Source organism: Mobula hypostoma, chromosome 7 (genome assembly GCF_963921235.1).
Source record: "Mobula hypostoma chromosome 7, sMobHyp1.1, whole genome shotgun sequence".
Classification (NCBI taxonomy): Eukaryota; Metazoa; Chordata; class Chondrichthyes; order Myliobatiformes; family Myliobatidae; genus Mobula; species Mobula hypostoma.
In genome coordinates this window covers 157537459-157659354 of record NC_086103.1, presented here as the reverse complement: position 1 = coordinate 157659354, position 121896 = coordinate 157537459, and the positions used below count along the sequence as shown (strand labels likewise).

General features: G+C 41.8%; 3 protein-coding genes across 6 annotated transcripts in view; 2 read left to right on the top strand and 1 right to left on the bottom strand.

Moving 5' to 3' along the window:
- Window positions 1-1970: 1970 nt before the first annotated feature.
- Window positions 1971-30671, bottom strand: LOC134349056 (cytoskeleton-associated protein 2-like). The gene is made up of 9 exons (XM_063052914.1): window positions 30537-30671; window positions 30265-30355; window positions 24161-24227; window positions 20930-21897; window positions 18174-18360; window positions 14089-14259; window positions 5648-5720; window positions 3750-4290; window positions 1971-3400 (listed from the first exon to the last, which is right to left on the bottom strand). The coding sequence occupies exons 1-9, from the start codon at window positions 30595-30597 to the stop codon at window positions 3157-3159; spliced, it is 2403 nt and encodes an 800-aa protein (XP_062908984.1). The 5' UTR covers window positions 30598-30671; the 3' UTR covers window positions 1971-3156.
- A 5758-nt stretch (window positions 30672-36429) lies between these two features.
- vps36 (vacuolar protein sorting 36 homolog) lies at window positions 36430-100928 on the top strand. Its single transcript, XM_063054393.1, has 14 exons — window positions 36430-36581; window positions 46253-46321; window positions 52434-52504; window positions 61289-61403; window positions 70139-70228; window positions 72130-72216; window positions 85443-85475; window positions 88525-88602; window positions 90331-90465; window positions 92644-92709; window positions 93296-93360; window positions 97431-97515; window positions 98332-98408; window positions 98491-100928. The coding sequence occupies exons 1-14, from the start codon at window positions 36486-36488 to the stop codon at window positions 98582-98584; spliced, it is 1161 nt and encodes a 386-aa protein (XP_062910463.1). The 5' UTR covers window positions 36430-36485; the 3' UTR covers window positions 98585-100928.
- A 13728-nt stretch (window positions 100929-114656) lies between these two features.
- Window positions 114657-121896, top strand: part of LOC134349055 (thrombospondin type-1 domain-containing protein 1) — a 21075-nt gene continuing 13835 nt past the window's right edge. The window contains exons 1-2 of one of the 4 annotated variants that reach the window (XM_063052912.1): window positions 114657-114765; window positions 116759-116918. In XM_063052912.1, the coding sequence (XP_062908982.1) occupies window positions 116849-116918 (70 nt within the window). In that variant the 5' untranslated portion in view covers window positions 114657-114765; window positions 116759-116848. Of the gene's footprint in view, window positions 114766-115225; window positions 115390-116554; window positions 116587-116758; window positions 116919-121896 lie in introns of those variants that run through there. The other 3 variants (XM_063052911.1, XM_063052910.1, XM_063052913.1) reach the window with 3 other exon arrangements.

The following is a 121896-nucleotide window of genomic DNA, read 5'->3' as shown; positions in this document are numbered from 1 at the left end:
TCCCTTTATTTCCTCTCCTTGCCTCTTGTCAATCAGCCAGTACTCTATCTGTGCTATCCTTCCTGCAGTACCATGGGCTCTTAACTGGGATATATGGACTAGGATGCTTTGTATGTAGGTGATGAGGTTGAAATAGTCACCCCCCTCTGCTGAGGATTCAATTGCATAGTATTTCACATTACATATTACAGAGGATTACAACAATTGTAATCAGCTATGGGGTTGATTCCTCTCCTTTGACAGATGGCTGATGTCAAATTATCTTCTACCTGGAATGTTTAGTCATGGAGAAGTTGAGCCAAGGGGAGTTTTGGTGGATATAGCACTCAAGAAGCAGTGATGTGGGTATTTGCCAATAGTGAATAAGCAACTACTTTGTAATAAAACCACTGTGATAATGGAAAGTCAAGAGGTTTTAAAGCAGTGATTGGAAGAATTACAATTACAAATTGGTAATACATATACAATGTGAACTCAGCTGGCCAGATGGAAAAGAGTAAACGATCAAGGTTTGGGCCTACACCTTTCATCAGGACTCTTGTTTGTAATTACAAATTGGTTTCTATTTCCAGAACAGTAGCAAGGGAATTGATAGGAGTTGCTACAAATAGCTTCCTCGAACCAGGCCAAAGTTGCACAGCACAGAAAATAGCCCTTCAGTTCACCACAACCTTGTCGATCCCCCTACCCTTCGACAATCATCCCATTCACCTGGACCAGGACTGCATCTTTCTATGCCTTGCCAATTTCAGGGTCCGTCTAAGTGTTTCTTAAATACATTGCAATGACTTTCAGACATTAACCATTATTTGTAAAAAGAACACTTTTCCTTCAAATCCCATTCTCTCTTTAAATCAATGTCCTATTGTTGATACCCTGAGAAGGTATGGAAAGACTTTGAGACAATATTCTGGACTTGCAGTTGATGCCAGTTTCCTGCTGGTCCTATCATCCACATACCCCCATCCTTAATTTGAAAACAATAAATAGGAAAGTATCTGAAAACAGTTGACACTGCAGCAAAGGTTAAAGTTAACAAAAGAATTGCAGATGCTGGAAATACAAACTAAAATGCATGAAACACTTATTTTTGTAATTGCCTGCCCCTGTGTATTGTGAATTCTGACAAACTGTGTTTGACCTCAATCATTGGCTCTTGCTTTCTCCACTGATGTTGTCTAAACTGATGAGATTCTTCACCCCCCCCCCCACATCATCTTTACTTCAGCAAAAAAAGTGTCAGATTTCTTAGCGTTGGTGCAATATTCCAGAAGGGATGGACTGTGCTTGCACATTCAGGCTATGAAATGGTGCATCACTGCATGGGGCAGGTGGACAGTTTGATGGCTACTTCAGCAAAGTCCAGAATAAACATGCTCTCCAAGTGGAAATAAGAGACTGAAGATATATGGAATCTGACATGCATAAACACTCAGCTGCATGCATGCATAATACTGGTGGAACTCAGCAGGTCAGACAGCATAAGTGGAAGGAAGTGGAAGTGGACAGTCAGCATTTTGTGTCAAAACCCTTCATCTGTACTGATGAAGAGTCTTGATCCATAATGTTGACTGCCCACTTCCCTCCATAGATGCTGCCTGTCCTCCTGAGTTCCTGCAGATTAATGGGAGTTATTCTCAAAGTGTTTGGATAAGGGAATTGTGCTATAATAGCACTAATGTAAAAGGTCATAAACTCTGCTCCATCTATTATTGTCACAAGAGAAAACCCAATCAAGTAGAATTTGATCTAACCAATTAACTGAAGAAATATAGTCAAACTGATCCTGGTGAAAGCCGACTACAGCAGAAAACCTTTCTGGGCCACATTTATTCTGACCCCACTGGATACTTAAATTGCCATTTTGGGGAGGAAGGAGTATAGCCAAGTACTTTACTCAGGGTGGCAAGTTCAGTTGATAACAATAAACAATACTCAAAGAAAATGCATCACACAAGAGTGTTGCAGAATTGTCATTTAATGAAGATGTTACAAAACATTAAATACAAATGATCATTTTCATTCCAAGACAAATACAACACTAATTTAAGAATAAATGCTTGAATTATTAGCACTCAAGACATGAAAGATTATAGAATAGTGTGTACAAAATTGTTATAGGAGACATTAAAGATGATGTTTTACTACAAGAAAAAAAAACTTAGATACAAAAATAGAACTGCTCCCCCAGGTGATGCATCGACAGCTCTCCATCATCCTCAATGCCTCAGCCACAACTGAAGGTAAAAGCCAGATAGTCCAATGCTTTATGTTTTGTTTTGCATTTTAAAAGCATCCCTTATGTGGAAAATTAAAGGGAAAAAAAGGAGGATGCTGGTACTCAATGACAAGTCCGAGAGAAAATACTCATCTTTTCTTCAGGTCAACCAAAGAGATCCTACAATTTAAATTCTAACAATGGAAATGCACAGTTTAGCACTGACAGCAAATAACTGATCCACCATTTTTGATATAATTTTGGAATTTTTTTAAAAATTTAGTGTTAAATTTTCTCAAGACAAGGCTAAAATAAGGTGAAAGGGTTCTAAAATATTTGTAGCATTTTTTTTTCAAATTAGTATTGACTTCAACTCAACAGCAGCACCAAGACAAACTAGAACAACATTTTAAAATTTAACAAGTTTTATTACATACCTATATATTCTGGCAAGTTTTATTAAAATTTAACTCCACCATCCCTCCCATGCCCAGAATCCATGTTCAATAGCTTCCAAGCACAAGTTGCTATATATTGCAAATAAAAACTGTTTAAGAGGTTACAGATCATGTGCCAAAGTATTATTTAAAAACATTAAAATCTGGCTAGTTTTTTGGTGAGTGGGTTGCAAAGGCGGATGATGAGGTTACTACAACAAATATACACAACTATTTAGTAAAGTGTTCATTAAATATGACACAAATGATGTCAGGGTTTTAGAGCTAGGCAGCGGGGTGGGAAAGTTGACTGTAGATTTGAGATCAAGAAATTAATCTATATTCCAATGGAGACAGCAGGAGGAATAATTCTATGTTTAGTGCAGTGTAATACTATCAAAGAACCCTGCTTTAGTGAATACAAATGATAGGAAAATTGTGAGAATCTTAATGAACTGCATGTTAACCAAATGCTGCTAAGAATTGCTTTTATTAACACCTTCAGTACATTGAAGTGTTTGTATATTCTTGCAGTGCGTCATTCATCCTGAACATATAGGCAGTAGAAGTATCTCCCAAATGTTGCAAATCATCTAAGGACAAAACACAGGGATCATGGTCTTGCAGCATTAGAGGCAGCTGGGAAGATCCTTGTTCAATGCGCCGGGAGCGCCTTACGGGAGTCAGAAACTTCAAATCTTTGATCTTGGAATTGCTGTTTTCCTGACGAATTGGATTCTTCGCACTGCAGGAGGAAATATTTGTAAACCAAGTGAACAAACTTCATAAATCAGTTACAGACTCAATAGCAATCGCGGTTATAGTACAGGATACACAAACACAAGAGATTCTGCAGGACACAGATGTATATGCTGAAGGAACTCAGCAGGTCAGGCAGCATCTATGGAAGGAAATAAATGCTCATTGAAATGGTCTTGGCCTGAAATGTTGACCAGTTATTTCCCTCCATACATGATATACTATGAGTTTCACCAGCATTTTATACATGTTGCATAGGACAAGATGCACAAGGATACAATATGCAAATTATTTTCTATAAAACAAAAGTAGCTAAAATTCAAGCATTTTCATACCTTTTCAGTTTAGGTGTTGCTTTCACATTATACTTAACAGATGATCCTCCATTTTTCACTTTACTTGGTGTCATCATTTGCTTCACTGGGGTATTCATGTCTTCAATTTTAATGTTTTTAATCATTTCAATCTCTTTAATCCCATAATCCTCATCTGACTGTGCCCCACAGACTTCATCAACACCCTCTGCCATTTGCCCCAGGGGAGGCAGCTGCTCTTTGGCTGCAGGTTTCATCTCTTGCTCTGTGGAGAGTTCCTTTGCATTAGAAACGGATTCCAGTCCAGTGGCATCTTCATCCTTTCTGGAAATGCTCTGTTTATCAATTGCGGACGGACAGATTTTCTGCTCCTCGGGAGGGAGGTTCTCAGGATCGTTTGTAGAGTGCTCATTTTCCTCTGGAGATGGCCTCCATTCACCATTTTCCTCTTCCACTTCTTTCTCCTCCATTTCCGTCTCCTCAGGAGCTTTCTGCTCAGTCATGTTTTCTAATGACAGTTCTGGAGTTTGCCCTTCTCCTTCCTCCTCGCTTTTGCTTTTGTCTTGGATAAAAGAGACAGTATCATTAGTCAAATTTGTACTGTGATCCCCAAGCCATCTAGTGCATCATTAGAACATAGAACAGTTCAGCACACTCTAGACCCTTCAGACCTGGATGTTGTGTCTATCTATAGAAACCTACTTTCTGACCAGTCCACTCGTCCCTCCTATGCAGCCCATAGTGTTCCATTTTATTTAAAAAAACATCACGTGCCGATTTAAGAAACTCTACAATGTCACTATTTTGTTGTCTCATGAGGAAAGGTTGAGTGAGTTAGGGCTTCTCTTCAGACATTCCAAATATTAAAAAAAGATGAGTTTTAAATATCGTTTTCTTGAATTATTCACCACGTTTCCTTACAACCCACACTGTTACTCTTCATGAGAAAGGAACCGAGACCAGATTATTGGACTTCTTACAAAGAAATATTCAGTTTCAATTCAGTCTGATTTGCTAGAAGCACAGATGAAGAAAAGTGGATGTAATAGAAATATTATTGGGCCGGCTGGTGGCACAACGACATCGGTGCCGGACCCGGGAGCGGAGGTTCCCAGGTTCGAAACTAGTCGGGTCTGCTCCCAAATATGCTTCCCATCCGTGCAGGGTTGAGTGTCGGGATCGCAACTCGACCTCGTAAAATAAAGGGAAAACACTGCAAAAATGTCTGTGTGAGGAGTAGCACGCCCACACAGTCTCTCTCTCTCTCTCCCCCCCTTGCTCTGCGCCTTGTAAAAGCCTTGAAAAAGACATCACAGATACATGCACGGACATGCAGATGCACATGCACAGATGCGCACACACGCAGGCACACGTCAAAAATATTAAAACACTTGCCTTCACCAGAATATTGCTGCTATAATCAAAATTATATTCATTTTTAGATCGACTGTAACTGGACTTTGACTTATCTATACGGTTAACAGATTGTATTAGTGTTATTAAATGCAATCAGTGCCCAAATTGTACTTGATGCAACTAGGTACCTTGCTTGTACTAAGCTTCTGCTTAGTACTTTGATTTTAAGGAAACCTTTAAAATAATGAATTATCAAAAATAAGCAAAATGAGGACGGTAAAGTACAAATTGAAAGGGAGCAAGTGAGCAGACATTTCAGGCAAATCTACGCATTAATTCCAGGATGGAAATATTTGGGTTAGCAACAGAAAAAGTGATAAATATTGAAGATTTATATGCAGGAGGAGTGAAAACAAAAGTCAAGACTGCCCCATTGTTTAAATTATTCATTTAGAGAACGATGTGGATATCCTGGTGAGTTAGGAGATGTGAGCCTCCTATGCACGCTGGTGATGCGCTGCCCGTTCAGCCAGAATGTACACTTGCACTAAATATTAACTCACCATCACATGGTTTCTTCGGAGTCTTCGTGTTTCTCAAAATGTCTGCCAGCGTATTACGCAGTTCTTCTGCCGGCTGAATGAAAAATAAGAGTGGCGTAAAAATCACCAGTACAATTCTCATGGTACCAGAAATTCCAGTTACATTCTCAGGTCAGACCTGTCTCAGCAATATCTCTGCAAAGGAATGGACCAGGTGGTGTTCACAATGTGCTTTACTCTGCAGTTTGTTGGCCAGTGACATTGTAGTAAGGGCAAAAGATGATTGGTTTTAATTTTAGTGAGGGGGGGGCTCGGGAAAATCTTAATGATGCCTGTTTTGTCAATTATAAATATACAAGTATACTCAGAAATACACGGAGTGCATTTCCATGTTGGTGCTCTTCTGCTTTAGCCCATCCGCTTCAAGGATTGACATGCTGTCCATTCAGAGATGCTCTTCATAATGGTTATTTGAGTTACTGTCACCTTGAATCAGTCTGACCTCTTATGAACAAGGCACTTTTGCCCACAGAACTGACACTCACTGGATTGTTTTGTTTTTTTGCACCACCCAGTAAATTCTAAAACTGTTGTGCATGAAAACCAAGAGCTCAGCTGAAAAGTGTCACATGCTCAAGGCGATCTGTTTTTTTTGTGAGAATGATGTAATGGTCTTTTGGAGGTCACCTGATGTGATATTCCCGCCGATGTGAGGTCACGTGATGACATGTGCCCCGTGACTATATAAGGGTCGACTTTGGTGACACAGTGGGTTTTTGAGTTTGTAGATTTCCAGGTAGAACGTGTTGTGCCTCTGTTTCTGTTGCATGTTTGTTTTTGTGACGCAGTTTCATTTTTAAAACGGAAGGTGCGGTCTCTTACAAGATATTGCATTTGGATTGGAAATTTGTGGCTGGAAGTACCAATTTACTCAATTCCGACAGTTTTGAAGGGAGAGTGAAGAATTCATCGAAGTGAAGGATCGAGAGAAGTCGGCATCGTTTGGCAGTTTAATAAAGGATCGACCTTATTGAGTCTTTGTTGAAGAGAACCTGCATTGAGATAACTCTTGCAATAGCCCAATGAGTTCATGCAACAAGGTGCTGTCTCTAAAAGGAATTTAAGGTCAGTCGATTTAAACTGTTTAATTTTGGCATCGGGAATCCTGTGGACAGAACCGGCAGTAAAGGTGCGTCGGTGAAGAAATCCTTCTCCAGAGAAGTCTCTCCCAACTGAATGTGTAAATCTGTTGGACTTTTGAAGTTATTGCTTTAAGAACTATATCTGACTGTATTGCTTTAAGAACTGTTTTCGCATTTAACACTTTAAGAACCAGAGCCGAGTGGAGTTGATGAACGGCTGCGTACCTGTTTAAGCTCCGGTTAAAGTTTCCCTTTGTTTTTTTTCCCCTTATTGCTTATATGTGTTTAATAAATGTTTGGTTGTTTTCATAAAACCTGTCTCGATTAATATTCATTGCTGCCACTTACATAACATAATTTTATGGGGGCTCATCCGGGAACTGTTCCGATTTTGAGTTTAAGTGCTGGCAATTGCCATTTTGATTTGGTAAAAGGGAATACCCAATTTTTTTTTTGGTTTGATTGGTGTGTGTGTTGTATTCGGCAACAATGGATATTGACGAGTTTTTGAAGATGCCTGACTCGGGATTTTTAAGAGAATGCGAGAAAACCTGTGGTATTGGAGATTGCTAAGAAGTTGTATATTAAAGGAATTACCAGAAATTCTACCATGGCTTTCATACAAAGGAAAATTGCTGAATATTATATTAATTTGGAATATTTTGGGGAGGAGGTGTTAGAGAAGTTTCCAATGAGTAATCTGGAAATGCAGTTGCATCTTGAACAGTTAGTTTGAAAGATTTAAAGTGGAAATGAGAGAAAGAGAAGCTGAAAACCAGAGGAAATTTGAGCTAGAGATGGAGAAAATAAGGTCTGGGAATCAGTCTTCTGGTTCTACAAAACAATTTATTGCTAGTCGTGAGGTTGTTTTGGCTCCTCCATTTAATGAAGCTGATGTGGATGCATACTTTCAGCATTTTGAAACAGTTGCTCGGAGTTTAAAGTGGCCAAAGGGCCAATGGCCAGTGATGTTACAAAGTGTAATTAAAGGCAAGGCACAACAAGTTTATACAGCTTTAAATGCTGAGCAAGCACTGGATTATGATATTGTTAAAGAGAATATATTAAAAGCATACGAGATGGTTCCAGAAGCGTATAGAGAAAGATTTAGAAGTTTAAAGAAATCGGTGGAAAAAACATGTGGAATTTGCTTATGAGAAATCTGTGTGTTTTGAGAGATGGGTTTCCTCTAAAAATGTGAATGGGGAGTATAATAAATCGAAAGAGCTGATTTTGCAGGAGGAATTTAAAAGAAGCTTTCCTGTTGAAGTGAGAACATACTTAAATGAACAGGACACTGCTACATTGCAGGAGATTGCTAAATTGGCTGATGAGTATGTTTTAATTCACAAGAATAAATTTTCTCCAGGTAAATTTTTTTTAAAAGGAAAACTAGCACAGAGAGTCAAGGTAAATCAGACATTAAATTTGAAGCTAGTGAGAAAAGGATGAAGGGAGACATGTGAAGGAAAGACATTTTGGTATTATTTGTAATTATTGTAAGAAACCTGGACATGTAGTGGCTAATTACTTTCGATTGAAACGGAAAGAGAAAGAAGTGGCCCCAGATGCTTGTGTGCAGCATATTGGAAAACCTGTAAAACCACAGGGTTTAGAAAATATTAATGAAGATGTGCCAGAGTCTGACCAAGTTAAGAAGGGATATGAGGCTTTTTATAACAGAAGGATTTGTATCCTTGAAAGAAGGATCCAATGCAGTACCGATAAGGATACTTAGAGATACTGGAGCTTCAGAATCACTAATATTAGATAGTGTTTAGTGATGAGTCTGACATTGGTGAGGTAAATTATATAAGAGGAGTAGGGGGTGCCCTTATGCCAGTACATTTACATAGAGTAAATTTAAGGTCAGGATTAGTTACAGGGGTTGTTAAAGTAGGACTACAATCCAGTTTACCTGTGAATGATGTTTCTCTTTTGTTAAGGAATGATTTAGCGGGTGGACAAGTTTTTCCTGAAGTGCATTTGACAATAAATTCAAATTCTGAGGAACCACAGAGGAACACAGATTCTTCCTGTGTTGTAACAAGAACTATGGCTAAAAAGACTGATGTAAAGGATGTGGTTGTTACCCATGACAGTTCAAATCAAGATTTGAATTTTGAGGATGTATCAGAAACTTTCTTACCTACCTTATTTGATCAGGATTTTGGTGGCAAGTCTGATCAGGAAGATCGGTCTTTATCTCGGAAGGAGATGATAGCAGAGCAGGGTAGGGATCCTGAGATAGTTAAATTAAAAGAACAAGCTCTTCCAGATAATGAAATTGGAAAAGTACCAGTTGGATATTATTTTGGAAAGGGGGTATTAATGAGAAAGTGGAGATCACCTACAATTCCTGCTAGTGAGGAATGGGAAGTTAATCATCAGGTTGTTGTTCCTAAAATTTACCGAAATGAGATTTTGACTATGGCTCATAGTATTCCTTTGGGTGGTCATTTAGGGGTAAAGAAAACTATGAACAAAGTTTCTAAACATTTTTATTGGCCTAGTTTAAGACGAGATGTGGTGACATTTTGTAGAACGTGTCGTACGTGTCAAATTGTTGGTAAACCTAATCAGGTTACTCCAGTGGCCCCACTGCAACCAATTCCTGTATTTGGTGAGCCGTTTTCAAAAATCATTGTAGACCGTGTAGGTTCTTTGCCAAAAACTAAAACTGGACATCAATATTTATTAACTATTATGTGCACAGCATCTAGGTTTCCAGAGGCAGTACCTCTTAGGAATATAACAGCCAAAACTGTGACGAAAGCTCTTATAAAATTCTTCAATTATTTTGGGCTGCCTAAGGAAATACAATCAGATCAAGGAAGTAATTTTATGTCTGGGTTGTTTCAGCAGATAGTTTATAAACTGGGAGCAAAGCAGATTATTTCCTCAGCCTATCATCCAGAATCACAAGGAGCCTTGGAGAGATTTCATTCTACACTAAAAACTATGATTAGGGCATATTGTGTAGAAAATGAAAAGGATTGGAATGGAAGGTATACATTTACTACTTCTTGCAGTTAGGGAGGCAGTACATGAATCATTAGGTTTTAGTCCTTTTGAACTTGTGTTTGGACATAGAGTTTGAGGACCTTTGGCTTTGTTGAAGGAACAGTGGATTAATAAAGAAGTACACACTAGTTTGTTAGATTATGTTTTGAAATTTAAAGACAGATTGTACAAAGCTTGTAGTTTGGCCAAGGAAAATTTAAAGTTAGCTCAAGAGAAGATGAAGACGTGGTATGATAAGGAAGCTAGGATGAGGTCATTTAAGCCTGGAGATAAGGTGTTGGTTCTTTTCCCAGTGCAAACGAACCCATTACAAGCAAAATTCCATGGTCCTTATGAGATTAAATCTAAAGTAAATGAGGTGGATTATGTGGTAAAAATCCCAGATAGGAGAAAGACAACACAGTTGTGTCATATAAACATGATAAAACCGTATTATGAGAGAGAGGTTGCTACTGTGACTGTTAAGGAAAAGGGTTAAGGAAATTAAACTTCAATTTAATAATCCAGTTTAATGTGATCATTGACTGTTTGTCTAGATGTTAATGTACAATGAAAATCTGTTTTTTTTGGACTGATATTTTATCATTTATAACACTCCTACTGTACATTAGTTTGTATATATTGTGTATTTTGTAAATTTTATACCTTTGTATTTTTTGTGTATAAATTGTTAAATTTTTGTTCTTCAAGAGACCAAAAATAATATTTTTTTTTGGAGGGAGGTGTCACATGCTCAAGGCGATCTGTTTTTTTTATGAGAATGATGTAATGGTCTTTTGGAGGTCACCTGATGTGATTTTCCCGCCAATGTGAGGTCACGTGATGACATGTGCCCCGTGACTATATAAGGGTCGACCCAGGTGACACAGTGGGTTTTTGAGTTTGTAGATTTCCAGGTAGAACGTGTTGTGCCTCTTTCTGTTGCGTGTTTGTTTTTGTGACGCAGTTTCATTTTTAAAACTGAAGGTGCGTTCTCTTACAATATATTGTATTTGGACTGGAAATTTGTGGCTGGAAGTGCCAATTTACTCAATTCCGACAGTTTTGAAGGGACAGTGAAGAATTCATCGAAGTGAAGGATTGAGAGAAGTCGGCATCGTTTGGCAGTTTAATAAAGGATCGACCTTATTGAGTCTTTGTTGAAGAGAACCTGCATTGAGATAACTCTTGCAATAGTGCAATGAGTTCATGCAACAAGGTGCTCTAAAAGGAATTTAAGGTCAGTCGATTTAAACTGTTTAATTTCAGCATTGGGAATCCTGTGGACAGATTCACTTAGACTATCTATCCTCACTGTTTTTAGAGACTTCTTGGCTCTCCTCTGCCTCTTTCACAGCAAAGAAAACAATCCCACTTTATTCAGTCCCTCCCCAATCCAAGTAAATATTTTCTGTGCCCTCTTTAGCTCAATCACACCTTTCCTATAGCATGGCAACCAGAACTGCAGTACTAACTGCGGTTTGGCCACCATCTTGTTTTGTTGTAATATAATGCCTCGACTCCTATTTTTAATGATTAGACTGCTGAAGGCATGTATGCCAGAGCAACACATGAAATGCTGAAGGAAGTCAGGTCAGGCAGCATCTGTAGAAATCAATAAACAGTTGACATTTTGGGCAGAGACCACTCATCAGCACTGGAAAGGAAGGGGGAAGATGAGCTAGAAGGTGATGCATGAAGCCGGGTGTGTGGGAAAAGTAAGGGGCTGGAGAGGGGTTCTGACAGGAGAGGAGAGCTGACCACGGGAGAAAGGGAAGGAGGGCCACCAGGGGGGGCTGATACCAGGTAAGGAAAAGCGGCAAGAGGCCAGAATGGGGAATAGAGGGAAGAGGCAAGGAAAAAAAATTTACCAGGAGAAATCGATGCTCATGCCATCAGGTTGGAAGCTACTTAGACAGAACACTGCCACCCTGGCAGTAGCCTCATCATGGCAAAAGAGGAGGCCATGAACTGACATGTCAGAACGGGAATGGGGATAGGAATTAAAATGGTTGGCCACTAGGAAATTTCACTTTTGGCAGATGGAGCAGAGGAGCTCGTCAAAGTAATCATCCAATTTGCGTCAGATCTCACCAATGCAGAGGAGCCATATTGGGAGTACTGGATACAATGACCCCGAGAAAATCACTGCTGATGTCTTCTTCACCATCTTGTCGACCTAGGTTAACTTTCAGGGAACTACAGTATGTATCACTCGGTCCGACTGTTCACCAAGATTTGAGGGCACGCCATTCACTGTGTAACCTGCCCTATTTAACTTCCCAAAATGCATCACTTCACACTTGTCCATGTTAAATTCCATCTGCCATTCTGTGATCTACTTCCCAGTCATTCTGGATCCCATTGCAACCTTTGACAACCTTCTTCACTGTCCCCTTTACCACCAATTTTATTCAAATTATTAATATTTAAGATCACATGAATCACATTTTAGACCTCCTGGACCAGCCTACCTGGTCACAGACCTTGCTAACATCCACCTCTGCAACACTCTCAGCCCCATCTTCAGTCCTGTTGGTCACCTCTTCAGAAAAGTGAAATTTGTGAGGCAACATTTCCTCGCACACAGATCCATGCTGACTAAGTCTACGTCCACACTAGATCGGATAATTTTGAAAACACCGGTTTCGAGTAAAAACGACAGGCGTCCACACTATGCATTTTTCAAAATATCTCTGTCCACACTAAAACGGATATTTGGGTGAATCTACTCCTACCGGGCATGCGCAGATACAGCTACAGAAAACAAGTGAAGAGGAAACGGTATAATATTTACATTTCCGTGGCAGTGCTGTGCTATTTCCATTGGTCAAAAACTAGAGTACCAACAACAAGTGAAAGGAAGTTTTCAACAATGTCTTCGAGGAATACAAAGAAAACCTCTGCTGGAAAAAGCAGACCGGACTTCTTCGTTTAGACAGACAATGAAGTCGAGCTGTTTCTGCGAGTTACGAATGACTACAAAGTCAGCAAGGCAGTGGAGAATGTGGAGATGTTTAATTCCAAACAAGCTATTAACGTAGACAATAGAGTAAACACAAACATGAAGCCATCCTCTACCCAAGATCAACAAGAGAGTGGGATCTTCTGCCGCCAGACCTGCGCAGTATTTCTGACATAAATATTTATAAAGATAGTCTCAATCAAATCAATTTAGGGGATCTAGTCAAAAAAGCTCACTTTACAATTTAACTCATGTCGTTCACACCAACTGCGCGTTATAACAGCCGTCCAGCAGTGCTTGCACAGTACTAAACAGAAGCAGAAAAAGCATTGTTGTTGTGGTGTCGTTTTAAAATCTCTCCACTTACCCTGTCCACATTACAACTCGCAATCGTTTTCAAATTTACACACTCTGGAGAGTGTTTTAGAAAAGCTCCGTTTTACGGGGGATGAAAACCCCGTTTCAATGTGGACGGAGGGTCAAAACGAAGAGAAAAGGCTTCGTTTTCAAAATTATCCGGCGTAGTGTGGACGTTGCCTAACCCTAATCAGTCCTTGCCTTTTCAAATGCAGATCTTGGAATCACAACCAGCAACTTTCCCCACCACCAACCTATAGTACCCTGGCTTGCCCATGCAGCTTTTCTGAAGTGAAGGCTCATTAGTCACCCTCCAATAGTCCAGTCTCAGTCACAGCCAGTGAAGGTGTTGTATACAAATAGTGGAGTGTAGAGATAGGGTAAATACATGCAGGCTTTTTCCAATCGGTCTAGAGAGACTAGAGCTCTTAGGTTAAAGGTGAAAGGTGAAATATTTAAGGGGAACTTCTTCACTTAGAGAGCTGCGAGTATGCAAAGAGCTGCCAGCGGACATAGTGGATACAGATTTGATTGTAATGTTTTAAAAGTTTGGATAAGTACCTGGACGGGGGTACGGAGGGTTATGGTCCAAGTGCAGCTCGATGTGACAAGCCAGAATAATAGTTTGGCATGGACTAGATGGGCCAAAGGGCCTGCTTTTTCAGTGCCGTAGTGCTCTACGATTCTTACCTGGATCAGGTACAGAGACTGGGTACTCTGGAGTAAATAACTCATTTCCTGGCTCCCCAAAACATTTGTACAAAGATGGAGCAGAATGTAATGGTTACCTAGAGGAGCATTTCATCACCAGGTTCCGAGGGACATTTGAGGATGGATGTCAAATGATGAATGAAAGTGGCCAGTGGCAAGATAGATCAGTCATAACTCAGCTCTTTCTCAGTTGATAGACAAAATGCAATCATGCACGCAATTGTAGAGCTTCACTACAGAAATGTTCTGTCTACCACAGGTTGCAGAATTAGAGACAACAATACCTGTGCTCCGGTTCTAATGGCTTGTTCATAAACAGCCATCACGTTGTGGACAGATCCTTTGCGTTGCTCAAGGTAGGCGAGGCAGATCCAGTACCTCGCAAACTTCTTAGCCTTAGGGACACTCTCAGTGAAATTCTCAAGAGTCTGCAAAACATCTTCACTTGGGCAACCCTGAAGAAAACAAGTCAAAACAATTCAGATCCGAGACAACAAGTAAACTGCTGGAGAAACTCAGGTTGAGCAGCATCTGCAGGATGCAAGGAATTGTCAGCACTGAGTTAAAACCATGCATCTTCCATCTGCAGATGCAAAATATCTGCTTGTGCATTCACAATTGCAAATTAATCAGGCTTCAAAACAACAAACTTTGAAGTGAGAAATATTTTAAGTTATCAGAATATACCTGAACATGTCACCACATATGCAAACCTACCGTAAACGTACACAAGGAACATTACAGTAGAACTATGAACTTTGACATTGCCATTTCTGGCATAACGACACGCAGTGGCCACTATTAGGCACACCTGTTCGTTAATGCAAATCTTTAATCTGCCAATGCACAAAAACATTTCAAGAGATTCAGTTTGTTTTACAGAACCAAACACCAAAAAAAGGGGAAGAAATGTGATCTTCAGTGATTTTGACCAGGAAATCGATGATTGTTGGTGCCAGACTGGGTGGTTTGAGTACCTCAGAAACTGCTGATCTCTTGGCTTTCATGCACAACAGTCTAGAGTTTACAGAGAATGGCATTGAAAAAAAAAACAAAAAATCCAGTGAGCAGCAGTTCGGTGGTCAAAAACACTGTTAATGAGAGGAACATACATCAAAGTTGCTGGTGAACGCAGCAGGCCAAGCAGCATCTATAGGAAGAGGCGCAGTCGAGAATGACCAGATTGACTCAAGCTGACCAGGAAGGTGATAGTAACTCATAGCCACATGTTAAAACAATGGTATGCAGAAGGGCATCGCTCACTGGACCACACGTTGAACCTTGAAGTGGATTGGCTATATCAGCAGAAGACCATGAACATATTCTTAGTGGCCACTTTATTCGGCAAGAGACATGTAATGGAAGTGGCCACTGAGTGCAGGTCAAAGTTCCCCCTTCCCCCAACAGGCCAAGTCTCCATTCTTGCCATGGTACAAAATAAAGGCTAATTGTTTAAAAAAAAAATTGGCTTTCATCTCACAGCCAAACAAAAGGTACATTTTTGGCATCACCAAATGTTGGAGTTGCAAACTAAAAGACTTGATATTGGGGGATCCCAGACATACAACACAACTCTCCCCTTAAGAAAGCTTTTGGTAGCTTACGTAGTGTCCTACTTGGGGCCGGAACAGTTATTTATTATTAAAACGTCCCCAAATTAGAAGGGAGATGGGTAGAAAAATCACCCAAGTAGTTGAAAAGTTTGTAAGAAAGTAGAAAACTACTTGAGAAAATAAAAATTACAAAGTGTACTATTAAACTATTAAATGAACGCTGCTACCTCAATAAAAAGCCTTTACTGCTTAATAAGTTCTCCAAGATTACCATCTCTAACAACCCAATAATTATGGAGAAGAAAATTGCAGATTCATAGCTCAAGGCCCTGGACAGGGGCAGAGCAAATTTTGGAACCATTAGACAGGATCTTGCAGAGGCTGATTGGGCGAGATGGTTTGTAGGGAAAGGAGCATCTACTAGAAGGTGGTTTTGGAGACTTTAAAGTGCATTCTTTCTTCGATGTCTTCTGTCCTCTATTAGATCCCCTCTCCTCTAGCCCTGTATCTTTCTCCAATCAACTTCCCAGCTCTTTACTTCATCCCTCCCCTTCAGGTTTCACCTATCACTTTGCATTTCACTCTCCCCTCGGTCTCGGCCTGAAACGTCGACTGCATCTCTTCCTAGAGATGCTGCCTGGCCTGCTGCGTTCACCAGCAACTTTGATGTGTGTTGCTTGAATTTCCAGCATCTGCAAAATTCCTGTTGTTTGCACCTTTAAAATCTACTCATTTTTTCCCCCCATCCAGTCTCAGCCCAAAATGTCGCAAAAGCATCGATTGTACTCTTTTCCATAGATACTGCCTGGCCTGCTGAGTTCCTCCAACATTTTGTGTGCATTGCTTGGATTTCCAGCATCTGTAGGATTTCCTGTGCTTGTGATTAAATTGTATTTATTTACAATACCTGGTATTTACCAGGGCCTGACCTGGTTAATTTGCAGACCTTCTGGGAAGCGAGGGGGGGGGGGGGGAAAAAGTGCAGGCCCTTGTAGTTTTACTTCATCTCTAACTACAGGTGAGGTTCCAGAGGACTGGGGAGTGTTTAATATGGTACCAGTGTTTGAAATAGCAAAGAGCCGGAAAACGATAAGCCGACGAGTCTGACAGCAGCAGTGGGTAAATTGCTGAAGGGATTCTGAGGGACAGGATCCACCAACATTTGGAGACAGGGTCTGTTTCAGGACAATCTGCACAAATTTGTGTGTGGAAAGGCATGTCTGATAAATCTCTTGGCATTCAAGAGGGTAGGGCAGTGGTGGTTGTCTATATAGACATTAGCAAGGCCCTTGACAAGGTCCATTATGACAGGCTAGTCTGGAAGGTTAGATGATGTGGGATCTAGGAGGGATAGTGGATTGGATTCATGATTGACTCAATTTTAGGATGCTGAGGCAATGGTTGAGGGCCGTTTCTTGGAATGGAGGCCTATGACTAGTAGTGTGCCTCAGGGGGTAGTATAGGGACAAACTTTTTTGTAGTTTATATACATGACTTTGATATAGATGCGCAAGGCAAGGTTTGCAAATCTGCGGATACTAAAACAGGTGTACAACTGGATGTTCATTGGATAGGTATATGATCCTTGGTTCATATACCTAGCCAAATGGTATGATCTACCCATTCTAGATTTGGGTAGATCAGACCAGAGTTGGACTTGTACAGTGAATGGTAGAGTCCTGGAGTGTTGTGGAACAGAAAGACCCAGATGAGCAAGTGCATAGATCCCTTAAAGTGACATCACAGGTTGTTACGGTGAAAAGGCTGCATCTGACACGCTGGCCTTCAGTCAGGGCACTGAGTACAAGAGTTGGGAAGTCATGTTCCATTTATACCAGACAACAGTGAGGGCCCAAAAATGGGACAGTTTTGGTCACACTGTTCCATGGTAGCATAGCAGTTAATGCAACATTATTACTGCTCTGTGCACTCCAACATTCGACGTTCAATTATAGCGCTGTCTACAGAGAGTTTGTACGTTCTCCTCATGAACCATATGGGTTTCCTCCTACAGTCCAAAGACGTACCATTAGGAGGTGAACTGGTAATTAGAAATTATCCTGTGGTTAGGCTAGTGTTAAATAGATGGATTGCTGAGCAGTGTAGATTGTTGAAGGGTCTGTTCTATCTGTATCTTTAATAAAAGAAATAGGGAAAGACATGTTTAAAATAGAAAGAGCGCAGAAAAGATTTACCAGGATGTTGCCAGAACTTGGGGGCCTGAGTTTCAAGGATAGGTTGTGTAGAATGGGACTTTACTCAGTCTCCCTGTTCCAGGGAATAGTGGCCTAACAGAGATACTGGATATACCACCGTGAAGGGAATAGACCAGATGAAAGCACATTTTTTCCTCTCCCCACCCCCCCACCCCCAAGGGAGGGGGAAGTTAAACACAAGGCAACATTGGTTTAAGATGAAAGGCAGGAGATTTTGAAGGGATATCAAGGCATCTTCTTCATGTAAGGTGTGGTGTGCATTTGGAATGGACTGCCAACAATAGTGATTGCATGCAAAAGGATGGTGTGTATTTAGAATGAGTGCCAGTAAGTAACTGGGCACATTAGTAACATTTAAAAGTCATTTAGCCAAGTTTATAGATTTGGAGAGGCATAGAGGGCTACAGGCCAAAATGCCAGGAGGTAGGATCAGCTTGCAGGGCAGCACATTTGGCATGGATGAGTTGGCAGAGGGAGTGTTTAAAGGGAGCCTTTAATGACCTTTGCAACAGGAAATGTTGTTCACAGGTCAATATTACACTTAGGCCCTCCCACCTGAGGTCCTATATTAAATGCAACTGTATAAAAAGTTGTAATTACCTCATTAATCCGGTTCAGACACTCAGAGAGAGACTGGTTTATTTTGTTCACGAGTTCATTCTGGTTTTCTTCTTCCACAATCGTCGTCCAAAGTGATTTCACTGGCTCTTCTGCAGACTTCTTTTTCTGCAAGGGCATCGTTTCTGGTCGTTTTACTAATTTCTCCTTTGACATCAGTTGTGTTCTCCTTCAGAACAAAATTGTTAAATGAACCAAAATACACAAGTGCAGACTTTGCACAGTAGTGTACGGTTAACATGCTTTACAGTACAGGTGACCCAGATTCAATTCCTGCACTGCCCACAAGGAGTTTGCACATTCTCCCCATGACCACGTGAGTTTTCTCTGGGTGCTCCGGCTTCCTCACAGTCCAAAGACTAGTTGGCAGGTTCATTGGTCACTGCAAGTTGTGCCGTGATTAGGCTAGAATTGAATTAGGGGGGAGGAATTTCTGGGCAGCATGGCTCAAAGGGGTGGAAAGGCCTACTCTGTACTGCATCCAAATAAAATCTTTGGCATTTTAAGTCTCAGCCTTCAGAAACATCTCAAACCCATGAACTAGAGCCAGAGTTGCAGAGCTTGGAAATCGGCCATTTGGCCCACTGCATCTCTGCTTGTCATCATGCCCATGTATATTAATACCACCTGTGTGCATTAGTTCCATATCCCTTTGGCCCTTGTCATTCAAGTACCTGTCCAGATGCCTCTTAAGTGTTACAGTTCCTGTCTCCACCACCTTCTTTGGCAGCTCATGACAGACACCAAATATTCTGAAAATTTTATTCCTCAGGAACCCCTTGAACAACTTTTTCCTTATTTTAAAACTATGCCTTATAGTTTCGGAGACCACTGCCATGGGAAACAGACCATCTACTTTGTCTTTGCCTACTGTGATTCTAGTATCTCTTTCATGGCCCTTCAGCCTCCCCTGATCCAAAAAATCCAACCCAGCAGCCTGTCAATCTTTCATTGTAACTCAAGCCCTTCAATCCAGGCAATGTCCTTGTTAATCTCTTCTGTACCTCATCTAACTTCATCACACATTTCTAGCAGTTTGGTAACCAGAACTGTTTGCAGTATTCCAAGCACGACATAACCAATACTTTGCGCAACTATTTAAAAATTCCTACTCAATCCCTTGGCCAATGAAAGCAAGCACAGTAATGCACCTCCTTCACCTTTGAAGCTCTCTGTTCTACAACACTCTCCATGATCCCACCTTTACTGTATAGGTCCTGGTGATGGTTTAACTTCCCAAAATGTGAAGTGATGCATTTTGAGCTAGAATCTGTTCGTCATCCCCTTACTCATTTTGCCAGTTGAAGGAGACACTATTGTAATGTTACAAAACCACCCCCCTCAACATCACTACTCGAGCAACTTTGGTGTTATCTGTCAATACATTGGTCAATGTCATTGCTAGAGTGAATTTTTTGGGTAGATGATTTGCTTACACTTAAATTACTTTGGCCACCAGACTTCTATTTGACAAAGTACTGTGGATGAGTCGAGTCCACCATAATACGCCTCCTAAAAAGGTGAATAGCAGATGCTTCTGGCGCTGTAGTTTTACCAGATGCTGTAGTTTCAAAGACAGTATTATCTATACTTTATAAATATTAACTGTCTTCTATGTTAGCACGGGAAATGCCAAATAAATGTATCGTAGACTAAACTTACATTCCTAAAGGCTGTGGATACCAACCCGGACATGTTGGCGTTGGAAGGAAAGGATAGTGAGATATTTTGTATGTAGCTTCAATAGGAAGCATTGTCTATAACTTTTTAAGTAGTGATTGCCTTTGTGTTTAGCATATAAATATCGAGCCCACATTAAGCTAGCAGACCTTTCTCCTGAAAGCGTCTCCATCGGTATGATGCCTGCTGTACCTTGTTGTGTCGAATAAAGAAGCTGCTTTGTATCTACCAGTGACTGTCTCTCTGGTGATTTCAACCACACTACAACAGTCATCAGGTGCAGGAGAAAAGCTGCTAACTACATTTTCCCTGCCAAATCACACACCATTCCATCTTTGATATCATACTGACATTTAAGCATCCAAATTCTTGGAATCTCAAGGTACAGTACCTTTATCAGAAGGACTATAAAGATTCAACATTGCCCACCACCACCTTCTCAAGGCCATTAGGGATACAATAACTGCTAGCCTTACCAGTGATGCACAAATCCTTATGGGAATGAAGGAATGAAAGGGTTAACATGAGGAGTTTGATGGCTCTGGGTCTGTACTCACTGGAGTTTAGAAGAATGGTGGGGGAGGTGGATCTCATTGAAATCTACTGAATACTGAAAGGCCTACATAGAGTGGACAAGGTGAGGACATTTCCAATAGTGACAGAATCATAGGACCAGAGGGCACAGCCTCAAAACAGAATGACATCCCTTTAGAATGGAGATGAGGAGGAATTTCTTTTGCCAGAGAGTGGTGAATCTGTGGAGTTCATTGCCACAGACAGCCGTGGAGTGCAATTCATGAGTATATTTAAAGTGGAGCTTGGTAGGTTCTTAATTAGAAAGGATGTCAAAGGTTAAGGGGAGAGGACATGAGAACGGTGTTGAGAGGTAAAATAAAACACCCATGATCAAATGGTAGAGCAGTCTCAATGGGTCGAATGTCCTAATTTTGCTCCCATATCTTAAAAACTGATTAAAATAACAGCCATTAAGGTTATTGACTCACAATTACCATATTCTGAATATAAAGAATGAATAATCAGAGAAAATAAATATTTACCTTTTATCTGCTGGAGGCTCACCATCTTTTATGGGTTTATGGCTGCCATAATGTTTTGAAAGCTTCCACACTGGGGGTCTTGCAGGTAAATCTTTGGGGGCTTTATGGGAGGGTGCAGTGATTCTCTTTGTTGTGATTGTTTGAGTTGCCACTATTGCGGTGTCACCTTTCCCAGACTGTTTAAAATCTATTTTGATGTTCAGCACGTTGGCTGTGATTGCCTTTTGCTTTGTTGTAGTACTGCGAGCAGAAGCTGCTGTTAATCTCCTTTCTTTATTATGGGGTGTATTATTCCAGATCTTCCGAACAGGCTGCACATTTTCCGCCCCCTTCGGCCTCGGCTTGTGCAGCTTGTCTTGAGGTTCATTATTTTGTATCTCTGTATCAGAGAGACTTGCCACTGGATCAGACTTCTCCCTTCTCTCACTCTGCTGAGAAGCTGATCTGAAGGACTGGATTTTGGATGGTACAATTTTACCACGAAATGAACCCAACACCGGCTTCTTAAAAGTGGAAGTAGGCATCTTAGATGTATTGCCCTTTTCAGCTATCAATTTAACCTGCTTGTTTTTCATTGCAAAGAATGATTGGCTAAGTGTGGCATTCTGTGCTCTTGGCTTTATATTTCCTCTTTGCTCCACGAGTGAATTGTGCTTTTGGTTCGATGGCATTTTCTCCAGTTCCATTGATTTTTGGAGAGACATTCCAGTTTTGCTCAGAGCAACACTGTTATTTTCTTTTGATTTTTGTTCTACTTTTGAATGGTCCTCTTGGATTGATGATGGCAGGTTTTCAGATTGAGTGATTTGGTTGGCAGACATTTTAGCTCTAAAATTAACTGAGTTAGTATTCTGTATGGACGGCTTTTCTCTTTGCTTTGATAAAGTTGACCCAGATCGGATACAGGATTGGGATACAGAATGGTTGGGAACAGGTTTTTTTGGCTCCAGCTGTTTGCCTTCAGATACCTAAAATAAAATACTTAAAAGTATTAATTTTAGATTTCAATATCCTTTCACTTTTCCAAACAGAAATTTACTGTGTAGCAGCTATAAAACTTGTCATGTCATATCATCCAAAAACAAAGAGTCATCTATTCTAATCCTACCTCTCAGCTGTTGGTCTAGAGTCTTGAAATTACAGATGTTCTTGTCAAAGTAACTTAAATAAAATGACAGGTTCAGTGTCTATCATCAGATTATAGGATCTAGGACTAGACCAAGACAATCTTCCCAATTCCCCTCCAATCCTTTTACTACGTATTAAATCTATGTAACTTGATACTCATTATTACCTCCATTAGATCTGGATTCATTCTCTGGAGCTTCCTACTGGGAAAACAGACCAAAATCTTTGTACTTTTCCACTGATTAAAATGGACAGAAAACTTCTTTCAAGTTTTAAAGTTTTTAAAAATAGTTATAGTTGTCCAATAATTTCACATTATAGAATACAGTACCATCCAGGAATAAGCTCATGGCCCACAATGTATGTATTGAATACAATACTAACCATTGCTGCCTGCAACATATTGCTTATTTCTCCAGATTCATGTGTCAATGTAACAGTGTCTATTGTACCTGCTTGCACCTCTCAGCAGCTCTTTCCAGATACCTATCCCTGTAATACAAAGCTTTTCCGCCCTTTCACTAAAGTTACATTCAAGTGATGCTCCAGGAGGGAAAAAGAAAAATCCAAGTTTGTCCAAACTCTTACTTCTCATACCCTCTAATTCAGTCAGCATCCTGGTAAACCTCCTCTCCACACATCCAAAGCTTCCATGTCCCTCCTGGAATTGCACCTGTCACCACTTTGAATTTGTAGTTCCCATTTCTTTCACTGTGTATTGTAAATCAAAATTCTTTATAGTTTTAATGTAATGATCAGAAAGGGAGGGGGAGGTACTTGCTGGGAATGTGGTCTGGGGGCCAAAGGAGCAGTAACTGAAAAAAGTTTGGGAATCACTGCTCTAGATTATATTAGTAGCTCTCCCCAAATTCACTACCATCTGCGCATCTTTCTCTTAAGTACAGATGAAAAAAAAAATGTTCTTTTAGGACCCGGTCTATATTTTCTACTCTATGAAACACTGCTCTTTAGTCCCATTCTTTCCCATTCCATTCCTCTGAGCAGGAATTTTTCTTCCAGGAGGGAACAGTGGTCCTTGAGATCCCCTGTCCACAGCTGTCCTCTTGTTCTTGATACGTCTATGGAATACCTTGAAATTGCTGATATTTTTGCCAAGGACATCTCCAGGCTTTTTCTCTCAAGTTCTCTCCTACATCCTCTATATTCCTCCAGGAATTCACTCAATTCCAGTTGCCTCTACTTGTCATATGGTTATTTCTTCCCCCCCCCCCGATCAAAAGCTTCAATATTCTTCATCATCCAGGGTTCCTTAATCAACTTTGACCTTCATCCTTATCAGAAGGAAATAGCACTGAAGACTTAGACGACTGTTTTTCAAAATAAAACACCCATTTGTCAGACGTTATTTTACTCAAGCATCTACTCATCACCTTTATGCTATGAAAATCAGCCTCTCCCACCCCCCTCGTTTAGGACCAACTTGAAGACAAACCTTGCCTCCTTTCCCAACTATGAAACTTACATGTATGTGGTCTGTTCACAAAGTGTTGCCCCATTCGCCCAGATTCATTTCCCAAGATCAAGTTCCCCAAGATACAATTTCCTCATATGAAAGCAGCAAGGGAGAAAGAAAATAAAATCCTTACAACTTCTTCCAGTCATCTAAAATAATTTATTATATTTCCCTGTTTAAAAAAAGCTCAGACTAGTAAAGCTACCAAGTTTTATCAAAGACTTCTCTCTACAGAGATAAAATACTATATTTTGCATATAGCTGTTGATATGTTGTACTGCTAGGAAATTAACATTCTAAATACCTTACACTTGCAAAAGTAATCAATAAAGATTGAAATACAATGTTATAACATTGCTAATATTTCATTGAAGTTGACAGCAATCCATCAATAAATCCAGACTAACATTCTGAAACAATGAAGTGACAGAAGCATCTCTGATGAAATTCTATCTGATGACAGATTTTACATCACTAATAAAAATCACATGGATTCTTAAGCACTGTTCATCATGAATGGAACTCACTACTGCAAAGCTAGAGATTAACCCTTGAGTGTACAAAATATAACATGAAGCTTCTACTGATACAACAATTAACAAAGTTTTTCTTTGATTTCTGTTACCCACCGTTATTTCCTTCTGCCATTTAGCAACCCGAACTTTTTCAAAGTTTGTCTTGTCTTTCAGGCAGACCCTACAAATAAAGTGATTTGTATAATCAGAAAAGCATTTGTGACCACTGCTTGCTTCCAAAATTTCTCATGTACTTGCCATTTTAAAAACTTAGAAATTTTAATTTCCTAGTAATGACATCACAATGATGACATATCATGCACCTACATCGAATGAGGGAGAGGCTACAAAATTGCCAGACATTCATAGGTACTATTTAAAAGCCAGCTAAATTAAGTTGTGAAATTACTTAGTGGAACCAACAAATCTGCATCAAAAGATTCAGAAGCAGAAATATTAAGTTCAGACAGCACACATGAAGCTTGAATACTCTACAGTCATACAGCGCAGAAACAAGCCTGTCAGTCCTCAGAGACCATGCTAGCCATTTACACCAATCACCTTTTTTCAGATTCCGTTTCTACTTGTCTACATTCCAAGTCAATTCACGGTGGCCAATTGCCTTCCAAACTTGCTCATGTTTGAAATATTGGCAGAAACCGGAGGACACGTGGTCAGAGTGAGAACATGTAGCCTCCACATGGACAGCACTGGAGCACTGAATTCAGGCTGAAGCAGCAAAGTAGCTGTGTCACCATGCAACACCATGGCATAAAACTGCCCACAATGGGCAGAGAAGGATCAGACAGAACGAAAGAGACCAAAAGACATTAAGAAATCCAAATAGTGGCAATGCCAGCTGAGAGACCATGACAAAGGCTACAGACCACGCAACGCCAAGAGGAAATGAATGAAATCCAAAAATTAACAAACGGAGATTGAAAACATTTATAGCATTGTGAGATGAAAGATTAGATTAAAAGACCATCTATTTTTGAGATCAGAAAGCTGAAAGTATGCCAAGTCTGAAGATGAGATGGTGTTCCTCAAGGCAACATCGAGCTTGGTTGAATAGTGTTGCCAAACGAAGGGAGAGGTCAGGGTCAGAATGAAATGGGGAATTAAAATGATAGACCTTGCAGATTGAGGTGCTCAGCAGGTGATTACATTCTGTATTTAGGTTTTCCCTTCCCATTGTAAAAGACCAAATTGTACACTGTATATTCCCTGTTCACAAGAATTTATATTTTTAAAAAAATCACTGTTCTACTTGCAAAAATCATGCAGGTCTCAGCACAATAGGAAGGGAGAAAGTAAGGAGTGCATCTCCTGTAGTTGTTTTGAAGGGGAAAGGGCATTATCTCTGATTTTGAGACGAGACTAAGTAACTAAACAAGATTAGCCATATGTGCAGAAGCTTAGAAAGCCAATATGATCCCATTTGATATTTACAGAATTTTGAGAGATATTGGCAGGATAGCTACTGAGAGACAAGTTTCCTTTAGCTCAAGGATTTACACAAGAACATAAAGTAGAGCAACTTATTTGGTCCCACCAGCGTATTCCATTGTTCAACAAAACCATGGCTGCTCCAAATGGCCTCAACATTCAAAACTACTTGACACCATCCCAAGTGAAGTGTCTGTCCGTCTAGAACTGGGGATGTCGTTTCAGAAGGAGATCAGTTACTCAAGACTGAGATGAATAATTTCTTAATGCAGAGGTGGTCAAAATGTCCTTATCCAAAGGACTGTGAAAAGCGTAAATGGTCACGAGAATCAGTACATATAGGGTGGAATGCAAAAGTGGATTTGAGATACAGCCATGATCTCAATGAAGCTTCTTTCCCCACTGCCAACCGATTTCTAATTAGACATTGAACCCATGAACCTCACTACTTTATTTCTAGGTTTTTTTTGCACAACTTTTAACTCAACCATAGATGTATTGCAATTCAGTTTTAGCCCCCTTCATTTATCTATCATGCATTTCCTCGTACTGCTGTCGTAAACTAATCTTACGCCACATGCCAGTGATATTAAACCAGATTCTGATTAGTGAATGGCAGACTAGAAACAAGAATGCACTGAGCCAACTTTATTTTATGGAATATGGACACTGCAGCTAAAGCCTGCGCATGTTATCCATTCATAATCACTCTAAGGTGGAATGGCAGTTCCAAGTTACATACTAGACGCACTGGAAAATAACATCATTTCCTTCTTTGAAGAACATCAAAAACCAGGCGAGTTCCTTTTTTTTTAAAATTAAACATTGATAACCTGGCAGCTCCATCCTTATTAATTTTGAAACCAGCAATTCTAATCACATTTCTTCTACTTTTACAATTTCCTCATCCTTAAATTATCCAACGACCATGCTGGGATTTGAATTGTCTATAGATCAATGATCCAGAACCTTGAGCACTACAGTATATACTGGACTCATGCTTCTACATTTTATAATCAGTGGTTTCAGAAAAAAAGTACAAGGAAGAAAGCATGAGAAACAATTAGAGCATAGAACAAACAGTGAGGCACAAATATGTAAGAAAAATGCTCACAATAATATACAGCTAATGTACACTAAATCTTAAAATGCTCCGGTTCAATGAGACCTGACACATCCTGAACAACCAGTCATTCAAAGCCTGATTCATTAATGTTTGCTATCCTCAAGCAACTTTTCCCCTATTTCAAAGCTGTTGTAATCATCCCAGTTCTAAGGTTGCCGTCAACAGCAACCTTCTCAATACGTCATTGTTCTGAAAGGATGCAGGCTGCACAGCTTACATTCAAATATTTCCACTTCTGGAGTTCCTCTTTGGATTGTTTCAACTTGGATAGTGCTCCCCCTCTCACCTTGAGAATCCAAGTTCCACCTCATCAACAACGTGCTCACAGTCATTGTAAAATCAGTGAGAAATAAACATCACTGCATATTTTAGAGTAATTCTCAACCAACTCCAACAAATCAAGTTATTCTGCCAACATATCTTCAATAACCATTTCTTCTACTGAACTTACAGATCATTTCCAAGTGTTCTATAGAGTTCTGCTCTTGATCACATCCGATTCCTTGCCTAAATGTTCTGTTGTTTCCTATTGCAAACACGAGGAAATCTGCAGACGCTGGAACTTCAAGCAACACACATAAAAAATGCTGGTGAACACAGCAGGCCAGGCAGCATCTCTAAGAAGAGGTACAGTCGACGTTTCAGGCCGAGACCCTTCGTCAGAACTGACTGAAAGAAGGGCTAGTAAGAGATTTGAAAGCGGGGGGGGCGGGGAGATCCAAAATGATAGGAGAAGACAGGAGGGGGAGGGATGGAGCTAAGAGCTGGACAGGTGATTGGCAAAAGGGATACGAGGCTGGAGAGGGAGAGGATCATGGGACAGGAGGCTGAGGGAGAAAGAAAGGTGGGTAGGAGGAGGGGGAGCCCAGAGGATGGGCAAGGAGTTATAGTGAGAGGGACAGAGGGAGAAAAAAAAAAGAGAAAAAGGGAAAGAGAAAAAATTAATAATAAATAAGGGATGGGGTACGAAGGGGAGGTAGGGCATTAACAGAAGTTAGAGAAGTCAATGCTCATGCCATCAGGTTGGAGGCTACCCAGATGGAATACAAGGTGTTGTTCCTCCAACTTAAGTGTGGCTTCATCTTGTCAGTAGAGGATGCTGAGGGAAAGGGAAAGGGAATGGGAAAGGGAATGGGAAAGGGAATGGGAAAGGGAAAGGGAATGGGAAATCTTGCTTTCTCTGGCAGACAGAGCGTAGGTGTTCAGCAAAACGTTCTCCCAGCCTATGTCGGGTCTCGCCAATATATAGAAGACTTCAGCGAAACGGTTTTCCAGCCTGCGTCAGTCGGGAGACTGTTTCGCTGAACACCTATGCTCTGTCTGCCAGAGAAAGCAGGATCTCCCAGCGGCCACACATTTTAATTCCACGTCCCATTCCCATTCTGATACGTCTATCCACGGCCTCCTCTACTGTCAAGATGAAGCCACACTCAGGTTAGAGGAATAACACCTTATATTCCATCTGGGTAGCCTCCAACTTGATGGCATGAACATTGACTTCTCTAACTTACGTTAATGCCCCACCTCCCCTTTGTACCCCATCCCTTATTTATTATTTTTTAATTTTATTCTTTCCTTTTTTTCCCCCTCCCTCTCACTATAACTCCTTGCCATCCTCTGGACTTCTTCCCCCACCCCCCTTTCTCCCTGGCCTCCCGTTCCATAATCCTCTCCCTTCTCCAGCCTCACATCCCTTTTGCCAATCAACTTTCCAGCTCTTGGCTCTATCCCTCCCCCTCCTGTCTTCTCCTATCATTTTGGATCTCCCACTCCCCTCCCAATTTCAAATCTCTTACTAACTCTTCTTTCAGTTAGTCCTGACGAAGGGTCTCAGACTGAAACGTCGACTGTACCTCTTCCTATAGATGCTGCCTGGCCTGCTGCGTTCACCAGCATTTTTTGTGTGTTTGTTGTTTCCTACGTATGCTAACTTTCACATGCTGCAAGTGTCTTTTACTCAGGGTGCAGAGAAATATTTTGGAACTTGGCACAAGCAGAGTTGAAATCCTACTGATCTCCCCCAGCAAAAGTAACCCTCAGGAGTTAATCTCATTTCATTTTCTGGAGCCCTGTAAATCTTGAAATTTGGTAATAGGCTGGATGAAAGATGCAAATCAATCCATCACCAAGATTCTCCACTTCCAAATTTGAAATATTACTTCAATAGGTGTCAGGGCTGACAGACACCTGAAGAACAGGATCAAAGTAGCAATGTGAATATCCAAGTCAAATTTGTAACAAATGTCAGGGCCCAGATCAACAATGATAATACTTTATTCAGATTCAATGCAGCATCCTACCCAAAGAAGCTACACCCATCATTCCTACCCAATGTACTACTCTCACCTTTAAAAGATTCTGGAATGAAGTAATTTAAGTGCGGTTAATTTCGAACCTGGAGCAGGATTCTTTGAAATGTCTGCTTGTTATACTTCTACAGTTCATCTTTTGCTCCATGAAAACAAAAGATTTGTGAAAGTTTTGTTTTTAAATTAATGCTATTGTCATTGGCTGTAATATGTTGTGAAGTTCCACACACAAAGTGCTGGAGGACCCTTCAGCGGGACTAAAGAGTCTCAGCCTGAAAATGTCGACTGTTTACTCCTTTCCCGTGGATGCTGCCTGGCCTGCTGAGTTCTCCAGCATTTTGTGTGTGTTGCATTGGATTTCCAGCATCTGCAGACTTTCTCAAGTTTGTGTTGTAAAGTTCTTCTTCTTAGAACCACAAGATGAAAGCTTTACATTCTGTAGCTCCACTCCATGGACCCAGGAGGGCACAGTGCAGGTTTCCTTCATGTTCCCTTGCATCACCATTACACTATAGAAATAGTAGCTTGCCATTGCCATCACCATATTCATAAACAAAAACTGCTCAGCCAATCAGAAATCACAATGTTGTGTCACACTGCTTACATTAGTAATCAAACGCTCAATTCAACTAATCCCTGTCTACCCAGTCCTCCCATTTCCCGTACATTCATGATCACGACCCCCTGGCGTCCCACCACTAAAAAAATAACTTGCCTCCGTTATCTCATTTGAACCAGCCCATTCTCACCTTAAATATATGCCATCTGTTATTTGAGGTTTCAACACTGCTTTAAAAAAAAATGATTACTCTATGTTTCTCAATCTTATAAACCTCTATCAGATCTCCCCGCAGCCTCCGCCGCTCCCCAAAACGTAGGATTACGTCCACTATTTGAGCAGTGGAATGACTAACCCGTATCTATAATGATTTTTCAAATAGTAATTACAGAGACGGTTACCCAGTACACAATGTTTTAAAACCTACAATATTTGCAAATTACAGTAACATTTCAAACTGACAACTGTTATTCCAACGTCCAAAGTGGGGGCATTGAACTAAGATTTCGGAGTGTTTATCCGAGGCATTGACATTGAGATCACGAGTCACACAGGGCGGAGCGAGCCGGCACGCTGCATTTTGCCATTCAAAATACAGTAACTACCAGAGAAGCGTTTCTGCACCTTGATTGATAGCTTGCTAAAACTCATCATTGTAACGACGAAGGCGCTTAAAAAATCTTTGCGTGTGAAGTACTTAGGACAGATCTAAAATAGTTTAAAAATGACGCCAAAAACGTTATATACAGGTGCAAATCTTTATAATCCAAATCACCTGCTCTCCAAACGGCTCCTTGCTTGGGCTGCCACGCTGTTCGCGTACTTTTTCCTCTGAATATATTCCTCTAACTTCTGACGTCTTTGTTCTCCATGGAAAGAGAGAAAAAGAAGATTCAAGTTACGAATTTCGAAACAAGGTGTATTAACCCGCAACAACCCAAATACAGAAATTGATATTATCAGCTGATCGATGATCTTAAAAGACCAGAGAAGTTTATAACCGACACAGAGCGACCAGACACTATATGAAAACATATTGGCCACTACCTTGATAAGATATCAGCTCCCGAGGCTTTCCCAGAACATGACTACTCGTGACGGTGGCCATGTCACCGTTTTATACCGAAATGCGTCTCCGTCTCTTGTCAATCCGAACCACCGTTTGTTGCTCTCCGGGATTTGATTTTTCGCTCCCTACAGGCGATTGGTTATTCCGTTCCAGAGTGAGCTCAAACTGACCAATCAAGGATTTCGCCCTGACATGAGAATACGCAGGCGCATGGATGGCCTTGGGATATTATTTGTTATTTGAATAATGATGTAAGAGAGTTCGGAAATAGAATGTGATGTTGCGAAAAAAGGAACGATCAGCATTGGGTATTCGCCAGCTCTGCCAACCCGCTTCTTCGCAGTTTGAACGTTGAATGAAATGATTCAGGATCCTCATTGTGGTTGGAGATTTTTTGCGCGATGTTCATCACGTGATACTCAGACAACTCTTTTGAAAAGCAACAGCAGGTTTTTTTTGAAAAACTGATCAGGCAGTGACGAATGAAAGAAAGGAGAGAGAGTTCAAAAGTTGAAAATGTGGGCTGCAGATAGCGGGGATGCTGGAAATCTGAAATAAAACGAGTAATGTTGGAGGTATTTAGGGGGTCAGTCGCAGCAGTTGCTTCTGGAGCTCTCCTTGGGCTTTTAAAACAACCGACCTGACCAGAGATTGAACACATTCACTCCAGTACGTCCAAGATGTCTTTTTCATTTCACTCACTGCCCCCCCCCAACACACACACATAAAATGCAGGACAGAGCAGCCGTTTCAATTCAAATTTCCAGCATCTGCTGTTTGTTCATTTTCAAACAAGCCCAGTTGATTGGTTGCGAACAACCAGCTTAGACATTAATGTCCTCTGCATGCAGAGGCTGTGGTCTTATCATCCACAAAGTACTGCTGTTGCTAACCCCATCCAGGCTACTCCAACTTTCGCATCAAGAAGGACAAGGCAACAAGTACATGGGAACAATTTCCCTCCCAACTGGCTCACTATGTGATTTTCCTGTGATTTCAGACTCGAGGCAAATGTCAGATCATCCTTCGGGGCTGGGGGGAGTGAACCCATAAAAAGCATCTGGTGGAGATGGGGTACCTAGGTGAGTACTAAAAGCCTGGGCTGATCAACTGGCTGGAGTGTTCACTGAGATCTTTAATCTCTCACCTTGGCAGTCTGAAATACCCACCTGCTTCAGGCAGGCTACAATTATACCGGTGCCCAAGAGGAATGGGGTAACCTGCCTCAGTGACTACAATCCAGTAGCACTTGCACCCACGGTGATGAAGTGCTTTGAGAGGTTAGTGATGAAACATACCAACTCCTGCTTGAGGAGTGACTTGGATCCACTCCAATCTGCCTATTGCCACAGCAGCAGATGCCATTTCACTCATCCAGTCAGTGAAGATGCATACATCAGAATGCTCTTCATTGACTACAGCTCGGCATTCAATACTATTATCCCCTCAAAACTAATCAATAAGCTTCGAGGCCTAGGCCTCAATACCTCCTTGTGCATCTGGATCTCAATTTCCTCACTAGCAGATGCCAGTCAGTTCAGATTTGCTGCAACATCTCCTCCACAATCTCCATCACCATAAGCGCACCACAAGGCTGTGTGCTTAGACCCCTGCTCGACCAGATTATACTTATGACTGTGTGGCTAAGCACAGCCGCAATGCCATATTGAAGTTTGCTGAATGCACCACTATAATTGGTTGAATCAAAGGTGGTGATGAATCAACATATAGGAGGGAGATTGAAAATCTGGCTGAGTGGTGCCACAACAACAGCCTCTCTCTCAATGTCAGCAGGACCAAGGAGCTGATTATTGACTTCAGGAGGAGTAAACCAGACGCCCATGAGCCAGTCCTCATTGGAGGATTGGAAGTGGAGAGGGTCAGCAACTTTAAATTCCTCACTGTTCTCATTTCATTAGATCTGTCCTGTGTCATTACCTTTATGTACCCCTAGGGGTCATATTTTTTTTATGGACTATACCTTTAAAAAGAGAGAGAGTTGTTCAACATCACACACCTTGTTATTAGGAGATAGAGAGGTGAAGACTGCTTTGAGATGGTGTTATGAACCCCTAAGGTTCATATTTTCTGTCGACTGTCGCTTTAAGGCACGAGAAAGAACTGAGTCTAACTTTTGGATTTCTGCTGAGTTTGGAGAGAGAGGGCACTGAGCAGCTCGTGGGTCGCCATAGTGACCAAGGGCAGTGATATTTGATGGACAATCGATGTTATGGTTTCTCTGCAGCGTGTTTACTTTTTACAAGGACAGTTACAGACACAGAGAAACACATGCTCAGAGTCAAGATGGATTTAATCAATGAAGGACACCAGTGAGTGAGGTCCTGGTTTAAATTTTCAATAGCCCGAAAAGGGGTGAGTTGAGATCGATCCTGAGTATTGTTAAATGACTCTTACAGAGAGAGAGGGGAGGAGCTGTTTGATAGACAGCTAGTATTTGGCACAGTGAAATAAATAGAAGGTCAGATGATAAACAGACAGACACATGGTTTTGGACACTGAATGAGCTTTGTTGTGCCCACAGAAAGAGGGGTTTTTGGAGGATGGCTCTCACAGTGTGAAAAGAGCGTGACCGGTGGGGAGTTATTTGTGTGTCTAACCCTCGCCTGGGTTGATAGTTCCACCACAGAAAAACGGTCCCCTTTGTTGTGGTCATAGTCGGTGACTTCTTTCTTTTCTTTTTAAATCTTTTTATTGAGTAAGTATACAAAAAAGGTAAGCCAGACTTCTAAAGGATTTCGGAGGACAACGGGAAGATCGATGGTGTCAGCTCACCTGAAGACTCAAATCTCTCCCTCTCTCTCTCTCTCCCTCCATCACTACTCAACTCAATACCACGAACTGAACTGAACTTTACTCATCATCGTAAGACTTATCTATTTACCTCTAGACTTGAAGAAGCTTGGTTTTCCTATATTTCCACACTTACTTGCATATAATCATTGCTAACCTGTTATATTTATCTGCATTTATATTACTGTATTGCGTAGTTACTAATAAATACCATTAATTAAAGCAATACTGGACTCCAAAGTGTTTTCCATCTCTGCTGGTTCTTTAACCCATCACGGGGTACGTGACATTACAGAGAAAGCATGGCAGCGCCACTTCTTTCTCAGAAGTTTGCAAAAATTCACCATGTCATCTAAAACTTAGACAAACTTCTATAGATGTGCAGTGGAGAGTATATTGACCAAGTGCATCACAGCCTGGTATGGAAACACCAAAGCCCTTGAACAGAAAATCTGACAAAAAGTAGTGGATACAGCCCAGTCCATCACGGAAACAAAACCTCCTCACCATTGAGAATCTATGCAGAATGCTGTCACAGGAAAGCAGCATCCATCACCAAGGACTCCCACCACTAAGGCCATGCTCTCTTCTCACTGCTGCCTTCAGGAAGGAGGTTCAGGAGCCTCAGGACCCATATCACCAGGTTTGGGGACAGATATCACCACTGAGCAATCAGAAAGGATGACTTCACTCACCCCAACACTGAATTGTTCCCACGACCTATGGACATACTTTCACAGACACTTGATTTCATGTTCTCAATATTTTTTGCTTATTTATTGTTATTATCATTTTCTTTCTGTAGTTTCACAGTTTGTCGTTTTTGCATATTTGTTATTTGTCTTGTGTGCAGTTTTTCATTGATTTTATTGTGTTTCTTTTTATTTACTATGAATGCCTGCATGAAAATGAATCTCGGTGTAGTCTATGGTGACATATATGTACTTTGATAATAAATTTATTTTGAACTTGAACTTTGATCCTGTCTTGGAAATATATTGATAATACTTCATTATGATTGGGTCTAAATCCTGGAATTCCCAGTTCTCTTTACCATGTTCCTTTAGAACTTGGATCTCTTTCCTGCACTCCACTTTAAACATCAGGTCACACTATAGCATGGTTTAAAAAAAATACAAATTAAGTAGGTGTTGGAATATTATTAAAATAGTATCCAATATTCTGGAAAATCTGCCTGTCTAGTATCAAAGTCTGAGCATGAATTAACAGATTTAATCTTATGCACAGTGAATGGATTCAGATTCAGATTTATTTATCACACGTACATTGAAACATACAGTGAAATGCATCATTTATGTTCACACCCAACACAACCTAAACCTAAAACTCTGGTGGGGACAGCCCACAAATGTCGCCACTTATCTGGAGCCAACATAACATGACCAAAATGTTTGGCAGAATGGCGTATTGGAAATGGTTTATTGTGGTCAAGTGTACCAAGATACAGTGGAAAAACTTATTTTGCAAGCTATCCATCGAGATTATTTAAATACATAAATACATTGAGGTCGCACAACAGAAAAGCAGAATGTAGTACAGTATTACAGTTACAGGGAAAGTATTGGACAAGGGAGAGCCAGTGGATGTAGTGTACCTGGACTTTCAGAAAGCCTTTGATAAAGTCCCACATAGGAGATTGTGGGCAAAATTAGGGCACATGGTATTGGGGGCAGGTTACTGACATGGATTGAAAATTTGCTGGCTGACAGGAAACAGAGTAACGATTAACAGGTCCCTTTCGGAATGGCAGGTGGTGACTAGTGGGTTACCGCAGGGTTCAATGCTGGGATCGCAGCTATTTACAATATATATTAATGATTTAGATGAGGGAAGTAAAAGTAACATTAGCAAATTTGCTGATGACACAAAGCTGGGTGGCAGTGTGAAATGTGAGGAGGATGTTATGAGAATGCAGGGTGACTCAGACAGGTTGGGTGAGTGGGCAGATGCATGGCAGATGCAGTTTAATGTGGATAAATGTGAGGTTATCCACTTTAGTGGTAAGAACAGGAAGGCAGATTATTATCTAAATGGAGTCAAGTTAGGAAAAGGGGAAGTACAACGAGATCCAGGTGTTCTTGTACATCAGTCACTGAAAGCAAGCATGCAGGTACAGCAGGCAGTGAAGAAAGCTAATGGCATGCTGGCCTTCATAACAAGGGGAATTGAGTATAAGAGCAAAGAGGTCCTTCTGCAGCTGTGCAGGGCCCCTGTGAGACCACACCTGGAGTATTGTGTGCAGTTTTGGTCTCCAAATTTGAGGGAGGACATTCTTGCTATTGAGGGAGTGCAGCGTAGGTTCACAAGGTTAATTCCCGGGATGGCGGGACTGTCATATGTTGAAAGATTGGAGCGACAGGGCTTGTATACACTGGAATTTAGAAGGATGAGAGGGGATCTGATTGGAACATATAAGATTATTAAGGGATTGGACACGCTGCAGGCAGGAAGCATGTTCTCGCTGATGGGTGAGTCCAGAACCAGAGGCCACAGTTTAAGAATAAGGGGTAGGCCATTTAGAACAGAGTTGAGGAAAAACTTTTTCACCCAGGGAGTGGTGGATATGTGGAATGCTCTGCCCCAGAAGCAGTGGAGGCCAATTCTCTGGATCTTTCGAGAAAGAGATGGATAGAGCTCTTAAAGATAGTGGAATCAAAGTTCATGGGGATAAGGCAGGAACGGGGTACTGATTGTGGATGATCAGCCATGATCACAGTGAATGGCGGTGCTAGCTCGAAGGGCCGAATGGCCTACTCCTGCACCTATTGTCTACTGTCTATATTGTCTACAGGCAAAGGAGAGAAAATGAGGTGCAAGGGCCGTGACGGTGTAGATTGGGAAATGAAGACACTGCAGTGCTCTTTTACCAAAGGTGATAAAAGCGAAAATTCGTAAATCAAGGAATAACTCTCCGCAGAGATAGTAAAGAGAATTTGGGAGAGCTATGTAACCGAATGCAGCGAACGCAGGAAGATGCACTGGTTGCTCGTTTACAGTGGGAGACGGTGCTGCCGCTGGTCAGCAGGTGGTGGTGTCGCTGGCGTCGCTTGAGCCGGAAGTGAGCGGGGCCTGGAGGGTCCGCGGGCCGGCCGGTTATGGACCGGTTTGTGTGGGCCAGCGGCCTGCTGGAGATTAACGAGACTCTGGTGATCCAGCAGCGCGGAGTCCGTTTATACGATGGCGACGTAAAGGTAAAGTGAGTGGGGTTTCGTTGGTCGGGTCCGGCCACTCCGAGTGTACGCGAGCCTCAGGCGGAATTAGGCCTGGTTTTGGCCTCAAGATGAAACAAAGTTTTGATTTTTCATTAGATGAAATAGCTTTAAACGATTAGCGACTTAACAAAACCTTTGATTAAATCTATCTGTCTTTTTGTCATTGGAAAAGCCGTAGGTAAAGAGAAACTGGCAACTTAATGCCAGTCTAAAAGTCAGGATGTGAGATGCTGTAACCTGAAGGAATGGTGATCTAGGGACAATGGTGTTGCTAGTGGAGGAGCCAAAATATCTTAACGTTTACTAAAGCTGTGGACTTTATTATAGTCTGATTATAGCTGTCAACAATAAACAATTCAAACACTGTTCTCTCTTCCCTCTTGACCCAACTTACTTTTAACATTCAAAGTTCAAAGTAAAATTTATTAACAGAGTACTTAAATGTCACCACATACAACCCTGAGATTCTTTTTCCTGTGGGCAGACTCAGCAAATCTATAGGACTGTAAATGTAAGCAAGATCAGTGAAAGAGTAAAAGCATAGAAGACAACAAACTGTGCAAATGCAAGTATAAATAAATAGCAATAAATAACGAGAGTATGAAATAACAAGATAAAGAGACCTTCAAGTGAGATCACTGGTCGTGGGACTATCTCAATAGATGAGTGTAGTTATCCTATTTTGTTCAAGAGCCTGATGGTTGAGGTGTGGTAACTACTCTTTAACCTGGTGGTGTGAGTCCTGATGGCAGCAGTGAGAAAAGAGCATGGCCTGAGCGATGAGGATCTTTGATGATGAATGCTGCTTTCCTGCAACAATGTTTCATGTAGATATGCTCAGTAGTTGGGAGGGCTTTACCTGTGATGTACTGCGATGAACCCTCTACCTTTTGTAGGATTTTCAGCTCAGAGGCGTTGGTGTTCCCATACCAGGCTGTAGCATATCCAGTCAGCACACTTTCCACTGCACATTTATAGAAATTTGCCAAGATTTTCGATGACGTGCCGACGCTCTGCAGACTCCAAAGGAAGAAGAGGTGTTGTCGTGCTTTATTTGTAGTTACATTTATATGATGGGTCCTGAGCAGGTCCTCTGAGATATTGACACACAGGAATTTAAAGTCACTGATGTTGTCTACCTCTGATCCTCCGATGAGGACTGGCTAATGGACCTTTGGTTTGCCTCACCTGAAGACTACAGTCTCTGTCTTGGTGGCATTGAGTGAGAGGTTATTGTTATGACACCACTCAGCCAGATTTTCAGTCTTTTCATAAGAAACATCAGGGACTTAACAACATTATAATACATATCAGAAATATGCAGTTACCAACACATTACTAAGGCGCTGTTACAGAGCTGCTTCATATGTGTGGCCTGGGTTTGATTCTGATCTATGATACTGTGCGAGCAAGTTTGGACAGGTGAGTTTTTGAAAGGAAACTGGTTTAAGGTGACCTAAAGCTAACTTGCTTTCTCTCTTTACCTGTTTTAACACTAAACATTAACTCCCTTTTTTTCAAGAGACACATTGGACTGTAGATGCTGCAAATTGCCGCGAAAAAAAAACTGCTGGAAGAACGTGGCAGACCGAGCAGTTTCTGTGGAGACAAATGGATGGCTGATGTTTTAGGTCAAGACCCTGTACCAGAGATGAGATGAGAGAAGGAATGATGGGCAGATGGTGCCAGGGTGGGCAGTGGGGGTAAAGACAGAAGCTGGTAGTGACAAGTAAAATCAGATTTGGGCAAGAAAGGGGGTTAGGCAGGTGGAGCCTTTTTGGGGTGGGGAGATGAGACAAGCTAAATGTTGATAACTAGAACCAGATTAGAGAGGGATAGTCAGCAAATGGGACTAGTTTCAGGTAACTCACACCCCTGTGTTCCCTTTTCACTCCAACCAGTCCACCCTTGTTCACTTTTTTCATTCTCCCCTATGTGATTCTACTTGCCCCTCACCCACACACCTATCTGCCTGTGTTTCTTCTTCTTTGGCCTACCCTTCCTCTTTCTTCTCCCACCCAATTCCATCTGCTTATCTTCTCTTTCTTACCTGGTTACACATCGTCTTCCAGGTCTATCTCCCCTCCCCCTCCCTCATCTGGCTCCATCTGCCCACCATAAGATATAAGAATAGAATTAGGCCATTTGGCCCATCAAGTCTTTAATGCCATTCAGTCATGGCTGAGTTTTTCAACCTCATTCTCCTTCCTTCTCCCTGTAAACCTTAACCTCTTACCGGTCAAGGATCTATCAATCTCTTCCTTAATAAATGTAATGATCTGGCTTGCATTGCCTTCTATGGCAATGAATTCCACAGATTCACCACCCTCTGACTGAAGAACTTCCTCCTCATCTCATTTTAAAAGGACACTAATTTATTCAGAGGCCATGCTCTTAGATCATTGAGTTGCCATGTCCATTCTGTCCCAGGCCTTTTAGTATCTTTTAGGTAGGCCTCTCATCCTCTATAACCCATCAGCCCAGAGACGTCAAACACTCCTCATATATTGACACTTTCACTCTTGGCATCATTCTTATGAACCTCTTGTGGACCCCTAGGGTTAGTACACCCTTGGTTCCTCAGTCTCACCTGATCCCTCCTATCACCTACCAGTCCCTGACTCATCCCTGCTGCTCATCAATTGTACCAGCTGCCTTCCCTCTGCACTCCCAGTCCTGATGCAGGATCTCAAACCAAAGCATTGATCACGCACAGGACCGGAAGTGCAGAGGGAAGTCAGCCAGTATAACGAGATGAGAAGGTAGGTTGAGACAGGGACTAGAAGGTGATTGCCTCCACAGGTGCTGCTTGACCTGCTTAACTCCTCCAACAGTTTCTTTTGAGTTCCCTTTCTCGGATGTTGCCCAGCCTGCTGAGTGTCTCCAGTATTTTCTATTGTTTCAGATTTCCAGCATCTGTAATTTAGTTAATTGTCAGTAGCTGTTGTCTTCAAACTAGATGTGCATTGGTCCACTTTGGACTTCTGGCTTTCAAAGGCAATAATTAAAATATTTTGTCCCTTTTATCATGGGCCTGCATACACAGGGCTTAAATTGAAAATTAGTTTTAACAGCGGCACAGTATATTACAAACTGATGGAACTGCCTTCTGCAGCGCACAGGCCGATGAGGAGAAAACCTGGCTGGTTACCTTTGATCTTTGCTAATGGTCAGTGCAATTGCTTTTCAGCGCCAGCGATCACAGCTAGGGGTTTGATTCCCACCCCAGTCTGTACATTGTCTCCACGACTGTGTGGATTTCCTCCGTCTGTTCTACTTTCCAGTTTGGGTTAGTGAGTTGTGGGCAAGCTATGGCAACACTTGTGGGCTGCCCTCAGCAGGATCCTCGAACTATATGCTTTGATGTTTCCATGTAGATGTGACAAATAAAGCTAATCTTTTAAAAAATCTTTATCTGTCTTCCTGAAGGCCAGGGGTTCCCAATCTGGGGTCCATGGACACCTCGGTTAATAGTCCTTTTGCCTTGGTGTTAAGTTTGTTATCGTTACAAGTACCGAATCAGAGTGAAAAGAGTTTTTCATGCCATCCAGACAGATCATGCATATATAAATACATTGAGGTAGTAAAGAGAAAAACAGAATACAGAATATAGTTAAAGTTGCATTGGTGAAGTTTCTTGGCTGTAGCATCTATGTTGCTGACCCTGATAAAGTTTAAGGGAATGGGGGATTCTCAGACTCCTGTAAACAATGGATTCAGTACTGGCTATGTCTGTGACTGCAGTGTGTTTGAATAATGTCTCACAGCTGCCTTCTTTGGAGCAAGATAATTAAAGTTTGCCCAGATCCACATCAGATGTCTCTGGGCTTTTCACACCTTTTGATTTTGACAAAATGCAGTACCTGATGGAAATTAGACAGAACATTCCTTTCTTAATTAAAGCACAAATTTGACGGATGTTCTTATCTTTGTAATTAAGTTGTGGCTCCAGCAAACCAGATAAGATATTCCCTTTTTATTTAAGGTGGCTGGAGTGGCTAACAAATTGATTGTACTTTTGTATCAATAGTCCATTGACTTGACCGGAATAGTTATCAAACTGATTGTTCTTTTGTATCGGTGGCCTTATAACTTCTGACAATTCTGACTTCGGGCAGTGAACTTGTAGAACCGCCGGGGGGATGAGAAAGGGTCTCTCCCTGATGTCGGGTCCGAGTTCATTCGCCGGCTGAGCTCGAAGAAATAAACGGTTGAAAAGATAAGTAACGATCTTTTTGTGCTGTCGTTGTTTCATCCAGCAAAGTTACGTTTACAGCCCAGGACAAATTTTGGGTGAAATTTATACTTAGGAGCTCACAGCCATTTTCACCTCAGCACCATCAATACAGATAGGCTTGTACTGCACTGAAGTTAATAACTATTTCCTTCATTTTCCTGACATTGATATTGTCGTGACACCTTGCCACTAGGCTTCGTATCTCCTTCCTGTTTTCCATCTCATCGTTGTTTGAGATCTGGCTCTTTACGATGGTGTCACCTGCAAACTTATAGATGGAGTTCAAGCAGAATCTGACCACGCTGTAATGGGGGTATGGGGAGTAAAGTAGAGTTCTGAAGCCGCAGCCTTGTGAGGCACTGGTGATGAGGATAATTGTGGAGGAGATGCCGTTGCTTATCCTTACTGATTGTGCCACAGTAGCATGACGCTATTACAGCTTGGGACATCTCTGTTGGGAGTTCAATCCTGGTGTCTTCTGTAAGAAACTTCGTATGTTCTTTCCTGTGGCCACATGGGTTTCCTCCGGGTGCTCTGGTTCCCTCCCACAGTTCAAAGACATAATGTTTAGTAGGTTAATTAGTCATTGTAAATTGTCCTGTGATTAGGCTAGGGTTTAAACTAATATGGCAGGGAAATGGGAAACAGTATGATAGAGCAGAGGATGAACGAACAGGTTTACATGAATGTAAGGAAGGACAAGCCAATGTTTGGGTACAAATGCAGACAGAGCAAAGAGTTAAATTGTACCACAAAGGCAAAATTCAAAAGGATAAAGAATGCAGGACTGAAGGTGCTGTATCTAAATGTGTGTAGCATTTGGAATAAGGTAGACAAAGCTTGTGGCGCAATTAGAGATTGGTTGGCATGATGTTGTGGTATTCACCGAGTCGAGGCTGAAAGAAGGCCATAGTTAGGAGCTTAACACCAAAGGATGTTTTGTATCAAAAGGATAGGCAGGAAGGCATAGGCAGTGGTGTGGGTCGGTTGGTACGAGAAGGAATTGCGTCTTTAGAAAGAGGTGACAAAGGGTCAGATTATGCCAAAGAAAGGGCATATGAGGTAGCAAAAGTGATTGGGAAGCTTTTATAATCTAACAAAAGGCAACCAAAAAAGCTATAAGAAGCAGGAAGGAAGAAATATGAGGACAAATTAGCCAATAATATAAAGCAGGATACCAGAAGCGTTTTCAGCTTTATAAAGAGTAAAAGGGAGGTGAAAGTTGATATTGGACTGGTGGTGAGGTAGTAATGGGGGACAAAGAAATGACAGATGAGCTTAATGGGTACTTTGCGTCTGTCTTCACTGTGGAAGACACTAGCGGTGTGCTACAGGTCCATGAGTGTCGGAGCAGGAGTGAGTTGCTATTACAAAGGGTAAAGTGCTAGGCAAACTGAAACAGATGCATTGGTCATGATCGTTCAAGAATCACTTAATTCTGGCATGGTTCCAGAGGACTGGAAGATTACAAATGTCACTCCACTCTTTAAGAAGGGAGGAAGGCAAAAGAAAGGAAATTATAGGCCAGTTAGCATAATCTCAGTGGTTGGGAAAGTGTTGGGAGTCAATTATTATGGATGAGGTTCCGAGGTACTTGGAGACTAGTGATAAAATAAGTCAAAGGCAGCATGATTTCTGTAAAGCAAAATCTTGCTGGACAAATTTGTTAGGAGTTTTTCAAGGAAGCAACAAGCCAAGTGGACAAAGGAGAGAGGTGGTGGATGTCACTTACTTGGATTTCCAGAAAACATTTGATAAGGTGCCACACGTGAGATGCTTAACAAGATAAATTTTATGGCATTACTGGAAAGATACTGGCATGGATAGAGAATGGCAGACAGGCAGGAGGCAGCGAGTGGGAATAAAAGGGGCCTTTTCTTGTTTTCCGCCAGTGACTGGTGGTGTTCCTCAAGGGTCAGTATCGTGATCACTACTTTTCACATTGCTTGTCAATGTTTTGGGGCGAAGGTTCAAACATCAGAGGTGCAGAGGGACTTGGGAGTCCTTGTGCAAAACTCCCAGAAGATTAATTTACAGGTTGAATCTGTAGTAAAGAAGCAAATACAATGTTGGCATTTATTCAAGGGGAATAGAAAATAGAAGCAAGGAGCTAATGCTGAGACTCTGTAAGACACTAGTCGGGCTACACTTGGAGTATTACCAATAATTTTGGGCCCCATATCTCAGAAAGGATGTATTGTCATTGGAGAGAGTCTAGAGGAGGTTCACGAGGATGATTCCAGGAACGAAGGGGTTAACATATGAGGAGCGTTTGGCAGCTTTGGGCCTATACTCACTGGAATTTAGAAGAATGCGGGGGGATCTCATTGAAACCTACCGAATGTTGAAAGGACTAGATAAGGTGGATGTGAAAAGGATGTTTCCTCTGGTGGTGGTATCTAGAACTAGAGAGCACAGCCTCAAAATTGAGGGGCGACCTTTTAGAACAAAGGTAAGGAGGAAATCTTTTAGCCAGGGAGTAGTAAATCTGAGGAATGCTCTGCCACAGACAATGGTGGAGGCCAAGTCTGTGCATATATTTAAAGTGGAAGGCAATCGTTTCCTGATCAGTCAGGGCATCAAAGGATATGACGAGAAGGCGGGTGTATGGGGTTGAGTGGGATCTTGGATGAGCAATGATGGAATGGCAGAGCAGACTCGATGGACTGAATGGCCTCATTCTACTCCTATGTATTCTGGTCCTAAATAGGTAGGTTGCTGGGTGGTGCAGTTTGTTATGCTGGAAGATTCTATTCCATGCTGCATCTCTAAATACAATGTTAATAACCAACTCCTTCATCTTACTGATATTGAGGGCAAAGGTGGAGTCATGACACCATGCCACTAGGTTCTATATCTCCTTCCTGTTCATTGTTGTTTGAGATCTGACCCTTTACGATGGTGTCACCTACAAACTTATAGATGGAGTTCAAGCAGAATCTGGCCACTCATTCATGGAGATGTGGGGAGTGAAGTAGGTGGCTGAAGACACAGCCTTGTGGGGCACGGGTGATGAGGATAATTGTGGAAGAGTTGCTGTTGCTTATCCCTACTGATTGTGGCCTGTTGGCCAAGATGTCAAGAAACCAGTTGCAGAAGGGAGTGCAGAGTCCTTGTTTCAGGAGTCTGGAAATGGAATTACGATATTAAAGGAGGTATAGTCAGTAACTTGGATTGTGACACAAGTGCCTTTGTTATCCGGATGCTGCACAGATGGGTGTAGCATCAAGGAAACGGTGCCTGTTATGGCCCTATTAAGATGGTGGTTGAATTGTATTTAGTTGGGGTAATCTGGGAGGCTGGAGTTGATGTGTGGTGTTTCCAAGTACTTCATGACGATGATGATGTCAGAGCCACCGGGATGTAGTCATTAAGGCACTTTTCCTTATCCTTATTTGGCACCAGCATGATAGTGGTCTTCAAAACCTGAGCCTCTGTACCTCCCTTTGCAACTGGATCCTTGTCTTCTTCATCGGGAGATCACAGTCAGTGCGGATTGGAAATAACATCTCCTTGCCGACTATCGACACTGACGCACCTCGAAGATGTATGCTCAGCCCACTGCTCGACACTCACGACTGTGTGGCTAGGCACAGCTTGGGTGTCATCTGAAATTTGCCGATGACACAACTATTGTTGGCAGAATTTCAGGTGATGACGAGGAAGCATATAGGAGTGAGAAAGATCAGCTGATTGAGTAGGGTTGCAACAGCAGCGTTACACCCAACATCAGTAGGACCAAGGAATTGACCGTGGGCTTTAGGAAGGGGAGGTTGAAGTCCTGATCAAGTTCCTGGGTGTCAGCATTTCTGCGGATCTATCCTGGACCCAACATATTAATACAATTACAAGAAGCTGTGACAGCGGCTATATTTCATTAGGATTTTGAGGAAACTCTTTATGTCACCAAAGACTCTCGCACATATCTACAGATGTACTGTGGAGAGCAGTCTAGCTAGTTGCAACGCTGTCTGATATGGAGGAGCCACTGCGCAGGATCGGAGAAAGTTGCAGGTAGTTGTAAAGTCAGCCAGCTTCATCATCGGCACTAATCTCCCCAGCATCAAGGACACCTTCAAAAGGCAATGCCTCAAAAAAGTGGCCCCCATCACGCAGGACATACCCTCTTCACATTGCTACCGTCAAGGAGGAGCTACAGGAGCCTGAAGACACACACTCAATATTTCAGGAACAGCTTCTTCTCTTCCACCGTCAGATTTCTGAATGGACAATGAATCCATGTAAATCACCTCATTTTTAAAAATTTCTCTTTTTCCTCTCTTTTTACACTAATTATTTAATTTAATAAAATATATGTAGTGTAATTCATAGTTTTTTTATTATGTATTGCAATGTAGTACTGCTACAAAACAACAAATTTCACGCCAAATGCCGGTGTTATTAAACCTGATCTTGATTCTGATTCATTACTAGGTATTAGTTTGTATTTTAAAAGTTGCGAAAGGTAGTCTGCTGCTTGTTGTTTGAGAGTGCTGCAGTAGCTGCCTGTGTAAGAATCTGTATTCTGTTGTTAGCTCGTTTACGAGTGCTGTCAAACTGGTACGCAGGGTTTTCGCAACGTTTTTATTTGGATCAGTGTGTGACCACCAGGTGGCATCATGGAACAATGCTAACCTGTGCAAATATTTTGATCTGCAATTTCACTAAGTTAAACTTACACTGCCACAATGAGAAATCAGACAAAAATTACTTATTTCAGTTACCTTTAATTTATAACATCATAGTTGTATTGTTTAATTTAGTTTTCAGCTGGATATTTCATTCTGCAATACTTAGGGAAGAACTTACAACCACATGTGCTTTCCAAATGAATTCAGTTTTTATACTGCTACCTACACGTCATCAGCATTTGACGAATAAAAGGGAATATTCCTTCACTGTGGGGGGATTTGCAAGCTGCTTTGTTCCCCCCCACCAATAGTTTTAAAGAAACGGTTTTCACATGTTTAGACTGTGATGTATAAATTGTGTTTGTCTGTCATGAAGCTTTCAAAAGTAGATCAAACTTATATGAACGGGAATAGATGTTATCACGTGAGAGGTATTAGTAAGAGTGGTTTGTGTTTTTGTTTTCCAGGTTGAGAAGGGAAAAAAATGAGATTATTAACAGAGAATTAATATTTAACAGTCAATTGTCTTTTCAATTGTATCTTTTCTGGAATGCTTAATTATCTGCTTGTATGATCTTTTAATCTAAATTTTGGCACCCTGTCAGTTCCATTAAAAAAAATTACACTATTAAATCTATTGCACATTACAGTTGCAAAATAGTCTTACTATAGTTCCTGATAATACAGTGCATAACAGTTTGACTCACAGAACCCCTTTTCTGTTGTTTGTTGACCGTGCTCCAAGCTTTGTAGAAAAATTAATTGTAATTTCTCTATTGCAGACGCAGTTTGACCTGGGAACTCTTCTTCTTAGCACACACAGATTACTTTGGAGAGACCAGAAAAGAACTGTAAGTTTCTTGAATGTAGTTTTAATTGATATGTGCTAGGTTAATTTTTTTACCTAAAATAAAATGTTGACTTTCTGGTGGAACTCTGCACGTCAGGCAATACATCTATAGAATTGGCATTTTGGGCTGAGACTCTTCATCAGGACTGGAAAAGGAAGGGGGCAGAGCCAGAATAAGATGGTCAGGGAGGGAAGGAGTACAAGCTGGCAAGTTGTAACCCAGCGCGGCCTCCTCTACATTGGTGAGACCTGACACAGGTTGGGGGACTGCTTTGTCGAGCATCTTCACTCTGTTCACCGCAAAAGGCAGGATTTCCTGGTGGCTACCCATTTTAATTTGACTTCCCATTTCCATTCTGACATGTTTGTCCATGGCCTGAGGTTGGAGCAGCAACACCTCATATTCCATCTCACTATCTCCAACCTGATGGCACAAACATCACTTTCTCCAACTTCTGGTAATTTCTCCCCCTCCCTCCCGCCCTCATTTTCCATTCCTCTTTCTGGATTCCCTCTCACCCCTTTTCTTATTAACCTGCCCATCTTCTCCCTCTGGTTCCACTCCTCATTTCCTTTTTTTCCATGGCCCATTATCCTCTCCTGTTAGATTGCGTCTTCTTCAGATCGTTATCTCTTCCATCTATCCCTCTCAACTTCTAATTTCATCCCCCCTTCCATACCCATCACCTGCTAGCTTGTACTACTAACCCATCCACCTTCTTATTCTGGCTTCTGCCCCTTTCTTTGCAATCCTGTTGAAGGGTCTTAGCCTGAAATGTTGAATCTTATGCAAAAATGAGGAGGGCCTTAACACTCTCTGCTTCTTTTTGGACAACAGACCCAACCAGTTCCCCTCCACCGCCACTCTCCTCCGTCTGACTCTCAACAATTTCTCCTTCGGCTCCTCCCACTTCCTTCGAATCCAAGGTGTGGCCATGAGCTCTTGCGTGGGTCCCAACTATGCCTGCCTTTTCACTGGCTACGTGGAACAGTATATGTTCCAAGCCTACACTGGCATCACTCCCTCACTCTTCTTATGCTACATTGACGACTGTATTGGAGCTGCTTCCTGCACCCATGCTCTGCTCGTCAATTTCACCAAATTTACCTCCAACTTCTACCCTGCCCTCAAATTTACTGATCTATTTCTAACATCTCTCTCCCCTTTCTTAATCTCTCTGTCTCCATCTCTGGAGACGGTCTGTCTACTAACATCTTTTATAAACCCACCGACTCTCACAGCTATCTTGACTATACCTCTTCCCACCCTGTCACTTGTAAAAACGCCATTCCCTTTTCTCAGTTCCTCCTTCTTGGCTGCATCTGCTCTCAGGATAAGGCTTTTTATTCCCGAAAGAAGGAGATGTCCTTCAAAAAAAGGGCTTCCCTTCCTTCATCATCAATGCTGCCCTCACCCACATCTCTTCCATTTGCGTATATCTGCCCTCACTCCATCCTCCCGCCACCACACCAGGGATAGGGTTCCTCTTGTCCTCACCTGCCAACCCACAAGCCTCCACATCTAGCACGTAATTCTCTGTAATTTCCGCCATTTCTAACGGGATCCCACCACCAAGCGCATCGTTCCCTCCCGACACCCATTTTCTGTAGGGATCACTCCCTATATGACTCCTTTGTCCACACGTCCCTCCCCACTGACCTCCCTCCCGGCAAGCAGGACAAGTGCCACACCTGCCCCTACACCTCCCTGACTACCATTTAGTGCCCCAAACAGTCCTTCCAGGTGAGGTGACACTTCACAGGTGAGTCTGCTGGAGTCATTTACTGTATTCGGTGCTCCAGGTGTAGCCTCCTGTATATCGGTGAGACCTGATGAAGATTGGGAGGCCGCTTTGTCGAGCATCTTTGCTCCATCTGCCACAAAAGGTAAGATTTCCTGGTGGCCACCCATTTCAATTTTACTTCCCATTCCATCTGGGTAGCCTCCAATCTGCTGGCATGAACATCGATTTCTCAAACCTCTGGTATTTACCACCCCCCCCCAACCATTCCCCATTCCTTCTCACACCTCTTTTTACCTGCCCATCATTTCCCTCTGGTGTTCCTTCCCCTTCCCTTCCTTTCATGGTCTTCTGTCTCCTATCAGATTCCCCCTTCTCCAGTCCTTTATCTCTTCTGATGATCTACATCCCAGCTCTTTGCTTCACCCCCTCCCCCTCTCCTGGTTTCACCTTTCACCTTGTACTACTTCCTCCCCCACCTTATTTTGACTTCTACCCCCTTCCTTTCCAGTGCGGATGAAGGGTCTCAGCCCATTTATTCCCATCTATAGATATTGCCTGACCTCCTGAGCTCCTCCAGCACATTGTGCGTATTGCTTTATATTTCCAGCATCTGCAGTACCTCTTGTGTCTATGAAACATTGAGTTTTTATTCCCCTCCATTGATGCTGCCTGACTTGCTGAGTTCTTCCAACATTTACTGCATATTTCTCTGGATTTCCAGCATCTCTTGTGTTCATGTTGACTTTCTGAAAAGTTACTAATTGAAGTTCTGAGTTGCCTCACAAGAACTTACCTTGTGGAAATGTAAAACAGCAATAATGGGAGCTTTTGGAACTAGTGTCCATATCCTGGTCAAGGGGATTGGTTTTAAATTGAGAAGGGAGGATCAGTAAGGGAATTCACTAGTGAAGCAGCTGCTGGCACGATTGATATTTACGATGGCAGCATTGAAGGACGACAGAAATTTCAGAAAGCTGTAGGTTGAAGGTGGGGCAGTAGCGTACCGGTTAGCGTAACACTATTACAGCATCAGCGATCATGAATTGGGGTTCGATTCCCACTTCTGTCTGTAAGGAGTTTGTACGTTCTCCCCAGGACCACATGGGTTTCCCCTGGGTGCTCCTGTTCCTCACACGTTCGGAAGGTGTAATAGTTAGGGTTAGTTAGGGCACGCTATGTCAGCACCAGAAGCGTGGCAACACTTGTGGGCTGCTCAGCACCATCCTTGCTGGTTGCAGACATCACACTTCACTGTACGTCTCAATGTGCATGTGACAAATAAAGCTCATCTTAAAATCTGAAGATTGCTAAGGTAGGTGAGAGTGAACCACTGTGAATTTAGGGATTTTAGATTCCAGACATGAGTGGGTAAGGAGCCAATGATCAGCCAGCACAGGCATGAGGGGTGACCAGAACTATGTGTGAGTATTACAAATGGATGCCGAAGTTTTAGGTGAAGTCAGCCCTTTAGACAACAAGAAGTCAAACCTGTAGGGTTTCAGTAGCACAACGATAAGTGATTTTCAGTCGTGGTGAAGGTGATGGTGTGGATGTATGGTTAGGATCTTTACAGAGTCAGACAGAATGGCGGCCTTGCAAGTGATTCACTTCAGTATCTCACCATTACCGTGGAGAGAGATGGAGGCATATTCTTGATTTTTGTAGAGAGGATTAATGATAGCACCTTCATTTCCCAGTACTCAAGGAAATTTCTGCTTACTTGGGATAGTCTTGTCAGACAAACCGAATGATTAGTCAGAGAGGAGCAGTCAAGAAAAGTGCTGAAGAAGGGCTGGATATTATCACTAAAGACATGAAATGTGATTTTGCAATGCCAAATGATTCCTACCTACAGTATAGGAATAAGGCAGAAAAGTGGATTTCTAATATACGGTCAGTGGGAATTTCTTGAGCCAGCAGCAATGAGCCAGCTGGACGGTCTCTACAGCTATCTTCTGTTTCTGCTTCTTAGTTCTTATGAATGACCTTGTGGGGAGCCATAGTGACCGGGTCTCTGGCACTGAGGCTGGTGCTGTGGCTTAGAAGAGCAGAGAGAAGAGGACTGCAGTGTTGATAGGAGACTCCTTAGAGGAACAAAAACGAGGTTCTGTGGGCACCATAGAGACAACTGGACGGTATGTTGGCTCCCTGGTGCCAGGATTAGGGATGTCTCAGATCGCGTCCATGGCATTTTCAAGGGCGAGGGTGAGCAGCTAAAAGTCTTGGTACATATTAGCACCAATGACATAGGTAGACAAGGTGAGGAGGTCCTTAAGAGAGATTTAGGGAGCTAGTAGAAAGCTGAGAAACTGGACCTCCAGGGTAGTAATCTCTGGATTGCTGTCTGTGCTACGTACCAGTGAGAGTAAGAATAGGATGATTTGGCAGGTGAATGTGTGGCTGAGGAGCTTCTTCTGGGCAAAGTATGACCTGTACAAAAGACGCAGACATGAGGAAGTCTGCAGATGCTGGAAATTCAAGTAACACACACAAAAAATATTGGTGAATGCAGCAGTCCAGGCATCATTTATACGAACAGGTACAGTCGACGTTTCGGGCCGGGACTCTTCGTCAGGAGTCCAGCATTTTTTTGTGTCTGTTACCTATACAAAAGAGACGGGATATCGAAAAACGGCTGGTCGTGAGGCCCTGAGAGCAGGTCCCATTCCCGGAAAGAACCAAAGTCAGAGTGTAATTCCAAGTGAGGGTCTTCAAAAGAAACTTGAAAGGGGAAAAAAAAGAGATATCAAAGATAGAAATAGAGCTGTTTACGAAGATGCAAGCAAATGAGTTGCCTTTTAGCGCCATCGTAACTTAGCTCCACCCATTACATCTACTGCAAGGGTGTAATGTTGAGACTTTATAAAGCATTGGTGAGGCCTCACTTGAAGCATTGTGTACAGTTTTGAGCCCCTTATCTCAGAATGGATGTGCTGAACTGGACAGGGTTCAAAGAAGGTTCACGAAAATGATTCCAGGTTGAATAGCTTGTCATATGAAGAGTGTTTGATGGCTTTAGGCCTGTATTCACTAGAATTCAGAAGAATGAGGGGTGACCTATTGAAACCTATTGAATAGTGAAAGGCCTTGATAGAATGGATGTGGAGAGGATGTTTCCTATGGTGGGAGTGTCTGAGACCAGTGGACATCGCCTCAGAATAGAGGGGGATCCTTTTAGATCGGACGTGACAGGAATTTCTTCAGCCAGAGAGTGGTGAATCTGTGGAATTTGTTGCCACAGGCAGCTTTGGAAGCTAAGTCGTTGTGTATATTTAAGGGTGACGTTGACAGATGCTTCGTTGGTCAGGGCTTGAAGGGATATAGGGAGAAGACAGGAGATTGGGGCTGAGAGGAAAAATCAGCTGTGGTAAAATGGTGGAGCAGACTCGATGGGCCAAATGGCCTAATTCTGCTCCAAAATCTTGTGGTCTTACGTCATGAATGGGTAGCTGGTAGGTGAGGGGACCAAGTACAGATCTTTAACAAGATCTGGGAAGAGAGAATATTACTGCTGTTTCAATATTCATATCCAGGTGAGGGCAGTATCATCCAGTTAGTTGTAGAGAACCAGTTTGGAACATTGGAAATTGGATGGTCTGTCCTCTTGAGCTCTAATGTTATAATTCTGAAGGGAGTAGGGTGACATGTCTTTATGCGGCGGAGGTTAGTAATATACGTAGATTTATAACACCTGTACAACCCAGAGATTGTGCTCCCATTGTCAAAGTCATCAAAAGTCAGCTCAACGTCGTTACTTGTGTTTACTTATGTCGTCTCATGAAAATGTCTAAAATTTAATTACCATGAAATGTTTTTATTCATATTTATATTTGAGTGGTGTGGAAAATGATCATTTTACTGAATGCAGTTTTTGTAGGCTAAGGTAATCAGATATTGCGTATTGGAGGATATCATCCTCAGCTGATATAATTGTACATTCATTGTCTACCCTCTTCTTGCCTGGAGGCAAGTCGCTCACTTCACTCAGATAATCACAACACATTGTCTTATGTAAATAATAAAATTACAACATGGCGATAATACTTTTGCATTAATTATTAGTCACAATGTATTATTTTCAGTTTTACATTTATAACATCAAAATGTTGCTCAGAAGTCAAGTTAAAAATGCTGGAAAATGAAATAAAAACAGGAAATACTAGAGTGCATGTTGACAGAGAGAGGTAGATAATACTTTCAAAAATGTGGGAAGATCAACTTCCTGATTTTATTTTTTATTTGAGTATTTCCAGAATCTTGCCCCTTTTTTTTGCTGAAGGGAAGTGGATCTCTGCATATTGTTAAACCAAATTGAAGAATTGTTGAAGTTTAGCTACTAAATTATTTCTTCTTTTTCTTTGAATGCAGGAATGTTGCATCGCATTGCCCCTGTCACAGATTGTTTTCTTTGAAGAACAAGCCGCTGGAATAGGAAAAAGGTCAGATATTGAACATGTCAATAAACTCATCTTCTCCATCCCTTATCCTGTATATCACTGGATCCAATCCAAAGAACCAGGGGTTTCAATGGAAACATTTTTATGAGATATTGGCTTGAATTTTTAGTGCTGTGTGGACAACATTTCCTACAGAGGTGTGAGCAAGTTGGGGATTCCTGTGCATGCCTGAACAAGTTCTGGACGTCCTGGCTGCTGTTCTGCACTGCTTGGCTTGATTTCCTTTGCTTAAAATATAACTTTATTTCCAAAATGTTCTAATGGTAATAAAAAAATTATCAATCAAAAATGTATAGACACAAGAGATTCTGCAGATGCTAGAAATTCTGTCAACACATATAAAATGCTGGAGGAGCTCAGCAGGTCAGGCGGCATCGATGCAGGGAAATAAAAGTTCGACATTGGGGCAGAGACCCTTCATCAATCTACTTTCCAAGAGATTTTAAAGATCTCTTTAACGATTAGCTTTATTTGTCACATGTACATCGAAACATAGTGTAATATGTCATTTTGTGTCAACAACCACATAATTTAAGGGGATGTGCTGGGGGCAGTCTGCAAGTGTCGCCGTGCTTCTGGCAGCAATTTAGCATGCCCACATTTTACTAACTAATCAGTGCGTCTTTTTGGACTGTGGGTAGGGAAACTGGAGCACCCAGAGGAGACCCACACAGTCACGGGGAGAATGTATAAACTCTTTACAGCCAGTAATGGGAGTTGAACCCCAATCTTCCCATCACTGGGGCTGTAAAACAGTATGCAGGGCTGCTGATATCTGCTGAATATTTTCAGCATTTTCTGTTTTTACTTCAGAGTTCCAGCATCTGCATAAAATAATTCATAGCCAAATAAAACCAACAAACTGCTGGAGGTGCTCTGTGTGTTGAGCAGCATCTATAGCTGAGGGGGAGCGGGGAATAGGAATTGTCAACATTATGGGTCTTGAGCCTGCGTCAGGACTGAGCGTGGAGAGGGAAGATAGTATAATGAGGGAAGGGAGGGGAGGCAGAGGCAGGTGGGTGATTGGTGAAAGCCAGCGAGGCGGGGGAAAGAGAGCTGGAGTTGGGAGGCAGAGGCCGATGGGTGATTGGTGAAAGCCAATGCCTCCTGTAAGGTGTGCGTGCACCACATCTTTTGCTTCTAACGCACAAAGGAATGTAAACTGCGCATAGAAGGTTGTCACCCTTTACCTTGTTGGCATATTATGTATATTTTACGATCGTACACAATCACATTTCCTTTTCGGGTTTCTGAGGTGAACGCTGTTGACAACATGGAGTTTGCAATGATTCGTCTGTGGATTTCAGAACCAGCTTATAAATACTGTTTTTATTGAAGAAATGATTGATCCACTATGTCAAATTCCAAAGAAGCAAAGGGTATGAAGTTCCAAAGAACTGCTAGCTAATTTAAAGCGGAATAGTTTATTATTCCTTAGAATAGCTTCAGGTTTACTTCCACTTAAAAATTCAGTGCGCACATGTTGTTGTCACTGGGCAAAAAACTGAATAGCACAAGATTTTTGAGCACACTGGTCATTACAAATTAGAGGGAATATTGGTGGAAGCAGACAAGAAATAAAAAAAGAGAGGCAGGTGGCGACAAGTGGGTGAACTGCAGAGAAAGCGAGCGAGGATTTGGAGATTATAAACCAGACATACAGGCTACAAGTGCTGCAATCTGATACAGTGCCCTGTAAAAGTATTCAGCCGTAACCCTTTGTTCACAGAAATGAGGATTACAACCATGGATTTTGATCAATTTAACTGTGAATTTTTATTTGTGAATCCATGCTTCTTTTCTCACAATAGAGCCCAAAAAAAGGAGAAAAATGAGAGCATGTAAAACCAAAATTTCAAAACCTGAAATGTCAGTATTCAACAGTATTCATTCTCTTTGGTTTGGTACTTAGTTGAACCACCTCTCACAGCTCTTACAGCCAGTAGTCTTCAGATGAGTCACTATTAGGTTGTCTCAACATGATGGAGCAAGATTTGCCCATTCCTCCTTGCAAAATTGCTCAAGCTGTGCCAGGATAGTTGGGGAGCGACGGTGGACAGCAAACTTGAGGTCTTGGTAGAGATGTTTGATCGGGTTAAGGTCAGGAATCTGACTGGGTCACTCAAGGGTATCAATTTTCTTAATCTGAAGCAATTCCATGGTTGTTCTGGCAGTATGCTTTGAGTTGTTGCACTGCTGGAAGACAAACTTCCTCCCCAGTTAAAGCTTTCTGGAAGGACTAGTGAGTTTTTATCCAGGATCTCTGTATTTAGCAACATTCATCTTCCCATCAATCCTGACCCGATTTCCAGTCCCTGCTGCTGAGAAGCTTCCCCAATAGCATGATGCTACCTCCTCTATAGTTTACTGTAGGGATGGTGTTGCCTCGCTGATCTGCAGTATTATATTTACACCACACTTACAGCTTAGTGTCAAGACCAATTAAGTTCCACTTTAGTCTCATCTGACCGCAAGACCTTTTTCCACATCTTTACCGTATCTTCTAAGTGATGATTTGCAAAGTCTTTATGGCCAAGAGTATGTTTTTTTAAAGCCAGGGTTTCTTCCTTGCCACTCTTCCATAAATACCCTTTTTGTTCAAGGTCTTAGAGGTTGTGGATCCATGAACTTCATCTCCAGTTGCGGCCACTGGTTTCTGCTGTTCATTCCGAGAGACCGTTGGTGTCACAGTAGCCTCTCTTACAAGAGCCATTCTTCTCCAGTGAGAAGTTTAGAGGAGAGGCCTGATCTAGGTGATGTGGCTATAATTTCATATTTTTCCACTTTTTCACTACGGACTACACTGGGCTCTGAGTATGTTCAGTGCTTTTGAGATGGGCTTGTACCCTTCCCCAGATTTATGCTTCTCTATTATCATTTCCCTGACTTGTCTTGAATGACAAGTGGTTTGGTTTGCTCTGTTGAAAATCTACTACTCTGTTGGTCCTTGCAGAGAGCGGGGGTATTTATTCTTATGAATTCACTGAAAGCAGGTGATCCCCAATTTTCTACTTCAACAAATTGGGTGATTTAGTTAGGTGATATACTGTATATTGCATCTGAGGAAAGTAGGCATAGTAATTACACAGGGGATGAATACTTTGTCAGCCTCACAGTTTTGTTTTTTTTAAATTTTTTTGTAAATTGTTGACAGGTTTTGGAACTTTGCTTTTGATTTGACATGCACAATGTTTTGTAGATTCGGTCAAACAAATTCTACTTCAATATCATTTAAATTTAGAAAATGAGGCAGCAAAATGTGAAAGTAGTTGCGGGGGCTGAATACTTTGTCAAGGCACTGTAAGTAATGAAGGGGAATAATAGGAACCATTCAAGGAGAGATGAAAGGCAAATGGAGCCAGATGGGTGAAATGTGCGGTTAGGAGGTTCATGGAATCGGGAGTGAGAGGGAAGAAGATGGTCTGGCATTATTTCACAGGTTCCACACTGAACCTGCTAATCAGAGTCATCATTGCATCAGTGGTTGAGGTGTCATGGTAGCATAGCGGTTTGAAAATGCTGTTACAGTGCCGCCGACCTGGGTTCAATTCTCACCGCTGTCTGTAAGGAGTTTTCATGTTCTCCCCGTGACTGCGTGAGCTTCCTCTGGTTTCCTCCAACATTCCAAAGACATACAGATCTGTTGGTTAATTGGTCAAATGGGTGTAACTGGGCCTGCTGGGCCAGAAGGGCCCGCTACCGTGCTCTACTTCCAAATAACAAAGTAAGACAAATAAAATAGTTAACCCATTTTAAAACTGTTAATAAATCTGCTTAAGATCTAAAGTATTATGCACTCAGTGTGTAATTATTTGCAGTTCAAGTGAGTAAAATGTTTATGTTGAATTTAGTAAGATATAAATCAAATGTAATTCGAAGTTTTACACAATTCAGTGACACAATTCAGACTCTTGTTGTTAATACTGGTACAGCAGACATTGGTTCTAATACTGTGATAATGGGGAACCAGGACATGTGAAAAAGGGGCAAAATCTGTGATTATGGAATGTCAAACCACCTTGTTAGATGTAAAGAAGTATGAAGTGTAAGTTGTAGTTATAATGAAATTGTTAAAAGTGATTGGTTATAGTCATAGTGATGTAGTTAATGTTTTTGAAATAGGACTATAGTGGAAGGTATTGTTCGGAAAATAAAGCAAAATGAACTGTAAAATAAAAACACAAGGTTTGCAGGATGACTTGTTTGAAAGATCATTCTGTTCTTTCACTATATCATTGGTATGGTTTTCATTAATGCAAGCTTCTGGCTGCAAATTGAAGATTACCTTTCCAGAGATTCCCGAAACTTTACAGCGCTTAATGATGTGATTTCAGGAAAAAATATACTCACAAAATGCATTGTAATTATATTGGATGCAATCACTTAGTTTTGATTTTGATAATCACCACTTAGTTCTGAAACAATGTGGCCCTTATTATCTAGCCTTAGATCCTAAATTTAAAAAAAAGCCTTAAAATTATAAGTTTGATACTGAATTGATGAGAATATTGAAATCAGAAGCAGATAAAAATCTGTTTTATTTTCATAGGTATTATTTCTGAAATAGTAACCATGGATAATAATTCATCCCAGTAGATTCTCTGTTTACAAAATCTTCTTACCTGTAACGATAATATGCTGTGTTTCTTTTGGCAGCAAACCTGACTGAAGCTGTTGTTATGGTAGGAAGCGTGTGCTTTAACAAAGTTTTGAAGTAATTAATGAGTTTAGTTTATTATTCTTTTGGGAAGTGCCTGCAATATTTTGGCATTTGATCCCCTGGTTTTCCTAGATTAATGTTAGCTTTCCGGAAAAGAAAGACGAATTGAGGGAGAGCTGATTGAACTGCAGTGTAAGGCTGATGTAGTGCAGGTGATCAAACTTGTTTTTAAGCCTGGAGTTGACATAATTGCTATCATTGTCAAATACTACAACACCAGTGGTGAAGACCAAGAACTTATGGTAAAGGGAGGTGGAGGAGCATTTACCAGGACTGCTTTGAGTCAGTGGACTGGTCCATATTCATGGATTCATCTTCGAATCAGTGAATATGCCACAGTTGTCACCAACTTCATCAAGACCTGTGTGAATGAGTGTGTACCTTCGAGAACACGCCAGACACACCCAAACCAAAAGTCATGGATGAACCAAAAGAAGGCTAGACCTGTAGCATTTAAGACTGGCGATTCAAAACTATACATGAAGTCCAGGTATGACCTATAGAAGGCTATTTTAAGAGTGTAAAACCAATTCTGATTGAAGTTAAATATGGAAATGGATGCATTTCAGCTCTGGCAGGGTTTGCAGGCCACTATTTCCTACAGGGCAAAAGGATCACCATCTACTACAATATATATTAATGATTTGCAGATGACACAAGCTGGGTGGAACCTACTCTCCCTAGTCTCTACCCATGAAGATCGAGAGGGGCACAAATTTAACCGAGCATCAGTGAAAGTCATGGCGCAAGCAAACAAGGGAATCCCTGGAAGCATCATTTTCCGCAAGTGATTCTATGAACAGACATATAGACCTCGATCCCCTCTATAGATCAATGTGGGCAAAATTCCAGACAGCGCAGAGTTCGCCAGGCAACCAATCGGCGATGAGACCCACTCCCTACGTCACAATTGAGTTTCCACAATGACGACCAATCAACGCAACATGGATAACCTGACATTTATCCATGTGATTCTTTGCCAGCGCACTCCTTCAACCATTCCAACACAGCCAGGAGCATCTCTGCATCTCATCAATGCTCACCCTCCCACCCAGCTTGTCTCAATTGTAAATCATTAATATATGCTGCAAGTAGCTGGGGCCCTAGCTCTGATCTCTGGGGTAGCTCACAAGTAATTGTCTTCTATTTCGAAAACACCTATTTGTTCCTTCCCTTTATTTCCCATCACCCACCCAATTCTCTATCCAGATCAGCACATTATTTCCAATCTCACACTTTAATTCTGCATACCAATCTTTAATGAAAGCTCTCTGAAAGTTTGGACATTGTAGCTACAACTTTGTGAATCGATGGCAGATTTTTGGTCCTTTTGAAGCCTAGATATGTGAAGCTGTCACAGCCTTCAGTAGCATACTGTTAATGTTAATTAATGTGGGTATTCATTGTCCTGAACTAAGACATTTGACATCTTGATGCTGGTGATGAATGTGAAGCTAGAGAAATGTTCCATGGTATGAAATGCCAGTCAGCATCATCGGTATAGATTGACTTGCTTTTGAAGATTTGGTGCATTTTTATCTTTGCTGTCAGGCAAGCCAGGCTTAACAGTTTTTCACCAATTCTTGGGATGTAGGAGTATGCAAGTTATTGTTGTCATCATTAGATGACAATTGATGGAGGAAATGCAAAACCTTTGAGCCAGGAATATGTTACCATTTAGGGCTTTGAAGGAAAATTACTGGATAATGATTGCAGCAAGGTAATGATGTTTTTCAAAGTTGGTCTACTACCAAAATCTTACATCCAATAGCCACATTTTTCCACCGCGGTTAGCACCAATGTTTTTGTTTTTGTCTTTAAGACAGTGAAAATTTTACCAGGTCATCTGTCTGCATTCCTGATTTACAAACAAAGCAATGGAGCAGTGTCATCACAAGGTTTGTTTCAATCATAGTCGGAACTAAGGAGACATTAGTGGACAGGGAAGATTCATTCTGGCTGGTGAATTTGGAAAGGGAAAGAGAAAGAATTTTTAAAAATGCAGTGGACAGACAGCTGCTGCATAGGATGTGTTAATGCAGTAATGATTCAGAATCTAATAATGGAAGATTAGCTAGATGTATTGGGCACAGGATGACAAATGCATTGAGAATAGGCATTAGTCGTAGGTGTGTTCTCTGACTGTAAGGCTTAATTGTTCTAATGCTCTCCTGGTCAAATTTGCGCATTCCAAAAATTCAAACTCTGGTATCCAGAATGCTGGGATTCAAAAGAATTCAAAAGATCTGATAGAAACATATAAAATTATGAAAGGGATAGATAAGATAGAGGCAGGAAAGTTATTTCCACTGGTAAGTGACACTAGAACTAGGGACATAGCTTCAAGATTTGGGGGACCAGATTCAGGACAGATGAGGAGGAACTGCTTTTCCCAGAGAGTGGTAAATCTGTGGAATTCTCTGCCCAATGAAGCAGTGGAGGCTACCTCAGTAAATATATTTAAGACAAGGTTGGATAGATTTTTGCATAGTAGGGGAATTAAAGGTTACGGGGAAAGGGCAGGTTGGTGGAGATGAGTCCATGGCCAGATTAGCCATGATCTTATTGAATAGTGGAAAAGGACTGATGGGCCAGATGGTCTACTCCTTTTCCTACTTCTTATGTTCTGTGTTCTAACCTGGTGTAACTAATTCAGCTTTCAGATTCAGATTTATTTTTCACACGTACATCGAAAAATACAGTGATAGCATCATTTGTGTTAACAACCAACACACCCGAGGATGTGCTGGGGACAGCCTGCAAATGTCATCAACGTATCATGCACACATTGTTCAACACAACATACAACACAGAGCAACACAAACAACAACAACAACGGAACAAGGCAAGACAACAGAAAAACAAACACGAGAAACTCTGCAGATGCTGAAATCCAAAGCAACTCACACAAGATGCTGGAGGAACTCAGCAGGCCAGGCAGCATCTATGGAAAAGAGTAAACAGCTGACGTTTTGGGCCAAGACCCTTCATCAGAAAAATAAGCCCCTTTCCATTCCCTCACGTGCACACTAATTCCCATTCACCTGTCAACCCTGTGTCCATTGGCTTACTTTGAATTCGGTTCCAGCAATTTCAAAACTCGTCTTCTTTGCTTCAAACTTCCAGCCATTCTTCATCCATGCACTCCTCTGTACCCACCCCTCAACCCAAATATTTTGTAATCTCCTTCAGCCCAATAGTGTTCTTGAGGTCTTTTCATTCCTCTTGATCTTGAGTCCAAACGCACTCAGATCTTCCTGACTTCCCCTATCAATTGCCTTGAGCTCTGGAAATTTCTTCCATAATATTTTTGCCTCTCTCTCATTTCTTAAAACCTATCCATCTCTATGATCACTATCCTGAATGTTATGTGAATGGTTATCAGTTTTTAAAATTATCATTCTGGATATTTGATCATGTTAGAAGTGTTATATTTGCTCTGAATCTAAGCATCTGGTTGCTAATTTGCTGAAAGATTTGTCAGTTTAACAGATTGCGGCTTTAGAACAATGAGCTTCAATGCTGCATTACTCTGTGGTGCATAATTTGTTGCAACTCCACAGATAATTTATATTGCAATATCCTTTGTCTATTTCAGCAGGGGCTGTCTGCGGTAGACTTTCCATGTAATCATCAAGAGTAGATTTCCATAGAAGAATTGCCAGTTTTGTTTTATTCCTTGTTATTAAGAGTTAATATCAGTTTTCCTTGTACTTTAATATCACAGACATTCCATGCTGAGGACAGTGACCCTTTGAACACTCATTTAAATACATGTTACAAAGTGGAATCATATTTTCCCTTCTGAAGAAATGCTTAATTTTGCTGAACATTTTCTTTAAGGCTGGACATCTGAACATCAAATCAAAATTGGGTTAATTTCTTGTGATTAGATTCTGTAAACTTCTGGCTAAATTTAGAAGAATGAACATCACAGAATCCCTCTGAGTGTCTGTTGTCTCTACAACCATGCACATTTATAACTGGGCAGTTTAAATTTCACTTAGTAAATGCCTAAAAACTGAACCTTTTTATTTTATTTCCAGTGCTAAGATAATAGTCCATCTCCACCCAGTTCCACCCAACAAAGAGCCTGGTCCATATCAGAGCAGCAAGTACACTTTCATCAAACTATCCTTCAGGGAACACGGACAGATTGAGGTAACTATAATACCTAGAGTTAAAATATTGTGTCAGTAATAGTGTGAACCTTGAGTATGATGTTCTCCTAAGGGGTTGGCTGTTGCTGGGTCTTGAGGCTGATCTGGGATCTACATAATCCTGCCTCCTTTGCTACTTGCTGATTGCCAGAGGACCCAATCCGAGAAGTTATGGTGAATTCTCTTAATGGAGGGTGCCTGTGCGTGGCTTTGTTTAACATGAGGAGGCTGATGTACGAGCAGCCGCCACACTATCATTGACGGATTGGGATCAGGGTCCAGTGGCAAGATGACTTGGGGACCCTTCCCTGCCGCAGCTTCCCCCACCTTCACTTCCGTTGTGGTGTGTCCTCATCTACTGCCAGCTCCACTGTTGAGGTCTCGGTATTGTGTAAGACAATTCACCAATGCTTACATTTATTATGCTTCCAAAAGATTAAATTGAAATATCATTTGTGGTATCTAGTACAGGGGCTCCATGGATATAATTGATTGACTTACAGAAATCCAACTGGACACAAATTCTTCCACACATTTTAAAGTACAAACGTTTGTATTTTTCAAACTAGTAGTACTTTATTGTCGCCAAACAATTGATACTAGAGCATACAATAATCACAGCGATATTTGATTCTACGCTTCGCGCTCCCTGGAGTACAAATCGATAATAAATAGTAAAAATTTAAATTATAAATCTTGAATAGAAAATAGAAAAGGGAAAGTAAGATAGTGCAAAAAATACTTAGTAGTAATAAATATTAATAGTATTATGAGTAGTAATAATAATACAATATTCCCTAGCATTCATTAATAACTGGACACTATCTATTCTACTAGTTTAATTATGGGTAGCGTTATAGTGATTATTTAGAGAATTGTAGCAACTGTCTAAATGTTTGTTGTGATGCATTTAGTGTTGTAATGTGGTGGGTAGTTCTTGCACTCTCACTTTCAGCTTCCACCACTGGCTAGCAGTCTCACGAAAAGGAGGGCTGAATGTGCAAGTCTCTCCCTGCCAGGACGTAGCCTCTCCAACAGCAAGCCTGATGTAGTGCCTCCTCGCTGGTGACACACGGAAACTGAACTTCTTTCAGACTCGGGCTGAACTACCGAGGTCGGGAAGGAGATCTGGCCCCAGCACATGTAGCACACTGGCCTACTGGCATGTGGACGTGCCTTCGTGCTTGTGAACCAGTTCCCTGGTTATGGGTGAGTAGCCCCACTGCCTTGTGGGCAGCCTCGGGAGAGACGAACGCTATGGGACTAAACCCAGACAGCAAATCCGGAGTGGAGCCCCTCAGGCAGGTGGACATCACTGAACATCCTTCCGGCAGCTCCTGCAGCCAAGCTGGTGCCAAACGTGTTGCTTCATAAGCTTTCCTCTGGACTACACTGGTGAGGCCCAGAGGGGGATCTTGATGACAGGGCATCCCAGGATCTCAATATCTTCCGTCCAGGCTTGTGATGATAATCATCATCACTCATTGTCCTTCAAGACAGACGAATGCCAACCATAGCAACTGATTGTAGTGCGATACAATATGGGCTGCTGTAGAAAATGGATGTTTCTGACTTGTGGAGAAATCAGCTTTTGGACATTTCTGAAGTTCCTCGTATAGTGAACTTAACACTTAGACCTCTGGGCCATTGATGCAGATAAGCAGGTTGTAAAACCACCTAGCAGGGTAATTAAATAAATCCAGAACTTTAAATAGTCATAGTCATAATCATAGTCATACTTGATTGATCCCGGGGGAAATTGGTTTTCGTTACAGTTGCACCATAAATAATAAATAGTAATAGAACCATAAATAGTTAAGTAGTAATATGTAAATTATGCCAGTAGATTATGAAATAAGGCCAGGACCAGCCTATCGGCTCAGGGTGTCTGACCCTCCAAGGGAGGAGTTGTAAAGTTTGATGGCCACAGGCAGGAATGACTTCCTATGACGCTCTGTGCTGCATCTCGGAGGAATGAGTCTCTGGCTGAATGTACTCCTGTGCCCACCAAGTACATTATGTAGTGGATGGGAGACATTGACCAAGATGGCATGCAACTTAGACAGCATCCTCTTTTCAGACACCACCGTGTGAGAGTCCAGTTCCATCCCCACAACATCACTGGCCTTACGAATGAAACAAATCTTGGTGATGGTCAGCATAAAACTCAATGGACCACCTTCGAAACACATATTTCTTCCTCACCTCGTATGCTTCCGGTCCCAATTCCCACTTTTCTTTGGTTCTCATCCAGCATGTATTTGTCAGCTACATGTACTCCACCTGAGCTTACGAGCTGCCTGATTCTTCTATGTTCATCCACCGCATCCCATTCCCATTCTGATATGTCTGTCCACGGCCTCCTCTACTGTAAAGATGAAGCCACACTCAGGTTGGAGGAACAACACCTTATATTCCGTCTGGGTAGCCTCCAACCTGATGGCATGAACATTGACTTCTCTAACTTCCGCTAATGCCCACTCCCCCTCGTACCCCATCCGTTATTTATTTATATACACACATTCTTTCTCTCTCTCTCTCTTTTTCTCCCTCTGTCCCTCTGACTATACCCCTTGCCCATCCTCTGGGTTTCCCCCCCACTTTCCTTCTCCCTGGGCCTCCTGTCCCATGATCCTCTCATATCCCTTTTGCCTATCACCTGTCCAGCTCTTGGCTCCATCCCTCCCCCTCCTGTCTTCTCCTATCATTTTGGATCTCCCCCTCCCCCTCCCACTTTCAAATCTCTTACTATCTCTTCTTTCAGTTAGTCCTGACGAAGGGACTCGGCCCAAAACGTCGACTGTACCTCTTCCTAGAGATGCTGCCTGGCCTGCTGCGTTCACCAGCAACTTTGATGTGTGTTGCTTGAATTTCCAGCATCTGCAGAATTCCTCGTGTTTGTGATTCTCCTTGACATTTCCTTTTTAAGCTGAATGATAATATAAACAGTTTTTTTAAATTTCCCTTGTACCTGACCTGATTTTGATCTCCTTGGAGCTAGCAGCTGTTCCTTGGCTGACTGCTGGGATGCCGTACTTTTAATTTCCTGCCTTTACATCCTGTTCAGGCTTCTCTATCTGCTCCAACAAGTTATCCTCTTCAGTTTTGTGCCTTACCTTCAAGTCAAGGTCAAATCAAAGTACATTTATTATCAAAGTATGTATACTTATACAACCTTGTGATTCATCTTCTTACATTTAGCTACAAAACAATGAAACCCAGTAGAACCCATTAAAACAAAAGAAGACGGTCAAATACCCAACGTTACAATAAAATACAATAAATTGTTACAATAAAAGTAAGCAAATAGCATTCAGAACTGAAGTTCACGAAAGTGAGTTCGTGCTGTGATAGTTGAAGACCACAGCCACAGTTCAGTGCGGAGACGAGTAAACCTCGCGGAGTAACGAATTGAAGTTCAGTGCGGAGACAAGTAAACCTCGCAGAGCAACGGCTTGAACCGGCCCGTGCCTCCCTGTCCTTTTCAATCTGGCCCGGCACTTAAATCATCTGGACCTTTGCTCTTGGACCTGGACCCTGCTGCTTCGATACATTCTCGGGCCTGTATCCCACCACCTCAATTCGGCTTGGCATTTAAATCGATCAAATCTCGGGTCTTCTGCTGCCTTGACTCTGCGTGGCCTCTGCTTGCCTTGCCTTGGTTCTGCCGAATCGAATTGCCTCCAAGTTCGCTGCAGGAATGGCTAAACATTGGCTCATTCCCCACTCTGACCCAAACCCGGACCCTACTGCCTTGATTCAGCCCATGCCCACTACGCCACAGTCAGCTGTACTGCGTTTAAACAGTATTTTTCACATATGTTCAGTCAAAACAATTGGAAAATACAATATAAATGAACTGGTGTTTGTTAGTTTATCACTGGAATAATAATGTTTTATTCACTGCACCTTTTCATGTCTATTCTATCCTTCCAAGCCATTTGTCAATGATTCTAGTCATAGTCAAGTTCAAGTTTATTCCTATCATAGCTTACACAGGGTGTACATTATTTTTTTGTAGCAGCAGCAGAGTACATTGCAAGACAAAGACAAACGTAAGTTAGCACAAACTTAAATAATACAATAGGAGACTAGTCACGCGTCTCCTTCTCTACAATACTTGGCTCCAGCTGTTAGAGATACCAATCTTCTTGAAGTGATAAGCTTTCTCCAGCTATTGCATTTGATAACGCAAAAGGGTAAAGTTCCTCCCTGCGCCTTGTTTGGCGGTTTGGGCAGAGACCTTGCTATTTCCTTAGTGTTTGTTTGTTTATGAGGTCGAGTTGCTGGTTTGACGCTCAACCCAGCACGGATGGAAAGTGTGCAGGGAGCCAGCCAAAGTCAGAATGCAGATACCACTACACCACCAGCACTAACATTCCATTTGGTATTGCGATACAGATTCACGACAGTGTATGAAAAGAAATTTCTCTTAAGATTATTAGATCAGTTAGTTATGATCTTGTATGTGTACCATCTTGCTCCCATATTTACTCATGCAGATGCTGGAAATCCCCAGTACCATGCACAAAATGCTGGAGGAACTCAGCAGCTCAGGCAGCATCTGTGGAAAGGAATAGTCAGTGCTTCAGGTTGATACCCTTCATCAGGACTGGAAAGGAAGGGGGGAAAAGGCCAGAATAAGAAGGTGGGGGAGGGAAAGGAGCTCAGGCTCAATGGTGATAGGTGAAGCCAGGTGAGTGGGAAGGTAAGTAGGTGGGGGAGTGGGGATGAAGTGAGAAGTTGGGAGATGATAAGTGGAAAAGGAAAACAGCTGAAGAATATCCCCTTTCTCCTTTTTCCCTCTTCCATCTGTAGTCCTGATGAAGAGTCTTGGCCAAAAACATCAACTGTTTATTCCTCTGCATAGATGCTGCATTTACCCACGTGGAAGCAGATTCTTCCCACACCAATAGACCCCTTAACATTGTAAAGTCTTAGTATTCTGTACTCCCAAGAAAGGCCTGTAAATAGTTGCATTGCTTCTAGAAACAGCCCAATGAATTATTGGCCCTTTCATGCTTTTGTTTCCTTTCGTAATTGAAGATCACTAATGTATCTAGACAAGTGGTGTTCTCTATCTGAATCTCCATTTACATTTAGTATTCCCCTTCTGCTTTTGTATTCTGCTCCTTCAGTAATGAATTCCACTGCCACTGTATTGTCTTCAGTGACTACAGAGACACCATGTTTCAGTAACTGAGTTCCAGGCAGGTGGGGAAAGTGGCAATGAACCTGGTTGGACCAAAATAAAATGCTATTCAACAATGCAGTTTAAGTGCAAGGAACCTCTGCCTGTTGAGTAGACATGTTATCTAACATACATTGAACAGATATGTTCATACAGTAGATCTTAATAAGCAAAGGTCATGATCATTCCTGTGGTTACAACAAACTGTTCATTATGGGAGCAGTACTGTTTAATTTTAACTAAACATTTCCCGTTAAAATGAAGCTTTGTAATCACTGAGTCTTACAAAATAGTTATTTCTAATTATTTTGATCTTCACATGTCCAAAATCTTACTCAGATTGTTCAGAAGTAATACTTAGTGTGTTTTAAGTTTCAATAAGTAGACATGGTGCTCCACAGCTTCCCTCTGATCTTGCCCTCACAGGACCAAATTGTATCTGATTTAAGATTATAAAGTGTTAAGCCTATTGATGAGTAGAGATAGATTTAGATGTGGGTAAGGAACATTTTGGTATCTATTATTTAAATCTCACCACCCTGTCTGAAGGAGATCTGTCAAGGCCACGGTGGTGAGCTGAACATGATGGAGACCCAAGGAAATACACTGGTGCAAGAAAGTTTGTGAACACTTTAGAACTTTCTCTGTTTCTGCATAAATACGCCCTAAAATGATCTTCATGTGTCCTAAAACTAGATAAAACGAACCCAATTAAACAAATAACAAAAAAATTACACTCTATCATTTATTTATTGAGAAAAATGATCCAATATTACATGTATTTGTTGGAAAAATTATGTGAATGTGATCCCCCCCAATAGCTTCAACCAAACATTTCCAGTAACTGTTGACCAGTCCTGCACATCAGCTTGGAGGAGTTTTAGGCCATTCCTCCTTACAAAACTGCTTCATCTCTGGGATATTGGTGGGCTTCCTTGCATGAACTGCTTGCTTCAGGTCCTTCCACAACATTTCTATAGGATTACGGTTAGGACTTTGACTCGGCCATTCCAAAACATAAAATTTCTTCTGCTTTTACCATTATTTGGTAGACTGACGTGTGTTTAGGGTCCTTGTCTTGCTCAATGACCCACTTTCTCTTGAACTTGAGTTCATGGACGAATACCCTGACATTTTCCTGGAGAATTTGCTGGTACAATTCAGAATTCATAGTTCCATCAATGATGGCAAGCTGTCCTGGTCCTGAGGCAGCAAAAAAGGCCCAAACCATGACACTGCCACCACCATGTTAACAAATTTCACGTCACATGCCAGTGATAATAAACCTAATTGTGACTCAGATTCAATTTCACTAATGGGATGAGATTCTTGTGCTGGAATGCAGTGTTAGTTTTTCGCCAAACATAACGCTTCTAATTTAAGCCAAGAAGTTCTATTTTGGACTCATCTGTCCACAGAACATTCTTCCAATAGCCTTCTGGCTTATCCATGTGGTCTTTAGCAAACTTTAGATGGGCAGCAATGCTCTTCTTGGAGAGTAGTGGCTTTCTCCTTGCAATCCTGCCACGCAGACCATTGCTGTTCAATGTTTGCCTGATGGTAGACTCATAAATACTGACATTAGCCAATACAAGAGAGGCCTGTAGCACCTTAGATGTTACCCTGGGGTTCTTTGTGACTGCTCTTGGAGTGATTTTTGTTGGTCAACCACTGCTGGGGAGAGCAACAATGGTGTTGCATTTCCTCCATTTGTACACCATCTGCCTGGCTGTGACTTGGTGGGGCCCAAACTCTAATTTAGAGATGGTTTTGTATCATTTTCCAGCCTGGTGAGCATCAGCAACTTCTGTTTTAAGGTCCTCAGTAATCTCCTTTGATCGAGGCATGGCACACTTACTAAATTTGTGTGGTGAAAATCTGACTTGAAAGTGAAGACCCAAGTTTGTGTTCTTTAAATAGGATGGGGCCTCCCTTATCACACCTGATTGTCATCCCATTAATTGAAACAACTGACTCTAATTTCCCCTTTAAAGGAACTGTTATTCCTAGAGGTTCACATACTTTTTCCAACAAATACATGTAATATTGGATTGTTTTGCTCAATAAATAAATAAATGAACAAGTATAATGTTTTTTGTGTTACTTATTTAATTGGGTAGGTTTTATCTAGTTTTAAGACACATGAAGATCTGATCACATTTTAAGTCATATTTGTGCAGAAATAGAGAAAATTCTAAAGGGTTCACAAACTTTCTAGCACCACTGTAGTTGATAGTGTCAATACTTGGAGGGCCATGGACTACTTAGGGACCTCGAAAATTATTTCTGCTAGAAGAGTTAAATGGCTGCTATTTTTTGGTTCCTCTTGTGCCACCAAGTTATGATTTGGCCCTGAGATCTACTGAATTTTAGAATTAAAACAGCGCCTGTTTCCTTTCTCTTTCTCCTGCTGGCCAGAAGGGTTGTATAATGATTTAAAATTGAAAGCAAAAAAATGTGGAAACCAGAGTAATTCATGTAGCACTATGGACTCAAGGACTATAAACTCATGTTCTCAGTACTATTTACTTTTTTTTGTATTTGCATAGCTTGTCTTTTGCATATTGATTGTCAGTCTTCGTATGTAGTTTTTCATCGATTCTATTGTATTTTCTGTCTGCTGTGAATATCTGCTAGGAAATGAATCTCATGTTGGTAGTCAAACCAATTTCCCTCGGGATCAATAAAGTATGACTATATACAATGAAGTATAGGATTGAGATTTTGAAAAGCTCATAAGAAGAAAGCTGATTGTTTAAGAGGTTGAGGAATTAATGAAATCTTGTACATATCTGTGTTCTGTCCATATGATCAATGTTTACTCCCCAAGGTCTGACGCCTCATCTTGAACAACACACACAAAATGCTGGAGGAATTCAGGTCAGGAAGCGTCTATGGAAATGAGTAAACAGTCGACATTTCAGGCCAAGACCCATCTTCAGGACTGGGAAGGAAAGGGGAAAACGCCAGAATAAGAAGGTGGTGGGGGGGGGGGGAGAAGGATGTTATCTAGAAGGTGGAGGGTGAAGCCTGGTGAATAGGAAAAGTAAAGAGCTGCAGTGGAAGGAATCTGATAGGAAAGGAGAGTGGACCATGGAGATCAGCTAACTGATCACTTCAGCCTTGTTTCCATCTTGTTTACAGTTGAGTCTAACGATACGTGATGGATGGCTTCATAAAATGGACAAAATCACAGCCTCACTCTCTTCCTCTGCCTTGTTCTCACTTTTTTTTCTGTCCATTTTGTCCTTTATCAGCTGGGATCCACACACCTGTCCAAAGACCAATTTGTGGTGAATGGTGAAATTGTCTAATTCTGAGGAGTGACCTGGGGAACAAGTCATACGCATAGTTCTTAAATGATTTACATTAACCCTCAAATACCTGTAATTTACCGTTTCCAAGGCATTTTATATATAAATGCAAGGGTCTTGATGTAGTTGTTATAGTGGTTCAAACTGCAGATCGAAGTATGATATCTTAACACCATTTGTGAAGTGTTGATTATGTATAGCTTTGATCAATATTTAATATTATTTTTACAGTTTTATAGACGACTAACAGAAGAATTATCTCAAAAGCGATGGGAGCATATTTCTGTATCACAGCCAATGCAGCCAGCAAGTCGATCACAAGTATGTACTATTGTGCTATTCTGTCATTTATTGTGATAAGGCAAAAAAGTGCATTAATATACTCAAACCAATTTAGAACCTATATGCAACTAACCCTAGCCTTGAATTCGCTACTGCTTTGTATCTGTTTCCCATTTGTGCAGCCTGCTTCTTTACACTTTTAATATATTGAGCTGTTATTTTTTCTTGTTTATTCAGCTGAATAATAATGCACTTCCATTTTATTGTTGGGGTGAAGGCAATTGTAGGTACAGCATAACTTTGGTCTGATGACTTTTAAAACTCCATATTTCAATAATGTACATTGATTTTGTGTTCTGTTGACCATTGTTTCAACATGTGTCATGTTTGTACCACTTTTTTTTCAGCCAAGCTAATAATTTTGCAGTCACATTCATTAATAAATGATGCTGATGATGATGATGTTGACTCAGACATGAGAGGCCAGCGTAGGGCATTTTCATGCCTTACAAGGCGCAGTTCGAAAGGCTGTGTGGGGCACCACTCTTCACACAGACATTTCGCAGTATTATTTTACGAGGCCGAGTTGCGAGCTGGACATCAACCCGGCGCAAATGGAGAGATTAATAAATAGATCATTTCAATTCAAACTCTTAGAACTGAAAGAGAAGGAAAGGACTCCTTGTCCCATCTCACTAGATTAGATTTTCCCAAAGTTTAATAGTCCTTTCAGTAAGCAGACAGAGACAATTGTCTAAAAGGCGGGAGGAGAGAGAGCAACGCGCCTGCGCATGCGCAGCCCTCCGGTGAAAAATGATATCGTATCTGTTAAATAGGGGCCGTGGACAATTCTGATTTGATGGAGAATGGACGTGAAAGCACAGAGGAACATCTGGAGAAATTTCTGAAACGCTCATTCGCTGCTGTCGTTACTGCGTGGTCGGGAATCTTTCGGAGGGTAGGCCTCAAAATCCCCGGCTTTGCCTGCTGTTGGTGACCGAGGTTGAGGTCGAATCGTTCGGACAGAGATGGCGCTCAGTACTCGATGTCGGAGAGCTGATCAGAGCTCGAAGTTTTAGGATGACTCAGAGTCAGGCCATGGTCGGCATGGCAGGGAGAGTTTTTCTTCCTTCTCCCGTCTGCGTGAGATGTGGGACATTTGAGAGACTTTGAACTTTTACTGTGCTCATGGACTTCTTCATCAAGTTATGGTATTGTTGCACTGTTGTAACTATATGTTATAATTATGTGGTTTTGTCAGTTTTTTCAGTCTTGGTCTGTCCTGTGTTTTGTGATATCACACCAGAGGAAATAATGTATCATTTCTTAATGCATGCATTACTAAATGACAATAAAAGAGGACTACGTGTCTTCATAATCTAAAGGTCTGTTCAGAGATATTATTCTATTTAATGTAGTGACTGAAGAGTTAAGATTAATTTCTGAATTCTCCAAACATAATGCCAGTGATGAAAATACAAAGGCACAAGAGATTCTGCAGATGCTGGAAACCGTGAGTACCACACACAAAATGCTGGAGGACTGAAGGGAGCCCTGATGAAGGGTCTGAGCTCAACGTCAACTACTTATTTCTCTCCTTAGGTGCTGCCTGACGTGTTGAGTTCCTCCAGCATTCTGAGTGTGTTGCACATGAAAATACAAAACCTATATTTTGTGTTTCCCTCAGTTGTCACTGCATGGGCAATATGGTAGGTGTTTGAAAAGCCTGTTGCTCAACATCTCTTTGCTTGAAAGAGGATTAAGTTTAACTAAGCCTCAACTGTGGTTAGTAAAAATAACTGACTTCCCTTTATACTGCATTTCCTCTGAGAGTTTTTAACAATCATAAATAGTAGGAAATATTTGCATTTGTGAAAGACCAAAAACAATGAATAGAAGATTTGTCCTGTAGGATAATTAAGAATGTCCTATTTTTACAGGCAGGAAGAGTGAGAGCCGCAGGAATTGTGGGTATTGAAAGGAAGCTGGAAGAGAAACGAAAGGAGACCGACAAAAACATCTCTGAAGTAAGTTCTTCTAAATGTTCAAGGCCAGCCACATGTCTGATTCTACTGAGACAATTTCCTGTGCATTGCTGGCATGAGTGCAGTGTTAAAGCTGGACTCTCTGTGATGGTTACTGCCTGAAAAATCAGAGTGGCTGAATGGTATTTAAGAAGGGAATATTTTTAAATATTTACATATTTAGTTTGTGTATAAATAAGGTAGAAATTCCAAACTTTGCGCTTTCTAATCTACCGTAGAGACTTCAAAGAAAATGAGATGTTAGCTGTTTAAACCCAGAAGACAATGCAGTTAGTGTAGCTGCTTGTTCCAGTGTCTCCGCAGCACAGTGGAGGTGCAGGAGGTAAATTAACAGACTAGTAACTTAATGGTCAGTAATTATTACCCATCCTTTACTGCCCTGAACAAAATAGTAGTAAACCACAATCTTGGACTCCACAATTCTATTGGGGAAGGTAATTCTAGTTTTTAGACCCACTGGCAAGGAATTTCCAATACGACGAATAAACTCTTCTCGGGCTTCCAGCCGGGTATAGTTATGGCTACGGGTACGAGTACAAGTACCGGCTGGGAGCCCGATAAGAATTTATTTGTCATAAATGCAGGGAAAGCACCAGACCCTTATTCAGTTTCCAGTATGTTTCCAATTCAGGATGGTATGTGACTTAGAGGAAAAGACACATGGTGTATCCATGTGCCCAAAACTATTGTCCTTAGTGGTAGGGGTCCTCCTTGAAGCAACTTGGCCTCATAACTACAGTGCAGTTTGTAAATGATACACACTGCAGCCACTCTGCACTGGTGCTGAAGGGATGAATGTTTAGGGTGGTGGATGGACTTCCAAACAAGTGAGCTGTTTTGCCTTTAATTATCTCAAGCAGACTCATCAAGGCAAGTGGAAAGTATTCGATCACTTTCCTGTCTTGTGCCATGTAGATACTGATAAGATTTAGGATGTCAAGAGATGAGTCATTTCCCATGTGATATCCAGCCTCTGAGCTCTTCTTGTAGCTGCGTTGTTTGTACGTCTGACTTTCTGGGCAATGGAAATCAGTGTGCTGGTGCTGGGACCTCAATAAAAGTGCTACCAATCACTGTTAAGAGTACCTGGTTGACTTGCTTTTTCGAGCTGATCATTACCCTGGCACAATAATTGCACGAATGCAACTTGCCAGTTATCAGCCAGTCAACGTTGCTGAATGCTCTTATGTGATATTTCATTTGCTGAAGGATTACCAACAGAATTGAACATTGTGTTATCATCATCAATCATCCCCTCTTCTGACTTTATGATAGAGGGAAAATTACTGCTGAATTAGCTGAAGATAGCTGTGCCCAGGAAACTGTCCTAGGCAACTCCTGCTGTGACTGACCTCCTTCAACAACAACAACCGTCTTCCTTTGTGTGAGGTATGACTCCAGCCACTAGAGTGTTTTCCCTTTCAGGCCCTAAGATTTCAGTTTTACTGAGGCTGCTTAAAACCACACTTAGTCAAATACCACCAAGATGTCAAGGGCAGTAACGCTGCCTGTTAATGCTCGTCTAATAATGGACATTGAAATACCAGAAGAGGATTGAACTGAGGACTCTGCCTTGGGGAATTCCTGTAGTGATGCCCTCACTGATTAAACAGCAGTGATCCCCAACTCATTAGCTACATACACTCGGTGGCCACTTTCTTGGGTAAACCTGCATGCCTGCTTGTTAACGCAAATATCGAATCAGCCAATCACTTGGCAGCAATTCAATGTATTATGTTACGTACCCCATAACCGGGTTGCCAAACCAGCAGAAATGGATCACTCAGTTAGAGTCTGGATTACTGGAACTAAGAAAATTTTATTAAAGAAATAAACAACACAGTACTCTGATCGAAAGAATAATAAATGCAACAGTTCAGCAATGATAAACATACATGTCCACAGAACTAGGATAATAGGATCAATCAAGCTCTATCGTCGTCTAGGGGTAAATGACCAGTTTCAAAGTGACGCAAAGTTCAGTTCAATTGAGTTCAACTCAGTTCACAGTATTCACTGCCGTGCCGTGGGAGAGAGCGAGAGAGCGAATGAATATTCAAATCGGATTCCAAACAGACCTTCGATATTCCTCACAGTCAGCTTTCGGGCGAGCCCTTTGTAATGTCTTCTGAGGTCACCGACTGTGACCCCTCCGTTTCAGATACGACCGTTCCTCTGCAGTGAACCTGGCACCCAGGCAAGGGCGGGCACACACCAGGTTCTCGCCGATCGTACCTTTCCACCCTGTGCGTCTATGGCTTGGTCCCGCGACCAGCCCTCCAAAAACTCCCATCGACTTGTGGGAGGCGCACCGCTTCCAGGGTCTCGTTACCTCGTGGTGTCGTGTGTGTCCTGCCTTAGCGAACCTGTCCCTTTTTATCCCCCTGCTGGGGTATCACCTGTCCATCACACTTCAAACAGTTCAGGGTTCAAAAAGGAGCTGATCTTGACAGTTCTCAGACCGGTGTCTCCTTCCCTTAAACTCTCTCGTCGCTTCATTAACATTTCCAAATGGTGCTCCATTGTCTTCCTTATCTCTCTTTCTCCTGAAGACAGGTGGCAGATCAACTGTTGATCCCACTGGTGCCAGCACAGGACAGTTAACATCTTAATCTATGTGTACTCTTTGTAACCCTCTTTCGTCACACCCCTCACCTTTAAAGATTTTTACCGGGGTAAAAATTACAAACATGAATACATTATTAGATACACACAAATATACATCTTCATCAGATATTTGGCTAATACAGAGAATTTTAAGTTGTCAACACCTTGACAGACAGTCAGCAATCACATTTTCTGTTCCTTTTATATGTGTTATTAATAATCCCCTAAACCAGGCTCCAACTTAGCAAACTTCATAGTGGCCGAAAACACTGATGAATTGTTGGGTTTCGTCCCGGACCACAATAACAAGGGTTGTCCCATCCCGACTTAGTTTTCTCTCGCAAGGGCTTAGTAGGAGGGGGAGGGGTAGTAACCGCAGAGTTATTGCAAAACTTCCTACAGTACCCCACCATCTCCAAGAGCCTTCTGAGGGCCCTCTTGTCTGTCGGGGTTGGGATGTCAGCGATAGCCTGCACTGTAGCTTGCATCGCTGCCAGCTGCCCTGGTGTTACCACAATTCCCAGATAAGTGACCTTCGTGTGGCCAAACTCATTTTTTTCAAGGTTCACTATCAAGCTGACTTCAGGCAGCTGTATTACATCGCCAGTATACACTTCTGTGTTTGTTAGCCCTTTCGTCACTGAATTACTCATTCTATAGGGGTGTTGCTCACTAGGCTGACCTAGCGTGACAAACACCACCCAACGTCCCAGTTCTTTGCATCGCGTCGGGACAATCAAACACACGTGTGCGAGCCGTTTAATTAATTCTCCTAAAGAGTCGCTTTGTTCGGGGATTAAGGGAGAGACCTTAACAGCAGAGCTAGCCAAAACAATAGCCTTCTCCCATCTGGTCGATACCATACTCATCTTTTCAAAATGTTTTTTTTTTCTTATCAGGGGGACTCTAGCTTCATTGATTTCCGCGCTAACACCGACTAGGTTCGTTAGCATATCTAAAGCCTGTGACCGTCTCAGTTCGCGTCTGCCATAATCAATAACATCCTTCCTCCTGTGCAGCCAGTAACCCTCTTTCATGATTCAGCCGACTGTTTCCTTCAGCACCTCAAAATGTCCACCGAGGGGTACCTGGTGGGCCAGGTTAAAAATCTCATCCCCAGAGATTTTTGGCACCATCCCCCATTTCTCATCTGCGGGTACAGTACTTGGTCTCCCTTTCTTCCTTAGCACTCCCTCCTTCACACAATAGCCTACTGGCTCCCTTTTTAATTCTGCATCAGAGAGAACTGTCTCTGCCAAATCCATCAGCTCCTCGTCTCGCTCCTGTGCCTGTATAAAGTCCTTCTTTTCTAATGATAAATCTACCTTAATTTCCCCACTTCCTCCTGTTTCATTACGTTCCTTCTTTTCACTTTCTACCCCCTCCTTGTACAAGGCTGGCAGAAACGTCTCAGCTAACTTTATATCAGCCTCTGCAGCCCTCCTCGACATCTGCCGAGTTACTGCGCAAACGGGATAAACCTGTGAGTCCATGGGCGGGGCCTCAATGCTGGCAGGCTGACTTGTCAATCTCACGGCTGGGAACACAATTCCCCCCGTGAGGTCATTACCGAGTAAGACTTCCACGCCTTTCATTGGTAATTCGGGCCTCACCCCGATCGTGACTAGTCCAGAGACCAAGTTTGTTTGTAGGTGTATCTGGTGCTAAGGGACTGCCTCAGTCCCTTCCCCAATACCTTTGACCTTGACCTCCCCAGTCTGGGTCTCTGAACTAAACTCTAATACACTCTTCAATATCAATGACTGACACGCTCCCGTGTCTCTCCAAATCTGCACTGGAACTGGGTTTAACCCCTCCTTCACCAACACGAATCCGGCTGAGATAAACCTCTCGCGCCCTTCCTGAACTTTGGCAGACCTTTCCTCTCCTAGCGGTTCGTTTACCAGCTCGATACAGCCCGTCAAAATCGCCGTTTTTCTTTCTCCCATCTCCTTCTTTGGGGCAAAGCACCTGGATGCAAAGTGTCCGACTTTCCCACAATTATAACAGACGACCCCAGGAGACTGCCTACCAGACTGCTCCCGGTCTACCTTATCCTTCTCACTAGTCCCCGGCTTACTTACTGACTTTTCTGGCGGACTCTCCCCGCCGTCCTGACGACCCTTCTGGTAGCCTTTACTTGGGGCAAACTTCATTTTATGATTCAACGCGTACTCATCCGCTAACTTAGCAGTTGCGGCTAACCTGGCTGCCTCTTTCTCATCTAGGTAGGGTCTCATACCTTCAGGGACACAACCTTTAAACTGCTCAATCAGGATCAGCTGTAGCAGTCTGTCATAATCCCCCTCTACCCCCTTCGAGGCGCACCAACGCTCACAATATGCCTGCATCTCACGGGCAAACTCTAAATACGTGCGGTCCCACTGCTTCCTCGCATTCCGGAACCTCTGCCGGTATGCCTCCGGGACCAACTCATAAATCCTGAGGATGGCCTCTTTCACCACCTCATACCTCTGGGCATCTTCCGCAGACAAAACTGAGTAAGCTTGTTGGGCTTTTCCTTTAAGTACACTCTGAAGCAAAACAGCCCGCTTATCCCTCGGCCAGTCCTGACTTGTAGCAACTTTTTCGAAATGGAGAAAGTACCGATCCACATCGGTATCGTCAAATGGGGGAACCAGCCTAACCTCCTGGGTCACCCTGAACCCTCCACCTTGGTTCGGAATGGGCCCCTGCTCTGCCCTTATTTTTAACCTTTCAAGCTCGAATTCCCTTTCCCTCTGCCTCTCTTCTCGCTCCAACTGCCTCTCTTCTCGTTCCAACTGTCTGTCCCTCTCTTCTCCTTCTAACTGTCTCTCTCTCTCCGTGTTCTAGCTGCCGTACCCGGAACTCGTGCTCGAGTCTCAGCTTTTCAAGCTGCACCTGTACCGCGTCTCCAGCAGGTTTTTCAATAGACACCACCTCCAGCTCCCCTTAGGGAAACACACCTTTAGATACATAGTGCTCTACGATAGCTCCGTGTATCTCCTCTCTCCTCATTGTCGACTTCCCCTTAACAAGATTCAACCATTTGGCCACAGCTGCCAATTCCGCTTTCCTGGCATCCTCTAATGCCTCCAAGGTCGGCGCCTTTAGAAATTCCTCAATCTCCATTTCTGCTGTTTGCCTTTTCTTTCTTTCGGGAATTTTAACCCAATCAATTTACTCCGTCCCAAATTTAGCGTTCAAAATCCCGGACGAGAACCCCACTTATGTTACGTACCCTGTAACCGGGTTGCCAAACCAGCAGAAATGGATCACTCAGTTAGAGTCTGGATTACTGGAACTAAGAAAATTTTATTAAAGAAATAAGCAACACAGTACTCTGATCGAAAGAATAATAAATGCAACAGTTCAGCAATGATAAACACACATGTCCACAGAACTAGGATAATAGGATCAATCAAACTCTATCATCGTCTAGGGGTAAATGACCAGTTTCAAAGTGACGCAAAGTTCAGTTCAATTGAGTTCAGCTCAGTTCACAGTAATCACTGCCGTGCTGTGGGAGAGAGAGAGAGAGAGAGAGAGAGCGAATGAATATTCAAATCGGATTCCAAACAGTCCTTCGATATTCCTCACAGTCAGCTTTCGGGCGAGCCCTTTATAATGTCTTCTGAGGTCACCGACTGTGACCCCTCCGTTTCAGATACGATCGTTCCTCTGCAGTGAACCTGGCATCCAGGCAAGGGCGGACACACACCAGGTTCCCACCGATCGTACCTTTCCACCCTGTGCGTCTATGGCTTGGTCCCGCGACCAGCCCTCCAAAAACTCCCATCGACTTGTGGGAGGCGCACCGCTTCCAGGGTCTCGTTACCTCGTGGTGTCGTGTGTGTCCTGCCTTAGCGAACCTGTCCCTTTTTATCCCCCTGCTGGGGTATCACCTGTCCATCACACTTCAAACAGTTCAGGGTTCAAAAAGGAGCTGATCTTGACAGTTCTCAGACCAGTGTCTCCTTCCGTTAAACTCTCTCGTCTCTTCATTAACATTTCCAAATGCTGCTCCATTGTCTTCCTTATCTCTCTTTTTCCTGAAGACAGGTGGCAGATCAACTGTTGATCCCACTGGTGCCAGCACAGGACAGTTAACATCTTAATCTATGTGTACTCTTTGTAACCCTCTTTCATCACAATAAAAACATGCAAACATGGCCAAGCGGTTCAATTGTTGTTCAGATCAAACACCAGAATGGGGAAGAAAGGTGATGTGATCTAAGTGATTTTGACCGTGGAATAATTCTTGGTGCCATATGGGGTGGTTTGAGTATCTTGGAATCTGTTGATCTCCAGGGATTTTTACGCACAATAGTTTAGATCAGTGATTCTCAACTGTTTTTTGGCCACGGCCTGCTTAGGAGCTCTTCTCAGGTTCCAGGGCCCCTCTTTCAAACAGGGATACAACACGAACAGATAGACAGGAAATCATTTATTATTGAACACCAAGAAAACTTGAACATTCCGACATACTGGACAAAACTTAAAAAAAGACTGTATGAAATTAAACACCTACCAGGCCTAATGCGATCCTTGAGCTTGGTGTTTTTCTGCGAGTTTCATGATATCAGGCTCCAAATTAGACAATGACAGTTGGAGGTCACCTCTTGTTGCGATATCAATTCTGTTCCTGGATTTTGTCAAGGAAACTACCTTGCAAAATCCTTCTTCAAAAATAGACAGTCCCTTAGTATCTGTTTTAATCCTCCTGGCAAACAACATCTCATCCATCAGTTCGTTTCCATTCCAGAATCTCACATAAGCCATGAGAAGAGCGTCGTTATCTTGTAAAGTAGTTTCGTCTAATTGTAAAGAGAATTTCTTGGATTGTAATGAACTGACCAATCCCTCTTCAATGCCCCGTGCCATCTCATCAATTCTTCTGGCAACAGTAGAATTACTCAAAGAAATTGCCTGAATTGTTTCTTTGGCACTCAAATTCATGACATCAGATATTATTATGGGCACTGAAGGCAGGATAAGCAACTCACCAATGTTGTGAGCATTTTCAGTTTTAGCAATCAGTTTACTAATTTTGTATGATGCAACAAGACCCTTCTTTAATTTCTGTGACGTTTGAATAAGCATTTGTTTCAGCGTTGGCCTTCTCTCAAAATTATCTTGAAGGTTTTTGAAGAAATCTAAGTGTTTATCCTTCTTCTCTGGATGCGAGGTTTCCAAATGTTTTTTTCAATTTGCTTGGCCTCATGTTTTCATTTGACAATGTAGTCATGTAGTTCAAACACATGGGCAAAGATGGGTTTTGCGGAGATGTGATGAAACCATACGATAAGTATGCCACTGAATACTGCCAACACTTTTTTTTTCGCCAAGGAACTCATGGGTAGAATTATTTCTGAAAATAATAAGTGCGTGAAATACAGATACATTACTGACAAAAAATGCTGTCATCCGGAGCCAGGGATTTCTTTTTTTGGTGATTTCATATGCAGTAATAAACCTACCTTTTCACAACCTACCTTAACGTATACTATATCCAGACACATATATTTTAAAGTTACTAGGCTAAGAAAGGCCTAGCAAGACATGCTGATCTTCGGAGAATGAAGTATGGCGATAATGGATGCGAGAACCCTTGACTGAATACGTTGACCCGGTGCAGTCTGATTCGTGACTGACTCTGAAGTGAGGCTGTGTAGGAGGAGCTTAAGCGATGAATTTACCAGGTGCGCCGAATTCAAACGGTGTGTTGGAAAGATATAAATAGGAGGGAAACTATTAACTCCGATGAAGGTTGCTGCTTGGGTATTTCATCGGTTCAGTTACCAGGGCCCCCATAAACCCTTGGGGCTCCCCTTCTCACAGTTTTCAGTTGGTGGCCCCTTTCAAATGTGCCAGGGCCCCCAAGGGGGCCATATGGCCCCCGTTGAGAATGGCTGGTCTAGATAGAAAATAATACAAAAAACATCCAGTGAGTGTCAGTTCTGTCGGTAAAACGCCTTGTTAATGAGAGCTGTCAAAAGTGAATGACCAGACTGGTTCAAGCTGAGAGGAAGGTGACAGTAACTCATACACAGGCATTACAACAATGGAGTGCAGAAGAGCATCTCTGAGTGTACAACACGTCAAACCTTGTCTACAGCAGCAGAAGACCACACTGGGTTCCGCTCCTGGACCTAATAAAGTGGCTACTAAGTGTATCGGGCAGATTTACATTTTTACTACTATTGATGGTCCACAACACCTCATGGAATGGAGTTTTCAGCTGTCAGATTTGCTCTGTGTTTTTCTGATTTAACTTTCTTTTGAAGCAACGTGACACAATAGTTCAATAGTTCCATTTAATATCAGAGAACGTATACAATATACAATTCTTACTCTCTGCAGACATTCTCGAAACAAGAAAAACCCCGAAAGAATGAATGACAGAAAAAAGATGCAAGAAGCCCAATGCCCCCTCCCTCCCCCCATGCACAAACAGCACCAACTCTCCCCACTCTCCTTCCCAAAATTATTCTGGCATTCCCCCCACCCACCATGCAAACAGCAAAATAAGATGACAAATGTTGTCATGTTTTATGGGGTTAAAGTACAATGTAATCTGCCGCTCTCCAAAAGATAAAACAAGCAACACTTTATTGCAAAAATATCTGTTCGCTGAATTTCTTTTTAAATCCTTTTGTTATGACAAGCTATTTTGTTTTACTGGATGTATTGTGTCATATTTAGTGACCCCACTCCAGGTTTTAGTAAAGGTTTCCTGCCGGCCCTGTTTGTCACTGATAAGAATCCTTCTGTTTATCAGAGGAAGTTCCTGTTAGGTGTGTGCCTGTTCTCCTTTGTTCATGGAATCTCTCTGAACAATTCTGTCTTGGTGTAACCGAAGTAGACTATTTAGTGGGCGTTTAAAGGAAAAATAGTCCTGCAACTTTCCACGAGGCTTTCGGTTTATCATCCCAAAGAATTCTTGGCATTTATATTTATTTTTGCTTCAAGAATTTGTAATGTTCGATAATGCGGTTTAGAGGCATGTTGAGATTTTTAATAATGAATCAGAAATAGCTTGTACATTAATGACTGTTGATAAATGCACTTTATTAGGTACAGGATTGGAACCCAGTGCAGTCTCCTGCTGCTGTAGCCCATCCACTTCAATGTTCAATGTGCTGTGTGTTCAGGGATGTTCTTCCGCACACCACTGTTGTAACGGGTGGTATTTGAATTACTGTCGCCTTCCTGTCAGCTTGAGCCAGTCTGACCATTCCCCTCTGCCCTCTCTCATTAATAAGGCGTTTTCACCCACAGAACTGCTGCTCGCTGGATGTTTGTTGTTTCTTGCATCAATCTCTGTAAACTCTAGAGACTGCTGTGTGTGGAAATCCCAGGAGATCAGCAGTTTCTGAGGTACTCAAACCCTCCCATCTGGCACCAACAATCTTTCAAAGTCTTAGATCACTTAGATCACATTTCTTTCCCATCCTGTTTGATCTCAGCAACAACTGAATCTCTTGACCATGTCTATACGTATTTATGATGCTGCCACATGATTGGCCAGTTGGGTATTTGTGTTAACACGCAAGTATACAGATGTATCTAATAAAGTGGCCACTGAGTGTATGTTTTTAAAATATTAGCTTGAAATCAAAATGGTACGGTATAATTTTCTTTTAATTTCAAATTTCAAATAACTGGAAATACATGGTCCTTATAGATTAATTTTATCGATCAGTAAGTGTATAAAATTCAGCTAAAACATGATGCTATTAATTTTCTTTAAATTGATGTTTAGTTTTCTTTTGATTACCAGTGGTGCTTTTCATATTTATCATTTCCTTGTGAGATAGCTCCCAGCGCAGCCCTATTCCTCTACTTATTTTCCAGAAACCTATTTTCTTCTATATCCCCATCAACTCTACCCAGATTCTCCTGCCTAAGGGTAGTTTGCAGCAACCAATTACCGTATCGACCAGCTGGTCCTTGGAATGTAGGAGGAAACCACACACCACAGGGAGACCATACAAAGTGCGCAGAAACACCACAGGAGGTCAGGGGTGAACATGGCTCATTTTGCTGTATCACTGTTCTGCCTAGAATTATCTTAAGGAATTTCTAAAAGCAGGTTGCTAGAATAGTACATTGGACTGGATTGAGCTCAATCCAGCCCGCATGGCAACAGTGGCGTAAATTTTTTTAAGGTATAGCGAAGTCCTCAGGTCTTGCTGTTGTAGCTGTCCCATGAAGAGTAACTGGGCTTCAGGTATCACACTCAGATCATCCTGATGGCAGTTTTGGCAGCTCATTGTGGCCACAAGCTATTGCTCCATGCACCAATGCAGGAGCACCTTTACATTGTTATAATTCACAAGAAATTCTGGATTGTATTGAATAATAACCTGCAGAACTGAGCCCTCACTTGGACTCACTTTGTACAGAACCATTGCCTGCAGTTCAGCAGCATCTAGTAGACCATTGCATTCCTCCAGCATTGTAGCAGCTAATAGGTTCTTCTGCACTGGTGCATGTTTCAGCAAGATTGTGGAGTACCATTTCTTGGCACCACTATCTTCCATTTACTCTTCCCCTTACTTAGGATACCTTAATGATAGTTCACAAAAGAGTACACTGTATATATATTAATGAGGTAAGTTGAAGTGATCATATTTCTACAAATGGCTCATGGCAGGGGAGCTGTTGGTAGAATATTTGAAGGTTCAATCCCTGCCTCTCAGGCTTAAAGTCATATTATCTAGGTTGATATTTCAGGGTATTACTGAAGGATCACTGCTTTGTAAAAAAACACATTCCTTTTGAGGACCAGTTACATCAAAATTCTCTGTCTTCACTCCACATAAGAAGTAGTCTGCAAGCAAAGCAGGAATATATTTTTAATTTCATGGCCCTCGGATATCAACTTAACCAACTCATCTAGGCATTTACCTCATTGCTGTTTGTAGAATCATGCAGTATACAAGTTGCAAGTGCATTTACCTTGCTTCAAGAAACACTCATACAACAGTAATTGAAATTGTAACATCTTGGGGAGAATTCTCCTTGAGTTATTTTTTTTCAATTCTGTTTCTTGGAGAAAGATGTGTATTTTTCATGTTCTAAATGGAGTCTCATGTTGCTACTGTGATGTTATTTGTTTCCTCTTTCAAGTTGTTCACAAGTAACAAACTAGATTTCACTGTATGACACATTTCTCTATGTGTTTGGATGTACATGTGATAACTAAATCAGAATTATTCGGTGCTTGCTTTCATGTGAAAGTGCATGTTATGTTATAAATATTAAACTGCTGCCTGTAACAAATCCTTTCAGGGAAGCGTAATGAGAATTTGCTCCAAATACTGTGTTTTCTCTTATGAGTGTAAAGTGTAGAACAGGAATGCATCCTGGGAGTGATTTTTGCAATGCTATTGGAATTATTTGTATTTCCATTTGAATCTAAATTGTTTATTGTGTTTTTTTAAAAGATTTATCACTTTATTTTTCATTCTCGAGCCCAACTTTAAAAAATGTTTTACAAATCTGCCTCAAAAATCACCATCTGTCTACCCTGCAAAAAAAAAGTTTTTGCCCTGAAACTCCCCATATTTCTCCTACTAAAAAACAATAGTTTCCTGCAATTAGAAAATGATAAAATGATGCCATGGCAGGTTCCTTTTTGTTCATTCATCCAGTCATGCTGCCATCTTCTCCCCCCTCCCGGGAGGAAGTTGAAGCATCTCCTGTTATCAGTTTTTAATTTGTCTTTCTTACACCTGCTTTCCACTGTCCAACTATTATATAATTTAAATCAGAATTCCAAATTATATTCATAAGTTGGAAAACAGGAGCAAGATTCACTTAGCCATTCAGTTTTGTTCTGCCATCCAATAAGATTGAGACTGAATTAATTGTAGCTTAGTTCTACATTCCCACTTAACCCCAATAATTTTCTTTCCCTGTTTATCAACAATCTATCTGCCTATATCTATCTATATAAAAATATTCTAAGATTCACCACCCTTCGAGGAAGAGGGATCCCAAGATTAGTTGCCCTATGAGAGGGAAAAATAAAACGCCTCATCAGTGTCTTAAATAAGCAGATCCTTATTTTTAAACAGAGACCCCACCCCAGTTCGAGATTCTTTTGCAATCTCAGTGTATCCATCTTGTCAAGACTCTGTTAAATCACAGCTGACACAGCCCTGACCTGTCCAACCTGCCCTCATAAGGCAAACCATCCCATTCCTCCCTTGTGAAAATCCTCTGAACTGCTTCCAACCCATTCACATCCTTTACCATTGTACTTAACTCATCTTTATGCCTCTATTTTGTCAACCCCAGGACTCTTAAAGCTCCTTTGATAACTGATTCCAATGCAGGAACAGACCTCATGACATTTCCACAAAGTTTCTGGCATATGAATGTTTCCTGTATCTCTCAGCAACCAGAATCAGTCACTTCATTTGAGGTGTGATCTGGCATGAGTACTTGGTCAACATTCTGTTCACATTTTACAGTCATCTTTGTGACCTTTAACCTTTATAGAATTAATTACAGCACTGTTGTGATTTAAAAAAAGATAATAATTATGACTACTACTGACTGCAAAGGTTTGACTGTAAGCTGAGTTTCTTCCCCTTTTTTTTTTCTAGGCTTTTGAAGATCTTGATAAATTAATGAAAAAGGTAAGCTATCATCATCTTTCACGTGAGCTGACATTACCTGACATCAAATAAATAACTAGCATCTCAAATCAATTATTTTAGATCCTGAAAATGTGAATACTGTAAGTGCTGGAAGATTACAGCAGGTCAGGCATTATTGGGCCCTTCAGCTCATTTAGTCTGCGCCAAACCAATAGTCGGGTTAGTCCCATCAACCTGAATCCAGGCCATAGCCCGCTATATTCCTGGCAGTGTAACATCCTGGCAGTGCGAGTGGTGGATGTGGGTTTAATTTCAACACTTAAAAGAAATTTAGATGGGTACCTGGATGTTCCACATTCTCACCACCCTCTGAGTGAAGAAGTTCCCCTCGTGTTTCCCTTAAACATTTCACCTTTAACCTATGACCACGAGTTGTAGTCTCACCCAACCTCAGTGGAAAAAGCTTGTTTGCATTTACCCCTTCTATACCCCTCATTATTTTGTATATCTCTATCAAATCTCCCCTCAGTCTTTTAGGGAAGAAAGTCTTCTTCTGTTCAACCTTTCCCAATAACTCAGGTCCCAGCAACATCCTTGTAAATTTTTCTCCGCTCTTTCAATCTTATTATTTACATCTTTCTTGTACGTAGTTGATCATAACTGCACACAATACTTCAAATGAGGCCTCACCAATATCTTATGTAATTTAAAAATTGGATCCTAACTCCTGTATGCAATACATTGATTAATTAATTATGAATCTGTTTCCAGATCCCTCTGTGCTACCACACTCCTTAGTGCCCTAGCAGTGTAAGACCTACAGTGGTCGGTACTCCCAAAGTGCAGCACCTCACACTTGTCTGGATTAAATTCCATTAGTGATTTTACGGCCCTTTTTTCCAGCTGGTCCATATCCTCCTGCAAGCCATGATAGCCTTCCTTGCTGTCCACTACAACCACAATCTTGGGATTGTCCACAAATTTGCTGATCCGGTTTAGCACATTATCTTTCAGATTGTTGATATAAGTGACAAATAACAATGGGCCCAGCACCAATCCCTTTGGCACACCACTAGTCACAGGCCTCCAGTCAGTGTGGCAACCACCTACTACCACTCACTCTTCCTTCAGTTAGTCCTGACGAAGGGTCTCGGCCTGAAACGTCGACTGCGCCTCTTCCTATAGATGCTGCTTGGCCTGCTGCGTTCACCAGCAACTTTGATGTATGTTACCTAGTACCACTCTGTGGCTTCTCCCGTAAAGGCAATGTCTAAGTCAATTTACTACCTCATCTTGAATGCTAAGTAACTGAAGCTTCTTGACCAACCTCCCATGTGGGACCTTGTCAAATGCCTTGCTAAAATCCATGTGGACAACATCCACTGCCTTGCCTCCTTCAACTTTCATGGTAACTTCCTCAAAAAAAGATTCGTTAGACACGATTTACCATGCACAAAGCCATGTCAACAATGCTTGATCAGTACCCGTCTATCCAAATACTTATATATCTAGTCCCTCAGAATAACTTACAATATCTTTCCCACTACTGATGTCAGGCTCACTGGCCTATAAATTCCTTGTTTATTCTTAAGAGTCTTTCTTAAACAATGGAACAACATTAGCTATTCTCCAATCCAGCGGTCCCCAATCACCGGGCTGCAGACCGGTACCGGGCCACAAAGCATGTGCTACTGGGCCGCAAGGAAGCGATATGAGTCAGCTGCACCTTTCCCCGTTCCCTGTCATGCACTGTTGAACTTGAACATAGGATTGCCAACTGTCCCGTATTTGCTGGGACATCCCGTATTTTGGGCTAAATTGGTTTGTCCCATACGGGACCGCCCTTGTCCCGTATTTCCCCCGCTAAGGTAGAGCGTTCCTATGAAACCTTTCGTGCCAAAATGGTGTAAAGTGAAGAAGCAATTACCATTAATTTATATGGGAAAAATTTTTGAACGTTCCCAGTCCCAAAAAATAACCTACCAAATCATACTAAATAATACTAACATATAGTAAAAGCAGGAATGATATGATAAATATACAGCCTATATAAAGTAGAAATAATGTATGTATGGTATAGTCGAGAAGATTAAGCCAAAACCGATTTGTGGGAAAAAGATGGGCACATACGCGCATGCGCACGTCACACACGTGCACACAGGTGCCCGCGCAAGGCTTCATGGTAGTCTTTCTCGGGGTAAACACAAGTGTCCCGTATTTGACGGCTACTTTTGTCCCTTATTTGGGAGTGAGAAAGTTGGCAACTCTAACTGTAAAAGACATGTTGAGGTGAGTTTAACTCTACTTGAACACTCCCCCCCCCCCGACGGCCGGTCCGCAAGAATATTGTCAATATTAAACCGGTCCGCGGTGCAAAAAAGGTTGGGGACCCCTGCTCCAATCTACACCTCACCCGTGGCTAAGAATGCTTTAAATATCTCTGCTAGGGCCCCTGTAGTTTCTGCATTAGCCTCCCACAGGGTCTCAGGGAACACCTTGTCAGACCTTGGGGATTTACCATCCTAATCTGCCTCAGTATAGCAAACACCCTTGCCTATGTAATCTGTATAGGGTCCATAACCTAGCTGCTGCATTTCCTCACATCTATAGACAGTGTCTGTCTCCCAAGTGTATACACATACAAAAAATCCATTTAAGGTCTCCCCCATCTCTTTCAAAATGCTGAATGCTTCCAGTGATTTACGTGTTAGATTAAGTAATTTACTTTAATAAGCTGTGAAAGGAATTACTTAAATCTTAGCATACTTTTAAACATACTGTAGCTTTAAGATGGGGGGGGGGGTTTAAGGGGTTGTACCGGGCGGTGTTTTTTACACGGGGAGTAGTAGATTTCTGGAATGCATTGCAAGTGTGGAAGCAGTGGTGTTCAAGGGGCTTTTAGACAGGCACATCAATAGCAATTCATCAGTGCTTCCAGCATTTTCTGCTCTTTTGTTTATTATTTCCAGCATTTTCTGTTCAATTTTCAAATTTCCAGCACCTGCAATTTTTAAAAAAATGTTCAAATACCAATGAATTATAGAATATGTTCAGTGTAAATTGTGACCAAAGTGCATTTTTTTTGTAGGCCAAGGAGATGGTTGACTTGTCAAAATTAATAGCAAACAAAATCAAGGAGAAGCAGGGAGATATTTCTGAGGATGAGGTAAGAAGTATATCAAAAAATCTTTTAGAATCTTAGTTGATTTAAAAGTCAAATTTGAAAACTATCATCAAAGTATCAATCAATTTTGTTCAGAGAAATGTTATTTTACATATCTGATCTAAGTAATTTAGCCAATTTGCTCAATGTACTTTTGCTAATTTTGATTGGATATTACGGAGTTTTATAAAATTGTGTATGTTAGTAATACTTGTTGGTTTGTACAATATCACCCTTCTCTAAGCTTGAAGAGGTGAATAAGTTTCAGCTGGAATTGATAACATCAAATTTCAATTAGTCTCCACTGGACTGGAGGTTAAATTGAGTTAAGCTTATTTCAAGGAAGAAAGAAAAACTAACAATAAACGACAAAGGCAAAGGAACAATTTCACTGCCCATTCTTCCAACAGTGACAAAGCACAATCACTTTAGGTCCCACACCACCAGGTTCAGGAAAAGTAATCACCCTCAACCATCAGGCTCCTGAACCAGAGAGGGTAACTTCACTCACCCCAACATTGAACTGATACCACAACCTATGGACTCATCTTCAAGGACTCAACAACCCATGTTCTCAATATTTATTACCTATTTTTATTATTATTATTTTAATTTTATTTTTGGATTTGCACAATTTGTTGTCTTTTGCACATTGGATGTTTGTCCATCTTTGCAGTTTTTCACTGATTCTGTTGTGTTTCTTTGTATTTACTGTGATTGTCTGCAGGAAAGTGAATCTCAGGATAGTATATGGTGACATATATGTACTTTGATAATGAAATTACTTTGAACTTTGATAAAGAGGTCAGATAAAACCAGAGCAACGTACAGAGGACCAGCCAAAGGACTTTGCCTCGAAACATCGACTGTATTTTTTTTCCATAGTTGCTGCCTGGCCTGCTGAGTTCCTCCAGCATTTTGTATGTGTTGTTCAGATTTCCAGCATCTGTGGATTTTCTTGTTAGAGGAAACTAGATACCTGACCAAATACTTCAACTTTATTGTTGTTGCCAACCAATTGTCAGTCTTAACAAAGATGGCCTTAATTGTTTGCTTCTAAGGTTTGCAAAGACTTCTTGGCACAATGACATTAACCATATGGACACAGCTCAGCACATCACAGAAACCAGCCTCCCCTCAATGGATTCAGTCTGTACTTCTCACTCCATCAGTCAGGCAGCCAGCATAATCAAAGACCCCATCCACCCCAGACGTATAAAAACCTGAAAGCTTATACCACAGGCTCAAGGACCACTTCTGTTCCACTGTTGTCCGAATCTTGAACAATATGATGGGCTCTTGACTGCACAATCTACCTCGTTGTGATCTTGGACTTTATTGTTTACCTGCACCGTACTTTCTCTGTAGCTTTTGCACTTTATTTTGCATTGTTATTATTTTACCTTGTTCTAACTCAAAGCACTGTGTAAAGGTTTTGATCTGTAGGAACAGTATGCAAGAGAAGTTTTTCCACTGTAGCTTGGTAGGTATAACAATAAGAAACTAATACCAATATACTGTAGGTTCATGCGAAGTGATGAGATGAAATTTACTCATAAATAGCAGCAGATCAACTGAACCCAGTGGAAAGACTTTTTCCTCTGACACATCTGTTTCTTAAAATCTAGAATAAAGTTCAAACACGTGAAATTTTATCCAGCCTCTTACATGAAACACAAATCTATATAAAAAAAAATTGTGAAACTAAAAAATGTGTTTTCTATTGCATAGACGATCCGTTTCAAATCCTATCTGTTGAGCATGGGAATAGCTAATCCAGTTACCAGAGAAACACATGGATCTGGAACACATTATCACATGCAACTGGCGAAACAACTGGCAGGAATGTTGCAAGCTCCATTAGAGGTAAATGCATTTCTTTTCTTCTCCCCGCCACACACACTAGCATTCTACTGAATAATTTCTGACGCTCAAAATAAAATCATCGCTAGACTAAAAATTGTAAAGCTCTGATATAAAAATTATAATAATATAATATCCTCCCACACATCACAGGTGCATCAGGTGGCAACCTTGCAGTTTCTTTAGCGCTTGTCTGTTTTATGAGGCAGAGTTGCTCGCTTGACGCTCGACCCAGCGCGGCTGGAAAGCGTGCAAGGAGCCAGCCGCATTTGAACCCGGGGCGACTGGCCTCGAAGTCCGCTGCAGATGCCACTACACCACCAGCTAGCATATAAAAATTATACAAAACACTAAACGCTTAGAGGATTCTCGGCTCAGCAAGTAGAGCTGCTGTCTCATGCTGCGGTGATCTCTGATGCTGACAGTGTGTGGAACTTCCACGTTCTTTCTGCAACTGCATGGGTTTGCTCCGTGTGCTCCAGTTTCATCCGCATTGGCAAAAATGTGCAGGTTAATGGTTAATTGGGCACTGTGAATTGTCCCGAGTGTGGATATGAGTGACAGGATCCGAAGGGAGTTGGTGGGAATGTGGAGGTGTCAAAGTAACTGTTGTCACTGATAATAAAATAACTAAAATAACGCACGCACTCTTCCGACTCAAGAATTCCTTTTATTATACTTGTGCACAAGGAGAATAGCACGGGCCCCTATCACCCACACTGTTCTGGTCTGAACAGAAGACTGCTCTCTCTATACCGAATAGGTTTATCAGTTATGGATATTGACCATTGTAAAATGTATCTGTTTGAATTCCTCATTCGCAAGATCAATTGCCATTCACAACAGAGATGCTAAAGTCAATCGAAACTTAAAGCAGACAGTTGAAGATATTTTGAAATTACACTAGTAAAGACGATAGAGCTTTAGTTGTTGGGTATGTTTCACATCCTTCTGTTATCTCGTCTGTCTCCGGCATCCCCTATTGTGTAAGGGGATGCTATGGTTTAGGAAAACCTTTCTGGAAAAGTCTCTTGTTTGGCTTGAGTACACACTGCCAGTCACCCCAGGCCATCTTACTAAGCAGGGGTGTCTCTGGCAGCCTCACTTGGCTACGACTGCCCCAGGCTATCATTGTCTTGCTGCAACTTCCACAGGAGAATAAAATGGATTAGGTATATGATTAATGTACAAATGAGTATTTGATGGTAGTCACTGACAATGGGCCAAAGGGCCCGTTTCTGTAATATATCTCACTATGTTCTTGGTATCCAATGTTCTGACAGTGATGCCACTCTTAATCCCGAGATTCATCCATCTTCTATACCCATATACGGATTGATCTCACATCTTTTTATGTCCAGTCAACTTCCCAGCTCTTTACTTCACCCTCCCCCTCTCTCGGTTTCACCTATCACCTTGTGTTTCATCCTCCTCTCCCTCCACATTCTTGTTCTGGCTCGTCATCCTTTTTTTCCAGTCCTGATGCAGGGTCTTAGCCTGAAACGTCAACTGTTTACTCTTTTCCATAGATGCTGCTTGGCCTGCTGAGTTCCTCCAGCATTTTGTGTGTGTTGCCTGGATTTCCAGCATCTGCAGTTTTTCTTATGTTACAAATCTTTGCGGCTACATCCCAGAATACAATAAAAGTAATGCTTTTGATTTAGTCAGTCGCCACAAGTAAGTGGCAGTGATTGTAAACTGCTGGACATTGAAAAAGGATACTCTCCGCCCCATGTAAATGTAAGTTATTAGAGGTGCATTATAATACCACAATCAACGTGGTGTCATATACATAATTGGTATAAAATAGAAAAAGCAGAGTTGTTGAGCATTTCACACAAAATGCTGGAGGAACTCAACAGGTGAGGCAGCATCAATGAAGGGAAATGAACAATCGACGTTTCGGGCCAGGACCCTTCATCAGGAAGGGGACAGTAGCCGGAATAAGGTGGAGGGAGGGGAAGGAGTACAAGCTGACAAGTGATAAGTGAGACCAGGTGAGGGGGAAGGGGTGTTATGTAAGAAGCTGGGAGGCGAGAGGAGGAAGGTGTAAAGGGCTGAGGAGGAAGGAATCCAACAGGAGAAGAGAGTGAGCCATGGGAGAAAATGGAGGAGGAGGGAAACTAGGAGTGATGATGGGCAGGTGAGAAGTGTGTAAGAAAATGCTCTTCATCTTGACAGGAACAAGGTGGAATGATGGCACTGACAGAGGTCTACTGTTTAACAAACCGTGCTCGAGGAATGGAGGTAATGCCATAATGCGCAAATAGAATTTCAATGTTCATATAGATATAAAATATCAAACCTGCCATTGCAATGTAAGCTCGATCAACTAAAGCATCTAAAACTGACACTGGTTGCTTAAGAGGTTTTTACACACAGGCATGAAGGCAGATAGTTAATGAGCAATTATCATTGTATTTTGTTGTTATTGATCAGCATGTAAGTGTTGCAGGTCTTTGAACAGATCTCTCTTCCCAGGGTAAGACACCTGAAGAGTCAGATGAGGGTGTCTCAAATACAACCCCTGCACTATTTACTTCATTGAAGGCAATTTTGCCTCTCTGTTGAGATTTTCTCAACAGAGAAGTTCTACCGACTATTTTGCCTTTTTACAAGTTTTCCTCCCTGATGTTACTTAGGAATGCATCACCTGAACAGAGAGCTGGTGCCTGCTGTTTTGAATTGACAAACTATTTTAAAACTAAAATCTAGAGTGTGCCAAGTATCATCAAGTATCAATATCCATTTTATGACTTAATATTTTAAAATCAGTGTTTTTCTCTGTTTAACTTCAGTTCCTTTAGTAATTAATGTATCTTGTTTCCATCAGCTTCTCTCACCAGAAGATTTAGTGAATGCTTGCAAAATGTTTGAGGCGCTGAAGTTACCGATGAGGCAAGTGGACGTATGTCCATATCGATTTTGCATGCGCTCAGTAGATTAAAATGGCTTCAAATAAAACCCCTGCACTATTTACTTCATTGAAGGCAATTTTGCCTCTCTGTTGAGATTTTAAGTTCTACCGACTATTTATATAAATATAGTAGCTGATGCATTTCCTTCCACATGAGTTTGTGGTAATTCGACTGACTTTATGTTGAATTAATTTGGCTTCTTCCATTCTTTGTTTTCTTTGTTATTTTATACATCACAGCACTACTGAAACCAATAACATAGTTTGCAGAATTTGCACATTTAATTGGAGCATTTGTTTATTAAAAAATTAGGAAATGATTGAAGCAAGATACTAATCCTGTCATAGAATATTCCTGTACTGTGGATCATTTTGATATTCGACTTTTAAGTGATGAGGGAAGAACTGAAGACAGATATGCACAAGTTGGGACAAATATAGTTTAAAGCTGTTCAGTCTCAGTTATGGTAAATGGAAATCTTTTCAAAAGCACTTGTGTGGAAAGCGGCATTGAGAAAGGAAACATGAAGGAAAAAGTGGAATAACGAAATACAGTTCTTAGAGGGAACTGGGGAAGGGGAAGTCAAAAGCAGGTAACTGTGGGAATTGGTAGATGAGTAATGATTATTGTTGACAGGAATTATCCTCAGGAACCTGGATATACATCAAGGAAGGGATCGAAATAAATAAAGTTAGGAGGAGATGGAATTGAAAGCACACTGGAAGATGGATCCAATTTCAGACAAGAGTAGCATCAGTGTTCTCCAGGAAGAGAAGTGCATGAAAATAAGAATATTATAAAGATTGTTTCTGATTTCCTGCCAAATGGAGACATAGTCAGGACAGATCTGGGTACATCTAATAAATTGGAGGAAGTATGTGAAGTCAGTAGAGAGATTATTCAATATGAGAACATGTCCATCAAAACAAAAGAGGAAGTAATAGTGTATAGTATCATATTGCACCAGAGCTTAAAGGAGAAGCGGAAGGCATACGGGAGTTGGATGTAGAGGTTACTCATGTCCATAAGTAAAAGACAGTAGTTAGGTGTGTGATCGTAGGTTAAGAGTGAATGAAACCATTCCAGATGGCAAGAACAGGCCAACATTTAGCATAATCCTGTTTGTTGAACCTGGGGTGAAGGTGGAAACAAACCTCGGAGGTCGATGAACACATTAATAGGAGGAAACAAGCAATGATTATCTGGAATATAATAGTTTGATATTCAGTGCTGATGTCTTAGTCAGTGAATTTGAATTGAATTGACTTTATTACTTACATCCTTTATATACATGGGGAGTAAAAATCTTTACGTTACATCTGCATTCAGATGTGCACTTTGCAATTATAGTAATTATAATAAATATTATGTATAACAGGATAGTCAATATAATATAGAAATACAGTTGCGTCAGCATGAATTAAGCAGTCTAATGGCAAACATTTTTAATCTCTCCCTCTCACAATGTAGAGTGCCCTCCTGCTTCAAAACATCCACCATTGTCCCTGTACCTAATGTATGATTTTTAATAAGACATCAGTGTACTGTTCGTTGTGTCGTACATTTACGAACAGCCTCATAAAGTAGAGGTTTGATTCCCAAGCAGCAAATGCTACTCTTGTCTGTAAGCTTAATGACAATGTCAGGGTTAGTTCGGAAAGGAGTGACTATTGTTTGTTCAGGTGTTGGTAGACTGAAGTGAAGAAAAGGAGTAATTGATTTATTATTGTCATATGTACCGCGATACAGCGAAAGGCTTGTCTTGCAAACTCTGCACTTCAGTCCAATCATTACACAGTGCATTAAAGTAGAACAGGGTAAAACAATAACAATGTAAAATAAAGAGTAAGAGCTACAGAAAAAATGGAGTGCAGGTTAATAATGTGTGAGATCATAACAAGGTAGATTATGCAGCGAGGAGTCCATTTTATCATATTGGGAAATTATTTTAATAGTTTTATAACAACAGGATATAAGTTGTCCTTGAACCTGGTGGTACGTGGTTTGAGGCATTTGTATCTCCTGCCCAATGGGAAAGGGAAGAAGAGAGAATATCCAGTGTGGATGGGCTCTTTGATTATACTGGCTACTTTACTGAGGCAGTGAGAAATGTAGACAGACTCTGTAGAGGGGAGGTTGATTTCCATGATGTGTGAATCTGTGTCCACAACACTCTTCAGTTTCTTGTAACCACGTACAAAGCAGTTGCTATTATGCACCTAGATAAAATGTTTCCTATAGTGCCTCGGTAAAAGTTGGTAAGGGACAATGGGGAAGTGCCAAATTTCTTCAGCCTCCTGATCAGGTGGTTCCATGGGTTGTCATGGCCAAGAGATGTAGTGGGGATGTAGAGCATTCTGACAGGCTGCATCACTGTCTGGTATGGAGGGGCTACCGCACAGGACCGAAAGAAGCTGCAGAAGTTTGTAAATCTAGTCAGCTCCATCTTATTATTTTTTAAATTTTATTTATTTTTTTCTCTGCTAAGTTATGTATTATATTGAACTGCTGCTGCTAAGTTAACAAATTTCACTTCAAATGCCGGTGATAATAAATCTGATTCTGATTCTGATAAGTTCTCGATTCCTATTAAATGCTCTCAATGGCGTGCGTCTCAAATAGACTCTGACGATCAAGTCCAGCTCCTGGCCTTCATGTGTGGCTTAGCTGCTAAGCCCAGTGGAACCATTTCTACTGACAGGAGAAGTGGTTTCTGGTGCCTTAAAACCAGTTACTTCAGGCGACACACACAAAGTGCTGGAGGAACTCAGCAGGCCAGGCAGCATCTATGGAAAAAGGTACAGTTGAAGTTTCTGGCCGAGACCCTTTGGCAGGACTGGAGAAGAGAAGCTGAGGAGTAGAGTCATCCCTCCCCCACCTTTTAAATCTACTTCTCATCTTCTTTTCTCCAGTCCTGCCAAAGGGTCTCGGCCAGAAACATTGACTGAACTTTCTTCCATGGATACTGCCTGGCCTGCTGAGTTCCTCCAGATTTTCTCTTGTTTGTGATTTGATTACTTTGGGCAAATAGGTCTCGTCAGCTGTGGTTGGCAGCTTTTCTAGGAGGAGATCTCTGATCACAAACCCCCGCTGCCTTGCAGCTATATCCACTCATGGGGATGGCTTTGGGAGTAAACCCCAAGGAAAAATCTGGAGCTGGAGTCCCTAAGGCAGATCTATGTTGAGTTCAACACTGACTGGCAACTCCTGCAACACTGTCAGTGCTAAACAGTATTGGTCTCTGCCGTTCTTTTGGATTCATCTGCTGTGTGGAGAGAGGGAGCCTGCTACATGGGCAACAACTTACTCTCCATATCATACTGCCCTGGCCTGCGTATCACATAGACAGCTAGGACACAGTATCCCACCACCACCCCCCTCCCCCACCGAAGTTTGCGGGAAAGGTTGGGATGGGTGTTATCATGTTGACACTTCCCAGTGAAATTTCAGTGCAGGGTAAATTGGAAATTCTTGTTCGAGCCACATCAGTGAGTGAACACCCCAACCATGGGAAACAGTCACTGAACGGCAGCAGAATATTATAGCTATATTGATTCCAATTTTTGTTTAACATTTATTCATGTGGCATTGGCATAGTCCAGATAGGAAAAGAATAAATGGAACATGTAGTAAACTACTGAGACTACAAGTCCAGCTTCAATCTCTATTTGTTACATCTGGAATGGTGCCTCCAGAGTTGGGAGGTGAAATGACCAACCACTGTGGCCTGCTGGAAAGCAATGCCAAAATTAAGCTGAGCTCCGTGATTGAATCTGCTACTCATACAGACTGTCGAAGTTTGGGTGCAGATTGCATTCACTTAGTTTCACCAGAGATCGACAGCTACAGAACAGGGGAGAGGAATGGGAAGGGATTGATTTCAGATGCTGAAAAATTGCCCTAATAACCATTTATCTCCCTGTTTCTTTGTCCTCCAAATATAGTGGAGTAGGTGGCTTTCATGTATGTGAGAATGAAACAAATATGGTAGATTCTGTTGATTTTATGGTTTTTAATATCCTAAATAAAACAGGTTTACTTTTCCTGCAGATTGCGTGTTTTTGATAGTGGAGTAATGGTGGTTCAACTACAGTCTCATAATGAAGATGAAATGATCGCATCAGCTCTGGACACTGTAAGGCATTTCCCATTTAAGAATAAGTATGCTAATGAATACCCTGAGGTTTATTTTGTTCACAAAATAATGCTAAGTACAGGCAATGATCTATCAAGACATAAACGACAACATGAGCTGAGGACCAGTTAGGCGCCATTTACACTCAGTGGGTACACCTATACACCTGCTCGTTAATGCAAGTATCTGATCAGCTAATCATGTGGTAGCAAGTCAACGCATAAAAGCATGCAAACACGGTCAAGAGGTTCAGTTGTTATTCAGACCAAACATCAGAATGGGGAAGAAATGTGATCTAAGTGACTTGGACCGTCGAATGATTGTTGGTGTCAGTACAGTACCTCAGAACTGCTGATCCCCTGGGATTTTCATGCACAGCAGTCTCTAAAATTTACAGAGAATGATGTGAAAACTAAATAAAAAACATCCAGTGAGCGGCAGATCTATGGGCAAAAATGCCCTGTTAATGAGAGAGGAGAACGGCCAGACTGGTTCAAGCTGACAGGAAGGTGACTTACTGAAATAACCATGCATTACAACTTGTGGTGTGCAGAAGAACATCTCTGAAATCACAACACATTGAACCTTGATGTAGATGGTTGCAGGAAAATCCTGTGCCAAAATGTCTTTAGAGTATTTCCCTCCAAAGGGAAATGTAACATTTGTTGTTTGATTGCTCTTTATTGGTGAAATCGATACTCATAGCATGTTAATAAGTGATCAGAAGTGTATAAATGTAAATTAATGCTCTTTTTATATCTGTCAGCTTACCACTTGACCAACTACTTATAGAGTTTTCATTCTTTCTGGACACAGGTGTCACAGAAAGGTTCCCTTAGTTCTGAAGAGTATGCTAAACTTGTGGGCATTTCGGTGCTACTGGCCAAAGAAAGGTGAGAAATTATTACGTAATTCTGTATTTTGAGAACTGCGCTGAACACTATTATACATCTGCCTCTTTATTTTTACATTTAGGCTACTGCTTGCAGAGAAGTTTGGACACCTTTGTCGCGATGATTCTGTTGAATGCCTGCGATTTTATCCAAATTTGTTTTTGACACAAGACTGAAAGCTCACCAATAAAAAAATCGACAGTATTTTGCTTAGAGCCAGTGACTGCTCTGTGTATGACAGACTGCTGAACGTCACAAATTTAAACTCAAGACGCTCTTCAAAATCATCGTCGTGGAAAGATACAGCTGGTGGGAGCTAAACAGCATGCAGGACTCTACCTTGTAAATGTGAAAGAGGCAAAAAACAAGCATATGAGTTTTATCAGTTTATAGATACTGTGTTTTTCTTTTTCTGATGGTTTCATCTGAGAAAGTGAAGGTAAATCTTATGATGCAAGACTGCCACAAGTTTGAATTGTTAACATCCTGCATACCAAGAGTTTTTCTATTGTGCATTAATAATAAAGAAATATCATTTTTTAAGTTCTAGAAATAATCGGTTTGGTTTGGTATTTCAAATGTCATCTGTAGGAAATTACATAGTTTCTTTTATAAAGCACGATTTAGTTTTTTTTCCACGTTATTGTACTTTTCCCTTTGTTTAATTCTGTCTTTCTGGTTTATTGCTTTTATCTTTTGCTCTGTCTCTCATTTTTCTTGCATTTTCTTCTTCACCGCTTTCATTTCTTTTTGCATGTGTTGAAGAAAGATATCAAAAGAAATCTAAGACTTAGTTAAAAAGGAAGTTGTTGAGGCCGCTGAATCAATTGAGTTTCGGAAGAAGTGTGTGAGAGACCTGAAGTCAAAGGAAGGGGAGGACCTTGACAGAAAGGAAATGGAAGCGATGTGTCCAAATCACTGGGGATAGGGAGGGGTTGAATGAAGAAAGGCGAACAAACGGAGAAGCAGGACGTGGCCAAGGCCAAGTGTTCGAGAAGTCCAGATCCAGCAAAGGATATGATGAATTTCACTTCTAAATGCTGTGATTGTCTTTTAGTGTTACCGGAGTTTGGTGCTTGAATTCACTTTTTTAGCTTCAGTTGACCAGTGGCTTTAAATCAGTTCCTTACCATTCTGCCGAATGGCGGCAAAGTTCCAAATTGATATTGGAGATGACCCAGTGGGTTAAGTTGTAAGAGTCTGATGCACGGCTAATGGCAAATACTGGTTCAGTAGGATTAGGTAGGTAAATTAGGTCAAAGGAAGTTGCACTGTCCATGAGATAACAAAGCAGGGATGTTTAATTTATAACATAGGGGTTACCTGTAAGCCCTCTGACCAGGCATTGTGATCTCTTCGTTTTGAATTTGACTTATTCTGATCTTGTGAACCTGAAGCTTTTATAACGAGTTGCATTTAGTACTCTGTTGTACATCAGAGCATCAACATCAACAAGTTACTTCTGACAGAAGTTAAAATGTGCACTACTTCATGGGGATATTGATTTAATTATAAATGACCAGTTTCCATATAACATAGCCATATTATCATTAAAAGGTTTGGGCAGCTTTATTTATTAGATTTACTATATCAATGCTCCTGACTGGAACCATCCTGCTTACAGTGCAGAATTCAAATCACGGTGAGGATATGCTTGTCTGTGATCCTTTAACCAAACACTCAGTGTCCAGTATAGCAGGAAATTTTCATACTTGTTATGCAAACACGGATTTGAACTTCCTTTGCTTTACGCTGCCTTCTGCACTCCCATTTTGCTATGATGCAGTGTATGTATTGTAAAAGAAACGGGTGGCATGTTGATATCTGCAAATTAATTAAGACGAGGCACTTTAATAAAGGTGATTGCTGCTATGGAAACATAAAACTAACAGTGCATTATTCAAATCACCTTGGGTATACCCCTCCCCCTTTAGGGTGGTTAGTGTGAAGAGAGCATTTTAATCTCCTCCATGCAATAAGGATAACTACTTGCCTTCATGGTTTTATGTTGTAATTCTGTATTTCCTTTAAACGTACCCACCCACACCCATTATGTCTGAAAAATAATCTTCATTATTCATATTGTGAAACATAAAGACACGAGCTTAGCCCACCAAAAATGAGGTCAGTAAGAGTTGTACAACTGCGGGGCCGCAAAGGGCTGAGAACACAAGCTGACTCGTGGAAAAGACCAGAGATGAGGTGAACGACTCCATCTCGGAGCAGCAAGGAAGACTGAAGCTTCGGGGTGAATGTGGTGGGGATCAGCAATGGCCCCCAGTGGAGAGGTCAGCAGCTGGATCAGCGTGTTCGGTCCCGGATCTACAGCGCTCGAACTGGGCTTGGCAGTCACAAGGTCTGAGTTCGGGTGGCTGCTCTCCCCATATGCAGACTAAAAGATGTTTCTGATATTCTGACATTTATGTGATTATTGGACTGTACATTGGTTTCCTTCAATATTTCAGTGTTTTATCTCTTGTAGCTGATTGGCGGGTGGGTGATCTGTTAATTTTTTTGTGTGTAAGGGGGGGGTTTGGGGGTCTGGTGCTCTTGCCACTGTTCTGCGAGTGAGGGGGGTTGGGACCGGTATTGTTGCTGCTGCAAGGGAGGGGGGATTTGGGGGTCTGTGAGTTTTGTTTCTTTTTCATGCGGGGGGGGGGTGTTGATGTCTTTTCTTTCACCAACATCCATGGTCTTTCTGTATATAATGGCTGTCTAGAGTAGACAAATATCAGAGTTGTACTGTACTTGCATACTTTGACAATACTTTGAATTGATTAATGCAGTATGCCTTTTTCTTAATTGAACAGAATAAAACACTGTATTTGAATTGAATTGAATTGACTTTATTACTTCCATCCTTCATATACATGAGGTGCCAGCCTAGTGAAACTGCAGCACAGGATTACGTAATTTTAACTACACGCAATAAACAAAACTCGGGGATATCACAATTGACACAGCTGTCAGAAGGAGCTGGCTGCAATTGAAAGTCCCAGCACAGAAGTGTTAAAAACAACATTGTTATATTCACACAACACTCATCAAAGTTGCTGGTGAACGCAGCAGGCCAGGCAGCATTTCTAGGAAGAGGTACAGTCGATGTTTCGGGCCGAGACCCTTCGTCAGGACTAACTGAAGGAAGAGCTAGTAGTCCTGACAAAGGGTCTCGGCCTGAAACGTCTAGCTCTTCCTTCAGTTAGTCCTGACGAAGGGTCTCGGCCCGAAACATCGACTGTACCTCTTCCTATAGGTGTTGCCTGGCCTGCTGCGTTCACCAGCAACTTTGATGTGTATTGCTTGAATTTCCAGCATCTGCAGAATTCCTCGTGTTTGCGTTCTTATATTCACAAGTTGGTTCAGCCAGAGTGTGAAGTGATGCACTGTGGGATGGTAAACAGGAGCTGGACCTACACAGCAGGGTCTTGAGGAGAGTTACTCAACAGAGACACCTCGAGTACAAGTAGGTGTTTCCCTGAAAGTGGCAGCACAGGTACACAATGGTGAAGAAGATGTATAATATGTTTGTTTGCATCAGGTGAGGCATAATTGTTATTTCATGTTATGGTTGTGTGAAATATTGGCTAAGCCGCACATGGAGAATTGTGTGCAGTGCTGGATACTACACTAGAGGAAAGATGGTGATTAAGTTAAAAGAGGCTGCAGGAACGGTTCTCAAGTATGTTGCCTGGATTGGCGGACTTGAATTATAATTCACTTGCTGCCTGTTACAGTGCTGGTGTTTAGGGCAGCAATGGAAGTCCTTCATCTCTGTCCTTGGCCATCTTCTCAAGTCCCAGGTGGAGACTCAGAAATACTGTTGCATACAGATGAAGAGGGTTTCTTCATTGTTGTTTCTGTAACAGTTTTGTTTGACCCTTCCTCAGCTGAACCATGAACCTGGAGAACCGGAGAGGACCACTCTTAGTCTGACCTCTACCCTTTGACCTGTTAGGCATGGGTGACCCTTCCAACAGCCAAAGCATAAAGTCCTGTCTCCAGCCAGCATAGTTCTCAGGTCATCGAGGCACACAAGCCTCCAAACCACGACAAGGTTGTGGTCCTCTTGAAGGTTTGAGTTATAACAGGAGATTGAATAGGCTAGGCCTGTTCTCCATGGAGCAAAGGAGACTGAGGTGACAAGGTGGTTATCTAAAATCATGAGAACCATTTAGAGGGTAGATAGAGACAGTTTTCCATGGTCAGGCTGTCTAAAACTACAGGGAGGAGTTTTAAAGAAAATCCAAGGGATAATATTTTTGTATAAAGAGTACCTGGTATCTGGAATGACGTGACAGACAAGGTGATGAACTAGGAACAGTAATAAAGTTTGTGGGACATTTGGACAGGACAGCATTAAGGGATATGGAATAATGCATGAAAGTAGGATTAGTATATATAGGCATGATGGCCATCATAAATATAGTTTCTGTGCTGTTCCATTCTATGATTCATCTCGGCTTCCTGCTGAAATCGCTACCATCACATAAACCAGTCTTTAGTCAATTTGATTCGTTCAATGTTAACATTTCAAGTAGTTTCCAAGTGCTTAAAAGGATGTGTAAACTGGGAATTGCCAACGCCTATAAAGTTTGTTGTTCTGTCTCTTCAGACATGGCACAACCTATCTGCACTGTCAGCTCTACTTTGCCCAGATTGTCGTATAGATGAACTGGTTTAAAAATTCTCAAGCCAAGTGCCTTTGCATTTCCCAAGGGCAAATACATTAGTTCCTGGAAACTCCACTAAACGGAATTGTTTGTCACAACTATTCCCCTTACTTCCTGTAACTTGAACATACTCATTCAGCTTCCTTTTAAATACATGGAGCAATCTCACTAAACATCCTGGCTATCTATTTGAGATGGTGTTGATTCTTAAAAGAAGTCCTTCCTGTCACTTAAGCTGATACTTCTATTTTGAATTGAACCGCTTCTTGTGTATGCTCAGCGTATCTCACTGAACAGAATCTACTTCTTTCATCACTCTCTCCCCTTTAAAGCTTTAGATATCACCTGAAAGTCAATTCACCTTTGATGCAAAAAAATACAAATTTATTCTGTGTCCTAAGGTAAAACTGCTTTATGTTCTGGTCTTTTCAAGAAGTTCGATATCCTTCATAACATGAAAGGACTAAAACTGGATGGCCTCATCAAGGCAATAATTTTTTATATATTTGTATACAACTACTCTAGCTGTTATCTGCAAATAATTGTAATTGATAAACATAAGTTGTGGTTTTTTCCGTGGTACCATGCATGACGGATGATTCTGTTTTTATCAGGATATAAATATTGGTAAGGATTTTGCCTGACTGATAGTATTCCCTTGTAAATTGTTTTATTGGTTGCATGTACCAAGGTACGGTGATTACCGCTGGTTTGCATGCCATCTATAGAGATCACTACATCACATTTTTACTTTGAGGTAATACAATGGAAAAACAATAACAGAATGCAGAATAAAGTGCTAGGATCACAGAGAAAGTGCAGTGCAGGCAGACAATAAAGTGCAGGGCCATAACGAGATAGCATGTAAGGTCAAGAGTCTATCATACTAGTGCATTGTTCACTTATATGAGAGGCATAGAAGTTACCCTTGAACCCAGTGGTATGTGCCGTCAGGCTTTTGTATCTTCTGCCTGATGGAAGGAGGGAGAAGAGAGAAAATCTGGGGTGGCTGGGGCCTCTGATTATGTTGGCTGTTTTGCCAAGGTAGCAGGAAGTGTAGACTGAGTCCATGGAGGAGAGGCTCCCCACCTTTTTGTTTGTTTCCAAGTGGCTGGAGGTTGTGGGTTCAGAGACTTAAGGTAAAAGTCAAGGCTGAGGGTCCAGTGTGAGATTCTACATTGCAAAAGATTTTGTAGGATGTAATAACCCAGAACCCTTCAATTACCCTTCTGTTGGATGTTAAAGATCTTCTTACTTGGAAGAACAAGGGAAAAGGGACAAGTGGCCTGTCCTCAGCTAAGGTCACAAAGCAGATATCTGATTATTAACAAATTTCTATTAATGGCTTTTGTTCTGCAGGTATCGTTCTGCTACACTTCAAAAGTTACTTCACTGAATAGCGTTGGCAGTATGTTACTAATTGTGAAACCATGGCTATAAGTCTGCTGAGATCTGAAGCAGAAAGAAGTATTTTAGTCATTTTACCACCACTATCTGGTGAAGACATAAATAAAGAGAATCAATAATTTATTAGAATAACTTAATTGGATTTATAATTATAATTACAATTATAATTCAAGAATTCCATTTGGTTGCTAAAACTGGAATCTGACTTTTAATTCCACTTCACAATTGAGAATTGGGGAAGCCGTTCAGTCTCTTGAACCTTTTTCAGCAGATGACTGCTGGACCTAGAACTATGTTTTCACAAGTGTACTTGGGGATTAATTTTTGCTAATTATTATAGAACACAGAATAGTATAGCACAGTACAGGCCCTTCAGCCCACATTGTTGTGCCGACCCTCAAACCCTGCCTCCCATATAACCCCCCCCACCTTAAATTCCTCCATATACCGGTCCAGTATTCTCTTAAATATTATAAAACTAATATGGTTTTGAAGTGAAATGTATCCATTCTAACTCAACCATTATAAGCCCATGTGAGCTTATTAACAATGAAAAATAAAATGAAAAATACCTCTAATGAACTAAATGAAGTTAATTTACTTCAAGTGTAAAACTGTGGTGTTGCTAGTTTTGGCCAATCCATTTTCACTGTGATGGTAACTATATAATTGAGACTATTTCTGAGATGACTAAGTTCTAAGCAACTCTGGAACTGTGGGGCGGCAAGAATGATAAAGAGCATGTCTGTATAATAAGTGTTACATTCAGGGTGAACATGGCTCTTTGATAAATTCCTGCATGGATGTTTCAACAATCCATTTCTCAAACCCTGAGTGTACATTCTCTGAAGAAGTCAAATGGAATTTCATGATTATGTGGGACAGGAAACATTGGTTAGCAGGAGACACTGAACTAAAAAAAACGCAATCAGTACAGATCTGGGAAAAGTTCTGTCTGCATGGGCATGGGCATCTCAATCATGACTGAATTAAGCTATTATTTTACTGAATAATGTTAATTAATTTTAAAATTGATTTAATAATTGAACCACAAATTGTGATTTTGTGTAATAACCATGCATAAAATTTTTCATCTACCAAGCTTTAACAAACGTCAACTTGATTGCGAGTAAGACATTCAGACAATTAACATGATTTTTACTTCTTCCAACTCTCCGCATCTCTTTGGCCATAACTTTCAAGAGGAAGAAAATGCTGCTTTCAGAATTATCTATACTTCCACAAAGTTTTATTTGATGTCAGTAAATGGTGCTACATTGTTTCTGAAGGCACCAATGCCCTACAATATTTCCCACCTCTCCTAGGTACAACTGACAAAATGACCCTTAAGAGGAACCCACATACTAACCTTATCCTAAAGCAAATTGTGCCCAAATTGCCGATTCCACATTGCACAAATGAAGGACTGTACACTGAATATCTGTTGTGACTACTCAGTATAATTATGCAGCACTATTGTCCCACAGATCTTGGTGAACAAGCTCCTACTCCTCGGTCTAAATACGTCACTGTGTAACTGGGTGTTGGACTTCCTAACCAACAGACGGCAGATAGTCAGGATGCACGACCACTCCTCCATCACCACCATCATCAACACTGTGTGCCAAGCCCATTGCTGTACTCTCTGCTCACGTGTGTCTGCACGACCAAACACCTGAGTATTCACATTGCCAAGTTCGCCAATGACACGGCAGTGGAGGGGCTCATCAGCAACGATGATGAAACGGCCTGCAGAGAAGAGGTGAAAGCTTGAGGACTGGTGCCAGGCAAATAATCTTCCTCAATGTCAACAAGAGAAAGGAGAATGTTATTGACTTCGGGGGAACTCACACCATTCACTCCCTTACATCGGCACCTCAGCAATGGAAATTGCAAACAGTTTCAAACACGTGGGATTCTACATATCCCATCTCTCGTGAACCTATGGCACATCTTACACAATCAGGAAAGCTCATCGATGCATCTACTTACTGAGGAGGTTGAAAGAGCAGGACTATGCAGGTTAATGCTTGTGTCCTTCTACAGATGCGCAGTAGAGAGCATCCTAACATGCTGCATTATGTTATGGTATGGAAACTGCACTGTGGCAGACAGGAAGGCTCTACAATGGGGAGTCAAAACTGAAGTACTCCACCCACCCAGCTCACGGACTGCTTGCACCCCTCCACTCAGACAGGAGGCTACACAGTGGTATGCAGGCCTCGATGATGCTCCAATATGCTGGTTTTGTCAAACTCATGTTTCCCCAGCGGTCAAACCCTGAATGTACATTCTCTGAAGAAATCAAATCAAATTTCATGATTATGTGGGATAGGAAACAGTGGTTAGCAGGAGTAAAGATTTGGGAATAATTGTGCCTGCATGGGCATGGGTTAATGATTCGGAATTAAGGTATTAATTTCCTGAATAATGTTAGAATGCTAGGTAGAAAGCTGAGAAGCAGGACCTCCAGGGTAGTAATTTCTGGATTGCTGCCTGTGCCATGTACCAGTGAGGGTGGAAACGGGATGATCCGGCAGATTAATGTGTGGCTGAGAAACTGGAGCAGGTGGCAGGGCTTCAGGTTTTTATATCATTGGGATCTCTTCCGGGGGAGGTATGACCTGTTGATAAGTGACGGGATGTTGCTGAACCCTAAGGGGACCAATATGCTCACGGGCAGGTTTGTTAGAGTTGTTGGGGAGGGTTTAAACTAATTTGGTGGGGGGGGGGTGGGAACCGGAGTGAAATGACTCAAATAGGACAGATGGTAAAAAAGCAAAGATAGTGTGCCATCATACTGTCAGGAAAGGCAGGCAGATAATAAGACAAAATTAGGGTGAGTATCAGTAAAATAGGGATGCCGAATCAAAAAGAGTAGCAAATACAGTATCTAAAGTGTTATATCACAATGCACTGAGTATAAGAAATAAGGTGGATGATCTTGTTGCACTATTATAGATTGTCGGGTATGATGTTGTGCCCATCACTGAATGGTTGTAGTTGGGAGCAGTTGGGTGTAGTTGTCTTAGAGGAATAGGAAGGTAGACAGAGGGGGTGGTGTGGCTCTGCTGGTAAAGAATGGCATCAAATCATTAGAAAGATGTGACATAGGATCTGAAGATGTTGAATTCTTGTGGGTTGAGTTAAGAAACTGCAAGGGTAAATGAACCCTGATGGCAGTTATATACAGGCCTACCCACAGTAGCTGGGATGTGGAACACGTTACAACAGGAAATAGAAAAGGCAAGTCAAAAGGGCAATATTATTATAGTCAAGGGAGATTTCAACATGCAGGTCGATTGGGAAAATCAGGTTGGTAATGGATCTCAAGAGAATGAGTTTGTTGAATGTCTATAAGATGGCTTTTTAGAGCAGTTTGTCATTGAGCCTACAAGGGGATCAGCTACACTGGATTGGGTGTAAAATAATGAACTGGAGGTGATTAGGGAGGTTAAGGTAAAGGAACCCTTAGGAGACAGTGATCACAATATGATTGAGTTCAACTTGAAATTTGGTAGGGAGAAAATAAAGTCTGATGTAGTAGTATTTTAGTTGAGTTTAGGAAATTACAGTGGTATGAGAGAGGAGTTAGCCAAAGTAAATTTGAAGGAGAAGCTGGCAGTAACACCAATGGAGTAGCAATGGCATGAGTTTCTAGAAAAAAATGAGGAAGGTGCAAGATAGATGTATTCCAAAAATGAAGAAACTCTTAAATGACAAAATTCTACAACTGTGTCTAACAAGCGAAGTCAAAGCAAATGTAAAAGCAAAAGAGAGGGCATACAACAAAGCAAAAATTAGTGGAAAGGCAGAGGATTGGGAAGCTTTTAAATTCCTACTGAGGGCAACTAAAAGAATCATTAGGAGGGAAAAGATGAAATATGAAAGCAAGCTAGCAAACAGTATCAAAGTGGATAGTAAAAGCTTTTTCAAGTATTTTTAAAAAAAAAAGAGAAATGAGAGTTAGTATAGGACCACAAGAAAATAAGGCTGGAGAAATAATAATGGGGGACAAAGAGATGGCTGATGAACTAATTGAGTATTGTGCATCAGTCTTCACTGTGGAAGACACTAGCAGTGTGCCAGATGTTGAAGGGTGTTAGGGAAGAGAAGTGAGTACAGTTAATATTATAAGAGAGAAGGTGCACAAATAACTGAAAGACCTAAAGGTGCATAAGTCACTCAGACCAGGTGAACTGAACCCTAGGGTTCTGAAAGAGGTAGCGGTAAAGATCTTGGTGGTTTTAGTAATGATCTTTCAAAAATCGTTGGACTCTGGATTGTGCCAGGGGACTGGAAAATTGCAAATGTCACTCCACTCTTTAAGAAAGGAGGAAGGCAGCAGAAAGGAAATTATAGACCAGTTAGCCTGACCTCAGTGGTTAGGAAGATGTTGGAGTCCATTGTTAACAATGAGGTTATGGAGTACTTGGTGACACAGGATAAGATAGGACGAAGTCTGCATGGTTTCCTTAAGGGAAAATCTTGCCTGACAACCCATTTGGAATTCCTTGAGGAGATTACAAGTAGGATAGATAAAGGCGATGCAGTGAATGTTGTATGTTTGGATTTTCAGACGGCCTTTGACAAGGTGCCACACACAAGGCTGCTTACCGAGTTAAAAGCTCATGGTATTACAGGAAAGTTAGTGACATGGTTAGAGCATTGGCTGATTGGTAGGAGGTAGTGAGTGGGAATAAAAGGGATCCTTTCCTGGTTGTCTGGCAGCGACTTGTGGTGTTCTGCAGGGGTCGGTGTTGGGACTGCTTCTTTTTATGCTGTAAATCAATGATTTAGATGATAGAATAGATGGCTTCATTGCCAAGTTTGCAGACGATACGAAGGTTGATGGAGTGCAGGTGGTGTTGAGGAAACAGGTAGGCTGTAGAAAGACTTAGACAGGTTAGGTGAATGGGCAACGCATGGTCATGCACATTGGTAGTAGAAATAAATGTGCAGTCTATTTTCTAAACGGGGAAAAAAATCCAAAAATCTGAGATGCAAAACACCCTAAAAGTTCACTTACAGGTAAAGTGAGCAAGGCAAAAGCAAATTTAGCATTCATTTCAAGAAGTCTAGAATACAAGAGCAGGGATGTGATGCTGAGGCTTTATAAGACACTGGTGAGGCTTCACCTTGAGTATTGTGAACAGTTTTGGGCTCCTCATCGAAGAAAAGATGCGCTTGCATTGAAGAGGGTTCAGAGGAGGTTCACAAGGATGTTTCTGGGAATGGAAGGGTTATCATACGAGGAACGTTTGATAGTTCTGGGTCTGCGCTCGCTGGAATTTAGAAGGATGGGGGGTGGTATCTCATTGAACGTTTCCCATGGTGGAGGAATCTAGGACAAGAGGGCACAGCCTCAGGGTGGTGTTCATTTAAAACAGAGATGCAGATAAATTTCTTTCGCCAGAGGGTGGAGAATTTGTAGAATTCATTCCCACAGGCAGCTGTGGAGACCGGTTCGTTGGATGTATTTAAGGCAGAGCTTGATAGCTTCTTGATTGGCCATGGCATCGAAGGTTATGGGGAAGAGGCCGGGGTGTGGGGCTGAGGAGGGGAAAAAAGGATCAGCCAGGATTGAATGGTGGGACAGACTCGATGGGCCAAATGGTCTAATTCTGCTCCTATATCTTATGGTCTTATGGCCCTTGAACACCTAACGGTTAAATGCCGTCCTTTCCATTTACCCAGGGCGTTCTCCTCCATAATCCTGGCCGCAGTTTACATACCACCAGCGGCCAACTATTATCAGACTCTTGAGATACTGCGTGCAGTCTCCAAACAAGAAGCAGTCCATAGCAACGAATTTCAAATCATAGTCGGGGACTTAACCAGGCTTGTTTGAGAAAACCCTGCCCACTTACCATCAGCATATAACCCGTAGTGTGGCACCCCAGGTCCCAACACACTACACCACTGTTACACTAAGATAAGGAATGCCTACCGTTCTATACCCAGACCGCATTTCTGTAAATCTGATCACTTGGTTGTCCCTCTCTTCCCTGTGTACAGACAGGTGCTAAAGAACAAAGCTCCAGAGTTTAGGACAACAAAAAGAAGCGGTAGCTGGAGGCAAAAGAGCAGCGACGGGACTGATTCGAGTCGGTGGATTGGGCCGTGTTCACCTCATCCGTGGATCAGAATGAATACACGGACTTTATTACAACAGTTGTAAACAAATGTGTCCCCACAAAATCACCAACCAGAATCCCCGGATGAACCATGGGACCCGCAATCTGCGGGCGTCCAGATCAGGTGGATTCAAATAGGGTGACCAAGACAGTTACAAGGGGACCAGGTACGATTTTCGGAAAGCTTTCCCACGGGTTAAGTGGCAATTCTAGTTGTGGCAGGGCTTGAATATTATCACCTCTTATAAAGTTAAATCAGGCGACATAGGCGCCAACAGGGCTTCGCTTCCAGATGAGCTCAGTGCCTTCTGATGAAGGGCCTCGGCCCGAAATGTCGACTGTACTCTTTTCCATAGATGCTGCCTGGCCTGCTGAGTTCCTCCAGCATTTTGTGTTTTGCTTGGATTTCCAGCCTCTGCAGATTGTCTCTTATTTGTCAATGCCTTCGATGCTCGCTTTGACCGTCAAAACACAGAGGAGCTCCCACAGCCCCGATGATCCTGTTATTTCAGACTCTGAGGCCGATTTGCGAACAAACTTCCCGAGGGTGAACCCGCGAAAATCATCCGGCCTAGTCGGGGTACTAAAGATCAGCTGGCTGGAGTGTTCACCGAGATCTTTAACCTCTCGCTTCGGCAGTCTTTGGTACCCACCTGTTTCAAGCATTCCTCAATTATTTCGGTGCCTATAAAGAACGTGGTAACCCGCCTCAGTAACTATCATCTAATCTAATCTAATCCAGGAGCATCTACATCCACAGTGATGAAGCCTTTTGAGGGGTTGGTGACGAAACATGTCAACTCCTGCCTGAAAAGCGACTTTGATCTGTTCCAGCTCAAGTATGGAACATCTGGGCGGCAAAGATGCAAACATCAGGATGCCTCTTTCTACATCAGGATGCATATACATCAGATGCTTACATCAGGATGCCTGTTTATCGATATTCAATACCACCATTCCCTCAAAACTGATCAATAAGCTTTCAAGGCCTTTACCTCCTTGTGCAATTGTATCCTCGACTACCTCACTTGCAGACCCCCGTCAGTTCGGATTGGCAACGAGACCAAGGAGCTGATTATTGACTTCAGGAGGAGGGTTGGAGGTGGAGGGAGTTTCAGGGAGCCGTCCTGGGCCCAGCACGTAGGTGCAATTACGAAGAAAGCACTGCGGCGCTTTGCCGCAGTTTGCAGAGTGGAAATGACATTTTAAACTTTGACAAACGTGATGTGTAGTGGAGAATATATTGATTGGCTGCATCACAGCCAGGTAAGGAAACACTTGAATAGGAAATCCTGCAAAAGGTAGCGGCCTTGTCCATCACAAGAAAACCCCTCCCCACTATCGAGCCGCAGGAAAGCAGGGCGCGCCATCAGGGACCCCCACCACCCGGGACGTGTCTCCTCTCGCTGCCGCCACCGGGAAGAAGGTGGGGAGCCTCGGACTCACACCGCCAGGTTCAGCAGCAGCAATTACCCCTCAGCCATCAGGCTTTTGAACCAGAGGGGATAACTTCACTCAGCTTCACTTGCCACGTTATTGAACTGTTCCCACCACCCATGGGCTCACTTTCAAAGATTCTTCACCTCATGTTCTCGATATTTATCTATTTATTTATAATTATTTCTTTATTTTTGTATTTGCACAAATTGTTGTCTTTTGCACACTAGTAGAGTGCCCAAGTTAGTGCAGTCTTTCATTGATTATGTTGTGGTTATTATTCCATTATGGATTATTGTGTACAGAAGAAAACGAATGTCAAAGTTATTTATTATCGAAGTACATCTATGTCACACACACACACACACATATAAATAAATATATATATATATATATATACACACACACACAAGGCTCAACAACAGTTCCGTTCCCCAAGCAGTAAGGCCGATCAACATCTCCACCTAAAAACCCACCATCACGACGTTATCATTTCTTACCAGTCTCGTTGTGTATAAACACTCCTGTATCTAACCTCATTTTATAGACATGCAATCAATCTATGTATATAAGCTCTCTTACCTATCATGTATTTATTTATTTATTTATTTATTTGTTTGTTTGTTTGTTTGTTTATGTATGTATGTATGTATGTATGTATGTATGTTTTTATTATTGTGTTCTTGATCGTATTGTATTTTATTGCGCTGCATCGCATCCGGAGTAACAATTATTTCTCCCTCATGTCTGTGTAGCGGAAATTGCATTGAACAATCTTGAATCTTGAATGAATAACTGGAGAATCAATAAACATTTTCGACCACAGAAGTTTACATGTTTGTTATTCTGACGGGTTACTGTTGTATTAAGTATCCAAAGCTGTAACACTCTGGGTGATGATGCAGATTGCAATTAAAACATTTGAAAAATATTTTACCAGTCCAACTCACCATTGTTAAAGCACCGGGCACATTGAAATAGTCTATTATACGAAGTCAAGGCTATGCAATAGCTTTAAAAACAAACGCAACAGAGTAAACTCGGTTTCAGGGTTTCATTGTAACGGACGTTGCCTTGGAGGAGAAGGCGTGGTCATCCTTTAATAGAGAAATTATGTAACTGCTTCTTACTGTTACAGGAGCATCCAACTGCCTCTTAAACCCGCCTGCATTGTTCCCTCCACCTCTCCCTCCAACAACGATTGTGAGGAACAGACTGCTTCATTGCTAAAACTGAACACTTCCTGCTAATTAAGGCAACCCCCCCCCCAGGTCCACGTCTGCCTCAGTCATGAACCCATGTCTTTCTCTACTCTGTCTGCCATCTCCTTGCAACCTCGAGGCTAACTTTGATTTGAATGGCACCTCTTGTCCTACTGTCTCAATCATCGGCTCTTTGAATTTTTTTTTTTGCAAACTGCCGTCCAATCTTGCTGCCTTCTCCAGAGTGCTAGAATATGTCAATACAGGTCCATTCCCATCCTTCAAGCCATTCTATGGTGGCTCCTGTGCAACAGGTTTTCATTCGTCCCAACCTTAAATTTACTGTACATCAGCTGAACCACTGCTCCTCGTGTCTCTCAAGCTTTCATGACCTTTCAGAACATAGGGCATTACAGCACAGTACAGGCCGTTCGGCCCATCAATTTGTGCTGACCTGCTCTATGATCAATCTAACCCTTCCCTCCTCCATAGTCCTCCATTTTTTCTGTCATCCGTGTGCCGATCGAAGAGTCTCTTAAAAGTGTCCCTAAAGCCTCTCCCACCGGCCCTGGCAGGGCATTCCACGCAACCACCACTCTCAGTGTAGAAACTTATCTCTGAAATTCCCTTATACTTTCCTCCTAACACCTTAAAATTACGTCCCCTCGTATTTGCCATTTCCGCCCTTGGAAAACGACTCTAGTTATCTATTCGATCTCTGTTCCCTATCATCTTGTGTACCCTACCTCTCTCAACTCATCTCTCAACCTCCTTCGCTCCAAAAACAAAGCCCTAGCTCGTTCAACATGTCCTCATAAGATACGTTCTTTAATCATTTATTCACAACCCACCTTCAAAGCGCTTCCTCTGTTTTCCCGCAGAGTCGATCTACCTACTCTCGCTCAAAAAAAATCTACCCAATTAAAAGCAGATTACTTCCGCTTCCCGCTCCACTCTGCCAAGTGTGTGGCTTTATATATTCACACGGCATCCTCCGCAGACACTCCGCCATTTCTACCCCATCCATCACTAGCCCCGATACAAACTGACTATTTACAATCTCTGCCTTGATTAAACTAGCCTTCAAATGCTATCGCCCGTCCATCAGAGAGAGAGAGAGAAAAAACTAATTCCCTCCTTAGTAATGTTCTTTTAAATGTGACTCTAGCTCAGTCCAGTTGCTACGAAAAACTATTTATCCACCCTCGATGATTAACTTATTCCAAGCTCTTGCTCATTCCAATTCAGTTCCACATGAGGAGGCGCTGCTTTGATGAATTAAGGTCTCCAATCTGTAAACGATAATTCTATTCGAAAAGTCCTCAGTCAACTGCATTATTGCGGGTTAGCTGGGCATTCTATTCCTGGACTTTGTGCTGCCTTGCATAGAAATCAGCCACAGTGTTTTCCACACGGTTGAACAGCAATTAAAAGTCATCGTTGCCCTGACTGCAAAATGGAATAAAATGATCGGACTTAAAAGAACACCTTGTTAAAAGGAAAGGTAACGAATTGATGAAAGTTGGCGTGTCAGGCAGCATCTGTGGAGGGAAATGGACAGTCGGCGTTTCAGGTCGAGACCGTTTCTCGGGGCGGAGAGATAAAGGGTTTTACTAGTGTAAAACAAAGGTGAGGGATAGTAGATGAGAGAAGATTTAAGTCTTAAAATCCAACCAAAATTTCGCGTAGATAAATACGCCTTGTAAATGGTTTTGTAACTCATTTCCAGCCGCAGTCTGTATTACTATCTTCCATTTCTGTCCACTGTGTATATGGATTTGGAGAGCGGGTACCGGACCGTTTATTGACAATAGGTGACCCTTGGCGAACCTTAGCAAGGCTCCAGATCATGTACCGATTCCTCATTCCAGTAATTCCAGAACGGAAATGTCGGCGAAGTCTGCGCTCGCACCGCCCATTATAGTCCCGCTTAAGAAAAACACTTTTCCCGTGCTTGAGAACAGGGAAGCTGGCAAACAGCTCCGACCCTGTTATATGGGAATACGAGGGGCTGTGGGGGCAAGGTCGGACTGTTCCGCTCGGAAGAGGAGAAGAAAGACGTGGACCAGAAGACGAGAGACTGGCATAGAGAGAACCACAGGAAAAGAGTCAGTGATCGACCGAAATTGTACGATACAGTGTTAGAGAGACCGAGAGAGTCACACTCTGTGTTGCCTGAATTGTCAGACAGACATGCAGTACCTAAAGACCCGGACTGTCCGACAGATAGACCCAGAAAACCGGACTGTCAGAGACATAGACCAGAGACCCGGACTGTCAGACAGGATAGCAGGCTCAGAGAACCGGACCGTCAGAGACATAGACCAGAGACGCGGACTGTCAGACAGATCCAGAGACCCGGACTGTTAGACAGGATAGCAGGCTCAGAGAACCGGACCGTCAGAGACATAGACCAGAGACGCGGACTGTCAGACAGATCCAGAGACCCGGACTGTCAGACCGACAGATCCAGAGACCCGGACTGTCAGACAGGATAGCAGGCTCAGAGAACCGGACCGTCAGAGACATAGACCAGAGACGCGGACTGTCAGACAGATCCAGAGACCCGGACTGTCAGACCGACAGATCCAGAGACCCGGACTGTTAGACAGGATAGCAGGCTCAGAGAACCGGACCGTCAGAGACATAGACCAGAGACGCGGACTGTCAGACAGATCCAGAGACCCGGACTGTCAGACCGACAGATCCAGAGACCCGGACTGTCAGACAGGATAGCAGGCTCAGAGAACCGGACCGTCAGAGACATAGACCAGAGACGCGGACTGTCAGACAGATAGACCCAGAGACCCGGACTGTCGGACAGACAGATGCAGAAACCCGGACTGTCGGACAGACAGATCCAGAGACCCGGACTGTCAGACAGACAGATGCAGAAACCCGGACTGTCGGACAGACAGATCCAGAGACCCGGACTGTCAGACAGACAGATGCAGAAACCCGGACTGTCGGACAGACAGATCCAGAGACCCGGACTGTCAGAGACATAGACCAGAGACCCGGACTGTCAGACAGACAGATCCAGAGACGCGGACCGTCAGAGACACAGGGATGCAGAGACCAAAACCATCGGACGTACAGATGGAGAGACCCGGAGTGCTAGAATACCAGACAGAGACGCTCAGAGAGCCGGAATGTGGAACAGACAGAGAGAGCACAGGAATCCGGATTGCCCAACAGAGAGAGCTACTCGATGGGTTTCAGATCTGCTTGGGACCCTCGGGTGAAAATGGTCCAGTTGACACAATTAATTCGAATTCGAGTCTATTACAAGAAGTGGCACGGTTAAAGTATGACTATGACTATGGTTAGCTTCTAAATTTGCCGTAGCTGTTAAACCATTTCGCTATTTTCCGGCAAATTAGCAGCATCTTTACAGCAGTTCTGATTACTTTTTGTTACATGCTTGGATTTACATTCGAGTATATTTAGTTATCTGGGGTGTTAAGTGATCCTGTTGTGTTTTGACTTTTTTTTAGGGCGTGGGTGTGGATTGGGAAGCATCGCAGTCATCATGAGGGCCTGAGACATGCCGGGTGAGAAGGAAAATTCACGAGCTCGACTTCGGAATGAAACGTCCGTCGCGGCGAAGTCCGGCGGCTTTCTCGCATGTGCTGGTGCTGGTATTCTGCGGATGCGGTGAGTGCATAACATCCGAGGGGAAGAATACTACAGCTGTAGTAGATCTATGTCATCAGACCATAAGACATAGGAGCACAATTAGGCCATTCGACCCATCAATTCTGCTCTGCTATTTCATCATGGATGTTCCATTTTTCTCTCAACCCCATTCTCCCGCCTTCTCCCCGTAACCTTTCACGCCCCGACTAATCAATAACCTATCAACCTCCATCTTAAATACACCCAATGACCCGGCTTCCACGGGCACCTGAGGCGACGAATTCCACAGATTCGCCACCCTCTGGCTATGGTCCCAGTGCAGGTGATGGGAGAAGGTCGTTGGAATAGTTCGGAGTGGACTAGATGGACAATAGTTTCTATGGCTCTAAAGAAATTCTTCCTCATATCCTTTCTAAATGGACATCCCTCTATCCTGAGGCTGTGTCCTCTGGTCCTTGACTCACCCACTATAGGAACATCCTCTCCACATCCACTCTATATAGGCATTTCAATGTTTGATAGGTTTCAATGAGATCCCACTTTATTCTTCTAAATTCTGGAGAGTAATGGTCCAGAGCCATCAATCAGTCCTCATACAATAAGCCTTTCATTCCCAGAATGATTCCTGCAAACCTCATCACCTTCCAGCTAGCTTCCTTCCCCTCCCCCACCTTTTTATTCTGGCATTTCTCAGTCATGAGGAAAGGAGCAAGAAGGTGAAGAAAACATCACCTGCGAATCTGTTGATGCCACATGTTATATTTGCTGCTCCCAATGTGGCCTCCTCCACATCTGTGAGCTCCTCTGCTCGGTCTGCTAAAAGCAGAACTTCTCAGTGGCCAACCATTTTAATTCCTATCCCCAGTCTGGTTCTGACAGATTAGTCCATGGCCTCCTCTTTTGCCACAATGAGTCCACACTCTGGCTCTTACCTGTTCTCCCTACATGCCTATTACCTCCCCCTAGTGCCCCTCCTTTTCCCCTTTTTCCCATGGTCCATGCTCCTCTCTTATCAGAATCCTTCTTCCTCAGCCTTTTACTTTTCCTACACACCAAGCTTCACATCTCACCTTCTGGCTAGCCTCCTTCCCCTCCCCCCCCCACACTTTTATTCTGGCATTTCCCCCTTCCTTCTCAGTCTGAGGCATTGACTGTACTCTTTTCCATAGATGCTGCCTGACCTGCTGAGTTCTTTCAGCATTTTGTGTTTGTTGCTTTAGATTTCCAGCATCTTCAGACTTTTTCATGTTTATGGCTTATAATTTCCTTTCTTCTGCCCCCCTCCCTTCTTGAAAAGAGGAGTTACATTTGCAATTTTCCAGTCCTCCAGAACCATTCCAGAATTTAGTGATTCTTGAAACATCATTACCAATGCCTCCACAATCTCTTCAGCTACATACTTCAGGAACCTGGGATGTAGTCCATCTGGTCTAGGTGACTTATCTAACTTCAGACCTTTCAGATTCCCAAGCAACTTCTCCCTATTAATAACAACTGCACTCACTTCTGCCCCCTGACACTCTCAAACATATGGCATACGGTTAGTATCTTCCACAGTGAAGAATGATGTGAAATACTTATTCAGTTCATCCGCCATTTCTTTGTCCCCTATTACTCCCTCTCCAGTGTAATTTTCCAGCAGTCCAAAATCTACTCTCACCTCTCTTTTACTCTTTATGTATCTGAACATTTTTCATAATCTTCTTTGATTTTGTTGGCAAACTTGCCTTCATATTTCATCTCCCCCTAAGGTTTTTTTAGTTGCCTCCTATCGGCTTTTAAAAGCATCCCAGTCCTCTAACTTCTGACTAATTTTTGCTCTATTATATGCCCTCTCTTTTGCTTTTATATTGGCTTTGGCTTTCCTTGTCAGCCACAGTTGTATCATCCTGCCTTTAGAATACTTTATCTTTGGAATGTATCTATCTTGTGCCTTCCAAATTGCTCCCCAAAACTCCAGCCATTGCTGTTTTGCTGTCATCCCTGCTAGTGCCCCTTCCAATCAACTTTGGCCAGCTCCTCCCTCATGCCTCCGTAATTCCCTTTACACTGTAATACTGATGCATCTGATTTTAGCTCTCCTTCTTAAATTACAGTGTAAATTCTATGATCACCATCTCCTAGGGGTTCCCTTACCTTAAGCTCCATAATCAAATCCACTTCATTACACAACACCCAATCCAGAATAGTTAATCCCCAGTGAACTCAACCACTAGCAGCTCTAGAAAGCCATCTTGTTGGCATTTTACAAATTCTCTCCCTTGGGATCCAGGGCCAACCTGACATTCCCAATCTACCTGCATATTGAAATCCCCCATGACTACCATAACATTATCCTTTTGACTTGTATTTTCTATCTTCCATTGTAATTTGTAGCCCACATCTTGGCTACTGTTCTCAGATCTATATGTAACTCCCAACAGGGTCTTTTTACCCTTGCAGTTTCTTAACTCTACCCACAAGGATTCTACATCTTTCAATCCCATGTCACCTCTTTCCAAGGATTTGATTTCATTTTTTAACCAACAGAGCCACCCCACCCCCCTCTGCCTACCTGTCTGCCCTTTCGATACAATGTGCATCCTTGGATGTTAAGCTCTCCGCTGTAACCTTCTTTCAGCCATGACTCAGTGATGCCCGCAACATCATAGCTGCCAATCTCTAACTGCCTATAAATAGAAATATATATATATGTGATAGAAAAGTGATTGGTAAACAAAGATGGGAATTTCATCTTATAAAAATAGCCTTTGTCATTTGAAAAAGGAACTGCACTTAGGCTGATTAAGGAACTTCCAAAAGCTCCAGCATTCTTTCCTGAACATTTACAGTCCGTCACTGTTGAAACCAGTGAAACCAGTGGCTGATCCACACAATAGCAATACTGACAAGGTGATCTACCCAAATGATAATGAGCGAGGAATAACCACAGGACAGTGATTAACTTCTCTGCAGTTTTAAATGATGCAATGGAATGCTTAACATTCACAGAGAGAACAAGGTGCTCTAGGTGTCTAATTCAAACCACCGTGCCTTTGCAGTCCAATGCACAATGGTTTACCTAAGTACCCATTCAGCCTCTTGTACTAAAGTCACTGGAATGGGACTTGATTCCAAACTTTCTGCTTTAGATGTGGAAGTAATGAACAATAGACCCAGACATTATATCTATTGTTTAGCTAATAATTAAGAAACATTGATTTAGTTATTTTGGTTATATTTTTATTGGGAATAACTGATATTATGTATAAAATGTAGGATGAATGAAGGAAATCGAATACATTTTTGTCAGAGTAACACACAAAAATGATGAAGGTCCCCAACAGATCAGGCATCATCTGTGTAGGGCAATAAACAGTCAAAGTTTAGTACCAAGACCCTTCATCAGGGCTTAGTCCCTCTATAGATGCTGCTTGACCTGTTGATTACCTCCAGCATTTTCTGTTCGTTGCTCTGGGTATCCAGAATCTACAGAATCTCTTCTGTTTATATTTTCGTCAGACCATGGCTTCTTGCCAATATTCTCAGCTGCTAACTATTGAAGCCAAGCTGTTACACCAGAGATTATCAGCTATGTTATTGGCTTTGTTAAAAGCAACTGATAGTAATTTAAGTATATTTCACAGAAGCCATCATATAAGCAAAACAAAATCATAATTCTTAAATACTCTATGGGTCTACTAATTGATCCGTTTAAAAAGATGGGCATGAACTTAGAATTATGATCAGTTTATAGCATTCTGACCAATAATTCAATGAATGATCAAGCAGAAAACTTCAAAGATTTCGGAAAATGAAATGAACAATTTCTGGCACTGGTGGTCATGATGAAAACAAATTGTGGTTGTGGCATGCCTTGAAAGAACCTAACAAATAGGAATAGGAATTACCACAAAGCCTCTCAAGCCTAGTGCTTTCTGTTGAACATATTTATGGTCATAATTGTGAATTACTTAGTAATAGTGCCTATTTCCTTGCTGTGATCTTTAATTAGTTCCATGCCAATGGTTTGTTGACTTGTATAAATTTCAGACTGCACAAACATCTTCCGAGGTGGGATTATATTTTCTGTGGTAGGAAAACTGGATGTGTCCAAGAAGAATTCATTACACAATAGCTGGGCAGGCAGATTAGGGGAGAGGGTATGTTGGATACTGAACCTGGTCAGGTGACAGAGAGCCCATGTTGGCGATTGAATCTGGTCAGGTGATAGATCTCTCAGTGAGAGAGCATTTCTGAGATAGTGACCACAACTGCCTGACCTTTACCATAGCCATGGACAGGGATAGGTGGAGACGTATGAGAAAATATTTAATTGAGGGAGGGTGAATTATGATGCTATTAGACGGAAACATGGGAGCATAAATTGAGAATCAGAGAAATGCACAACAGAAATGTGGAGGTTATTTAGAAAACAATTGCGTGGGGTTCTGGATATCTTTTAAGTCAGGGAGGAGATTGAAAGAACCATGGTTGATAAGAGATAAGGAAGATCTAGTCAAGAGGAAGAAGGAATTGTATTTAAAGTTGAAGAAGAAAGGATCAGACAGGACACTGAATAGCCTGGAAGGAGCTTAAGAATGGATTTAAGATAGCTAGAAAGGGGTAAGAAAAAGCCTTGGAGAGTCAGATTAAGGAAAACCCTAAGGTGTTCCAATGTACGTGAAGAACAGGAGTATGGCTAGAGTAAGGATAGGATCAATCAGGGATTGAAGAGGAAACATGTGCCTGTAGTCAGAAGAAGTAGTGGAGGTTTTTTAATGAATACTTTGCTTTAATATTCACCAATGAAAGGGACCTTGACGAATATGAAGACAATGTAAAACAGGCTAATATTCTGGAATAGATCAACGTTGAGAAAGAGGATGTGAAGGATGGATACTGTAATTCCCAGGGGCAGACAGAAAATGTACCAGGTTACTATAGGAAGTGGGGGAAGAGATTACTGCATCTTTGGTGATGATCTTTGCATTCTCACCGGCCAAAGGAGTAGTAC

Coding starts and splice junctions, on each gene's coding strand:
- vps36 (XM_063054393.1), top strand. CDS start 36,486: ATGGACCGGTTTGTGTGGGCCAGCGGCCTGCTGGAGATTAACGAGACT. Junction 93,361..97,430: donor GCGCTGAAGTTACCGATGAG/GCAAGTGGACGT, acceptor CTTTTCCTGCAG/ATTGCGTGTTTTTGATAGTG. Junction 98,409..98,490: donor GTGCTACTGGCCAAAGAAAG/GTGAGAAATTAT, acceptor TTTTACATTTAG/GCTACTGCTTGCAGAGAAGT.
- LOC134349056 (XM_063052914.1), bottom strand. CDS start 30,597: ATGGCCACCGTCACGAGTAGTCATGTTCTGGGAAAGCCTCGGGAGCTG. Junction 21,898..24,160: donor AATGGCAGAAGGAAATAACG/GTGGGTAACAGA, acceptor ATTTTATTTTAG/GTATCTGAAGGCAAACAGCT. Junction 3,401..3,749: donor GCAACACCTAAACTGAAAAG/GTATGAAAATGC, acceptor TTCCTCCTGCAG/TGCGAAGAATCCAATTCGTC.